The following is a 103,224-nucleotide window of genomic DNA, read 5'->3' as shown; positions in this document are numbered from 1 at the left end:
ATGGCGGCCCGAAGTGACGCCTCCGTGGCGCTGTCGGCCTCGGACCTCGCCGAGAGGCTCACGCACCTGTCTTTGCGGAGGTCCTGCATCTACCCCAACACGTTCTTTCAAAACGAGTCCGAACGCTTGGCGGTCAGCTCCCTGCGGTTCCTCGACCTGGCCAACTGCATCTTCCTGTCGCGGTTCGACCTGGGATCGTCGGAGCAGTTTCCCTTCCTGCGCGGTCTGGTGCTCGAAGGCTGCTACCCAGTCTACGACGACGGCATTTTCCTGGTCATGCCGCTGATCGCCAACCTCGTCCTCCTGGACATCGAGCGCATCTACGTCGGCAACCGGGGCGTGGAGATGGTGATCCTTCAGGGCATTAACCTCCGGTACCTGTTCGTCGGCCACACGGCGTTCGACGGCAGGGCGTTCGAAGCGGTCTGGCGCTTTCTGGGCGGTCGACGCGAGCTCCGCCTCACCCACGTCTGCCTCAGGTGCACGCAGGTGCAGGAGCTGCACCTGAGGAAGCTCGTGCGGATGACGCCCCGGCTGCAGTGGCTGGCCGCGACGAGTGCCGACATGTCGACTGCCGCGAGGCGGCGCTTGGAGCTGCCCCGTTCGTGCCAGTACCTGGAGCTGGGACATGGCGACCCGGAAAGCGCGCCCTCTTGTCGACACTCCGCGACCAGCGAGGTCCTCAGGGCGAACCTGCACGAGGCGCCCACTGACAACTCTTGAATAGCGAATGCGTTCGATCGTTTTGCTTTTTCTTTCCTTAATTCTGCCTTTGGCGCCCTAATAAATTGCCACGTCCGTATTTTTTCCACGTGGGGGTGAGCTAAAGCTACGTGCCGTCTCCAACACACGGTGTTTGCAGCCAATCAGCGTCGCGTTGCGTCTCACGAAAACCTCCTTGCAAACAGGCGATCTTCGCAGAAATTCCCTCTCTGCGAGCCTGCTCATTCGTGTTTTCCTTCCCCGTGGCGTGTCATTGGTTGAAAAGAATTCAGCAGCACTGAAAGTGGCCAGCCAACACCGAAGTTAAGTGCACTTCGGCGCTAGTGTCATTCGCAGGCTGCCACACGGAAACGCTTAGTCACACTTACTGCCGAGCGCAGTCGTCAGCGAGTGTGTGTCAAGCGCACTCGGCAGCCAGTTCGGCGAACATAGTGTGAAGCCTCGTTAGCAATGAGTAAAAAATAAGTAATATGAAAGCAGAGCCAGGAGCAATATTTAATACCATTTTTTTAATTGATAATGCTACAAGGTAATAAAATGTGCTACACTGCAAAAAAGGAAGAAAGAAAAAGACTACTCTCGCTCTCGGGCTGTTTACGGCATGGAGGTTTACGGCCATGCCGGGTCCTTTATAAACGGTGACCGGGTCGCATTGCCTAGATGCCTACGGAACGGCGCAACGGGCCTGCCCTCAGTGGTGGACAAGAGTGTCGCGAGGTGGCGTTCGCGACCGACGCTGTGTATGTATATATATATATATATATATATATATATATATATATATATATATATAGCTTACTTTGGAGACAGTCCTCTTTCGTTTCTTCTGGAAAGCGACAACTGGTTGTGTAGCTTGGCAGGTGCATAAGTTACCCAACGATAAGGGAGGACTCGGAATTCCTGACCTGCATCGTGGCTACTGCACTACACGTCAGGTCAACGTTTCACGTCAGGTGGACCCAGGTCGCTATTAACTCGGATATGCTCCTGACTCGACCGCTTTACTTCCTTTTTTCTTAGTACCCAACTCCGTTTGTTTTCGCAAAACACATTTTCCCACTGTGTGCCTCGCTCAGGTTTCCCGTCCGCCATTTATGCGGCGGCTGCCAACTCTCTGGTATGCCTCCTCAAGGCTCACCCCAACATCGATGTAGTTTCAACTCTAATCCAAGAACTAATCGATATCCTCACCTCAGCTAGGTCTCCCCCCGCATTGCCAAAGGTACGATCTGTCCATCCACAGGCCAAGCTGGAAGCTCATTACGGTCAGTTTCCTCGACGCCAGGAGAGCTACGTTCATGTACCGCCTGGCAAGAGGGTGCCTGCCGTTGAGTTACAGGCCCTTCACAGCCATCCCGGTTCGTGGAATGCGCCCTTTTTGTGGCGGTCGTGAGGATTTGGTTCACATCTTCACGCAAAGTTTGCTTCCCGCAGCTCTTCTCCAAGGGATCGCTAGTCTTTTCAGTCGCCCAGCTGCTCCATACCAGACTGTTCGATTTTTACACCCTTTGCCTAAGCAGACAATCAACCAGTTCGTGCTTCTTCTTGTCGAGTGCTCATACCAAGTTTGGTTGGCACGCTGTGATGCGGCTTTTGGCGGGCGGTCGTCGGGACTTCACGAAGTGCTTTCGAAAGCACGGAAGGAGGTCTGGTTTCATCTCACCCGAGAGCGGCATAACTTGCGCGTCAAGAAGTTCCTCGAAGTGGGGGCTCGTCCTGCCGTGATTTTTGATGAGTCAGGTGGAAAGCTCTCCATTAAGTTATGATGCATGCTCCTCGGTCGCTCGACTCGGCCGTGTGTGCCAGTCGATCCACGTGGTTTTGCTTGGCTCAGTGGAACCCAGAGCCGGAACCGGTCGTGGCGCACCCTCGTGTGGTCGCGCTGCTCCGCGGATGGCTTTGGTGGAGAGTCTCCATGGTTGTGTGCCTTGACCTCTTCTTTGTCAAGGCAATCTGACGGTCTGTCGGGCTCGTGTCCTTAAGACTGACATGGCTGTTTGTGCGTTGAGTGCAGTAGCTCAGTCGCGCTGCACCACAGCAGCCCCTTGTCCGGGAAGGACCGTTGATCCGAACCAAAGCCCCCCGCCCAGTCAACACGGGTAGAGGGGGAGCGCCGGGGTCAAGTACCGAATGATGTTGGGTTGATGAGTATATGTAAGCTCTGGGACGCGGCACCTCGGGGTGCCAAGTCATCTTCCCATCTGACAACGGCACCTAGAAAATACCGTTCGCGTTGAATGGGAAGGGATGATGAGCGAGGAAAAAGTTGATATCAACAAGGTACGGAGGCAGGGATGCCGTCTATCCACACTGCTGTTTATGATGTACATGGTAATTAAGGGGAAGTAATACCAGGTTTAATCTATCGCACAAACAGGCGGGTACAGTAGAGCAGCAGCTTCCAGGTCTGTTTTATGCGGACGAGTTTGTGTTGCTACCTAAGAAGCAAAGTGATATGCAACGTCTGGCTAATACCTGCGGACAGGAAGGCGAGAGTTATGGGTTTTAAATTTAGTGTTAAAGAATCGGGTGTTATGATATTCAACGAAAACAGTGAACAGACAGTGTCAATACAGGGCCGGAAAATACCTCTGGTAAAATAATATGAATACGGATAAACGAAAGCAAGATATATGGAAACACTGGAAAAAATAACAGCAAAGGGGAAGAGAAATGCGGCCATAATGGAACCCAGAGCGCTATGGAGATACAATATAGGTACGAGGTGTTTCAGGGTATGTGAAAAGGCGTAATGGTTCCAGGACTTACATTTGGAAATGCGGTTGTTTGCTTGAAGTCGGGAATACAATCATTACTGGATAACCAAGGGTCTATGGGACGCGTCGCGTTGGGTGCTCACAGGAAGACTACAAATGAAGCTGTACAGGGTGATATGACGAAGAACGACTGACGAATGTGGAAGAAACTAAATGGGCTGGGAGAGTGTCCAGATATTTGTGCAGGAAAAAAAAAAAAAAAACGTTAGCAGTGGAGGAAAAGAACTTGGAAGCTAACCAGCAAGTACGCAACCGCGGTATAGCGAGCAACATATGGCAACAATGAACGTCAAGCGGAAAGTCAGGGCTAGAAAGGTTCTGTAGTCAGGGAGGCTCAGATAATCTAATGGGTGGCGACAATGGAAAATGAACCTGCTCTGCGTAACTACTTAAGATGAAAAAACGAAATCAGGAAAGAAACAACTTATGATAACTGAAAGGGAAGCTCATTACTTTTCGAGGCGAGATCAGGATGCCCTAGAACACGATAAAGCAAGATACAACAAGGAAGAAAAGGCGTAGGCTGGCTACGGTAAAAACAATGGAGCATGTTTTGCTAGAATGTGAAAATATCTGCCCAGCGGTCGACGATAGGCACCTCTGGCCTCCTTGAAATCCTTGGACTCGGCGAGAGCAGGAGGAAAGTTAACATGTCCGCAATAGCGATTATAGTAAGAGGCGTTTGGAACGGAGGCGTACAAAAACAAAGTTCCCCATAGAGGTTCAGAAAGTTTGGTGATGGGAATTCTTCGTAGAATTTTTCCCCTTTCATTTTTTAAAACATAGGTAGGACATTATGCAATATAATGACAAGAGCTTGGTGGCGCAACCCACCCACCCCGTTCCAAAGGGGACGCTCATAGCAACCATCCATCCATCATCACGGGCGACGGGCGGTGCTGACGGCTGGTGACCCGGCGCATGATGTTTACATGCGCCGTAAACATGTTTACATGTTTACATTACATGTTAACCACGGTCGGTACAGCGGTGAAACCACGGTCGGTGCAATCCTTTGCGTGCGCTTTTTAAAGGCTGGTTGTCTGGCTCCATAGTCGGATACAACTCAAGTCTGCAGTGAAGCCCCGCCCATGTCCTCATAGCTATAGTGCCTAGAATGTACTATATTCTACGCACTATATCATAACCGCCAGCCACTTTCTCCGCGAGGCTGCAAATAGTTCGTACTTCAAACTTTCCCTGTTACCTAAATGCGGCGTTAACCACAAAAATAAAATTATAAGTGCGTAATCTTGTACGTTTTCACTCGTCTGTTATAGTGGAACGATGAAAGCCTAATTATTTATGGAACTGAAATAAAACGCTTGCTTCGCTGCAATTATTTTTTGTTACGTTTCAGTTGGCAGTGAAGTTTCATGAGTAAAACGGGGTCAGCAGTGCAATGAACTAAACCGCGCACTTTTGAAGAGTGAAATTCTCAGACTACGTACACTTTGTCCATGTCTGTTGCACACCTCATCGCTTCCGCTGATGAAGGACACTCTTCAAGAACAGCAGACGCCCCGGAGGTACGAAGTACACCATTTTGAAATGGTCGCACGACGACGATTTTGTTTGCTTCTGTGATAGGCTAGCGGAGTAACAACTCCGCGCCGTCCGTGTCCCTTGGCTGCCAATTGCTGTTTCTTTAACGTTGTTTCCTACTAGAGAATAGCTGCAGCCTGTAATGCCTGCAAACATACGCTGAGCTATGATTGAGGTTAATGGCCTTTGAGATTGGCATGCGCGCGTTACGACAATCTCGGAAGCCACGCGAGATAGTGCCCAGTGGTTCCGCTAGCCAAACGTGGAGCTCGCGACTCACACTAGTGAGGAGGAGGAAAGAAAAAGGGTTTGGAAGCTGGTTTTTTGCTTCTGTGGCAGGCATCTAATAAAGGAGGCAATGGAATGGCCGCTCAGTTTGGTGGAGCGCGTCGTGTGGACTGGTACTGGTCAAATCGCCGTCGCTGCCGTCGCTTGTTTGTACAAAACGGACATGAGTTTCAAAAAGCAACGTGGTCGGAGGAAGAAACCAAGACGCTCATACGGCTCTGGGAAGAGCACCTTAGCGACCTACGCGCAAAGCGCAACATAAAAGTTTACGATGCCATCCGGCAAAAGCTGGAAGAGTCGGGCTTTAAGAAGACAACAAAGGAGGTCAAAAAGAAAATGGAAAACCTTGGGAACAAATACAGGTAAGCCTTTCTATCTTCACGCCACAGAGGAGCTGACCCGTACACTGTAGCGTGTTTTTTCACTGGTGCCAAGCCCTCGGTGACTGTCTTTCATTGCAATTTACTTTTTGAATGATGCTATAGATGGATGGATGTATGTTGTGAGCGTGCCCTTTGGAACGGGGCGGTGAGTTGCGCCACCAAGCACTTGCTATTATACTGCCTAATGTCCTACCTAAGTTAAAGAAGAAAAAGAAATCCTATGAACTCCCACAACCAAATTTTCTGATTCCCTATTGCGAACTTTGCTTTTGTACGTCTCCGTTTTTTTGTCGTTTCCCTACTTTTCTTCCGTCAATCTGCCAAACTCCTCTTACTAATCTATTGCGGAGATGTTTACTTTTCACGAAAAAAGGGCGACGTTAAAGAACTAAAAAATTATAGGCCCATTAGCTTACTCCCAGTGTTATATAAAATATTTACCAACATAATCTCCTATAGAATAAGGACAACACTGTACAGGAAAGGTTACTCTACAATGGATCACATCAATGTCATTAGCCAAGTTATCGAGCAGCATATAAGCCTCCCCATATGACTTTCATAGATTACGAAAAAGCATTTCATTCAGTAGAGATACCAGCAGTCATAGAGTCATTGCGTAATCAAGGAGTGCAGACCGCTTACGTAAATACTGTGGAAAATATCTGCAGAGATTCCACAGCCACCTTAATTCTATAGAAAAAAAGTAGGAGGATATCTATAAAGAAAGGGGTCAGACAAGGAGACACAATCTCTCCGATGCGTGCTTAGAAGTATTCAAGCTATTAAACTGGGAAGGCTTAGGAGTAAAGATCGACGGCAAATACCTCAACAACCTTCGGTTTGCCGATGACATTGTTCTATTCAGCAACAATGCAGACGAGTTGCAACAAATGATTGAGCACCTTAACAGGGAGAGTGTAAGAGTGGGGCTGAAGATTAATATGCAGAAGACGAAGATAATGATAAATAACCTGGCAAGGGAACAGGAGTTCAACATCGCAAGTCAGCCTCTGGAGTCTGTGGAGGAGTACGTTTACCTAGGTCAACTAATCACAGGCAACCCGGACCATGAGAAGGAAATTCACAGAAGAATAAAAATGGATTGGATTGCATACGACACACATCGTGAGCTCCTGACTGGGAGCTTACCGTTATTGAAAAGGAAAGTATACAATCAGTGCATTTTACCGGTGCTGACGTACGGTGCAGAGACTTGGAGGCTGACAGTCATTGAGAACAAGTTAAGAACCGCGCAAAGAGCGATGAAACGAAGAATGCTGGGTATAACTTTAAGAGACAGAAAGAGAGCAGTTTGGATGAGAGAGCAAATGGGTATAGACGATATTCTAACAGACAAAAAGAAAAAAATGGCGCTGGGCAGGTCATGTAATGCTCAGACTAGATAACCGTTGGACCATTAGGGTGACAGAATGGGTACCAAGAGAAGGGAAGCACAGTAGAGAATGGCAGAAGACTAGATGGTGCGACGAAATTAAGAAATTTGCGAGTGCTAGTTGGAATCGGTTGGCACAGGACAGGGGTAATTCGAGATCGCAGGGAGAGGCGTTCGTCCTGCAGTGGACATGAACAGGCTGATGATGATTACTTTTCCACTGCTGTCGATGAACCCAAGGGCTTCAAGGAGACCAGTGGTGCGTAAATCGACCGCTGGGCAGACGTCTTCACATTCTAATAAAACATGCATCATCGTTTCCCTAGTTTTACCGCAGCAAGCACATGCTTCTTCCTTCTTATATCTCGCTTTATAGGTGCGTGTTCTACAGCATCCCGATCTCGCTTCGAAAAGTAGTGAGCTTCCCTTTGAGTTATCATAAATTGTTTCTTTCCTGATTTCGTTTTTTTCCTTTTAAGTAGCTACTCGTGGCAGGTTTCTTTTCCATTTCCGCCACCCATGAGATTATTTCAGCCTCTCCGACTTCCCGCTTGACCTTCTTTGTTGCTGTGTTGCCCACCCTACAGGCCGCATACTTGCTGGCAAGCTTCCTAGTTCTTTTCCTCCACTGTAAATCAGTGTCTTTCCTGTACAGATATCTCAACACTCTTCCAGCCCATTTTCCTTCTTCCATATTCCTCAGCCGTTCTTCATACTCAATTTTACTACGAGCTTCCCTCACTTCAAAACTAGTCCAGCCCATATCACCCTGCACAGCTTCATTTGTAGCTTTCCCGTGAGCGCCCAATGCGAGGCGACCCACTGACCTTTGGTTCCCATCGAGTCCTGATAGTATCCCTGATTTAAAGCAAACAACCGCATTTCCAAAAGTAAGTCCTGGAATCATTACACCTTTCCACATACCTCGGAGTACCTCGTACCTGTTGTATCCCCTAGCGCGCTGTGCTTCATCATGGCTGCATTTCTCATCCTCTTCACTGTTATTATTTTTTCCTGTGTTTCCATATTATATCTATTGCCTTCGTTTATCCATATACGAAGGTATTTATATTCTGTTACCCGAGGTATTTCCTGGCCCTGTATCGCCACTGTCTGTTCACTGTTTTAATTGAATACCATAACACCTGATTTTCTAACACTAAATTTTAAACCTAAATTGTTGCCTTCCTGTCCACAGATATTATGCAGTCGTTGCAAATCACTTTCCTTGTTAGCTAGCAACACAATGTTCTCCACATAAAATAAACCTGGAAGCTGCTGCTTTACTACTGTACCCGCCTGTTTGTATGAGAGATTAAACCCGGTATTGCTTCGTTCTAGCGCCCTCTCCATCTTCACCACGAACATCGTAAACAGCAATGGGAATAAAGGGCACCCCTGCCTCAGTCCCTTGTTGATATGAACTTTCTCCTCGCTCCTCATCACTTCCCATTCAACGCAAACGATATTTTCTAGGTAAATCTCTCTTAAAAGCTGTAGACAATCGTCACCTAAGCCTTCCCCTTCCAGAATATCCCACAAAATGTTGCGGTCTACGTTGTCATAGGCTCCTGTAATGTCTAAAGAGGCCACATATAACGGTCTGCTTTCTACTTTTGATATTTTAATACACTGAGTAAGAACAAATAATTATCATCTAAACGCCTACCTATTCTGAAGCCATTCTGAAGTTCTCCCAAAATGCCATTTTTTTCTGCCCATGCTTGCAGCTTTAGTTTGATTGCCTGCATTGTTAGCCTGTATGTTACCGATTTGATGGTCAACAGTCTATACGAGTGAATTCTATCTTTCTCCCCCTTACCTTTATAAATTAAATTAATTCTATTTTGTCGCCAACTGTCTGCTATTTATCTATCTTTTAAAGTTTTTTCCATTGCTTTCACCAGAGCTTTATTACTTTTTGGTCCTAGTTCATTAATCAGCCTAATGGGAACCTCGTCTAGCCCTGTGGCTGTGCGCTTAGGAATTTCCTCTTCGGCTTTCTTCCAGTTGAAATTTGTCAGCACCAGCTGCTTTTCCACCTGGGTCTCTTTCATGCTTTTTTTTTCTTCAAGTACAACCTCATCATTGCCTTGGAGAGATTCGGCCATTATTTTTCAGATGTAATTTATTGCTGCTTCCCCTTCCAGCTTGTTTCCATCTTTGTCTAGGATATGTTGTATTGTTGTTGACTTCCTGCCGAATAATATTATGTGGTTCCAAAATATTCTAGGTGTGGCCTTCTTTTTCTCGCGTATTTCTGACAACTAATGTTCACTTTCACCTTTTATCTTTGCTTGCACCAGTATATTTCCCACTTACTGGCTACTTCATCCTGCGGCAACTGCGCCTTCTTTGCCTGCCTGTGCTCTCAGGATGCTTTCTGTTGTTGGGTGATCGCTTCTTGTATCTCCCTGTTCCACCAGCTTCTCGTTTTTTTTTTCTCCTTTCCAACGAACATGTTGTTTCTCTTTCCATGTTTCTGTCGTTATTACACTTAGAAGCTCACTACATTCCCACTCTTTACTTGGCCATTTGCCAAGTTCTTCCTCAACTCTAGTGACTACATTTGTTATTTGTTCAGCGTTCAAATTTGGACAGGCCATTTTGCACTCCTTGCTCTCTTTTCCCACTACATTTCCCATTTTCAAAATGATGCGTTTATGGTCACTCCCTATGCTGCTATAACCTTCCTCATCAGTGACCATTTCTCTCAACTTATTATGAATTCCTTCTGTCATCAGACTATGCGCACTAGGAAGTGCGCCCCTTGCCGGAAATGGCTGGGATGGATGGATGCATACGGCGGAACCCTTTAAATCGGGCTGCGACTCACGCCATCTAGTCATGACTAGTGATATATCTTGTAATCAGTGGAGAGTGAAATTTCACTCTTGCCTCCGTTTATAGAGATAACCTCCGTTTGATTATAACCGGCGATGATGATTTAATGGCATCTTTTTTGAAACGGTGTGATGACAACTACTCGTCTAGTCTACTTGATTTAATCAGGTATGCCACATGTTTTTTTATCTAACATTTTTGTACACATCTCCTTAATCTCCCCCCCCCCCCCTTTCAAAGTCTACCTTGTACCGCTAGCTATGACTGTCAGAGATTTGGTCGTATCAATCTGTTCCTTGTTTTTTTTCCACCAACACTGTAAACGTATCTTGCTTTTAACGCGACAGCATTAAGGAGCTCGTGTCGCAGAAAAGCTGGTGTCGTCGGCGTCGGCCGTGAACGAAAAATGGTGGAAGGCAATTCATAAATAAAAACACCTTGCAAGGTGGGCAGGGTGGGAATCGAACCAGGGTCTCCGGAGTGCGAGACTTTCGACTGCTGACCGATTGACACTACCGTCCACTTTAAACCCAAGCGATTCTGGAAGGTGTACGTTACCTACGGTTCTCGCTGGGTGAATCCCTCCGCATTCCACGAGGATGTGCCGAGTGGCCTCCGGATTTTTGCTGCAGCATACATATGCCTCATCTAGTACTGAATATTTGCTCCAGTATTTTTTTGTCCTTATGCATACCTGCACAAACAATGATTTACCTGCACGACGCTGCAGCACCATCTAGGGAAAGGCAATTCTCGCACTGGTGAAACATACATATTTTAGTGCGTGTTAGCATAGAGATTAAGGTTGGTGTAAGGTTAGGTTAGGTTAAAAAGTTGGAGATAATTTGGTTGGAGCGAAATATTACTGAAGCTTCCGGACTGGGTGCATGAATTATAAAGGTCTAAACGAGACTCTCAGTTGCCAGCGAGTGTAGGTTTCGATTGGCGAACTACTGTACGGCTCAAGTGACAACATGGGATGTGGCAGCATCGCCGTGCGGCACCCGTGCATTGTGCACCCAGCCATTTCCACCAGGGGTGCACTCCGTAGTACGCATAGCATCATCCTTACTTTTCATGGAGATGTCTCTGGGCCCTTTGTCTTTACATCTGAAGTTTTAATGGGACAGCGTTAAGGGCCTCGTGTCACAAAAAATCTAGTGTCAGCATCCCGTGAGCGAAAGTTACTATATATATTTAGGTGTATGTATATGCCACGCCATGCTATACGACATGCGTTTTACGTGGGTTGTACTGCCACATTATTCTATCACTAAAGTTGCTCTTATCGTATCTTACATTCTCGACAGTGTTATTCCTCAGTACTTTGAGAATGACAGCCCACAAACAAACGTCGTGAAACAAAACACCGACAGCACATGCGCTTTTATGTTAAATCTTCTCAGACTGAAATGTTAAAAGTGCGAAACAAAAGCAGAAACCTGAAAATGATGCAATTTTCTTGGTGCGGCGGTGCACAACCTCCGGGATCGGCCCACACAAGAGGCGGCGTTTTTACCAGAAAGCTCGCCTCCATGCAGAGCGTTTGCTGCCAGCGTTTCCTGGTAAAAATTACGGTTACATAAGCTGCGTCTGCTGGGACGCGCGACAAGCAGTCGGGGATCTTTGGATGCTATCGCGCTCCACTCTTAAAGACGAAGCTTAAGCGCCCTCAAAGTTCTTAAATTTAAGGTAGGTGTCATGACGATACCTAGAGCAAATGTATTGGCATCTTCTACTTTGTTGTAGTGCGGGCAAACACGTGGACGCAGAAAAAAAGACATTTGCGAGCAAGCGACAGACGCGATGCACTCTGCTGGAACGCCGATTTTTCTAGCTGTACACATTCTCATATTGAACGAGAAGAAAGAGGGTTAACCGAGGGGCCCAATTTTTGTTAACTATAGCATAAGAAACCAACAAACAGACACCAAGGACAACATAGGGGAAATTACTTGTGCTTACTAATTGAATTAAAGAAATAAATTAATGGAAATGAGAGTGGACCATCGCATGCATAATGTGAAAATGTGGGATTGTTCCCCACCTGGGGCAAGTTGTCTTTTTATCCACTTTCATTGCATTAATTCATCATTTAATTCAATCAGCAAGTACAAATAATTTCCCCTATGTTGTCCTTGGCGTCTTTGTTGGTTGGCTTCTTATGACATGTTCTCATATCGCATTTCAGCTGCATGCAGTAGTGGACGGGAAGATGAGGCCAAGATGTTAAGGCGGACCTTGTGTTTGGTACCCTCCGAAGTTTACATGCTGCGACATCTGTTCCTTTGCGCAATTGGCTGCATGAGTTTTTTTTATTCCTTGTATTTGACAACTCATTCAAGACTGTCAGGGGAAACTTGCTCTGACACCTTTAGCAGCGAACAAGTAGCAGGATTGCTAAAAAAAGAGCCGTTCATTGGCATATGCGAATGCTTGTTCTTCGCTTACTTTTGCTTGCAGACTCATAAAGCGGAAGGAGACAGGAACGGGGCCAGGGACCATAGCCTGGCCTTACTACTGGGACCTGCACCGGTTCCTCGCTTCACTTCCATTGCACGACGACAGCCTTGCGCAGGAGAGCTCCTGCACTGAACATTTTTCCCCTGCACAGGAGGCGAGTGTGCAGGCACCCATTACAATTTATCCACTTCATGCGCGGGTTAATTCAGTCAGTTCCAAATTGATGCACGCACAAAAACAACGTTCACTACCCGCGATAGTGTTATTTCGGAAATGCTGAGCCATTTCGGAAATTTGCCTGATGTAAATCAGTATAGTCGAAAAGCATGGAAAAAGAAATTGCTACACGAGGAAATGCTGTCGCCACCAGCATACATTAAGAACTGATGCTGAAAATTATGTAGCAGAGTGTGCAGGTAACAGACACTTTAGCTGCAGGGGTAAAACTACATATGCCTTAAACATAATTTTTGTTGCTACTTGCGATATTGAAGTGTTAACTTGGCATGTGAATTTATAAACGCAGTGCCCAAGGAAGTTGCACACAGAAAAAAAACGATAGAGCCACAGAAGTTACTTAATATCGTGCTCATTTTGCCACCGGTGCTTCTTCATGTGGTAAAGATGTGCAATTCCCGTTATTCACAGGTTCTAAACGGCAATGTGCGATGCGAAGTTGATGAGCCTGGCAGTGCCGTTGACGAATGCTCACCACCGCTCAGCATGGCAACACCATCGCCGAGCAGTTCATCAGGAGCGCACAGCTCGCTGCCATCTGTTCCCTCTCTGGCATTGCCCATCCCCAGCTGCGAAGATGACTCGCATCACCAGAAGGAGACGGTAGCTACTAAGCGAAAGCGGCTGCCAGCCACGAATACACTATTGACGCAGCTTCTGGAGGAGCAGCGTCAGCTTCGCCTTTCAATGGAGTCAAGGCGAGACCGGGAACTCAAACTGAAGGAAGAGCAACTGAAGCTCTTGCAGAAGTTTTCTCAAACTGACGATAAGCTTCTCGCCATTTTAAGCGACATGGCAAAGAAATAAATGTCGTGTGAAGCTATGATGCATAAATTTGTACATGTTTTATTGTGCACAAGAACCCACACACACACACACTAGCCATGACATATATTTCATAAGCAAGCATCTGAATTCATGCTTTCACTTCAAATAACGCAAGTTTACATTTCAAAGATATTAAATTGCTCTCGAGGAATGGGACACCCGTTTCGCAAAGTATTTTGCAAATGCATTCCTTGCCTTCTCTCCCCCTTCAGTTTGAGCATGGGTGTCATGGGACGGTTGCACATAAAGAGTGGAAAGTTGCTCTTCCTGCTCCCACGGCTGCTCGACGTTGTCCCGAAAATCCTCACAGATGTTGTGCAAAGTGCAAGCAGCCCTTATTGCTCTCCTCGAGTTTGGCAGCCGACATTCCATCCTTTTCGCAACAAACCGGAAACGTGCTTTCATCCTTCCGAAAGCATTTTCTACTATCCTCATTGTTCTTGAATGATTGCAATTGAACACATGTTCGGGAGTTCCATCCCGTGGATTCACAAATGGCTTTATGAGGTGTTCTGTCAAAGGAAACGCCTGGTCACACAACATGACTGGAGCAACGTGAGTGTCCTCAATCATTGCCTGTGGAGACTTGAAGTGTACACTCTCAACTATTTCTTTTAGTCCTGAACCAGCATACACACTGGCGTCGTCGAATCTCCCTGGGCTTCCAACACGGATGTACCGGAACCGGTATCTGTGGTCTACTAATGCCAGCAGTATAATGCTGCACCTGCAGGGGAAAAGAAGGTTTGTTAGTACTGCACCTGAGTGTTCAGTAATCATAAAAGACATTTATGGATTACTGGTAACAGTAGACAACTAAGAAAGCTCACTGCCGAACTCGATCACTAAACACAACTGCGTTTACAATACGTAGCAGACATTGTAAAGGACAACTTCTAGTTTACTGTAAACATTATGCACATTAATATTAACAACACACTCGTACGAAGACTAAACATATCTTGTAAAATAAACCATAATACTCATAGTACAAACAGCACAAAGGCATGTACTACACTACATTACAAAGGGGTCCATTCGGGCCAAATAAATGCTGTCATAAACAAAATTTGCATTATGTGATTTTATGGCGACGTCGAAGCAAACATAGTGCACATTCCCTTAAAACAACGGAATATTCAAGTTTGCCTATGTAATTGCTCCCTTTCGTGGGACCGGTAAACTTGCACCATTTACAATAGCATACCATCCTTTATAATTGCAGTAGTCCGTTACGTGTTCCTTTGGTGGTGATACGGCGAAGTGACAGGTATCGAGCGCACCAACAACTTGTGGGAATCCAGTCACGGCGAAGAACTCTCTGACGTGGTATGCCATTTCGTCACGACGGACCATACAGAGCCATTTGCTTTCAAGCTGCTCAATAACAGCCGCGCAAAACTGCCTCCACAAAAAGTTCACTGTTGAACGACCGACAGCAAATAAGTGTGCAATCGTTCTGTCCTCCGCAGATGAACACAGTCGGTACAGTCCAATGGCCACTCTTTTCTCCAGAGAGATGGACTGTCGCATGTTTGTGTTTACACGATTCAGAGCGCATGCCAGCGACTCGACAAGGAACCTGAAAGTGCTGGGCGAAACGCGAAGTGCCTGTTTAAAATGAAAATCGCTCAGGTGAGGCAATGTGTTCTCAAACCAGCGTTCATTCCTTTGAAAAGTCCATGCCGGGCGGCGCACACGGGGCAAACTTTCAGCGACGACGGCGGCGATAGTGAAAGAGTTTACTAGTAACTGGTCCTCAATGTCCCTCGAGATGTTTGCTTCTCTCTCAATTTCAGCTTCAAGCATCATGTATGCGTGAAATCGCGACACTCGCGAATGAATAAGCGCTGCCATTACACGCTTCACACGCTCGCGATCAGTTTCCGTGGACGCTTCCATAGAAACCGCCATTTCTTCTCGGCTCGCGTTGGATGCGACGTTGTCTTGTCTTGACTCGTGATGATTAATCTTGTTATTGTTATTGAGATTACAATGAATTACTTGCGCGTAAAGGAGTACTGACACAAAACTTAGATCTTGTTTTTTTCTGCTGCAATAAATAGCGAATGACCCACTAATCACGGCACGAAACATCATTTGCTTCAGAGCGCGACAGGTAATTATTCAGTGTCTTGTTTGTAGCGGCCAGTCCGAGTTTCGGTTTCAAAGAAGGAATGTAAACACAGTTGGGCACGTGATCGCACAAAACTGTGACGTGCGCATATCAGCGCGCAAGTCTCTATGGCGCGAGCTTTGTGTTGCTAGTTCGTCTGCTACGCCTGCACGTGCTTTGCGATGTCCACGCCATCGTCGTAGCCCTCGTTTTCGTCCACCAGCAGCGACTATTTCCTGCAGGCCGTCGCCGTCCTGTCGCCAAGACGTGGCCAACCACTTTTGATTGGATCCACTACAAAGCAACGACTTGGAGTGCGGCCAGCGACAGATATCAGTACGCGTACGCACCGCTACAAGTGGTACGAACCATTCGTCGAGGGCGCTTTGGGAATGAAACATATTCTGGAGCAGTACACACGCCTGGGTAAAAGTCGGCATAGCATCATGCTTGGGAGTGCGTAATCTTCGTAGAAGATCATCGGACTACTCTAAGCTCGGCGGGAAACGGTATAAGCCTAGCTCGCTGGCCGTCGGATCCGAGGCCGACGGCCCTTACGATCTGTCCACAGCTCGTAATAAAGCACCTATATTCGTCAACACAATCAACGTCTGCGTATTTATGTCGCTCGTAAGCGACAATTAGTTTTCTCGTTGGTAACGTTGGTAACGATGAGAAAACACGTTAGCCAGGCGAACCGTTGCAGCGGCGGCTGCACTGACCGCTTGCGAGTCAAAATAACGCCAACGATTTACTATTTCGCGAAACGTTTTATAACATGCACACTCTCGAGGTCACTCCGAGTTATGTCGTGTCGGACACAACTTTTAGCCTATGCTTGCGTGGCCGTCAGCGGCGGGGAAAAAAAAACAAAAAAAAATACACCGGGGAGCTCGGAACGGCGAGAAACTTGCTCACAGAGCCCGCCCCGACGGCAGCGCAAACACGTGACGTAGCGTTTTCTCGGTTGTTTACAATCCTTCGTAGATGTCGATGTCGCGAGGTGCTGCGCCTTGCGGTTAGCTGCGAGCATGTACTTTAAAATTGATTTTAAATGTTATAAGCTATATTCGCCGTTCATATTTTGCAGACGATGTGTGTGTGCCCGATAAATCGATCTCACAGGTTAACTAGACTTCGAAATTTTGTGACAGTACTCCCAAGTTGACGCTGTTTCTAAATATAAACTGCTCTTGTGCACGCACTTCTAAGCTAACAAACATATGCATTGCCTTCCAACTCCCATCGCCATCCGTCACCAATTTGAGAGAACACATTTCTTTCTTGTGTAGCAGCATGCTGAAGTGCACTTAACCAAAGTGCACTTTAGGACCAATTTGGCAAATCACGCTGGCTTGCACCGTGGCATGGATGAAACTGTGCATTCGGGTGCCCCCTTACGCAGCGGTGCAATTTGCCAAATTCGCCATTAGTTTGCCTGCGTGACGGGTCACAGGGGTGCCTCTGCAGATGCAGTGCCATCTACAGTCACAACAGGCATTACAAAAGCTGATCTTGAGACCCAATACCCAATCCGTTGCTTCCCTAGAGGGTATGCGCATATCTGACTATTTGCTACAGCACTGCGCTGCTGCGGGAACTTTTCAGCATAGCCTTGACGGAAATCTCAATGATATGCAAACCAGTGATACGGCGCGTGTGCAGATAGACCACACTGGCATGCACTGCACTAAGTGGCTCCATTCTAAACCCACGGCGCGCCTGCACTATGAGTATGAGTAGTTAAACTTTTGTTTTTATTTTACGAATAATCAAAAGTTCTTCACATTAAAGCAGCATAAATATAGCCTTTCCACTACTCCAACAGATAAACAAATGTCAATAAACATTTCATAAATCGTAATAAATAAAAATTGATAATGTATGCAGAAATATACGAGATTGAACGGCACTGGAGCACTCCTGTGGAAATACTTACGATCACAGCCTAACATTTTTCATCATCATTTAAACACCGTTAAAATTTCGGGGGTTGACATGCCAAAACCACCATCTAATTATGAGGCACGCTGTAGTGAGGGACAACACATTAATTTTGACTGTATGGGGATCTTTAACATGCCCCCATGCAAGGGACATGGGTGTTTTTGGATTTTACCACCATCAAAATGCAGTCGCTGCTGGGATTCGATGCTGCGACCTCATGCAACGATCAAACAATTATTATGCTCTACTATTATCTGTTTAGGGTACCAACATTTCTTGCCTTTTCTTGTTTCTCTCTCTGTCTGTTTTTATTACATCTTATGTATTGTTACTTTGAAGTATAAAGCAGTTTTTAACCAGGCAGCGTTAAGTGCGCCATGTCGCAGAGAATAATGTCGGTGGAGGTCTCCGTGAGCGAAAATTGCCGTATATATTTAGGTTTAGGTATTTGCCACGCCTTCCCATATGACATGCGGTATGTGCGGGTTATATTGCCACGCCATTCTACCACTAAAGTTGCTCATACCTTATCTTACATTCTTGACAATGTTATCCCTCGGTATTTTGAGAATGACAGCCCACAAGCAAATGTCATGAAACAAAACACCAACACAGCATGCCTTTTATGTGCAATATTCTGAGACTGAAATATTAAAAGTGTGAAAGAATAACAGAAATTTTAAAATTATGCGATTTTTTTTGGTGTGGCTCTGCACTACCTCCAGGATCGGCCCATGAAAGAGGCCGCATTTCTACCAGAAAGCTTACCTTTATTCATAGCGTCCATCACCAGCGTTTCCCGGTAAACATTACAGTTACATAAGCTGCAGTTGCCGGGAAGTGTGAGAAGCAGTCGGGGATCTTTGAATGCTATTGCATTCCACTCTTAAAGGCGAAGCTGAAGCATCCTGCAAGTTTTTTTTACGTTTGTCATAGTTATCAGAAACAGCCCGCCTTTTCTGTGAATGTGTATTTATGATTGTGTGATTTACTTATTTATTTATTGCCAAATTACCATAGTCAACGTTATTATTAGCATGAATCTCAACTAGCCATAAGCAAGTGATCCAGATACATTGTACTTTATTTTCTCTGTATACTTCCGATTTGAATAAACTGAATTCGTATTTGACAGTGTCAATGCAAGGCAAAAGTAAAGAACCGTAGCAAGCCTTTTGTAATATCCAACATTTTACTAAACTGTGCTCTAACAGCATGTACACTATGCTGGTTGAAACCAGTTGCACACAATAAATGACAACAACATGGGAAAATTACAAGTTACACCATCAACTGTGTCAAGTTCTTCCCAAATGTGCAATCTTAAAATTTTGCCCCGAGTGAACATTATCTTTCGGAGCAGAACTTCCAGGTACAGCTGGATACCATTCCAACATAATTCAAACACAAGCTAGCACCTGAACCTTGTAAAACACAACCAAGTAGGTACCAGGCCGCCTGAAAGCATCACAAACATCCAATTCTTACTCTAGAAATGCACATCATTACCCTGACTTCCAAAGCTGCGGCTGCTCTAAATGTTAGTACACAAAGTCAATACAAGTGTACACACAATGCAATGAGGAACACCTTGCTGAACCGCCACCCAAAGCTTTGTGGTAGACTTGGGATGCTCATGCAGTTTTGAAATGATAATGCAAGAAATGCTGGTACACATTCCTATTACACTTCGTTCTCCGTGACTTTCATGTGTTCGCATTAACATTTGCCAATAAAATGCACAATAACACAACTTGACTTTTCCATTCTTTCAAGTTCCAGGCAAAATGCAATGGAGTTGCATGCTGCCATTTACTTCTATTAGATGGAAGACAACATATCAAGATACAGTAGACCCATCCAAATCGGCACATTGCTTGGAAGTGCTATGTGGCTTGAATGCACTCAGCTAGAATTTCAATGTAAGCATGAATATTTATACATATATATATGTAAAGGAGTGACAAGTGTCAGTACCTTAAATAATCCATACAGTTTCAGTTCTTGCAGGTTTTGGCATCTTCATATTTACAAAAACATGCTGACAATGGCCAGCAGGTGTGCATCGTCTAAGGGTAAGCCACCATCAAACCTGGTAGACCTGAAGGTTAAGGCAGCCAAGACAAATGCCTTCATTGACAAGAGAACTCAAAGAGTAATAGCAAAAGTGTGCACACCGCATATTTACAAAGACATGCTGACACTTGCCAGCAGGTTACCAGGGGGGAAGGAGGGGGAAAGCAAAGACCTTTCGCAACAAAAGAGCTCCAAGACCTATCATATGCCACGAGTGCAAAAAAAAAAAAAAAAGAACAAAAAAAAAAGAAAAGAGAGAGGATAAGAAGGCTTGTGAAATGGCATTGGAAGCTGGCCTCATTCTATTCAGGAGATCTCTGGGGAAGTACATAAAAGGCATGTGCTGTCGATGTTTTTGTTTCACGACATTTGTTTGTGGGTTGTCATTCTTAACATTTCAAGGAATAACGTTGTAAAGAATGTAAGACAAGGCATGAGCAACTTTAGTGATAGAAAAAGAACTTTAGCACACAAGTTACTTATACATAGTATTAATGCTCATAATTACGACCAACTGGATAGCTCACACCTAGTCTGGTTTCCGGCTCATCAGGGCCACTCATCAGGGCCAGTCATTGGGATTGCAGCCCAATGGCTGCAATCCTAACGAGCAATCTCACTCTGCTGTGCGAGATCTCACATGCCGCGCGTCAGCTCAGGAACTGCTCCAGGATGACTGCGGCTCCTACAAAGACCCACTTATTACTTTTCACGAGATCACCTCACACTATAGGGACGGCAGGAAGTTTTTTCCTCCCCCCTATCAGAAGCTCAACCGAGCTCAGGCAGTCACATTACGAATGATTCAAACTAAATCTTATCCCACACCTTTTGTGCTTAACAATATTGACCAGGATATTCCTGCGGAATGTAAAAGTTGTGGACACACTCCGTGTCTATTTGATCATATGTTCTGGCTATGCCTCAACCAAAGGGCTTCGGATCTCAACAGTGAAAAGGACTGGAGTCGGCGCATATCCAGCGAAGTCCTCCAAGATCAACTCCCGGCCGTCCAGAGAGCTCACGACATCGGGAAAGCCTTTGGCCTACCTGTGCCTACGTGGGCGGAGCCACCGACTAAGCCTGGGGCCTTGTGCCCTCGGACCCTAGTTTCTCTGGACTAAAATAAAGTTCTTGCCATGCCATGCCATTAGCACTGCATAAAACACATATACGGCAATTTCAGCTCACGGGACGTCGACGCTGAATGCTGACACCGATTTTTCTGCGACACAGGGCCCCTGTTGCAGAAATGTGCTGCGTGACGATGGCTAGGCTCAATGCCACTCTTCCTGCCAGCAAAGGACCCTACTCAACGAGGCAAGCGTGCCTGAAGCTCGACAACATGAACAAGCATTATCGGTAAGGGAATATTGGGAGAGACGCTCTGCAAGGGAATCTGTACTGGTCAGAGGAAGTGACGTCTGCTTACTAGTGCTGTTGAAATGCCAGCCGCTTAGGCCTGGATGACAAAGAAATTCAAACAGCATAAATTCATGGGCAGGAAAAGCCTCTGGTGGACAACGCGAGAACACAAGATTACGTGTTCGTGCCTTGCGGCCGGTTATGCCATCGCCACAAGTTGGATACTAGGGCTTTTATGCATTGATATATGTGACCCAAGGCAACTTGTATACGAATGTTGCCAGCGCCTAATTATTTTTAATTTTGGTGTAATGTACACCTATTTCAGCTCCATCTAAGTCTTCATCCCAACTTGCAGCCATATCTTTATCTCGGCGATCTGAACACTTTCCTGCTCAATGTTACTACCACCCTTGCTACATCTAATGTTTTTGCGTTATTGGCATACCGAAATTTGCAGATGGAACAAGTGAATCAACGGGCCAATTGCGGAGAAGTTGTTGCATCATGGGACGATGGTGATATTTCTGCTGAGTAGGGTAGTGTTCATGAAGAAAGCATCACTCCAGAGCCACCCACAGACAGCCCACAGCCTGGGATAACAAGTGACCTGGGGTGCGTTCTTGTACGGGTTCCAAAATAGAACGGAGGCGGTCCGTTTCACAGAGCCCCACACGATTGGTCAATCTGAACCGTGACGAACGGCATGACGTCAATTGTGACGCGATATCTGCTGTCAATTATTCCGTGTCGTCTGCTATCGGACGAACGCAACGGACCGCCTATTTCATAACGTAAAGAACGGACCACCTCCGTTCGATTTTGGAACGCGTACAAGATCACACCCCTGGGTGCCAGAACAGGCAGCTGTTGTGCCAGCAATAAGTCCAAAGGAAGGAAGAGTCGTGCACTGAGAAACTTCGAAGACCTCCAAGTGGAACAACAAGCTGTGAAAGCTTCAAAAAGAAGTTACAAGCTTCAGAAGACGTTTGTAAGATTGCAAGTAGAATCTAACAGCACGCAGGCAAGCATAATTAGAATGTTGGAGAACTTTCTAGTATCAAAATAAAATAAAAAGTGAGCATATAGCACAAAACAAATAAGCATTTATCTCATAAACATTACACAACACAGATTCCCGCGAAGGAAGTGGCATTCTAGAGCCATGCACAGCTGCCATGCACATACGCAGAACAACCTTAGAACACAGAATGCAATGATGACACAATAAATAAGAAAGAGGTAAACAAGATAACCAGACACGTGATTTCACCAGACAGAACACAGAATGAAATGGGCATGTAGATATGATGCAGGAATGTAGGAGGTAACGGCTTGGCGGCAACGGATTTTACCAGTTGTAAAAACAACTCTACAGTCGACTGCGACCAGCGTTTGCAGATTATTCCCAAATTAGGCTAAATATAAAAAAAAACATGTGCAAAATTCAGTTTAAAACATTCTCTTAAATATTACAATAATTTTGCTCAAAAATAATATTTTTATAGCATTGTAATGAAATTTTGCAGCAAAATGAGTCAAAATGAAGCCGGTGCGCAAGCGATCATGTGACGTGTTGTCATGCCATAAACCGTTAACAGGATAGCCCGTGTAATTCCGGCAGACTATGGTTGGTGTTAACCACGGTGGAACGAGCTTACCACGGTTAAGTTTAACCGTGGTTAAGCTGACCGTGTAACTAGGGTATTAGAGATGGCGATGTGACGGATATGTTTCGCCTGTTTAATGCATGCAAGCTCATTAAAAAAACAAGCCCTTTGCAAAACGCCCACTATTCATTCAAAGCTTCAATGCACTTGAGCTGCTTGTGACCCAACTCAATGTACACACATCAACGCCATCAAAAGTTTTCAGAATCGTACTGCTCACTTTATTTTTTCAGATAGCACGATTCTCATGACGCCCATGAATCTATGGTTTGCACCAGCAGGCGGCACCAGTAGCTTTTGTGACTGCCTTGGCAGCACCAGGGCAGTCACATGGAATGCTTAGTACGTCTAAACAAAAGTCAGAAAAGAGCACACCACAGCCAAATACAGACTTGCACAAATGCAAGATTTGAAGACGTAGACAGAGCCCTAAACTACCAGAAAGCTATCTTTCAGAAAAACAAATCATAATATTGATGGCTTAGCCCCAGCAGGCATAAATTACAATGTGTCAGTTAAAAGTATAGTTTATCTTTTTGGAGAGTTTTATATCCTTCCGCTACACATAACTAACATTCAGCATCATTAATGAACCCAAAAAAAAACACCCCCTAATTGTTTTGAGAACTATTTAGTTGCAAAACGACATAGCAAGTGAAACATGCTTTCTTCTTTACCTAAGTAACAACACATGAAGCCAAGTCACTTGTTCTACATATCCAGTGTTTGCTTCGATTCCCACAGTAAGGAAGAGAAAGCTTTAAAATTATCAATGACCTTTAGGTGTTTGTCATGTTTTGAAGCAGTTTCAACAGCAGAACATTTTTTTATCTCCCTGATGGCCCTATGCAGACGGTAAGCAGCCTCAAATGCACACCAAGCTCGGACTTAGCAAGTGCCCATTCTATCAATCTCTTCATTTGCACTTCAGCTATGCGACCAAAGCGCTTCATCAGCTTTGTAACTATAGTGACTATTTGCCAATGTTGGGTGGGTGCTTGGTCAATATTTTGTGGAAAATCGCCGCCTCCAGAAATATTCAACAGAAAGAACCCTGTTCTGTGCGCATCGCGAACGCATGGCTGGACTTTTCTTTCAAGAGGGAAGCGAGCCTTCCTTACTTTTATTGCTTTCCGTTTCACTGACACCCCCCGCGGACTCTGAGCTGTGCGCAAGAGAAAGAACCGGCTCCCTCCGTTCCGTTCCTGGAAGTGACCCAGTGACGACTCTTAGGGATGTTGGGTGATGTTTCCCGGGCCTGGGGGATGGAAACCGCGGTTCGAAAAACGCGGGATGGGCAGACTCGCCCCACTGGCCTAGAGACAGGACCTCTTTTTTATGGGCTGAAAACTTTACGTTTTGTGTATTTTTAACTTGCTTTTCTGACCTTCTTAGTGTAAAGTTTGTTTTAAATGTTCAACTGCATTCGACCCATTATCTAGCTGGACAGTGGATACTTTGATCCCATCAAGTGTGATCCGCGAGGCCAGTATAGTAAAAAAGTGAAGTCAACTGCCATCGGCCACCAACTTAACATCCGCCGCAGTGGAATACGTCGCATGGCAAGACCTCCGGTTTGACCATGACATCCGCCTACTGCAAGGAGACGGCAGCACCTAGAAATTGAGCAGCTGACGGCACACAGGGCAACGACAAGGTGGGCTCGTTCCAAATTTCATCGCGCAGCTTAGCAGGCTTCACCACACATATCCGCTTTGAGTGAGATATGTCGTGAAGCATGCACGCCAAAATGGATCAGGACAAGCTGACGCCTGAAGTGTCTGAAGTTATGACAGCAGAGCATGAAGCTTCCACAGCAAATATTTGATCACAAAGAGCAACTACGTTTTCCATGAAAGCTAAAGAAACGTATGAAATGAGCTGCGAAGAGCACTGCCGGTGAGTAGATGCTGCCTGGAAGAACGTGGAGACTGCTATTACTAAAATGTCATGTGCGAAAGAGGAAGCCATTAACAGCGCCGCAATGCAGGTTCGTGCAAGATATGAGTGCTACGAGCACATCGCCACCAGATACGCTACCTTCCTCACCAAAACGAGCAGATCTGAAACCCAGCAGGAATTAGAGCTTCAGAAAGCAATCGACGCAGATCATGACAAGTTACGCGAGGCTACAGAACGAGAACGCGACCGTTTACAAGAGACAACGTCACAGCACTCTCTATTCGCCCACTCAAGCGTTTCTTTGAGGTCATGACGATCAGGCTCATCAACAATCAGCCTAGCCACCATACAGGCCCGCGTGCAAGCTGAAGCCGTCCGGGCCAGAGCAGAGTTTGGTTGCAGAGAGGCTGCGATGCGTATTGAGAAGGCAAGGATTGAGGCTGAATTGGATATCTTGCAGCATGAAAAAGAAGCGGCAGCTGCATACGCACAGGCGAATGTGCTCGAGGCACCCGTGGAGCAGGATGGCGGGGAGTGCATATGCACGCTCCCTTCTGTGGACCGAACACACCAGACTAGGAGCTATATCCATGAACAGCAAGCCCTATGCAACGCTGCACTTGTGTTTACTGAGGTGGCTGTTACCAACTCTAGTGGCGATGTAAACAATACTCACAGGTCGCCGGGGGCCAACACAGCTGCGAATAATTCGATGTGCCTGCGAGTTGATGAACGGCCCACCTGACTACTATGCTTCCCCTAACAAGCCAAGTTATAAGCATGCTGGAGTTACGAGTTGTCCTATGGTCTTACGAGTTGATCCGCAGCCGCTTGTGTACACCCCGGCACACAGCAGTTCAAGCTCAGAGCTAGCCAGTGTTCTTAAATTCCTGTGCTGCAAGGACCTTGTTTCAAGTGGTCTTATCAAGTTTGGTGATCGACCTGAGAACTTTCGAGCTTGGAAGTCATCGTTCAAAGGTGCTGTCGGAGATCTAGGTCTTTCTGCCCAGGAAGAGCTCGACCTTCTCATCAAATGGCTTGGCCCTGAATTGTCACATCAGGCTCGGAGGTTGAAATCAGTGCACGTCGATGACTTTTCAACGGGCTTGAACGTCGTGTGGAAACGGCTAGACGACGTCTTCGGGCACCCTGAGGCAATTCAGGATGCATTACAGAAGCGGCTGGAAGACTTCCCGAAGATATCTTACTCGGAAAATACCAGACTCCAAGAACTTGGCGACCTCCTGATAGAGCTCAAGGCTGCAAAAACTGACCCGTATCTTGCCGGCCTTGGCTATTTGGATACCGCAAGAGGGGTGAACAAAATTGTCTTGAAGTTGCCATCTGGACTGCAAAAAAATTGGATGTTGGCGGGGTCAAAATACAAGAAAGATCACAACACTGCATTTCCCCCCTTTTCTTTACTCTGCAAATTTGTTAGAGATCAGGCCAGCTTGAGGAACGACCCAAGTTTCACCTTGCACCCATAAAATGCCTTGTCTGAATTCAATCAAAGGAAGGAAGACAATGCTACCTAGACCACGCGGCAAAGATCATCTATGTCAGCGAGAAAAACAGAAGTGGATCCTGCTTCTGCCAAGATGAATCAAGATGCCACTACTAATGAACAGCAACCAGAATCAAAGGACTTCAAGAGGTGGTGCCCACGTCACAAAAAACGTCACCCTTTGGAAAGGTGCCGTGCCTTCCGTGAAAAAAACCTTGCAAGAGCGGTTATCTTTCATAAAGAAGCAAAGGATCTGCCTATGATGCTGCTCATCTAAGAACAACATGCAGTGGCAATGTCAGGCAGTTGTGATATGCCTCACATGCGACAGCGCCAACCACGCCACAGCGCTTCACCCAGCATCGCCAACCTCAGAGTCGTCAAGGGCTAGTGGGTGTGAGGACAGTACCACAGATAACTCAGAAAGAAGAGACATCTAGGCGTACTGAAGTGGCAAACGCTGGCAATGGCACAAAGTCGGGTGCTAAGATCTGCCTCGTAGAGGTGACCCATGAGACTCGGCCTCAGATGACACTCGGAGCGTACGCGATTCTTGACGACCAGAGTAATCGCTCGTTGGTTAGGCCAGAACTTCTCAACGATTTCAAAGTGAAGGGGACTCCTATGCAATACACACTCCACACTTGCTCCGGCAGTATCGAAGTGGTTCTGTTCCCAAGTGGTGCCTCCATGTGCCGCCAAATGTGAGGCAACAATGAGGTGTTCAACGCCACTTGCTTTGCACAGGGAGCAGGAGAGACGCATTCATTCGGCTGTCATACAGGACATTGCCCGCTGAACTTCCTGCTCTCTCCATGGCGGTGCGGTTTGATGGGACCAGCTCAAAAAAGCTAGCGAGCGGGAAAGGGCAGGAATGAGCTACAGTAAAGTGGTCGTCCAGCTATTTTCCATTTTCGGCTATGCAGGCCACAACAGTGGTGTTGGAGTTTTGCGGCGAGCTGGTGATCGCACAAGGCGGTTGCTGTCATGGTCGTCTGGAGTTTCAGACACAAGCAAAAGTAAGTGCATTGATGCTACATAACGTAGAAAGTATTGTATAGTGTGGTGAATTAATTTGATGTGAAGCTACGAGGTCAGTGCAAGCAAGAGTGTCTAGGAGCTATACTATGCAGTAGTTGCCGCGGATGAAAATGCACCACCAATTTTTTAGGAACTATACCTTAAGAAAATATGAGCTATCTCGTTGATTGTGTAATGTTGGTCTTGTGTCATAAGTCTGCATGAGAAATGAAAATTTTTTTGATCCAGTTACTTTCGATGAAGCCACAGCCAAGTGGGCAACCGCTCACAGGGCTTCAGCTTATCCAAGTCGGCTAGACTGTTTTCGACACATGCTCCTCTTAAGTGGGGCCTTCTTGCTTTGGATTTGTTGGTTACTTTTGGGACATTCTTGTGAGGGAGAGTCCCTCCATGTGCATGTGGTGTCATTCTGCAGGCGGCTAACTGAAGTTGTTTCTCTCTCTCTCTCTCTCTTGCACTGTATGCAAACCCTCAGACGTTACAAAGGCAGCACGTCAACGCACTACTGCAGCGACAAGCCCAGTCTTGCCTGTGCAAGCAGCTGCTCGTCATGTTGCTCAGTTCTGGCCGATCAAAAGCTTCGCTGATTGCTTGGCTCATAGTATCGACAGCACAACTTGAGATGTCACTCGCCGCCGTTGCTGCACGTCAGTTGATACGTGAAACAGCTTGTGACAAATTATACCAAAAAAAGAAAAAAGACAACCTGAGCGGTTATGGAAATACGCTGGTGGCTCCATGCACCTGATGCAACCACGGGAATATGAACGAGTAATGAGGTAAATCATGGGGTGCGAGTGTTTATGTGTGCGCCTGAATCTGCGTGCTCACTACGACGAAAGGGGCTGTGCAAGCACAGATTGCCATTTCTGTGCATCTGTGCATCAAGTACGCTTGTTCAAACATATATGTGATGGGCCAGGTTTACTGTCTCTTAGACGGCTGCGACCGACCTTTTGTTGGAGAACAAAACAGAAACGTTAACGATTCTTAAGACGAATGAGATAACATGAAAACAGGACCATGGGATAAAAAGTGTGCACCAGCGGCACCTAGTACTCGAGCACAAGCAAGAGGGGAGCTTCTGGTTTCTGAAAACCTAGCAGTCATCTGCAAGTAAGCAGCTCGGTAGATGCGGCTTGCCATACAGCAACGTCTTTTTTTTTTTTTGCCGAGTTCCAATCAGTCGGCCAAAGTGAATGGACGTGTCGTCGGCGCGCTCTGCAACCACCGAGACGCGACCTTCACCGACCGCCCTTGCCCGGGCCGCTTTCGCCGGGAGTCATATGGGAAGCGGCTTTCTCGATGTTTCCAACCGACCGCCTTTTTCCCGGGACTTTTTTGCCACTCCCCGCGCCTCTACAGCTCTGAAGCAGTTCCAACGCGGCTGCCCCTACCATAGCTGCCTTTGCGTGTTTTCTACACCATGAACCAAGAGCGCCAAGTGACCAGCTCTTCCGAGGCCCATGTTCTAAACGGGCGTGCAAAGGGCCTTCGGCCAATTCACCGCTCTGTTTCGATGGAGCATTTATCTACCGCAACGTCATTTTCCAACGAGCAGGAGATGCAATCGGCGAAGGAGAACGCTGCGGCGCGTTCCTCGGCAACAACGAAGAAGCCCGAGGTGGATACCGCGGGACTGGCCGCCGTCCCATCGTCACCAATTTTTACTCCCAACAACGAGAGGTGGACACTCTGACCGGGGAAAGGATGGAGGAAGATGCGGCCCCAAACATTTATGACAACAAAACTGACGACGACGCAGGTGGCTGTTGGAAGACAGTCATATATAAGCGACGCATCCGTCAAACGCATGCTAAGACGCAACCCTCCGAGAACATCTTGGGCATTCCGGACACCTCTCAGCTTACCGTACACAAGCACAGTCGGAATGAGAACCTGCCTCAAGTTCCTTTGCACGATGAAAAGATAATTCTGCGGCCTCACGGAGGACTGTCTCGATAAGTGGATGCGCCCAGAACTCGCCAGTGCTCTATGGAGTGCAGCTGGCTTGACCACTGAGGATCGTCAGGACATCATATTCCGACTGAGACCTCAGCATAACTTGGCAATCATCAGCACACCCCAGTCACACGTAGCCGACGCATTGTACAAGGTGAGGGAGCTGAACCTTGGTCAGTGGGTCTATCCTATCACAACATATTCTGCGGCTCCAGACAATTCATGCAAGGATATTGTTCCTGGTCTTTTGCCCGGTACACCGTCTTCCAAGCTAGTGGATTAGCTTTTGGCTCCTGGAACTCAAATACTTCAAGCACGAATGATGGGTCAAACCAACGTTGTGTTGGTAACATTTGAAGGACTTAAAGTGCCTCGCTACGTGCGTTTCTATGGTGCAGAACTCCGCTGCTACCCCCATTGACCCCGCCAACTGGTTTGCAAGATATGTCACAAGCTCGGCCATTGGGCTGATTAATGTCCTACGCCGCACGTGGTTATTTGTGCGACGTGCGGAACTGACAACCCCACCCCATCGCATCCGTGCAGCCCACACTGCAGTTCCTGTGACGGCACCCACCCTACAACGGATCCAAACTGCCAGTGACGTGCTAGGCAGACACTGAACAAAGCATGGGTGCAGAAAGCTCTCAAGAAAGAGCAGCATGAACTCCAACCCTCCAGCGACCTGACCACAACCACAGATACGGCGGAGACCCGAACGTCACGTGCCCCAATGCAGGAGACCAAACAAGTCCGGTCGGAGACCCGTTCGAGATCCCTTCGCAAGTTCTGGACCCGCTCCATCGACGGCATACAGCATGCCATGTACATCGACGACATCACTGTGTGGGTCAAAGAAGGCTCGCTCAGCGAGAAAGAAGGAAAATTACAAGAAGCAGCCACCTGCGTGGAAAACTACGTCAGGGCAAGAGGCCTCGCCTGCTTAACAGAAAAATCGGAACTCCTAAGGGTCTGGAGAGGCAAACAGAACGGCACAGTCCCCACCAGTGAGGACCTGAGGATCAACGTCTACCTCGAAGAACAACCTATACCGGAAAAAACCCTCATTAGGATACTAGGAATGTGGATTCAGTCCAATCAGCGCTGCTCTCACACCCTAAACCTGCTAAAAACAGCAACAACCCAAGTAGCCCGCATGATAACCAGAGTCTCCAGTAAAAGACATGGCATGCGGGAGGGAGACACACTGAAGCTGGTCAAAAGCTTAGCGGTCAGCAGAGTAGTGTACAGTCTCCCGTACTACGACTGCATCAAGAGCGAGCTGCAGCAACCAAACACAACATTGAGAAAAGCGTACAAGATAGCGCTCCATCTACCCCAAACAGCCTCGACAGAGAAGCTGCTCGAGTTGGGACTGCATAACACCTTTGAAGAGCTGAGAGAAGCCCAATTAATCTCTCAGCTACAGAGGCTAAAGCAGACCTCAACGGGCAAAGAGCTTTTCAGAAGATGCGGCTATGAAGGCGCAACTCAAGAAATCCAAAGAACGGGACCGATACCGGACGAGCACTGCAGTACACTGAAGGTACATGGACATGGACCCATGGACCCAAATACATGGACCCAAATCTGCACAAGGATCGCAGGGAAGCCAGGGCCAAATACATACAACAAACATTGGCAACCAAGAAAGGCACGGTATACACGGACGCCGCCGTATATACCAAAACACAAGGGCAAACCAAGAACAGAGCGACAGCAACGGTGATCAACTCGAGTAACGAAGAAATCACCAGCGCGTCAATCGAGGACTGCACGGTAGTCGAGGCCGAGGAGGCAGCCGTAGCTCTAGCGGCAACGAAGGGCTACCGAACCAACAGGTCCCTAACAATACTAACCGACTCGCAAGCAGCATGCCGTAACTACACAAACGGCAGAATCAGTCGCAGAGCTCTCCGCATACTCTGCTCGAGCGACCCGCAGCAGAAAAACAAACTACAGCACGTCATAGTATGGGTACCAGGACATACTGGGGTTCAAGGGAATCGAGAGGCCGATAGGATAGCTCAAGGGCACACTAACCGAGCGTTCAACTCACTTGACCTCGAAGAACCCAACCTGGTCCCCCTGAGCTACTCAGAAATCCTAAATTACCATAGGGGGGTGAGAATGAAATACCCACCGCCATGTAAAGAACTAAGCAGACAACAAGCAGTAGGGTGGAGACTACTGCAGACAGGGGCCTTCCACAATCTAAACATCCTCACCAAATCTTACCCCACACAGTACAGTGACACATGCCTGTGGTGCGGAGATAAGCCAACCCTCTTCCACATAACATGGGCCTGTCAGAAGAATGATCAGGTATCCAGAGTAGAAAACCCGAGTGCGGAACAGTGAAAGAAGATGCTCTCCAGTGACAACCTGGACATCCAGCGTGGATTGATCCGGCGAGCTCACTGGACAGCAGTTTTTAGCGGAGCCCTGGACTAGGGGAACCAACCCTGTCTGAAGAAGGAAGACGCCATCAGAAGATGGAAAAGCCATCTGAAGCCTGCGAAAATTACGTCAATTTAGAGCACAATAAATGTTTTTCCTCCTCCTCCATGTCAGGCGACGGGGCAGGTAATCATGTACTTCGAAATATTGTAACTAAATAATTATTCGAATACATGCGTTCCCATTTTTATGTGTGTTTTAATTGGCTAGCTACGTGCATGAGTGCTTAAATTGGATTAATTGAGTGCGTTGTTTTTTCTTGCCGACATTTTTTCTCCATGTGCGATTTTGACGCCATCAGGGCTCAGTGGTTGCAAATTGCGCCCGTTGAGTTACGACGAGCTTAGTGTTTCAGGTTTCCTCCTTCTGTATTCTCGCAGATTCGTCGACCCCGACGGTGTTGTTTTACTCCTGTCATCAAAGTCACTCCAGAAGTCTCCAAGCGGCTGCAGATGCGCTGTTTGAGGAACTTGATGACGGAAATTTGTCAGATGTAGAGGGCGAATGCAAAGATGATGACGACGCTGTCGATCTTCATGCGACCGATCCTGCGCCAACGGACGATGAGAGTGATAGTTCTGATGACGAGTACGGTCTGGGAATGTCTACTGGATGGAAAAGAACACCATTTCAGCAACCAGACCTGACATTTCAAGGGGACTTTCATGCTGTGCTTGAATTGGACAGAGAAATGTAATCACCATATTACTATTTCCGAAGATATGTTCCAAAAAGTCTTTCTAGAACTTGCGAATAAAACCAACCAATACTCGGTGCTTCAGGAGGGATCCTCCATCAAGACCGATGAAGAAGAAATAAGGCATCTTCTTGCACTTCATCTCACAATGGGTGTCTTGCGTTATCCGAGGTTGAGACTCTACTAGAAGCCTAGCATGAAATCTGGTCTTGTAGCGTCAGTCGGCCTTTCACGCAACCGCTTCGAAAAGCTCCGGAACAACCTGCATATTGTTGACGCTAATAATCCCAGCAAAACAGACCGCCTTTGAAAGGTGAGGCCCCTGCTGGATGCTTTTCAGAAATGGTGCAATGAGCTTGTTCCCGAAGCGTGGCTTTGCAATGACGAGCAGATTGTGCCCTTCAAAGGCTGTCTGGACATAAAGCAGTATGTAAAAGGAAAGCCACATCCGTGGGGCGTGAAAATATTTATGCTGTGTGGTGAATCTGGGCTTATTTATGACTTCCTGCCATACCAAGGATCGACAACTACCTTATCCGACCACCTAAGTGTAACTTCGTCATCACAGGTGCGATAGTTGTGACTTTGGCTCAGCGCATTCCATCTGGTGTGAGACACAAGTTGTTTTTTGACAATTATTTTACTTCTCTGCCTCTGCTACATGAAATGCGGAAGAAAAAAAAAAAATATTTGCTGCCAGAACACTAAGTCCAACAGATGTGAGAAGTGTCCCTTGATGAGCGAAAAGGATCTCAAGAAAAAAAGGCGTGGCTCGTCAGATTGCATTGTGAGTGGGGACAGAAAGTTGGCCGTGACGAAGTGGCTGGATAACAGGTCAGTGACACTGGCATCCAACTTTCTTGCTGTGAAGGATGAAGACACCGCCAGGCGATGGAGCAAAGCAGAGAAATGTTTTGTCGACATCAGACGACCAGCTGTGGTCGGTGCATACAACCGCAGCATGGGTGGTGTTGATAAAGTAGATTTTCTTGTGGCGCTTTACCGTACAACCATCCGGTCTAGGAAGTGGACCCTGAGGATGATATTCCACTTCATGAATCTGGCGGTAGTAAACCCCTCGCTTGAGTACAGGAAAGAAGCCGACAGGCAGCTTATCCCGTCAACAAAGCAGCTTGACTTACTCGACTTCACCTTGAATGTCATTGAGGCACTTTCGGCTGCTGAGAGTAAACCTTTGACTCTGAAGAGGGGAAGGCCCTCGGCATCCCCTCTGCAGCCTGCAAAGCAGGCTAGGTCCACAGAAAACAGGCCAGTTTAAGATGTCAGGTTCGATCAGATTGGACATTGGCCCATTCATGACGATTCAAGGGAGCAGCGATGCAAAATGGAGAACTGCACCGGAACATCTCGCATTCAGTGTTGAGAAATGCAAAGCCCACTTGTGCCTTTCAAAATCTAGGAACTGTTTCAAAGTGTTTCACACATGGTGCTAAAGAAATTGTGGTTTCTTAACGCTTTGTGGAACTCTGGAAATAAAGCATTAAAAAATTTTATTTTCCGACCCTCGAGCCCTGATGTCCTATTTTGACGCCATATCTCTAACTCAGTAACTACTTCTGTTACAAGGTTCATTACTTTCAGGGATGTTATTTTACTAATAAAAACAAAAAAGAGCTGAAAAAAATCTGCTGTCGAAATAAAAAATTCAGGGCTGAAAGGGTTTTAAAGTAATGCCGCACATTACCCGATTGCACATTCATTCAAATGCATTTGAAAAAAAAAATATGCGCGTGAACTTAGCCTTCTAGCTATTTAGCGAGGAGGTGCTAAAGGGGATTTTTTTTATAAAGGTCATCTGGACAGACATTTTAGGACAACTGTGCGGACAAAAGAGCTTGTGAAACTTATGGAAAAGTTAACATTTGTAGCGAGTTCAAGAATACTGTCTAAAGGCCTCCGACCCAACTCACCAAGTGCAATGTTTTTTGAAGAATTCGTTGCATTCCTTGCACAATGGGAAAACTATGCTGCCAAGCATGGTGGCAGATTTCTCAGCCCAGGGAGTGCCCTTGGACTGCATGTGACCATAAAAAGTACTCTATCCCTTTTATACTACGTAAGTAGCTCACTAGGCTACAAGTACTTGTTAACGGCTGATCCTAGACAGCTCATGGAAAATATGTTCGTTGTTGTAAGGCAATCATTTGGTTGCAATGACCATCCTTCACCTGAGCAGTTTTTAATTATAATAATAAGCTTGTCATTCTACACTTTGGCAAGGCCTCCTGAAAATGGGAACTTGCTAGAAGACTTCATAACCGCAATCTTAAAGCTATCTGATGTTGGCAAACAAAAAGCTGACCACCTAACAGAAATTATTGGTGAGCTCTTGGATGATGGAAATTTAGTGTGTGTAGAACCTGTGCCAGAAACAAAAGGCAAGCAGTTGGATCATGACAACTGTGTCGAAAAGCACAGTGACAGCAGGTTAGTTCATTACATAGCTGGCTATGTTGTCAGAAAGTCTTTAAAACGATTTCCATGCCCACAGTGTGTCTCTTGTCTTTGTATTTTGTCCCCACAAGTAGAACGTGATGGAAATTCCATATTAACCAGACAGTTTGATCATGGGGGCTTGACCTACTCTTCCAAAGCTGTTGAGCAGCTTGTTTCTAAAGTTGAGGGCACATTTATTGTGAATTTCAGCAGGAATCAGCTTGTGCTGAACGCATGGTCTGCATACTACATTTTCTTCAGGGAGCAAAGCTTAAGGTGGAGTGCAGTGAGCATGGGTGGAGTTTGACAACAAACATAATTAACCCTTTGAGGGTTGAATTATTTTGAAGAAAACTTTCCCGGGTGGTCAAATTAGTTTATTGCAGATCTTGAATGCACAAGATGTATAAAGTCGGGAATAAATAGTAAAAAAAAATTAGGAACAGTATTTTGGTGTCGGTATCACTCAGAACTGCAAAATGTTCAATAGTATTTCAGAGTGTGGTACTCCTTGAAACACGAGTCTCCGCACAGCCGCAGGGAGCGAGAATACCTCATGAGCGGCGGTGATAAACGAGCTAAGAGCAGTGCCAATCAAGATAGAAATCAACTTCCCCCGCCCCTGCGATAGCGCGCCGACAAAGATAAAAATCACGTTTCGCGCGCCTCCGTTGCGGCGGAACCGAAAGCGCGTTGCCGCTGAGAGCGAGAATACCTCGCGAGCGGCGATTACAAACTAGCTAAGAGCAGCGCCAATCAAGATAGAAATCAACTTCCACCGCATCTGCAAGAGAGTGCCGACAAAGAGAAAAATGACGTTTCGCACGCCTCCGTTGCGATCACGCGGCGAAACCGAAACCGCAAAAGGGGTGTTGCCGCAGTCTGCGCGACACGCTGAAGCCAGAAGTCAGTTCTGTTTATCTCCCCAAGAAGGTAGCACAAATTTCAAACGCTTCTTGTAAGTCCTAAGAGGTGGCAGCACCTCCCAGTAAGCCTGTATCGTCATATGGCGCGAAATTTCAAACGGAGGATCGAAACCGTACCCGTACGGCAAAGACCTTGCGGGACAGAAAAACGTCGCCGTACATGTACGGCTAAAACCGTCAAAGGGTTAAGTTCTATGAGCTGACGAAGCTTCACCTCCTTGCAAAAGCAAAGAACATGGAACGAAACGCACAAAGAGAAAAGCAGAAGCTGCTGAAAATGAGGCGATGCCAGTAGAACAACACCGTCCAGCAAGTATGCTCCTGCTTTTGTACGAATGTTCCTTCATTGTGCAACAACAAAAAAACTTGTAATATAGGTTTTGAAAGTGTTCATCACACAGTGTTTTTTGTAGACCATAGTCTGCAATTTTGTAAAGCTGCAATAAACTGTACGCAAGAGACGAACAAATTGCACTGACTTTCCTCTCTTCACATTTGTGGGCTGTTTGGTGTCACTCATCTCCTGGGGGGGGGAGTGGAAAGAAGATTACGGCCAGTTCCGTAGCTTTCATCACTCTGGTTAAAATGGCAGCGCAACAGAGACGAAGAGAAGATACATAGAAACACATTGCAAGCGCACCGTCTCATTTCTGTGTCTCTTGTCTTCACATCAATTGCGCTGCCGTATGGGCCAACTCACACAAAGCAACGCTTTATTGCATCACTCATCGCGTTAAGCACGCTCGCTAATTTTGGTAGGCTGACGGGACCTCATAGATTATTGCATGCCTGTTTTCTCCACTTGCAAAAACTAGCGACCAGCGAAAAGCATAGGCCACTTGCGAGCACCTGCTGAAAAGCGCACTGGAGCCCACAAGAGCAACCCACCAGTGAGGGCTGGGGCCATCTGCTGGAGCACAGCAAAGTATTTCATATTGGCTCATGCCTTCACGACACTTGAACAACCTTCCAGCCTCTATAACGTCACTGACTTGTGCATCAGTTCGACATTATCTCGTGAATGCATAAAGAAACAGCCGCAGTATGTTTACACTTTGCCACTTCAGCTGTTAACATGAAAACAAGAACCCGATGCGCGTGCTGCTGCAGGAAAGTTCCATAATGAATTTCTGCCTTGTTGCTGCATTGATTACAGTTTGAGGAACGCATGTCCAGATGATATTAAAACCACCAGCAATAGCCACGTCCTCGACTTCGTAGAGGTGGCTTGCTTAAAACACGAGCTTTCTCTTGCCGTGCGAATGAATGCACCTGAGCCTCGCAGTTCGAGAAATCGTGTCGTTATGAACACGGGCACGTTGTTTGCCGTCCATAAAGAGCACCGCACAAAACACACGAGGCAATTTTCAACTTGCCGACGGAGTCGCCCACTCCTCCTCTTAATTATCACCTCCGAGATTGCAAGCCGCCCGATCTCAGAGGCAAAGTACCACCAAATGTCAAAATGCCCGTTTGGTGGCGTTTTTCAATAGCCGACGGTGGTGCCACCTAACAATGTACAGTGTGCCTATAGTAGCCTGTATTATTTATTGATTGATTGAATGATTAATTAACTACTGCACTAATATATTTTATAACAAACAGCATTTTTTGTATTTTATTTTGTACAAGTGCACTCTCTAAAGCTGGAAATAAAGGTAAACAAGTTGCTTTAATTTTCTTTGATGTGGAATTGTGTTTACGCATTACAGGGTTAAGCACAATTATTTTTATTATCATGTCTCATACTATTGAGACATTTCATCTGGAGCTGCATTCATTCAAAAGAGCCACTTCACAACAAAGTGAACACCACTAAATAGTGCATACAACTCGCTTTGAACATCATTACTTTCATTGGGGCTTGATATCGCGGCACGACATATTCAGCAGTGTTCATCAGAGAGAGCCACCATATGGAAAGTGAATGCTTGTAAAGATGCACGATAGACGAGTCCTGAAATAACCAACTAGCTCGTACAAGCATCAGCCCTTCCCTGGCAAGCCACATCACCAACAATGGTAAGGCAGGTCTTGACGCAATGCAGAAGACTAGTAGATGCTGGTTGGTGGGGCACTGCCAAAGAGCAAGCTCCACGAGATCGGCGTCTGCCACGGTCCTCGTCGTCCGCGCTGCTCTCCACCGTCGGTTGGTGGCTGCAATGGAAAGCATCTGCAGTCACGCGCTGTTACAAATTGCAGGCGAAGAAACGCTTTGGACGCTTCCGAAATGCAGAAGTGCTGATGGTGGCTCTTTTTTCAATAATCAATGCACAATGCGAAAGTCACATTTAATGGTCAAGCCAACACTGGCCTGCTTATATATCCACTGTAGTATAACGGCCTCTTCAGTGATCTCCGGTTGCATTTGCTCTGCATCAGCTGACCCCATTCTATGTCTGCAAATTTCTTGATCTCATCCCAACACCTGATCCTCTTCCACTGTCCTTTGTGTTATGCTGCCCTTTATACACATTCGGTTATCATAACAGGCAAGCATTTTATCTACTTAATGCCTTACATGAGCAGACCGCCTCCAAGTCTTCCTTGTAATCTCAACCAGAACATCACCTATCAGCATTTGTTTATTTGTAATCAATGTAGCACAAATATGGTGGGTCATTCGCGAAAAGTGACGCAAGTGGTCACCTGACTAGGCCAACAGAGTCACTACACAAAGACATATCACAACACTTTTAAATACAGCAAGTGGCAGAAACTGTACTTACGATACATATCTAATCAATACTACCATCTTCCTGTCTCTTAACATCACTCTTATTAAATGTGCAGAAATATGAGCAGAGTTGTACCTGAGCAATATAACAAAAACTTTTTGGACACTTGTTTCCCCTATGAACAAGGCTACCACATGTAATCTGAAGCGCTCTTTAGTTTTTATTTCCTGTTAATGATGTTGTACAATGGCGTAGCCAGGGGAGCACGCCCCTTACCCAGCTCATCCTCTGTCAAGCGAGTGCCCGTGCTCTCTATAAAAAGTTTCTGGCTATGTCACTGACGTTGTATGCACTGCTACAGTGTCCTACTAAGAACTGCTGTCAATTAACCCTACACAGCATGTTCTTGCACACGTATTGGCAAGGCAAGTTTCAGAGTAGCTCCTCCATAGGTGCAAGCTAGCAAAGCTACTTCCCCTCACCTGGCAAAGGTGCAGCCACTCGTCCAATCGGTCAGCCAACAAGATGGCATCTGGCGTGTTGTCTCCCTCGGAGCAGTACACAAGCAGAAGGACAACAGGGATCTCATCAGAGACGCTGCAAAGGAAACAAGTGAATCCAATGTTCAAATCTCTCAAATTAAAATTTATTCAAGTAATATGCGCGAGATGTACAGAGACATGTACCAGCATAACATTTACCGAGGCAGCACTCAGGAGCTCAAAGCGGGTTTGGTGTGCCCACCCATGCTTCACAGTGCACTGCCACCGTAATGCTGCCACCACTGTGTCGTTGTCAGCCATGGTCATGACATCCTCGTCAGGCCACCTCTCTACCCTCGACTTCCCTTTTGCCATATGGTGAAGAAAAAGATTATTCGGACTGCATCAAACTCATGCACGTGTGGCAATGTAGAGTTAGGAGTCGAATGTGCTAACTACCAAGCTCTTGCACAACTTCTGTTTTTGGCAGTTAGTACAGGATTACATGCGCAACACGAAATCCGAATGTGCTGATGTCTGTGCATGTACTTAAGAGGCAACACAGGCAATACACTCATGGAACACAGCTGGTGTGCAATGGAGAAGTTCAGTTCACAGTTTGGCCTCCAGCGCAGCAGACACTCTTGTCATTCCTCTAGCAATGACGGTTCTCTGCTGTCTTGAATGTCCAGTCAGCAAAGTGTTGTCATCGTGCCGTCATCACTGCCATCACTCTCATGTGTGGAAATGGGTTTGCATGAGGCGACCCCTCCGGGCGACAGTGAGAAAAGGGCACAACACTCCTCCACTCTACAGCATGCAAAGGATGCTACGGCAGGGTTTTGTCAACTCTCCAACATGACACAGACAAAGCTCCGAAGGCAGATTGTCCGCAGACGCGAGTTTACGAACCCAAGATACACAACAGTGCGACAGTCACAGCTTGCAGGCAAGACACTCATTGCAATATCAATCGGCCACTGTGGTAGGCTAAGTGGGTAGTGGTGCAATGATCACGATAAGCCACGACAGCAGAGGCCCACAGAATCGACTCATGGCAGGCTTGTGTAGCATCTGCCACGGCAAGAAAGTGTTCAGCAGTTCAGAGCTCGGGCAAGAGGATGATGCCAAGGTAATCGCAGGCTGACCGATCAGGGCAAGAGGATGATGCCAAGGTAATCGCAGGCTGACCGATCAGGGCAAGAGGATGATGCCAAGGTAATCGCAGGCTGACCGATCAGGGTGCGTCTCAGTGACATGAGCTCGTGCATGAGACTCAACTCTGGGAGGGGGAGGCAGTCTGAGTGGCAAAGAAGGTCTGGTGCACTAGCCATCTGGTGCCATGTTGCCACTGGCACGGCAGTTCCAAGATCGAGCTCGGCAAGTGGCTTTCATCATGCGAGAGCTGGGGATGAGGCACAGGAAGGCCCCTCGATCCTCGCACCCTACCATCACTGCTGACATTGTGTTGCCACATCTGCGGCCTCGACAATCATGAAATTTCAAAGCACAACCCCCCCCCCCCCCCTCCCCCATGGAGGTAAATTCTGCAAATAAATTTTCAGCAGTATGCAGTTGTATAAAAGAACGAAACTGATTGACTGTCCAACATGTCAGACATTTTCACAGCTCTGTTCGCACCCGAAAAAGCAGTTGACTGTAAATGTTTCACAACTCGTCACATGTGCGTTAACTTGGTGCATTTGTACTGTTGTCATGCAGCAGTGCACCTAAGTCTCTGATTCTGTGGGCTTTACTTATTTCAAACTTTGTTTAATTTAGACATTCTCGAACCTCTTCAGGCTCAGCTTATTGAAATCTGACTGTACAGAAGTGGGGGGGGGGGACAGGATTGCAGAAGCTTTGCACAAGGTTGGGCGAGTCGAGTGAGAAAGTGCTGTTGCGCTAAGGGCGCTCTCCCATCAGAGATTGAAAGAGGTTGTGTGGCCAACTCTGACAGTCGATTAGGGGGGGGGTACTCATACTGACCAATGTTCACAGCACAAGACGGCACAACGGCAGCTTTTACACCTGCTCTCACTGTCATTGTCACGTAAAACAACTGTCAGCACATTAGGACATCCTGCTCCCATGCCATTGGTTGGTTCAACCGCTTTGTGACTCTTGTCATACGGTTGAAAAAGTAAGCAGCAAGCGGCTGACCTGAAACAGTCTCTTTTCAACCAAAGAAACCATTTTTGGTTGTGCGACCTCCACGACTCGCTGAATGAAGTTTACAGATTCATTTGTTGTAGCCTAGTAACCTAGAGATGTGTGCATATATAGCCAACGTAGGGCATGTCCCAAATCAAGGCTGAGCAACTTCGCCCAGACCTTCCTCATAATTACATGTATACAGACTTAGGGCCCCGAGGTAATGCACGGTAAGTAGGACCATTCAACAACCAATCAATTTGCTCTTTTTGGCAAAGTATTTACATTAAAGCAATGACCAAAAGAAGTCCACATTTAATGAAGCCAAGGAAAACACACAAGAAACAAACTGTTTTTGATTGGAATGTAGACGTAACGAAAATATAAATGAAAGAAATGTGCAAAATGACTTCTGCATGACACATGCAATGCCCTGCCAATTGAGTTCATGGGTTCAGCTACCACTGGCAGAAAGTTGTCCTTTCTTACACCTTCATTTCTCTTTTCATTATTGGAGTTTTAGGTTAGGGGAAGCAAGCGGCTTGCGTCCCCTAACTCTCTATTGTGTCTAAGATTCAATTAAAAAATGTAGTAAATTTCCCCTATGCTTTCCTTGGCTTCATCATCTGCTGGCTTCATTTGGCTGTTTCTAACCACAAATTAAGCAACTCAGTTCGACTGATTGTTACGTTGAGGTAACCATTAAAAAAGGCTGACTAAGAGCAAGAAGTAAATAAATAATAAAGGTCTGTGTGTATGCCTACTTTGACCTAAATGTGACAGCAGAATGGCACCCCATCAACATAGATACCAGCTGGTGCGTATTGAGAATGCAAGGTAACAGCGCAGTGAACAGGACAAATAGTGATTGACAGCCGTCACCAGGTCGCAGTGAAAGGCTCCCTCCAAAGAACTATGAGAAGTCGGAAGTGAACGACAATTGTGACCGAAAGAACTAAAAGACCAAAAGAACGATGCACGCACAATAATGCTCCCGGCAATTAGTGGCCCCCAAAATTTGCTCACCACTTGTCGAGCAGAGACCGAGTGATGCCTGATCCGGGCATGAGCAGCACACCCTCAGGGTGGCGTTCACGGGTCACGGGGTCCTGCTTTTCGAGTCGTGTCCAACGCAGTGCCTGCAGCTGGGCCTCTACAGGCTCGCCAACTGTCGGAGTGCAGTAGTAGTGCACCGAGTACCTAGGGAGAATAGCAAAGCAGCAGAGAAGTAGTTATATACTGCTAACCACACAAACGAATGATTGATTGATATGAATATCCCAAAGCAAATTGTCATATTTATTTGAACCTAGCGTGCTTCAATTTTAGGCCGGCGCACATAATTCGAAAGGGCGGGAAACTGAAATATGTTTCTTGTATGTAAGGTGAACAAAAAGAAACATTTCACAGCATCTGACGTTGAGCTTTCAGAATGCTTGCATTATCAATTATAACTACCTAACTAAGCTATGTATGCCAAAGGTATGTCGATGTAGACCAGCGTCTGAACTTGTTGAGAGCAACGTCTCGAACGTTTGTGACCTGCTTCGTTGTCACTTTGATAATCAGCAACAACCTTTCCCGCCTTCTGGCACTGATCGTTTTGCAGTCGACCATTGTCTGAAGGTTGTGGCTAAACCAAACTTTCAAATATAATCTAACCCCCTAAACTATTACATTTTTAATATCATTTACAATCAAGGAAATATGGTAATTACTTGACATCAGCACGAAAACACATGTCAGACTGAGACAAAGACAATGAACTTCGTGGTTGTCATCTTACGCTCTGGCTTAGCTTCATTAGCATGCACCATCCAGCCCAGCCGCACGTTCTTTTTAATCCAAAAGCTAAAAATTATAAGACTTTCACATTTGCATTCTATGCATCCTTTTAGATATTCAGTTATAACTCTCGGCGATATTGGTTATGTGCACTTTGGTAAACCACCATTCGACAACGATCACAAAAGTGTCAGTAGAGATTCAAAAATCCTTTTTTAAGTTATGAAGCAAAACAAATTTAATTTTTAGCTTCCTTGCAATGTGTGTTCCACGTGGCTATTTTATACAATGCAGACTATATTATATAACACTCTCTCAGTCATGACACGAAGCTGCAAACTTACACAAGAGATCATACTATTTCTATTCTCAGGGGGGAACAGAAAAATAAATAAGATTTTGATAAACCAAAAACACATTCAAAATGGGAGACTGAACTCTAAAATAAATAAATAGGTTTCATTCAGCTAGCTTCATTTTTACTGAAAATAGATTTCAGAGGTGCATCTCCTTAATGCAACTGGGTACAACATTAAAGGGGCCCTCAACCACCTCTTGAGCTTGGTGAAATAACATAGTCCGCGGGTAGCTTACGCTGCTGTGAACATCTCAGCCAAGTTTTGTTGTACGCAGTGTGTGGAGCTCGCAAGCGGATCACGAAGTCACCTTTCTCTCAAACTCTTTTTTTTTTTATCAGAAGACCCTGTCCTCACTCTCTTCTAGACGCACTATTTTGTCATTGGATGCACTATTTCGTCATTTCCCTAGATGGCTTGCTATTGGCCGATAGCCGACATCAAGCTGCGGTCGGCTATATGGCATAAATACCACGACTGTCACGGGGTGCCGCCACAAGTCCACTGGCTAAGCGCACTGCGGCTCACTAAGTACAACTGCGTTTGGCTTATGTTTAGCGTGGTGTAGGCACTAAAGGCGGAAGTCGTGCCGTCTGCGTTAACATCTAAAATGAGATTTGAACTGCGCGCTATAGTGACATTTAGAAGGCAGAGCGTTGAGGGCACACCCCACCGCGCCGTAGACTTCGCAGTGCAAAGCATTGAAGAAGGAATGGGAGCACAGAGGAGACCCTATTTGATTGCTAATAATCCCGCTTCTGCTGTATGTATTTAAGTACTTTTTCTGACAAAGTTATTTCTGAAATAGCCTATTTTCACTTCAAATGCCTTTCTCCACTTTGATAAAAACTGGTTCAGGGCTCCTTTAATGGGAAGCTGTTCCAATTCTAGAAGGTTCACCATCTTAACAAGAGACAAATTTTAGCCTTGAAGTGGTTAGTAGCAATGTAACAAACAAGTAGGGATGTTCGATTATTCGCAACTTTTGAATAACGAATCAAATAATCACTATTCGAAAATGCAAATATTTTTCTAATACCTTTTGAGCATTTCAAGCTGTCAAGCGCGCCCAAATAAACATAAAATTGGAGCAGAAGCAATTTTTTACCCCCGTGGGCATAGTATAGACATAAAACAAGAACTTACGCAGTGTAGCAGGCTACATCGTTTAGGTAGCCATACTTAACAGGCAATACAGTGATAATTTGCACTCTCCGAAGAGTCCTGCGCATGCGAAGAAGCCACTTGTTTGCTCCTAATGCTCTATTTGTGCTTCTAATAAACAACACTTCATAACATACTATGTAATGACAGAAACTTGCTAACCTTATGAATACTAGAATGCGAACACTGTTTTATATTAATTGGTAAAATGGCTGTTCATTACTTGAAAACTAATATTCGATTTGATTCGCTTCTGTCACTATTCGATCCATATTCAATTCGGTCTCAAGAATCAATATATTCGCACATCTTTATAAACAAGGAATGGCACTGGGCTTGTCTTCACAAGTTGCCTTGTCAAAGTATTGGCTCCGGTGACATTTCTTGTTCTACCACTGCTAATCACTTGAAGATACCATCTTCCTGTAAGCTTCGCCAATCTTTTGAACCTCAGTAAGGCCATAGAAACGGCCTGTCTGACTCGGCTAAACAATGAGAAGACCAGCTACGATCGAAATTCTGAAGCTGGACGCACCTGGGGAGGTCGGAGGGGTTGGTGAACTGGGAGAGGCAGCTGGAGAGCATGATGACCAGACGAAACCTTTCCTGCTTGATCCACTCTGTCAGAAACTGGCGATACTCAGCGCGGCAGTTCTGTCAACACACAAACAGAGGAAAGTAGGCGTTTCCCACTGCGGCCATGCAATGACATCCGTCTGCACCCAAACTAAAGGCCTGTTAAGTAGTGTCTTTTCAATTTACATGACAGCGTAATCTCACAAACGTGAGCAATTCGCCAAGTCAGCATGTGATCATGTGGCAATATATATGACCTAAACTGTATAAATATTAATAGCTATCAGCCACTGAGCATCTGTGGGTACTAAAACAAAGCATCTTCGTGCAACAAAGCAGTGTATGTTAACACCATGCTTCAAGTGTGAGAGTTACAATGACAGACATTCAACAAGGTAGACCAGCTACTTTTGAAAAAGCCAATTACACCGAACTCTGCTTTATTGGAGAGCTCGTGGCTAGATTTTAAGTGGCAATCTTGCAGGCGTTTTCTGTTAGAGTCCAGTTCAGCACTAAAACATGAAACCATGGCTCACCACTGCCAGATGAGAAAATGTAAAAGAAAACAAGCATATTTTTTTTTTTTTCATTATAGCTGTGGAGCTTCATCTGTCAGAAATAGACCAAAAAGAACATGAATGAAATTCTCATGTTTAAGAAGTGTGGGCTACCTTATTGCGGCAGCATTGGGTGAGAAAGAAAGCAAGTCTGTACACTCACTGCTGAAACAGGTGTCCTCTGCTGCACCACTAGAAGCTTGCTTCGGTGGCACACGTAGACTGAGTGGAAGATGACAATAAGGCAACATCAGCAAATCTTGGCACCAAACTATGTGCTCAAGCTTTCTGCATAGGAATGACGGTCAACACAGGTAACAACCTTCCACATTTCACAACCTACAGTCAAGCGCTTCTGCAACGAATGCCTCTACAATGAAATTACCTGTATATTAAATTTCATCTCTCCTCGCCAAATTGCTATCTCTCATATGCATTGTGAACGCCTCTGTATTGAACACCACTACGAAGTTGCCTGTACAACAAGGCAAGTTCAGAGTCTCTGACAGCTGATTTGTTGCTTTACAATGAACGCACAGAGAGATGCTGCCACTGCGCTTTATAGAAGGCACTGAGCTGCGCTTTGCATAGGGAACAGTGGTCAGCCCCACAACAAAGACCGCACAAAAAGGTCCACTCTCCTAAGTAGCTATGGTACCACCACCCACCCTAACTGACAACCAACATTGTCAAAGCCATCAAGGACAGGAAGGAAGTGAAGGGGTCAATGGTGAAGGCACCAGAGTTGAACAGCCTGCCTTCTTGCCAAGAATTTTGACAAGATAAGCAATAGTGGCCTTCAACATTCTGCAGCTGTACACTGAGTCACTCCCGAGCTTTCGTGGAGCCTGCCATGAACCTTGATGACATAAGATCGGCTGCAGCTGCAAATTCTATATGCAGACTTATTTTCCTAAGTAACTCTTGCATTCATGTTAAATAAAGGTTTTCACTTGCTGAACGTGCTTAGCCTGCTATATTGCTAGCAGTATGGTCAACCATCTTTACAATGAAGTGGCCAGTATAATAAAGGATTTTGGAAGTCCCAAGCACTTCGTTGTAGAGGCATTTGACTATTTTTTTTACTAACGCTCAATGTTTCGCAACAGTACTTATGAGCGCTAACCAAAATGCAAATGGCGTGCTTCACGTGGCTTTCGCATAGCTTGGTGAAAAGTGATGGTTACAGGGATTTATGACCCACTCTTACATGTAGTGAACATTACTTCTGACACATCAAAGTTAGTCCGGAATCCTTGTGACAATTGTTTTACTCAAAACTGCACAGGAACTGCACGTTCCACAGTTCACATTTTCATTGGTGCTAACAGTACAAGAGGACGAATTTTAAGAATCGCGTGTGCAATGCTACAAAGGTAGGCAAGCATGTGATGAGACACCAATTTGTGGAAGTTTTCCCATGCAGTCGGTTGCCAGAAAAGATCAAAGACTCCCAAACTGTACACAATACAGGTCATGACTCAATTTAGGGCACACACCAGGGGAGTATTTTGCTTTTGCATCCATGTAAACCCCTAGCCCACTAGAAGTGCGCACAGTGGATCGTTAAGCAAGCAGCTAACTTCAAAGGAAAGAGCACCAGATACGCTATAGAAATCAAATCGATTTCAAAAACATGCGTGATCTGTAGTGTGCACCTTGGTGAGACTCCCACAATAGTACTGCTACCCTAAGAAACAGATAGCAGCGCACACGTTTGTGCTGACATCCCTGGGGATGCAATGCCAGAAATCAGATTAGTTGGTATTCCATAATGAAACTTGCTAGCGTGGAAACAACGGATGAGACAAGAGAAAAAATGACTGACACAAGTGGTATCAAAAATGAAGCCTTAGTTGGTAATTAATGCCACTGCACACCATTTCCCTCCCGTCTCCTCCATTGTTGCCTAGGCAAGATGTTTGAACCATGCACGCATTTTGGCACCACATTTAAAGCCAGAATTTGGGTCTAGCATGTCGATGTAAACACGGAAGAACTGAAAGTTGAACAAATTGTTAAGGATTCATGAGACTGAAGGGCCGGTGTGCAAATGTAGATGCAAGCGGGGACAAACAAAGCAAATTCCAGCTCTCAAATGAAGAGTCGTACAGCGGCAGAAAAGAAGGAACACAAAAGCTTTCTACACATGCTCAAGGAAATGCAGTGCCCACACATCAATCAATGGACACATGTGGGCATGCACAAAAGAAAACTGTTTATGCATTACTCTACTTCTTAGTGCAAAATAATAGTGGGGTGACTTGCACACATACTACCGCTATTAATAACCTCAACTAAAAGGTGGATTTCTTCACTTCTACTTGCAATCATGGCAATGCAACGAAAGGTTAGACAGTGTATCACCGATCAACAAACATTACACTGAATTATCATTGGATTGATGCAATAACCTTCTGGTATCCACATTTCTATGCCTACCTTTCAGCAACATGAATCTATGTAAACATGCTGGATGTGTTGTATATCATGGAGCGTATTGATGGCACGGCTTAAGTGCACTGATGACAAACTGCCTTCCATTTTTTTTTTTACTACGGAAAGCATCATGTTCTGTACTGGCCCACATAGAAGTAAGAACACTGCCAAATGCGTTTTCAAAAGCATTTCACTGCTCATGCCATGCCATCAGCTACTGTACTGACTCGCCTCTCCCTCCCTTGATCACACAGAGTATCATTTTTTCACAAGACGTCAAAAGAATGCGGTTTTCTTCTCTTTTCTTCTTCTTAAAGATGCTTCTGGCTGCAATGAGCACTACACCTGATAAACCATGGCCAGCAACATTACATGACATACAAAGACCTACTATGTATAGTGTGAATCAAAGTAATATGACTGAATGTCAAGGAATATCACAGTCAATGCCAATTTTGTTTGCTTTAGTCATACCACATTGCACCAAGTCCACATAGCGAAAGCTATGGGTTTCATCAGCCAACCAGAAAAGAGAATCAGAAGAAAGCCTTCCTACATTGTCCACCTCTGATCATCTCCAGCAGGATGACAACTGAATGGAATCACTGCAAGGTTATTAGTAACGCATGATTGGCGAGCCCACCTTCCTACTCTGAAACACTCAGCTAGCTGTTGCAACTGTTTGACAGACACGTTTTATAGCCTTCGCTACACTAGGGAGTTGGTGAAACGCAAGTATAATTAGAGAAAGTCACATGACAGTCTTTGTGGACAACAATGTAAAGGTAACTAACTTCTATAAGAGTAAGAGCAATAACTCCAAACGATGCCTTCATGTCCACAGGCCACTGATACGTCAAGGCTCAAAAGCCCCCCCTCGCATGCAGACACTGTGCTCATGCATGGAAGGAAGTTAAAAGGTACCTCACCTTGGCACGCTGTGGCAAGCCTCTGGTCGCTAACACGATACGGATTGCCGCCAACAAGTGGCACAAGAGCCGTCGAGTGGATGTAGCCGACCAGCTCCGTCTCGAGTGTCGACAGCAGTAGGTCAACTGCCAGCTGAGCAGCATTGCCGACAGACACAACAGGCTGGAAAGAAGACAAAGATTGTCACACTACTATATCTCAAGAGCATCTATTGAAGGGCCCCTAGACCACTTAATATTTTGAACACATTTAAATAAACACATGTGCATTGTGTACAGAATGTCATGATCATCTTCGGCTAAGATGGCATTGCACAGAAGCCACAAATTCAGTAAACATTCCCGTGCTCCACTTCCAACTTTTCCAGTCCTTTCTTCACACATCATGACACTAGCAGGGTCATGTGCATGACAACACTAGGTCAAAAGCTGCCAATTGGTCAATCGCCGAGGGACAAGAGTCCCAACGTGACAAGAACCGGCTGTGTGTTCTGGGAAACGAGGAAGGTTGCCCATCGTGTGCCACTGATAATTTTGTGGAGCTTCCATACAGTCAGTACTGTGTGGGGGGCGATCAGAGGCGTACAATGGAGGAGTTAATCTTTCGGTTATCTATTACGATTAGCAGACATGCCCCATAGTTTTCAGTGCACTGCATGGAGTTGGTGAAATTAAATATGCGTCAAGTACAAGAGAGATCCTGTGAGGAGGAATCAAAGGCGAGCGAGAAAATGCAGTAGCCACTCAGTTGCTCATCAAACACCTGTAACTTTGCTATGACAACATAATTTAAAAAAATTATTGCAGTTTTGTGTTCATTTAAGACTGGTACACAGCTCCTACTATAAAACGAAATTTTGAACGTCGATCAGTTTGGGGACCCTTTAGGAAAAGAAAATGAGCCTTCTCCTTTAAACGGACATTTGTTAAAGGCAAATGCGAAGTCAAGCTAGAGTGACTAAATAATGGTCGAAACAGTTTCTGATGTGTACCGCAATTTTAATTTGTGGTTTTCTGTGGCTATGTGATCTATAAGCACAGAACAAGAGCTGAGTGAATCTCAGGACCATGGTCTACAACTCTAGTAAGCTTTAAAACGTCCCTTTAGTGTCTCCTATAAGCTCTTGTTTTCCTTAAAAATCACGCTACCTTACGTTCCATTTCGTCACAGATACACTGCACGTTACTAAGTCGGACTGCATGCCGCCTAAATTGCATGTCACAACTTCGTGCACTGTTGCGAATGACGGTGGCAAAGGATAACCACGATGACAGTGCAGCACCGCGCTGAAATCTTACTACTGCGAAAAATGGCCGTGTGCGTTTCAAAACAAGGCGATAACCTTACTATTATTATTAAATGCTAACTATTCGGTGTTCTTGGATTTACTGCTTATTATGACTCCCCCTGATCGTTCACATTTTCGTGGCATGTCCGTGCAGCTCAAGTTGCAACATTGGCGAAAGACCAGTGGCTCGGGTCAATGTTACACCACAGGACAATGGTCATTTTCCAACTGATGAACGCACCAAACCTTCAATCACAAGGAATGTAGTTATGCAGAGCTAAACCATATGTACGTCCATAAGCTGAAGGCCTGTTAAGACTGTAAATTTTGTTATTCGAGAGACCGCTAACTACAGACCTCTGTACAGACGACAACAACGAATGCAACCAAACAAGGTAGGAAGCGCTCGAACTGCCTAGTACTACTGAACACAATTAAGCTCATTACAGCCATTCATAGCAAAGGCAAGCGTTAGGTAAGACGTCAACAGCATAATATTCATTATGACAGCATATGTGGACACTCTAAATCAAGACAGCGCACTCGCATGTTTGTTCTGTTAGTTTCACGAACAGGAGCAGCGCGTCCGCGGGCACGTTCGAAGTCCTTTTCTTAGCATCCCCGCACTAATGTCAAGCGACGATTGCATTACAAGCGCACTTACCAGCACAAGCGAGTATTCGTGCCACTGGTGGCCTTTGAAGGGCTGCAAAGGCACAAACATGCTGACCAACTAGACGGAACTTTCGGCGATGACAACACACAAATTCAGCGCCGTAGGCCTTCCTTGAAAACCGGCGGCCGCACACTGTGCGGTTGTGACAGCAACTAGGCGCCTTTGCGTAACTCAAACTATCAAGATTTCTCATAAAGTATGACATGGTAATATCCTAAAGTTCGAAGTTTATTGTATTTATTTTATTAGGTTGTATAAATGAGCGTGGTTGTTTCTTATCGTTTACGTTTGCATGTTTAACTGGGGAAACTACGGAGTGGCTGAATCAGCGTGATCTTGTGAAATGAGAACTGCCGGGATTAAAGCCAGGAGGTGTGTCTTATTTGTGGATATAATTTCCTGATTATTCCGTGATCCACTGGAAACTCGAAACCTCTAAGCACATCTTCGTTGGTTAGCGTGGTATACGTCGTTTAATACTGTACCACAATACTCGATATCTTAAGAAGAAAAACTGCCGATGATGCTTACGCCAAGCCGAAAGTCGGGCATTCGCGAGCACAGTTGACGGTGCCTGAAGCAAGGAAGCTGCCCTCTCAGAAAGCGAGCCTCAAGTCTCTTCCGGATTGATCACACGTAGTCACCCGCAGAGGCAACGATCCTCGTCGGCGACCATGGACGGGGTTCAGCTCAAGGTGGCGCGCCAGGTGGAGAACATCAAGTTGTTCCAGGAGGCGCTGGCCAAGAGCAGTCAGCTGAGCAAGGGCATGTGCGGCATCCTGTCGTCGTTCGACGAGCGCCTCATGAAGCTGGAGCGCACCATCCTGCCCGTGTACCACGAGACGGGCAACCTGCAGAGGCGCCAGGAGAACATCGAGCGCACGCTGGCCCAACTCGAAGAGGTGATCGAGCGTGCGACGTATTGCACGATTCGTGCTGTGGGGTTCTTGTTCTGCCGGTGCATATGCGTGTTTGTGTTGCGCTTCATGACGATGCCACGTTGTGGGATCAATCGTTTTAGTTTATGGCCTGCGTGTCTCTTCTTCCTCAGAGAATCTGGGGCATATCTGGTAAATTGCATTGAGCCGTACTCATCTGTTTGACCCGCTGCTGAATGGCTGTATGGCTCTACTGCCGATTGTAAGATCACAGTTTCTGTTCCCAGTCACGGCAGCTCCGTGCCAATGGGGTCAGAAAGCAAACACTCTTGTTTGCCTTGATTTAATTAAGTCACATCAAATAAGCCCAGGATTCAAAATTAAACTGGAGACCATTTTACTCTGTTTCTCATAGCCAAAACGTAAGTCTGGGACGTGAAGGTTCATTATTTTCTACATATGGTTTGCACTGACATCATGAGCATTATCTTGGGGTGCTAGCATGTCGAAAAGTTGCGCAAGGAAGAAATGTGACAGCATGACAGGCGCATCTTGCACCAAGCGATAAATTGATAACAGTGGTAATCTGGCAAAAAGTGGTCACAGTCTTCAAAAAGCAAGACAATGTACGCCTGATAACATGGCACACTGCTGTCATCGTGGCTATTGTGTTTGGATACTGGCACAGCGAGAAGCTGCATTCGTCACGTCACCCGAAAACAATATATTATTTTTTTTTATCCCTTTTGCTGTGTGTATCCATTTTGTAACCAGTTTCCAGCACCATTTCTCATGTCAGTACTAGTATTCCTAACTTGTGCTTTACTAAAATGGGTGAGGTTTGACCATGGCATCTGATCTTTGTGGTGCAGGTGGTGCAGCTGTACGGTGTGTCCCAGATGGCCAAGCCCAAAATCAGCCAGGGTCCCAGTGACCAGAACCTGGACACCTTCCTTGAGGCCATAGAGAAGGTGGAGAAGGCGAGAGACTACTTTGAACAGAACAGCCCTCACAACATCGAGGCCAATCTGCTCGAGCAGCTCTTCAATGAGGGTGTCACAGGACTGCAGGTAAGTCGCACAGTTTCACTTCCCCGTGGTTAGGGGGGCTGTATTTGCCTCCTGGTGACATGTTAAAATGGAAGTTCAGTTTCTTCTATCTTCTCCATGCTCCCTAGCCGGTGCCTTACGAGTTCCAGCATATAAAAGAAACTTGCAGTGTGGCCTGGTCAAGGGCCTTTTAATGAGTTTCCAGCGAGTTACACACATATGCGAACAGCTCAATGTGCAGAATTTCTTGTGCAGCATTGTGCGTGCCGATTACTGTTTCATTTCCCATGAAAACCCTCTCACAAAAGGCATGTCTAGCAGCCCTGTAGCAGCACATGAAGAAACCACTTTATCATTGTACACGTGGTGCCCTTCCAAATTTAGCGACGGTTATTCTCTTCCTATCTGTCCGTGTCAGAAACATTCATGGTAATTCTTCTAATGCGCATGTTCAATGATACCTATACTCACGCAGGCCGAGTTCGAGGCTCTGCTGGCACGGCACAGCCGTCCAGTCGCACCTGTCGCCATCCTTGACATCGTGGAAGCCGACTGTCCCCAATCCTCCACATCGCCCACAAACTCTGCCGCAGCACTGGAGCCGCTTCCACCCGCCGTGGTCAACGACCTCTCTCGCATCTCGTCGTGGCTCCGCAAGCGCAACCTCTCCGAACACCTAGACGTGTATGCAACACATCGCTCACGCGTCCTGGTGCGGTCCATGCAAGGCCTGCGCGAGCACCACAAGACTGGATCGGCAAGCAGCGGTACACTGCCACCGCAACCCTCGTCGTCGCCCCAGCTGGGTGGGAACCGCAAGAGCCGTGTACCGCGCCGCCTGCATGACGCCCTGATGCGTGGCCTGAGACGGGCCACCGACGTCGCAGGCCTTCAGGAGACTTCATCGAGGGACGAGCTCCTGGACCAGGAGGTCGAGGCATATCTGACCACGCTGACAGCTCTCTGCCGCCTCATGCAAGCTGAGGACGAGCTCCTCCGCAAGGTCCTGGGGCCAGACTTGCCGCTGCCCCTGGAAAGGGTCGTCTTGGCTGCGCTGGAGGCCGTCACCCAAGAAGGCGAGGCCTTGGCCGGACGCGTCAAACGTTGCGTTGCCCGGCATGACTTTGTCAGCGTCCTCTGCCTGTTCCCCGTCCTCCAGCACGTACGGTCGCTGCGCAAGGACTATGAGTCTCTTCTGTCCGGGCCGACCTCGGGCCGAGCTGCCGCCGCCCGCCTTCCGGGTCTGGCCGTCACCCTCCAGACGACGCTGAACAAGGCACTCGAGGAGCTTGTGGACAGCGTCAAAGGCGATCCCGAGGGCAAGATGCCACGAGACGGCACCGTGCACGAGCTCACCAGCAATGTGATGGTGGTGCTCGAGCAGTTGCTGGGTTTTGTCGAGGCCGCTGGGGCCGTGCTGGCCGTCTGGGACCTGGCGTCATTCAGCCAGAGCAGGGACCCAAACCGTGCTGCGCTGGCGCAGTATGTGACACGAGTCCTGTCAGCGCTCAACCTGACACTGCACAACAAAAGTGCCCGATACGAAGACCAGGCCCTGCAGGCCGTCTTCCGGCTGAACAACTTGCACTACGTCCTGAGGGCGCTGGTGCGGTCGGGTCTTCTGGAAGTCGTGCAAATGTATGAGCCCACTCTGGGGCAGCAGTATGAAGAACAGATCAGGGACCAGAAGCGGTTGTACTCGCAGAGCTGGAGCCGCGTGCTCCACTACGTCCTGGAGGTGGACCGCCCGCTTTCTACATCCGCGGTTGCAGCAGGTGGGGCCAAACTGAGAGACAAGGACCGGCAGACCATCAAGGACAAGTTTACTGGCTTCAACCGCGAGCTGGAAGAGCTGTACCGCGTACAGAAAGCATACGCCGTACCTGACGTTGAACTTCGAGAGAGCCTGAAGCGCGACAACAAAGAGTTCGTGCTGCCAAAGTACAAGATGTTCTACGACAAGTACGTCTCGGTGCCCTTCACAAAGAACCCGGACAAGTATCTCAAGTACACACCGCTCCAGGTGTCGAACCTGATTGACCAGTTCTTTGATGCAGCTGCGTGATTGGAGCTTGGCAGTGTTGTGAACACATTGTTTATTTATTTAATAAACCTTGGTGAGACTTTTGATTGTTTGCATGTTGCATTACTTTACATGGAGCGAGTTCACTACTCTGATCTAAAAGTACTAGCACAGTTAGAACATGATACAACGAACAAGGATTTAACAAATTATCGTATATAGCAAAGTAAATATGACTTTTTTTTTGCCGAAGTCTGTATGTAATGTATCCATGCAACAAATTTTGGTTATAACAAAGGTATTTTCATGTGGGAAGCAACTTTGTTGTTAGAAGGTTTGACTGCACATCCTAAAGAAAGAATGAAGATACTGTGACTTAAAAAAATTTATCTTGCCAGGGTGCAGTCTTGTTTTCTGTCTCTTCTAAGCATCTGCTAAGATATTTGTCCCTTCTAGACATCCGCTAAGATAGGCAAGGCCGGTCAATGCCCCACATTCTTTGAACGTGTTCACATGTTCTGGCCTCCAGGGAGCCGGTGTGGCTCCCTGGAGGTGTTGTACACTGTATGCGCCCCAATATGATCATCCTGTGGTGCTATTCTAGGCACTGTAAAATTCCGCATATTGACAAATTCTGCAGTGACTGTTTTGACCCAACCAGAAAAGCTGTTACTGTGGACCAATAGCGATCGTCACCGTGTAGTATTCGGGACCTTCAGGTCGGGATTCTGAAGTGCTACAGTCGCCTTCATAGCCGTCCGCACAGCATTCTCCAGAGGCATACTGTTTTGAAACTGAAACCATAGCGGAGCCTCTTTTCGCAGCGACATGCTCTTGAAACCTGACCTAAGTACCCTAAACAATTGTTCATACACAAGGAGGGTGCATGTTCGATTCGGGGGTACATTAGAATTAGGATAACATTGTTAAATGAATCCGTGCTGTGTTTTGGCATCTTTTCTGCATCTTTAATTTGACATTTTTAATTGAATTTGATTTTATCTTAATTCATTGGTACCATCAGGGTTGAACTAACAGAAGTTGACCATACAAACACTAACGTAGTTGCCAGTGGTAGATAGTAAAGCACTACTTTACTTCTGTGGCATGTGGAAAAGTCCTCAAACATACGCTAGATCTCCTGTTCCACCGATGCTTGGTAGCTGATCCCTAAACAGGCGAGAAAAGTATCCTGTATCCGTGCATGGATCTGAACATCAGAAAAGACACTAACTGTAATTACGTTTAAAAAATGCATAACAATCTTGTAAATGTATGTGCCTTGGTAAACAGGCTACAAAGGTTTCTGTGCAATTAGCCAAAGCCAATCATCACTGTGACAGGAAAAGACAATCGGGACAAGCACAATGATGCAATGTGACTGTTCTTATTTTTCCTTTTTCTTTCACCTCTATACCAAAACAAATGGAAGTGGCAAGACGCCCGTCTTCGTGCAAACTCGTTGGCACTTTCTCAATTTGAAACCCTGAAGTGTTGGAGTGCGGAAGGCCTCTTTGGCTAGACCGGTTTTCCAGGCCATTCAAGCTGTATCCGAGGGTCGGTCTCTTGTGCCAGTCCTGTTGGCACAGCTGCTTCGGCTGGCACGGTGGCTTCTCTTTGACCGGGCAGTCAAAAAGACTGTGCGTGCAGGTGGGGCTGGCAATGTTGTCACGACGACCACGGTAGTGTCATGGGCTGAGGGTTTTGTAAGTACGTCATGACCACGGCAGAAATTGACAGCCTGCAAAGACCAAGAAAGGTTGAAAGCAATGAGAGACAACACACTGCATGAGTGCCAGAACTTACACCATATAGAACGACTCCTTTTCCTTTCAGCTACAATGCTTCTCACTAATGTCATCATTAAGTACCTTTACAGCGTCCACTAAACGACCCCTGACCAGGTTTGGGTATTTTGCAAACAAATGCGTAGATCACATGGCGGGGATTGCATACGGAAGGCATGGAATGGCTGTAGGATGCCAAAACAGTCGAAATTTGAAACAGGGAGGAAGGGTACCCTTCCTCTTGAGGGACCCACACTCGAAGTGAAAGTGGCAAGGTCATATGCACATATGCAGCTATGCATGATGCACTGCTTGCAATGTCACCGACCATGGCACGTGCCTTCAGTCAATCATGCAATGCGTCTGAAAAAGTGCTGCCCAGCAGGGAAAGAAGAAAAAAAAACACACAAAAACCAAGATGCAGGACCAGAAGGAGGCACACATACACACAGTCACCGGACTTACAACTGATTTACTGAAACATCCACATATTTTTAAACACGCCTTTTCCTACGCAAGTTAATCATTGCTAAATCTTTCTTCAACTGACCAGCTATCTCGTGGCAGATCAAAATTTAAGTGTTTTTAGCGCCTGTTCAAAGAACATGGTTTTTACCAAAGACATACCAGGTGACAAGACTATTAGAATCCTAGATTTAGAACTTATATTTTTATCTGACGGACACATATGTTGGAAGTTTGCTCCCAGGTCTAAATAGGCACTCTTGCCTTTCGGATCTGCCTGCTCGAAACTGGTTAAATGCACCACTGTGAATCTGTTTCATGAACGCACTGAAAAAAAGATGGAGGACACTTAAGCTTCACCTTTAAGAGTGGAATGCGATAGCATTCAAAGGTCCCTGACTGCTTCTCACGCTTCCTGGCAACTGGAGCGTGTGTAACCGTAATGTTTCCTGGGAAACGCTGGCCACGAGCGCTATGCACGAAGGTGGACTTTCTGGTAGAATCGCGGCCTCTTGCGTGGGCCGCGGTGAATGGATGGATGTTATGAGCATCCCCTTTGAAACGGGGTGGTGGGTGGCGCCACCAAACTTTTGCCTAATGTCTTACCTAAGTTAAAAAAGAGAAAGAAAAAAAAAAACCATGATGAATTCTCATAACCAAATTTTCTGACCCCATGTTACGAACTTTCCGTGATGCTGCGGAGGCAAGCGCCATCTGGAGGTATTGCAAGAAACCGGGCGCGCTCCGTGGCCTCTGATACTCAGGCGCCGGCATGCGGTGGATGTCGTGGCTGCTCTATGAATGGTAGAAACGCTGGAAAGGGAATTTCTTTCGAGTTTTTGCATAACAGAATTACGTTTTCTCGTATAGTCAAATTACAATCCGACGCTATCACGTCAGCAGATTGTGTGTAGGTCGTACCTTACAATTTTTCTACGTACTTTAGCTAGAGAAATTCAATCAGTTCAGTAGCTTCCTTGCACCACATATACGGCCTGGGTATGAGCGATTCGAAAATCTTTTTGCCGAAACAACGCCTGACGACGGATTTTCTGTTACACGGGGCCCTTAGCGCTGTTGCGTTAATACGTTGCCTGCACATTATGCAGCAAAGACTTGCAGAGCAGGTGGATCGGTTAAAAGCTTCTAATTTTCCATCGTCCGTACTGTTTAATGTTGGCGAAACATTGGCAAGAAAAATGAAGAAACCATGCGTGAATTTCTATTGCCAATTAGAAGAAACAGGAAACATTGAGGTTATCCCTTCTATAAGATTCCCCAAGGGCTGAAAACAGTGCCTGAAAAATTTGGTGTTAACTTGGTTTTTTAAGCCCCTCACAAGCTTTCCGGCCTCTCCACCCACATCTCTGGCTGTGAACGAGATTCAGCCTGCAAAACCAAGCACCGAACAAAGTTCACCAAGTGCGCTGCGGGAGTGGTTTATTCAATTCTCAAGTCATGTGGAAATGTATATATCGGCCAGACGGGGCAGTGCTTAAATGAAGGCCTCAGAGAACACAACTACAGGCTGCGAGTGGGCACAGGGAGCAACCTGGCTTTGCATGTGAAGATTGTAACTGCTACAGGCCTTTTTTTTTCAGAGCACTAGCATCATCGGCAGAGGGAAGCCAAGGCACGAGCGTGAAGTGCTTGAAGCGTTTCATATCAAGAAGAACAAGCAGGTCTGCACAAGCAACCCATCTGTGCTTATCACAGAGAGAGAGCGGCGGTTTTTATCAGGGCTTGTTTGACATCTTCAATGTGTCTGATTGGCCTTTCTTTTGCATGTGCGCTTGTGCAGGAAAAGCGGTGTTTAAAAATATGTGAATGTTTCAATAAATCAGTTGCAAGTCCGGTGATTGTGTGTGCGTGTACCTTCTTCTGGCCCTTCGTCTTGGCTTTCTTTTTTTTTTCCCAGCTTTAAACATGAACCAACTGGCCCAGCAGTTCATAGTTTCAGCAGGGAAAGAATGCCGCTTGCAGATGCTAGTCGATGCAAAAGAGTGTTTCTGTTGGAAGCAATTTTCGCTTCCTGGCAGCATGGTTGCAGGACAGTTAGGTTCCTTCCATCTCCTCCAATAAAAAACTAATTTCAAAAGTTATATCAATAAAATGTTTCCTAGACGGCACCTTAAAACTTCCAACGTATAACCAAAATTTGCCGTGTGGCCAGGTCGAGGGCCCTTTAAGCAATGAATGCTGTTGCAGCCTTGCTTCAGGCAGCCCACAAATAAGGTGTGTGCATGAAACGCAGGTCATGCACATTAAGCAGTGGGGTGGGGAGGCAAATGCAATGCTATGGTGTTAGTGTGACGACATCGCTTTCTTGACAATATGTTACACTTGATTTATTTGAGTCTTTTTCATTGTCATCTGTCGTACTGTGTTGTGTCCTAGGGCCATACCTATTGGTCATATCTGAATCCAATCATTCAACTGTGAAAAAAAAACAAAAAGCAGTTTGATTCATGACATTTTCGGGCCTTAAAGCTCGATCCCTTCCACTGTTTCAAGCACTAAATGTAATGCCTTTTCATTTATAGTTAGACTTTAACACAGCTCTAATGAAGCACGAGAGAGTTGTTCACACAGATATGCCTTTCATTCTTCATACAGTTTCATCAGAGTACAAAACACAAGGTCTGCAACATGGCAATTTCTTCCACTCACTAGGTAGAAAGGTATACAAGAAAAGAACTTGCAGCGCAGGATTTATTATTTCGAACAATCTTCCTGTTGATGTTAAATATCCCCACATTTCTTTTCAAATATATCTTTTCAACACTTTGTAACTTCTTTGCTACGCTATAGTGTGCTAGTGTACCCACTTTATGCCCTGTTTAAGTTTTCTCACAGTGTTCATATTGCATGGAGCCCAACCAGTCCCTGGCTAGGGATACGGATGTTTGTAATACACTTCTGTACGATTGTTTTCTTTTGAATAACACATGATGAATATTACCAGCAGGCAGGCCCCGAGAGCTTTCACCGCACACTGAAATTAGTCCTCACCACTGACAAGAGCAACATGCCGACTACGACGATATCGACAGGGAGTTTGGCACTGCCACACTTACATGAAGCTGCTCAGTATCTGCTTGGTGTCATCGTTTATCCTCGAATTGGCGAAGCTGATGCTGGAACAATAGAGGGCGACCCAGGCACACCACTTGAGCTGGAAAAAATGGAACAGCAAGTCAAATTCGGGTACAATGCTGTCTCCTGTATCAGTCACAAGGTTTATGCCAACATCAAGGACCGTGATCCAAGAGAGAAAAAGCAATGCACCGATCTCACAATGCTCCAAGTGCATGTGCGAAAGCTGTGCGGGCACCGTGATGACAGTACTACTTGCCGATTTCCCGCTGAACCTGGCCTCGAAATGAAGGGATCGCTGAGAACATGCCATTGTGGTTTTTACAGATAACTTAAATGGCCCCTCACCGGCCACACAGCAAATTTCGGCTATATGCTGGAAGTTGTTACATGCCCTGTAGGGAGTGTTCTGCCACAAGAATTTTTCAAATTGTTTCTTTAATAGCTGAGATAGAAATGTCTCAGTGCCGCGAACCCATGATTTTAGGAGGCGAGGGCCACTGCTAAGAGAAAAACTCTCTCCAGTAGCCCCGTCTAGCTTCAAAAAGCGAAATTCTTTCCCTACATTCTCCCATACCAGAGTTGGATTGCGTGACGCATACGTCATGAGCCCTGCCTTCATTTTCTTCCCTACACTTTTTTGCTGTGCAGTGCACTTCTGCTGATGGCGTCGCGCGGAAGCTGTTGCATTTGTCTCGTTTTGTGCAGCCCACGATATTGTGCACTGTGCACGAGAACACCTGACTAGCGGTGTAAGTCAGTGCTACATGATACCGAGGCAGACACAAGCAGTTCACAGCGCATGATCGCGCACTGGAACAAGGTAGAAAATGATGTACTTCCATTGTCTGTGCACACGCCTGCATGACGTGGGAAAAAGAACACGCAGATATTCGGTTTATGTGTTCTATTATTTCTCTAAACTTTAATTCGTCTATTGAAGCACCAGATTACACAAATAACGGATGTTGCCTTGAATAATTCTCGAAGTCATGTGTCACTATGAGCGACGTCACAGCAGTGCGATGTACATAGGCGCACTTGTGCGATATACGTCGACTCTCCGGCTGGGAGCGCGGCACCCACGAGGAGAAGGGCAAACGGCATTTGGTTTGAAATTTCAGCGCTTTCTGCAGCACGTAATGATGTAATGGTTAGTAGAAACGATCGTTAGCGTGCATTGTATGCACAACGCTTGTCACCTCAAAATGGCCAGACATGGTGAGGGCCCTTTAAGGGGAAAGGAGGGGTGCAACTCCCCTCAACCCCACCCCTACTGTTGAATCTTTTTTATTCTCATTTCCATGACTTTTGATCTCAAGGTCTAATCAGGTTTGTCATGGTGTAAACACAGCAGCTTCCTTATGATGGTTTCCCTTAAGCTCACTTAAAACTACTAATACTGGGATGTTTTGCGGCAGCAGTGGAACAGTGAAACTCATTGTGAAGACAATGAGCAAAACGAGAACAAGGTAAAAGCGAGAGCCAACGTTTCGACAAGTGGACTTGTCTTTTTCAAGGCGACATATGCTTTCCTCGGCACAGTATATATAGGTAGGGTTCTTCTAAAGGGGAGAGAGCGGGTGGGTGCTGCAATGACCGAAGGTGTGTTAACGGCGAGGGTGTAGAATTGAGAATAAAGGAGTGCTGTGCAGAAGGCTGGTGACACGGCCGTGTGTCAGCCGGCGTGTCAACGGCTTTGTGCGCAGCACCCCTCTATTACCCGCTTCACTGGTGGTCGTGAGCTATCGTGTCTTTAAATGAGATAACGGAGCGCAGAAAACCCACCCGCCTTACCCCCTTTCACCTTTAGAAGAACCCTCGTATATATACTGTGCTGACGAAAGCACATGTCGCCTTGAAAAAGACAAGTCCACTTGTCGAAACGTTGGCTCCCACTTTTACCTTGTTCTCGTCTTGCTCATCATTTTGAATTTCCATCTCTTGCCTTCCCCGTGTTTTCCCTCATCGTGAAGATGCAACACAAGCTCATTTTACAGCGTCCCCAGCGTCCCATTACTGAATTCGTCATTAACTGCAAGCGGCAAACAGAAACAAAGTCAACAAACAGAGCGCTGCAAAAAATCTAGCTTCGAACACGAGGACAAGCCTGTGGTACCAGAAATTACTGACATAAGAACTGAAAGTTGGGAAAGTTGGCATTAGGTCATCATTAACTGCAGCCCAACACAAACACAAGACAGAAACTAAATGAATGCACAGAGCATTTTCTTTTGGTGTTCTAAGCTTAGACAGCACTTCGCGTGCTCACTTTGTTTCTGTCCATTGTCCCTCTGTCGCACTGCAGTTAATATTGAGTCAACACTTACCAGCTCAACTTTCATTTCTCTCCCATTATTTGTGTAGTCATGTTGTCATGCCACACACACACAGTCACCCAAATGCTAATTGGCCTTGCCAAGCTAAAGAAAAGGCACAAAGGGCCTTTGAATATTACTTTCCAAGGTTTAGCGAGGTCCACACTTAACTGCAGGTTTCTGTCTACCATGCAATCTGCACCACTGGTGACAGGCAGCACATGGGCTCAATGGCAGAATGAGAGTTGTTTCCGCATCACTGCTGGATAGTTCTGTGATTTGACAAACAGCGGGGGACTGCGGCATGCTCGAGGGTTCAGTTTCATACATAGCAAGCAACGCTGTAGAAGCTACGCAATTATAGTGTGGACATAGAAGCCCCACTGTACACGTTTCACAGCACAGTTTTTTTTTCTTCTTTTTAACCTGTGGCACTTTTTACAGATAACTACATCATATATTAATTGTGCATGCAAGGCTACATCAAATCGCACATTATTTGTGCACCTTTCGTGCTTCCAGTACGCGACATACTGAGTTTTCGCTGCAAGCTCAAGTGGATTGCTATGGCTGCTAATTACAGAAACATGCTGTTCCACTCATTTCGTGGTGAAAAGGTTCATCTCTGCAATGCCTTCCATGCATTAATCATGTCACATTTAGTGACATAAAAGTACAAGACCGAAACTTCACGTAGAATCACATGATGTGTACCTATGCTTTTCTTTCACACATGATGCCTATTTTGATGCTGAGCAGCAGGAAAGGCCTCTCTAGACTTCGAAGCATTGCCTGTTCTGTTTGAAACTGAGCAAAGCATGTCAAAGCTTCCAGTGGTATTTTTCTCACTTACCTTCAGCATGAGACCGCACATACTGAATATCATGGAGAGGACGTTCATGTAATCTGGTGTGGGGTCATCTCCTGGGGTGCCAGCTGAAGGTGCCTTATACCTGCACATATGTCATCAATGTAAAAAAATAGCTGAAGCAGCAGATCAAAGTGTAATAAATAAGTCTTAACCCTTCAATGGACAGTAAGGCATACCAGTCCCACTTTTCTGGGCAACTTCACGATGTCGCAGCAATGAAACATATCAACGATGATTGTAGATTATTGTGTGGCTACATTTCTGCAATTTAGCTGAACATTTCTTTGTTTTTGTTAAATGTCAGGTTGACAAAAAAAGTTTAACACTTCTGCAAACTGTTTACATTGCCTTCCCTTTCTGTTGCGTTTTTATTTCTTTTGCTTTTTCTAAAGCTACAACAAAGATCAACTGAAGTATCTTCTGCAATGTTTCCTTCTTGCAGTAAAGTAGACATACACAAAAATTTGAAGCCCACGTGCATTCACTCAAAATACTGCATCATGTACAGGGTGTGGCAAAAGTCTTCACACTCATATAAATACCAATAGATATGGTTGTATGCACTATAACATATGTAGTACTATTATGTTAACGTAATGTGCTAAGCTCTACATAGACACATCCAAATCTACTTTTTGAGAGTCTGCATTTCGTGCGAATGCAAGCCTTGAGTCACTTCGGAAATGCATCTACGGTGGCATAGATGAGGGTCCATCTTTTTCCCTTCACGCTTTTTCCAATGCCCAATGAAGAGCAGCCAAAGTGCGGTGAGGAGTAGAGCAGACTGTGCTTTGTAACACAGACCAGACTAAGTGGGTTTAGATCTGGGCTTGTTCTAAAGCAGATATAAAATGAGGGTTCATGATTATATTGTGCTTAGTGTTATACTGACGAACATAAGGGACAAGACGCGGACATACGTAGCGCTACGTACGTCCGCATCTTGTCCCTTATGTTCGTCAGTGTGACACTAAGCGCAATATAATCATGAACGTCCACCAACTAGCCCCGTTCATTGCTTTACTAAATCAAGTAAGGGAAATTTTTCAGGCATCACTGTTGCACCACCTTTGCCTTGCAAGCCGGAGCGGAATCCTGCTGATATGTTCACTGATCGTTGCTGAAGTGTGACTCAGCCGAAGGCAGGACCTCCTTCTTCAGGACATTTACCAGATACCTTGTGCGGTTCCAAAAAAACCAGTGGCATCTTTCCACCACAAGTGATTTCTCCAAAAGCCACCACTTATTGAAGTGGTGGCTTTTGAAGGGACTGACAACCGATTTTAACGGACCTAGTTTTTTATGGTGCACTGCAAAGCTCACCCTTGGTAGTATTTAGCTCTGCAGTGGTTACTTCCGAAAGCACATGAATATTTAGTAAGCAGAATTTTTCGATCTGAGCAGCCTCTAAAAAAGTAAGAGTCCCACACGGGTGGTCTACGCCATTCCCTTGAAGTGTGGAAGGGTTTATGTCGGCCAAACCGGCCGCTGCATTAATGAACACTTGGGGGAACATGCCTGAAATTTAAGTGATTTAAAGGACCAGTACGCACATTTGGTCACGCACGTAATTAAATGCAGGGGTTGCGAGGCTCAATTGGGAGAGACAAAGATTCTTGGTAAGAGTGCAGACACGGCGCGCATCAGTTTGGAAGCGTTCCACATAAAGAAATATGGCATCAAGTGCATAAGCACTCCTTCTGTATCGCTTTTTGCTGCAGAGCTTCAATTTTTGGAAGCAACCTCTTACTGATTTGATTGTGTGTTAATATCCCTTGCTTTTGTTTAGTTTTTTGTTTTTATGTGTCTGTTTACGTTGATTGCCGGCACGTATGTTCATTGATGCGCAATGTCATTTTTTCCCGATTGTATCGCTCCCTTCCACTTCACTTCTGCCTTTCCCCTTATATAACGTATCGGTCTTCCGTCAATAAAATTTAGTTGACAGTCAGCGCTTGTGTATCGTCCTTGTTCCTTTGTGGATGCATGTGTCAGCACTGTTATAATTTTCAAATCTGCCTATACTGTAATGAATATATGAAGATCAGGTGATATTTGCTAAAGTAGCATTCGCTGCTTCTGCAGCAACGCACAGGCGAATGTGCTTGAAAATGTAGGGAAGCAAAAAAAAAAAAAAAGAAAGAAATGTTGCGCTTTTCAGTACGGCCTGGTGGCATGCGATGTCACTCCCGCTAACTTTACGGTATAACTATATAACGCGGTAATTAGTCACGAAGACAGCTCTACAATTAAGGTCTCCTGAACAGACCTCGCTACTGTTAAACTTAGAGATTTTGATGATTGATCAATCTTTAAACAAATGCTTGGGCGAGGTGCACCAGTTGGTTTCAAAATGAAACTTCACTTCAACCACTTTTTCCGCCTTACAATGGTGATAGACATAGAGGAAAGACGCGCAGAGAACTTCAAGGCTGCGGCGGCGTAACAAAATGTGTTACGAACGACGCTTCATATCCGTTGACGTGGTGGTACGCAAGCCACAAAGCTCCTTAGATATTTTTGCAGGACATAATGCGGCTCTAGGTATCGAACTTGCAATAAATACCATCTCTAGCTGTTTTCTTGAGCAAGTTTTGGATAGCTTTACCTCCGTAACGAATCGCACGTAAGCAGGAACCCTTCGATATATTTCGTTACATTTTTGCGAAGAAAGCCGCAGCAGATTCAATTAGAGCACCTAATCCTATAATTCGTCATTTATGTAACGTTCTATCAGCCCACTTAAAGAAAGTGCCAATGATTTATTTCAGGTGTTAAATCGCGAGGTCATGCAACTCTTAGCGGCGCACCTGTTAATCCTGTCCGTGCGGCGTGGATCGCTGACGTTGTTGCTGGAATACATCGCTGAGTAAGTCTTGCGGTTCCGTTACCTTGTTGGGCACAGTACGAGGCTCACTGCTAAGAATATCAAATAGGATATCCCCTACAGTACGGTTCGTACGGCGTCAGATGCGACTGGAACAGGCAATCTTCAGCGCAGCCATTGCTGACGTTGCGATGATGATAATAGGTTGTGGTAATTCTAGCTATAGTTGTAGGACGTAACATCGAAATAAATGTGGGAACTCTGCATTGAAAAATAGTTTGTCCCATTTGCTCGTTGTCTAAAAATATCCGTGGAACTGATGTCCAAATATTATATTTGCTTAGCGTTTCCTAGCTTAGGGATACAGTGCAAGGTGAGCTATGGCGTCAAACCTGCCATATTTTGTACAGGGCGAAGAGTTTGTTCACGGTTCTTTCTTTTTTTTTTGTAATAATGAAGCAGGAAGATTAAAAGTTGTATGCAACCTTTATCGAAGGCTAAGGGTAATAAATAAAATCATGTTTTTGTTTCAAAGAAGCCAATGGAAGACAAAATTTTGAAATGTCAAGAACAGTGACGTACTATGAGCCAACAGTCAAAAGAAGCCAAGTTAAAGCTGGAAAGTGGTGCGTTTTATTGCCTCTTTCGCGGATCCGGAGCCTTCGCTGCATTGGCTACATTTGCGCTGCTGCGCTGCCGGCCCAGCTGCTCCGTACTTCCCTGCATCGACGCTCTCGTAACGTCTCTTCAACCTGCCGTGGCTTTTCCAGCGTCAGATCCTAAAGTACCGTCCCTGACAGCCGTCTCTCGTTGTCGTAGCCAATGACGAGTCGCGGGCGAGCGGACAACGAAGAAAACGAGTGCGTGATGTGCGTGCCACGGGTGCTACAGCGCTCTGTGTGTAGAAGTGATCTCAACGCCGCGTTCGCGGTGTGACGATCGGCTGTTCATGAGACGTTGCTGCGTACGCGTTGGTCCACTGCGAGGAAGCAACTCGTCCGCGCTTCCTGAAGCTCCGCGGTCCGCCGAATGCCTATTTGAGAGCCGACACCGTGCGTCTCGGCCCGTGGTTGTCGGGTGCGTCGAACCGTCGTTTATTGTTTTTCTCCAGTGAGTAGTGCCCGAAAGTCTTTCAAGTATGACGCGAAAGTCGAGAACTGTCGCTCTGTGCTGCCTGGCGAACTTTGTGAACGCCGCCGATCGCGTTCTCATGCCGATTGCCATCGTACCGATGAGCGAGCAGTACCACTGGAGTCTTCTCTCGCAGGGTTGGATACTCAGCGCTTTTGCCGTCGGATACATCACTAGTCAGGTGAGTCGCACGTCCCAGATTTTTTTTAAGCAGCGGAGAACGCCGGTCGATCGCCGCCTGCGCGGTTTATTGCCGTGCAGTAGAAGGGGATCTCGGCATTACCGCGGTCGTTATCCACATCGCCACAGTGTTCTTGAGCGGTGCGACGCGTTGGCAAGGGAGACGGAGACGCGGTCGACCACGTAGACGCACCGACGTCCGTGGCCGAGTTTTTTGAAAACCACTTCCTGTTGGCGCTGACGCCCCTTCGCTTTTCCGTTAAAGATGCGTGACTTGCATACCCGTTCACAATCGCGACACGCCAATCTTTATTCTGCCGGCGTGTAACCGTTCCGGCACCGGTGCCGGACCTGCGCGCAAATTTGTTCACTTCGCGGCTACGTCAGCGACGGATCCGATCCACGCGCCGTTTGTTTTGGCTCTCATTCTGAACGGGTTCAACTACAACGCCGTCGCGTTCGACATCATCAAGAAAGGAAAAATGGTCAAGTGAACAAGCAATCACTTCTCAGATGAAAGGTATCGAGGTACAATTAAGTGGGCGTTATCGATTTAGTGAAATGAAAAGATCATTTATTGCTGATAGCCCCGTTCTTGCGCTTAGATGTGTTATTGTTTATGATCGTTTCCCATTTCTGATTGCATGTTGCAGATAATTTTGCATGTGTAGACAGAAAGACGTGTGTCGTACGTGGCAAAGCCAGTAACGCAGGCGGATAGTAAGGATGTTGCTGTCATCTACCATAGGTGGTCGTAGTGCATACGAAGTAACACCCTGTGGTTGGCAGAGAATAGCCTTAGTCACTTTTGCGCCACTAAACCCAACTTTACCAATCATATGAAGTAATGATAGAAACAAGGAGAAATTTGAATATTTTGCTCCTAGTTTTCATTGCCCTTGTCTATTCAGCTGGAGAAAGAAGTATGAAGATGAGCAGTCACAAAATGTGCTGCACTCCTATCCCTACCTGCCCATTGCCTGTTCATCTGACCGGACCAGTGATGTTATTCTGAATACTCCCAATTCCTCCATATTGTTAAATTTGCCACCTTGTTAGTTTTGACTGGCTTGTAATGATGGACATTAAAACAGTCTTGACCACCCAACATAAAAACACGATATATGTCACTATCGCTGTAGTGCAAAGTTAACATGTACAACTTCAGTGAGAAGAACAAGCCACCTTCCATACAGAACATGTTTGAAAGCTCTACACTGACATTGAAGTACTCAAGGTGTAAGCATTGATTAGTGCATATCAGTTCATTATGCAAGGAGCTCATTTAACAATAACAGAAAACAAAGTACATTGAAAATGTCTAATAAACTGGACAATGCTTACGTGAATGATGTCAGCAGTGATATTCCTATGCGACTTTAATTTTTTCGTCATGCAAAGTTTACTACATGGGTCCTCAAAGAATGCATTGTTGCCTGCTAGAAGATCCTACTGGCTTGAACTGGCAGAAAATATGATATTTTGAAACGTTCCAATTAATCTTGCGAAAATGTCACTCTCTGCAGCTGTTCGTCATCCTTTGCCCTTTAGTTGCGTTTAGCTGGCAGCACGAGTAGCTGATATTTTTTATGATCATCTGCAGTTGTGAAAAACACGCACAGAAACTAGTAGGGCTTAGAATAAAACGTCTCAATAGAGTGCCCCTAAACAGCGTTGCTTTACCACAAACTTTTCCTCGATGAGAAATGTACTGTTCATACAGTTTTATATTTGAAATGACAAACTTGACCCAAATTTTGCATGCTTCCACTGTGTTCTTTTTTCATATCTTGGTCTGTGAAGTCACAGAGCACCTGGAGAACAAAGGCTTGCAAAGACAGTTCCACTTGTACACTTATAAGGAGACCTGTGCGCTGTCCAAACATTGCATACAGTGATGGTGGATTGTTTCGTCTGACATCTGATCCATCTGACGAGTTTGATGGCACCGCCTTTCTGCTCCTTGAAGAAAGCAGTGCGCATTGAAATGGTTGGGGGCTCATCCGCATTCCTTTGTGGACCTGCTGACACGACCTCGTGCTGGCTGTCGCACTGAATGGTGAAGCACTACAAACAGCTTGTGCAGTTTTTTCGTCGAAAGGCCACATCTGTTGCTTCACGAAAGGACGCACAAAGTCTTGCATGAGCTATTTGTCAGAAAGACAGTGCATTGTCTCCATGATATTTCTTGTATATATATATATATAGGAAAGCACAATAGGAGAGCATCTTATGTGTGGATAGTATTAAATAAAGTTGGGTGCACTGAAGTGCAGGTCTGTTAGAAGTAGAGACCATGATTAAGCAAGAAGTGTTTAGGATTGCAGAGATGGCTGTAGTCATGCAGATATTTGCTGATTAATAAATGAAACAAATGTTCAAGCTGTTACTATAAATGCTAAATTTTTTTCTTTTTTGGCACTGTTGTTTCTTGTGCTACATTTGTGTGACACGCATATACGTATAATGCCTTTGCACACGACACAACTTCTGCACATTGTCATTGAAAGAGTTCCAAGAAAAACAGCTTGGCATTTAGTTTCACTGCCTGAACTGAAGACCTCTTGGAGAGTTTAAGCCTGTCCATGCATGTTACCGTTTTCATAACAGAGCACCGGAAGTCTAAATGGCAGTAGGAGGGCTGGTAACATGATCTTGCGACACTTTGTTGAAAGATTCTTGTGCTACATAAGCGTTCTTGCTCAACGAAAAAGGAAAGCGTCGCCATGCATAAATTATGTTGATGTCTGCAGCTTTATGCCAGCAGTCAAGTAGAACGAAGTGAACCATGGCACATTAATAGCGGTGCATGCTTTGGTTGAACTCAGTGTCACAAGGTGGCACCATCGATGCTGCTGCTGTTCATGTTTATGCATCTGTATTCCGCAAGTGATTATACGTATGCGGACAGGCTAGAACTCTATTTTCAACCATATTATATAGCCTGCTCACTGTGCAGACTTTGGAGAAACAATGTCCACCAATAGGAGGGCTCATTTGTCCCCTTCACAAAGAGTTAATGTTGAGGCAAACAACGTATGCCGTGCTGAAACTCTTTGCAACCTTCCAGAGCAATTTGTAAAAATTTGGCGCATGAAAAAACAAAACCTTCTGGTGTTGTGGTGCATGTGATTGAGCAAATTTATCTATGTACACCCACCGCGCACATGTGAAAATTCTTCTCGCTTACACTAAGGGGGAGTCCAACGTCCTAGTAGCAGACCACTCGTTCCACGACCATCTGATCTGCTAAGCTAACTGCAAAATTAACCATATCAAATGAAGTCGGTCAGGCATATTAAATGAAAAGTGTAAGAACAGGATGCTTTTGAATACTACGTGTTCTTCAGTTCACCATCATACATGATATTGTTCAGAATTAAATTTCTTTGACTGTCATCTGTGAATTCTGACCGCAGAAGACCAGATCTGCGAAGCAAGTCTACTTGGCTTGGGTTTATTGCAATAATCGACACCTGTCTGAGCTTGTTTCGCCGGCTTTTCTTGCGCATCGCAGTTGGTGGGCTCAGGTGCGCCCTCGCGCTACGGTGGTCGCACTGTCATGGCAGGCGCCGTGCTGCTCTGGTCAGCGTCAACGCTCGTGACGCCCCTCGTGGCGTCGTCGCTGCCACTGCTGCTGCTGTGCCGTGCATTGCTGGGCCTGGGCGAGGGCCTCGGGCTGCCCTGCATGTTCCACGTGGTGGGACAGGCAGCGCCAGTGCCCGAGGAGCGGACTCGTGCCGTGGCCCGCATGTTGGCCGCGGGCGCCGCAGGTCAGACGGCTGCTGCGTTAGTGTGTCCACATCTGGAGTGGCACCGAGCCTTTTATGTGCTTGGTGCGCTGGGAATCGTGTGGACGGCTGCATGGATGTTGCTTCACAGGGACGAGCCAGATGGACCCCAGTACAAGGAGCCCGCCAAGGTGAACACAGGTATGAATTGCGCGGAAGGAAAAATATAAAGTTGCACCAATCACCGGAATACGAGACATGGACCAATATATATTACACCCCTTGGCAGGTCACTTTGCTCTACAATGTTGATCGTCCTAGGCTAAGACGAGTGATGACCAAGGTAATGATGGGCCCTGTAGGGCTCAAGCAGAGTTTCCTGCCAGTCACCTTGATAGTTATAAGCAGAAATTCTTCATTCTTGCTTGCGTGTAGCCAGCCACCTGAAGGACATGGGAAACAAATATGTAATATTTGTGAATGCCATACATCGTAGCATTCCACACACACATTGCCAGTCTGCATTTTACAGTTTTCAGTTTCCCAAAATGGCTTGATGTAAGCACGTATGTGGAGGTGTTAGCAAGAACTAGTTAGTTTCTCATAAGTGAGCATGTCATCTTTGCCACCTTCTTCTGCTCTTTTTTCAGTGTCATCTCCACACTGGCTGGAGCTGATCACCCACTGGCCACTGTGGGCCATCTACATCGCCCACTTTGCCATGAACTGGTCCAGCTACACCATCATGCAGTGGCTTCCCACGTATCTGGCACGCGCCCTGTCTGCCCGGCCAGGCCACCTCAGCCTGGCGGCGCTGCCGTATGTCTGCAACTCATTGTGTGGCTTGCTGACAGCCCGAGCAGCCGAGCTGGCTGGCCGCCAGTGGAGTGTGCTGGCTGTACGCCGGCTGGCCACCTCCTGCCTTGGCCTGCTTGGGCCCGGAATAGGTCTGCTCGCATTTGCAGCTGCGGGCAACCTGGCATCGGCGCTGTTTGTCGTGTCATGCGCCATGGGCCTTCTGGCGTGCAACTCCGCAGGCCACCTGGCCAACCACGCCGACGTGGCGCCAGCTCATGCGGCTCTCACGTTCAGCGTCAGCAACACACTGGTGAGGATCCATAATCTGCAAAATCTGTACGACCTTGGCAGCGTCAATGCACAATCTGCAGAAGTGGCATTGGTGGCATACCCCTCAACAAATCTGGCCAAGTTTCTGATGATGCCGATGTCAAGCCAAGCACACGCATCAGGATCGATACTCTGAACAGTCTGCATTTGGTACTTCTGGCCTTAGCAACGTGAGCACATTGCGACTGCTTGTGAAAAACTTACAAACATTAGGATCACAGGTGAAAGTTGCTGTTTACAAGGAAAGGCGTCTATGCTGCCGAATTTTCTTGTCTTGTTCACTGAATGTATCGGTGAAGCTTGTAAAATTGTGAGTTTCGGACTCAGTAACCTGGCATGTCCTGGTGGTGGGGAAGCCGCAATGCAAGATGGGTTAGTGCCACACATTTTTGGTTCAGGAGTGGCGTAGCTGGTGCAGAATCGAAAGCTGCCATTCGCTCACGAGCGCCATCTGTACCACGCAGGCAACCATTCCTGGAATCCTGTGCGGGCCGCTGACAGCAGAGCTCGTGACGCAGTCGCACGGCCGGTGGTTCCCTGTGTTCGTGCTCGCCGCTGCCGTCAACTTTGTGGGTGCAGTCGTCTACGGGAGCCAGAGCTCTGCAAGCCAAGTGTTGTGATGATGTGCAGGCTGAGAGCCATGCCAGCCTGTCACTTCGCCCTAGTCTCTCAAGTGCAGCAGTCTGAAACGAACCTTTGTGGCCCGATGAACTGGAAATCGGGCGAATTTTAGATAGTCCACAATGAGGGACAGTGCTCAAGTCTCTTGAACACATTGGATTCTCTTCAACTACAAATGTGGCCAGGTGTTTGTTAATGCTTGCAACACCAGTGGATAGATGGTACCACATTGAATGGGATATGGCCACATTGAAGTGGTAATAGAAAAAAATATATATAGTGTGCAATGTTTGCAGCTGCCTTAACAAGGAATGCGTGTATATTTGTTAGCTTGGATGCTTTCATGGGGACACCATTGTTGCGCACTGTGTGCAGTATTCTCTGTGGTGGTTCTGGCTTGAAGGGCAGTACGAGGCTTTAAGTTTTTGTTTTACTTGTTGCCCATAGAAGGGCTGTACAATGATTGTCACTTTTTGACTGTATTTCTACCATGCTCGTGTCTTACTATAGGCGTGCCTTTTCAATTTTGTAATGTGAGAACCCATAAATGATTTGTAAAGGATTGTTCACTGATCTCCGACATAATTCTGGACACTTATAAGGATGAATAGTAGTAGTAACCAGTGATTAATTAGTTATTCCTATAAATCTAAGATCACCATTCTCAAGCAGATTAGTAGATCGTCCAATGTTGCTGCTTTATACATATCTACGAGGTAGGTGATACAGAGAAGGTTGATTTGCTGAAATCTTGCAAGCAGAGGTCCAATACTCAGTCCCCTCATGGGATAATACTCAAAACATTTTGATGAATGGCAGTTCACCATGACAGTTTTGGGTTGCATTGAAGTTCGTAGTTCGGCTATGCTATGTTGTACAATTATCATTACAAGATCATCAGTTACAATTAAAAGATAAATTACAAGATCATCAGCAAACATCTGCCAACTAAAACAGAACATACACAACAAGGACATTCAAATATTTTCCGTTTGTAATGCATGCATAAATAGCTGGAGCCTGTTTGCGAGGCCTTGTCCGTGATTGTTGGCAAGCACTTCTTGACGATCGATTTCGAGGCAAGGTAAAGTTTGACACTACAGGCGACACTACTGTTGCAAGGTTTAAAAGGTTTTTAACTGTGTGGCTGCTACCTTTGCCAGTTTAAGCACAATGTGTATTTACCTGCAACATTTTACAGACCGCCAGAATTGCGACAGTATCTGAATCATTCCTTCACACAACTATTGGTAAGGGAGGATGGTCCCATTTGTACTTGCAAATCCCACAATCCTACAAATGCACTAGATGTAAGCACGAACCCAATATCAAATGCTAAATGCGATTTGCATGCAATAAAAAAAAAAATAAGCTCAGCACCATGGCAAAGTGTCCTTGCTTTCTGCAAGGGGGTGGTACGAAATGCTACTGTGAAGCCTGGTGTGTATATCAAGTCACTAATGTAGACCACATAACCTTAAGTGTCTGCACTCCAGAGAGCTTGATGCCAATATCACAAGTGGAAAATTTGGTGCTGCAGTGACCAGCCAAGGTTGAAATCATTAGTAAGCGTTTTTTTGGGGTGGACATAGCAGTGTCAGTAAAATGCTGTAACTCGTGATTATGCAAATTGCTAAATAACTTCACATTTGGGCAGCAACACTCAACATCAGCAAACCAATAATATCGTAGAGAACTACAATGCAGCAGGAAATCAGCGCCTCGGAAATTTAGTTTGAAGCCGAGGAGACAAGGCTTATACCGGTGCAACATTTGCAGAGTTAATGCTATTCGGGAGTCTAGAACCTCAAGTTTCCGAATGCTGTTCTATCTGAAGTTGCAGCTACGTGCACGTTTGACGACATTGAACACTCTGGTGGCAATAGCTGCACTGATGCAGCAAGTCTAGCAATCCTAACACTGGTAAAGAATATATTTCACATGTTAAAGTTAGGAAGTAACAAAAAAACATTAATAAAGTTATTTTACGTCGAATTATTTCAGCTTACAATAGAAATGTATTTTCCTGTTGTAGCCGTAACTGCCAACATCGGAAGTGAGAGTACGCATTTGACGGTCAAATCAGTCATTAGGACCCACTATGCCTCAACTGACACTTTGATGCCATTATGTTCATGTGGCATCGCGTGACTGGCATTAGACTGCAAGGCATTAATCAGTTAACATATCTTTTTTGCCCATGTGGCATGAATGTCGTGCATTACTCCCATAATGGCTTAGCTGCTTTAGTGTCACATGCATGCATTCGTCATCTCTCTTGGTAACGAAGCTGTGAACAGGATTTTTGAGCATCACCAGAAAACTTCTGTGGCCACTTGGTGTGTGCGGACACGTTTATGGCTCCCGGCTGAAGTGCATTTCAGTGACAAGTGACAGGCATTCTGTGAAGAACAAGGACCAACGACTTGAGACTTCTTAAACCAGCAGAGACTTGGCCAGCGATACTGTGCGTCAGGCCGATTACAGCTACATGCAGTGGTGATGAAACTTGCGGGTCCAAGTCGTCCGAAATGATGAAATCTCAATTGTGGCATTTTCTTGCTTCTCTTCAGCTAGTGGCTCGCGTGTGTGCAGTGCTAGCATTGAAAAAGTAAACGAAGCCCTTGCATAAAGGAGCCGAACTGTTGTGTACAATGTTGGAAATCAAAAAGACTTGTGGGAATGGCAAGCCCGATGGCAGGAGGTGTCTACAATCCCCCGTGAAAATCTGCAATTTTGCGCAGAGAACATTCTCGATTGCATTTTCCACTTCTTGTCGTGCCTGCTGTTTTCGACTTGTTAGAACGCTGATGCATTTGAATGTTTGCAACCCGCAGTTGTTTGCAATGTGAAAGAATAATGGATGAGTGCAACTCTCATTGCAGTTAATAGGCGCTAATGCTGCTTTGTGTTCATGTTGCGTGTCAAGTGTGCGAATTCGGTGCACGGCTTTGTCAAACTTGGTCCACGTTGGCTTATTAAAAGGCAGTAGGGCAGTCAGGAGAAAATACAGCAAGCAAACTGTAGTTGTGTATAGGGAGAGTTTTGACAGCACCGAATGTAAGCCATAGTGGCTTATGTGTTAGAAAGTACTGCCGCTGTTAGCAGGCAAGAAAAAAGTTTAGTGTGTGAAAAAAAAAAATGTTTTGTGCACGAATTTTTTTTGCAGCGATGATGTGGTTGGCGTCAGTTGCATTTCATGCATGTTTGTGGTTTTGCAAGAATGGCGGGGAAAAAAAACTTGTTGAATCGACAGCCAGCATCGAGAGAGTATCATCATCTCAAACCAATGTGTACCAGTCCTCTTCAAACGTGTCGTTGGTACTAAAAGATTTATTTCCATACTATGCAACATATGTACAGTCCTTTTCTCGTCCTTCAAAAAAGAATTGCGTCTCTGAATTCAGCATACAGGCCAGGCAATGTCGAGACATAAAACCAATCTAGCTGTTGGCATGAAAATAGCAGGGCCAAAACAACGCATTTCTTTCACCATATGTCCTACAGAAGGCAGATCGTAGGCAAGCCAACTAATGGGCTGCCAAGTCGTAGAAATTCTCGCTGCGTTACTTAAGTCGGTTAATCGTGAAATGTCCGTAAATCTTGTATATTAAGTGAAGCTTTAGTCAGCCCTCTTCCTCTGGTTCTCTTTGGGCGACGTTTGATCAAGTTCCATCGCTTCTACAAATCCAGGGGTACTTCTGTGCCTTTTGGATTCCTGCGTTTGATGCAGAGGATAGCGTTGGCCAACGCCTCCTTACCTGCACTAACCTTGCCCACAATCTTTTAGCTATGTTGTCAGGGACGACGCCAGAAGCTGGCGACATTTGACAAACAGTAGAGATTTAAGAGTGTAACAATTATTCTGATTACGTCTGTGCACTGAAAGCCAAGAAAGAGTAATTACCAATCAAAGTGTTAAACATAGACAAAATTTGTCACTTGTTAGCCACAAGCAGTGCACCGGGGCATGTAAGTCTGAAAAATATATTCCGCGCATCACAGATGCGCAGTGGCCTTAAAAAGTTTAGGCGGCAGTGCGCAGAGCGTTTGTGAACAGAACGGAGCTTGCGGGGCTGCAAGCGATTGTCTGCCCACTCTGCAGGTTTGATGCCACGGGCCTCTGTGATGGCGCTTGTCCATTCAAGAGACAGGCAATGGCAGAAACTGCTGTGCGAGAAAGTCGCGGAAAGACCTCGGGCTGCCTATCGGTCGCGGCGCTCTCACAAATGTTCCAGGTACGGTCCACGAAATCAAGTTTTTCCTTCTTTGGGTTCAGTATGACCTCAAGATGTACGAGTCGGTCGTTAAGTATTCGGTGCTGCACCGGTTTTACATGATGCGGCTCTGCAACCTTTCGGAAGCTTTCATTTGCAGTCTTGCCTTTCCACGCGAGGAGGACCTACAGCCGCAAGTGCAAGGCTAAAAAACTTAATTCAGTGCCTTCAGTCATCTCGAAAGACTCTGCATGCCACAGAAGAGTAGCGTTACCGTCCCGACAAGTTCAACAGACCAATGAGAACAAAGTTCAATGTCTCCCCAATGGCGATTGCAATGCAAGACCCCGCCTTCACGCTGCAAACTGTCGCAGCGCACAGGCATTTTGTTCGGAGGCTTGAACGGCTTAGTCTGCCGCGCTAAGATGTTGATTCTGTGTCTCCACCTCCAATGACTCTCGACAAGGTGACCAAGTGAGCAACAGATGACTATGAGCCAGTGACTCTCTCGCATGCAGGAAGTCCACTGCCTCCAAGAGCATTCCCTAAAGCCCTCGAGATCACTCGTGCTTTGAGAATAACGTCCCAGCAGGTTTGAGAAACACTTGAAAGTGTGCCGCCATTGATTCAATGCAGTACAAGGCAGCCGCTACTTCATTTCAGAGATAAGCTGCTTGAGCCTGTGCCGAGGCAATCCATCTAGGAATGCAGTGCTGCAGCCTGGTCCGCTACAGGTGACACTATGGAGTGTCTGCACTGCAAAAAGGCAGTGCAAAAAAATTAGACACACTCAATAATCGTGAGTCACAAACGCAGTTGTCCAGGAATATCACAGGCACATAACTGCTGTGAGTGTAGCTTCGTGCCTGTGGTTGCAACCACTGTTGCCTACCTGTGCGCCGGACACTAGCGTAGGGAGACATAAACATGACACACTAAGCTTGTCAATGGCGCACAGCTGATGTGATGGCATTGGGTAATGACCTATTGAACGAGCGTTGTCCGCTGTGTCTTGCAGAAGTGCACTCGGAGCTTTGCTGGAAGCAGATGAAACAAGTCGAGCAAGGGGTATACCTCTGTAGTACGCTGCTGCTTCGTCACCGAGGTTGTCGGTAGAGCCGTCTCGGTCATACACACGAAATGGTGATCCATGCCCAAAAAGAAACGTGGAAAATCCCACAGTACGTGCGTGCTACGACGACACAGCCGAGAGACATGGTCCCCACACGCTGTTCCGCAAATGCACTGGCAACCTCCACTGCACTGAACTTCACTGCAAGACCTCCGGTTAGTCCTCTGTGTTGAGCTCGCACAAGACTACGGCACACCCTCGGAAGCGTACTGTACGATTTGCGCAATGCAGCACACGAAATGGTAAGACAGTGATGTCGATGTGCACGTCACAAGGTGCCTTTGCAGGCCGCTAAGAATTCGGGAGGAGTGCCACGTACTCTTCGCCGCACGCGTCCGCACCAAAGCACACACGCGGTATTCGCAACGCCGCTCAGGACAGCGAGATGGTGACATTGATGCCGAGGTTTCCGCTGTCGGCAAACAGCTGGGCAATGCTGGTGTCGAACACGAGGCAGTCGCTGCTCATGATGGCCGCCTGGACGCCCTCGTGGATGCTGCGCGGCGTGGCCTCCCAGGTGAGCCGGCGCTTATGGCCGTTGAGCTCGAGCCGGTAGATGAAGTTGTCAGCCTGCTTGCGAGAGCCAATCAGCTGCACCACAGCAAAGAATTGCTGGTGGCCGTCGTACTTCTCCTGCTTCTCCAGCACAAGCATGAAGTGGTGGCCGAAGCACGACTGCATCATCACCCAGTCGACCGCACCGGGCAGGTTGATGTCTGTCGCCAGGAACACAATGTCCTCACCTGCGATGGGGAAGGATGTGTGGTGAATGAGGCCTGGTAACCCAAGAACTGTGCCCACGAAACTGGACTACAGGCCACAAAGGAATACGCAGAGCCAAAGGTATAAGGGCTATGTTGCCTCTTACTGCCAGGCTGAACACAGGCTGTTTAAAGGTCAACTGCAATAAATATGCCACTTGGGTTAAATTGGTAATAAGCAAGAAGTACATACAGCTGAGACAATCTTGAAACAACCCTGACACGCAAATATTTCTTCAAGTAAGAAAGCTTTTCGAGAAACCCATATTGGATTTCCTTTCTAGCTGTGCGTTACTGTCAGGTGGATGACAATTTTCCCTTTTGTGAATATACAGAGACAATGTCTTCAGACGTGAAAAGCTCTGGAGTCATAGGCATATCTTACGCCATGAATGGCATGTCGGGCGACTGTATCGAAGTGTGTGCTACTGAATAGAGCTTGAGCAGTCACAACAGCGACAATGGTGACAACTAGACAAGCATCAGGTTTGTGGCATGCATGCATGAACAAATTAATGCATCTCATCTGGTAAAAAGGTTCGCCCTGATTACACGTAAATGTAAAAAGCTGGACCAAAAAAAAAGAAAGTATGGGGTCTCAAATGAGTGTATATGACAAAGGTGCTACATATTGAGATTCATACTTCTTACAAAGGCTGCAAGTACCCTATGGTGGCAACCTCAATATAACGAAGTGTGTTTACACAAAATTTCAACATAATGAAATTTCACTGCCATCATGGAGGAATATCGAGACAGTAATAGGAAAGCTTTATGGATCCAGATGGTCAAATTGTTGTATTACAAGTGGCTGCTTGCAAATGCAGGGACCAAGACCGAGTGACCGCCGCAAAAGTAAAAGTGCAATAAGATCCTATCGCATCCCACCCCATCTCCTTGAGCACATACGCGGCCTTGCGCTATGTTTTAGAGGTAACCTGCCAGATGTGCAAGAAGTGGGTGTGCCGAGATGGCCTGGCATCATGTGCACTGTATTCCCACACATTTATACTGTTTCAGTAGTTCCGTGCAGCAGAGAAAATGCTATGCAACCAGCGAGCGCAGATCGCAGGATGGTTTATTACGCAATTTCGCTTCATTCTTTAATAAAATATTTATTGAGGCGCTACGATACTTAAGATACAGTTCTCCACTTGTCTGAATGAAAACGTGCAGAGAACACACACAAAAAAAAAAAAAGAAAGTAATAATAATGCAACACTGCCGTGGATATTTTTTTCTATTTAAAAAGTACAAACAGTTCATTGATCTGACGGTGGCTAAATTCATACACAGCTACAACATCGCGGAAGACTATTCCTGGGTAGTGCTTCGCGAGAATGGCATCCGCAGACTTGCTTGTGTCGTATCGTTCGTAGCTACTCTTTCATGCGCAAGGAAGGACCAAGTTGGCATTAGAAGAGACGGAGCCACTATCCCGTGCGGCACGCTTGCCAAGTGGTCCTTCTGAACCCTCCGCTTCCGCAGTCTCTGCAACCCTCCTTCCCCGCTCTACATCTTGAAATATCTTGAAGACTCGTGCATTTTTGGTGCAGTTGCAGTCTTAGTCAATGCTGCCACTACTTGCGCTGCAGTGTTCACCGCTAGCAGACGACAGGGAGCAGAACGGCACCTTTAAGATGTGTTCACCCGCTCCTGATTGGTCAAACAAGCCTGTAGCTTCAACAGTGCTGCACAGAACTACTGAAACAGTAGTACTGGTGGTTGTGTAATCTCAAGCTTTGGAGATGAGTTTAAGCGAAAGTTGCAACAAGGTTTAAAGGCACACTCAATAGAAACAGTACATCAGTTTAGACAGATAATTTTTCGCTAATCTTACAGGAACAGGCTCATTATTAGAAGAGAAAATGAAGGTCACAGTTCCATATTTGTTTTTTAATTTCATGGCGAAACCACAACACCTGTCTGTTGGTGTGATGTCAGAGATTTCAAACTAATTATTCCGTATTTGGGCCATTGCAGCTCAGTAAATGTTGCCAGTTTCAGCCTTTGGCTCCTTTGGAATACAGTGTGGTCCATTTGAACTAATAAAGACATTTTCTAGGCTCGAGCAGATAGCGTCAACAGAAAACTGGTGTGGGAACCTCCAAGGCAAAGTAAATTTTTTATTTTGTCTGGGGGGGGAGGGGGTATTGCAGAACAGTGATTTACTAATAGTACAGTTCAGATTACAGTTTCCTTTAGCGTCCCATCAATGTATTTTTGGCAAAGACTTAAAATTCACGTCATCCAAAAAAATTAAGTACAACCATGATCGCATCAAGGATACTTCCCCCTGCATGCACCTCTCGTTCCGGACTCACCTTGGAGTGTCGTAATGGACTTGTGCGAGTGGACGAGGTGCGCCATCACTTGGTCGAGAGAGCCCTGCCACTTGCACGACGCTCCGGGGCAAGGGCACAGGTACGGCCTGCATCACACCCCAACAAAGAGAGAAGGGCAGAGATTAGAATGACCAGGAAGACTGTCTCTACGAACCATAGTTGCTACCAATGGTATTTATTTCTGCACGCAAGGAGTTGAAAAGGGCCGTGCAATAAAAAGCACACAAGGGGGGAGTCGCTATTGGCACCACTGCAAGCAATGAAAAGATGTAAAAGCGCAGACACATGCACGCAAGCCCAAATTCAGGCGCTTTACGTGTAAAAACTGCAATCTCATTCGGAGGCAAGCCATGGTAGGAGCCTTCAGATTAATTTCGACTGCCCGAGGTTCGACTGCCCGAGTAAACGCAGCTTTTGCCTTATGGTGCGGCTTCATGTCTTCAGTATATCACCATTACCAAGAATAGAGTTTGTGCAAGTCAGAAAATGGCGAGAACACCGAACGGTGTGCCAGCGGATAGTCACGGGGGAAGGGGGCACATAAGTCATCCATACATTAATCACCAGTAGCACATATTGCCAGCATCCCTATACATATGCCACAGAATGCCCGCAAACACCCCTGAAAGAACAGCATACCTGCCAACCTGTTAATTTCAAACGTACAGGAAGAACCACAGTCACGACATGGAGTGAGGTGGGGGAGGTGTATAGCCCAAATTAAAAAAAGAAAGGAAGAACCGTTCTTTTGCACATGCTAGTTGTGAGTTACATACACACATTGTTACCAGCAACCTTTATCTGCAGCAGACAAAAAGCAGCAAACATGGAACAGCTGGGACCGATAAGCCACCATATTTAAATCGTACATAATTTCTCGAAGCTAGCCCCCTGGTGTCCCCACCCGAAGACTTGCAAAGGTAGGGTCAGAGACCAGCGAGAAACTTTTTCACAAGGAGAACTGCGTAAAACTTGATGCAACCTTCATAAGATAGTAGAACGAGGCCGAATACATAAACCTACCAGAAAATTTGGGCGAATTGGCATGTAAGTAACAGGCACACTTCCACGTCTGGGAGCTAATATGAAGCTAATATATGGAGCTAACAGAGCTAATATGGAGCACAGAACAAGCCGATGCAGGGCATTGCGTTTTTAATGGTGACTTTCAATGCTACCATGCATTGCAGCATGCAAGCTGTGAAACATAGTTGAATGTGCTTACCGCGATAGGTGGTAACAGTTCTGTGTTACGACAGACGGAAATAAGCAATCCACATGTTGGCACAACAGAGGCATTCTACAATGCATCAGCCATTTGAAGTGCCCCGATATCTACCGTAATCATGTTAGCGCTGCTTGCTCTCGGTTATATACCAAACAGCTCGTCTAGCCGTGATATTACACTTTCAACTATTCCTCATGCTCTTTAATACTGATGTAACATTTTCTACTATTCTTGCTTTTAGTGAAAGTCCACGACCTCGAAACCCCGGATAAGATAGTGGAACTGACATAGTTAAGCAAATATAAAACTCAGTGGGCCATGCTTTATTTCCATGGGATATTCTAGTGCTAAACAATGTCAGAAATGTGCCACCAGTTATAGTAAAGGAAATTTTTGTTTTGAGTTGCCTCAAAATATATATTCTGGTGACAAAAATGTCACATACAGTCGGCAACCAGTTTTTCGAACTTGCACGATTATTCAGACTTCCCTGTGGTACCACCACGCGCCCGTGACACTAGAATAATAACTGAAATTTAATAACTCTAATAACTAAAGAAAGCACTCTACTGAGGAGCTGCGTTGAGATCGCAAGCGCCGTTAGCTGCACCCGGCGAGTAGACCTACTGGCTCAATCGGCAGCTGTCATTGGAGCCATAGGCAACTGAATTAAACACGCTTTTATTGACAATGTTCCTGTAAAATAAGGAGTCTCATGCAAGAATGTTTTTGTATTTTCTGATGTCGACCACGATTCTGACGCCGACGACATCATGTAACGCACTTGCCACTAGCAGATTAATTCTGCAACCGCATGCTCTTCAACATCAGCGATTTTTTAGCGCACGGGATCACGTGTCCAGTCAGTTGCAACCGCAACGGTGCGACACTCATTTCTTGTGGTCTTCGGCATGCATTTGGAAGTGACATTAACATTTACCATAATTAACCCCCCAATGGAAGCATTAATTGTACATCACAGAGCATCTATAGTTTCATTCTTTGATCATCAGGCACAGACCTACTCACTGAAACATAAGAGTTACAAACAAAAATTTGGCTGCCAGCGGTCCTTTAGGTGTTGCTTAGAGGCTGCTAATCAAAAAACAATAGCCCTGAAGCTTTGCAAAGAGTGCATTGTGGTACAATATAGTACAAATTTATAACCAATTTAACCAAAGTGAAATTTCATTGCACTTAGCCTTCAATAACACTGCTTAAAGGGACACTAAACGTTATTATTAAGTCAACGTGGACTGTTGAAGGACCATCCCAGAAACCTCGAAACGCTTGTTTAATCCGAAGAAGAGACTTATTTTAAGAGAAAATGTGTTCTGAAGCGTCCGCGTACCTCTAGCGCAGTTCAAATCGCCCGTCCTCCGATCGAGGAGTGGCGACGTCATGGTCTCATAGCGACGTTGCGCCGTCGGTGAGTAAAACGGCGGCCGCAGACGGCGCTACGGCTTTTCTGCGCAAAACGCAAACGCGCGGCCAGAAACAGAGCCAAGGCAGAGCCGACAGCAGCATGAAAGTCGAACTATGGTGGCTAGCGGAAGGGAAAGCGCGTGATGATAAGCTCGTTCTTTATTTTATGACGCCAACTCTGACGCTCGTTGCAATGGACGACCCTGACAACGACACATTGGCTCGCAATGCTGGGCTCGACTTCAGCTATTTAAGCACTGATGAACGTGAACTGCTGCTGAGGGCTCGCACTGCAGGCGTCGTTGCGTACTACTATGACGGCAACTGTATGTCATGGCTGTACATATTCGCACATTTGTAGCCTTTCCTTTGTAAAAACGAAATGCCGCACTCACCGCCCCATCTTCGACCTGCAGTTCTTGCGCTTCAGAGAATGCAGGCAAGACCGATGGAACAGCGCTACGGGAAAGCATTGCTTTGAAAGGCACTCCACACGACTTCAGTAAGTCAGCGTTGAACTCGTAATCCTCTGGATGAAAGTGCAGCAAGCACATTATGCGATCTTTCGGCTCTTTGCCAATGCGCTGTGGCAGAGGTACGGCACTTAACCACTTTGAACAAAGAGGTTCACTCGTTGGCACACAGTGATAAATAATGTTGTATTCGCCGCTGCAACTGCCCTTTGCCAAGTTCCGCGGACCATTCGCGCATCCCACGACATCACATGGATGTGGCATTCTTGCTGCTTGTTCCAAATGCAAGTTTCGCAAGCCAGCAGAACCAGCGCAGCACGATGCAATAACGAAACAACTGAAACTCCAAAGCACGTGCGGTGCAGAGTCGAACGCGCAGAGTCGAGCAAAAACGAAACCGTTTGACCACCCATACTACTGAAGGGTAACGTCAAAATGTTACTTTTTCTTAGAATCGAATAGAAGTAGACAAGTAGCATTTTCTTTCGTCTTATAACCTAATGAAATGATCTTTTTAATATGAGTAGTTGAGTACTAGTGACAAATTATGATGAGGAGTGCCTTCGTCATCGGGCTAGTACCAGAATGTCGCTGGGGGGGTCTCAAATCGCGTCATGCATTTACCTCAATTTCTCGATTACTAAAGCTCTGTTCGCGATTATATTGACACCTTTGATGTTCTAGAGCATTGCTTTATCACTTTACCTTGACTTCATAGTAACCTTTAGTGTCCCTTTAAGTAGTAAGCTGGCATCAGTTTGTCCAAGGTTTTTGGGGCCTTGATGGTATTTCCGACAACTAAAATAACATAGGCGATATTAATAAATGGGGAAACTTGTGGCCAAACCTGAACTCGCAGGCCTCTTCGTGTTCGGGCTTGTCAGAGTGGGACAGCAGGGCCGGGCAACCCGTGAGCGAGTATTTGCACGGGAAGAACACTGTGTTGGCCACTTTTTCCATGGCCAGGTTGCGGATGTTGCCTGCACACAAGGTGCCAACGTAACATTGCAAGTCAGCATCAGTTAATGGGGCGCAAGACTGACATAACTGTGCGTCAGCAGTAGACGTCCGAATATACACGTGCATGTGCGCAAGAAAAAGCCGAAATGCAGTGCCTACTCCTATTACGTTGCGACCTACCGTAGATCTCGCAACACTTACCAAATGTGCAAACTGCATTCACTACTGCGATGACACCACCAAACTACTTAGAGACATGCACTCTATATGCCACTGGTTACAAGCTTCATCATTTGAGGCACTGTTCACCAAAATTAACATTGGGGACAAATGCATGTAGTAGTATAGTTAATCAGCATCAATGAACAGCTGAGCTTTATATGCTTGTCTGTTTGCGCAGTGCATTCACACACATGCACGCAAACACACACAAACACGAGAAAGAAAGCAGAGTGTAATTGTACCATCTTGCCACCTGCTTTAGATTTTCTAGCAACCAACAAAATTCCATACTGGGACAACACACCAAAATATAGAAATGAACCTATAAGTCTAGTTGTAACGGCAGCCAATGCCCCTCAATATCACCCAGCCTTGATGGATGTCAGGAGAAGACTTAGTTCCTGGGATAATTGCAACTGAAGACGGCATGTCTCTTCAAGATTGAAGAATATGAAACGGCTGGAAATATGTCATACATATGTCCACAGATTGGAGGCATCGTGGAATTCGCCAGCCACCTTGAATGCTCCAGGCTGCTGTGTGCTTTTGTTCGTAAAATGAAGGCCCAACAGGGAAGGCTCTTTCAAATGGCATCAACAAAGTCAAGGCAAAAAGACTGCATTAAAGAGTTCAAAAGTCCAACAAAATTACCCAAAAGAACTTTTTTTTGCACATTAAAATGCAATTGCCCTTCACAACAATTTGCATGCAAAGGGTATTTCGGGAAAATCATTCAAAATGCCTTAAAATGGCCAAGATACTTCAGTGGCTTCTCCGGGCCTGCAGTGGAACCTTGTTGAACAAGTACATCTAACAGGAAAGCACAGAACTGCAGATTAAATGGTAGTACGAACTCTCTGACAACTACAACCCTGCACCTCTCGCCGCTGATATAGAAAGGAGAAAAATAGAGCTGCAGTAGTGCCCCGAAAAAGAAGCATTGATAACGATAGAAATGTGCCAAAGAATTACACGAGGTAAGGAGTTTATCGTAGTTTTATCGGCTATACAAATTGCACTAAACATTTGCTCACTAATTAACAAGCTTTGTGTGGCATACACACAGGCAAACATGAACAGATCTCACTCAATGACTGCGTACGCTCTGTCACGATAATGGCAAGATTAAGAGCGCTGGCAACTGGGAGTGTTTCGTGCTCCCTCTCACTTCAATATGTCCCCTAATTTGAGATTACGCAATCTCCAACACTAGCCATACGAGACGACAGCACAGATGAAGTGACCAGCCATCTTAGCCTGGCCAAACTTTGCACCCGCTGCAGATTACCTCCAAGATAGGGCAAATGTGCCATGTATACGCTCAGCTGCACGGACAGCCATGCGCATCCATGGCCACGGCTGGGCTAGAGGAGGAGATGAGCGTTCACCTGAACTAAAGACCTGACACGTCTTTTGCATTCTTCATATCTTTTAGATTTTTAAGAAAACGAAAATAATAAAAAAAGAAAGGGAACGGCCATATCCCGGTGCCAAAATAACGCATATGTATCACCCACGTCCAGATGAGAAATCACAGATGTGAGTAGTGTTGTACGCAACTTCTGCTACGTGAAGCGGCTTCATGGCTGCATGCTCTACATTTCAGTGAAGCCACACGGCACTTCAGCAGGAAACTGGTGCAGCGTTGTCACGTTGACAGCACCATGCAGTCAATTGACTGAATGGTGCAGTCAATGGCTGCATGGTGCAGTCAATGGCTGCGTGGCGCAGCCAGGGATTCTTTTCAAGGAACTGGGTGGGGCAGGCAGATGTTGCTTGTGCTATTCCAGGTATACCCCATGCACAAAAATTTCAAAATGGCGAGGGGGGCGGCATATGCCCAATGTGCTTTCCCCTCTGCCCCTGGGACCTTGTTCTAGGTTCTCACCATTTCCCGACTTACACAACCAGCTCTGTGTACTTCGGTGCTCCTAAGTGCACTGAGGTATATTGCAGTGCTTAAGGCTTTCTCAAAAAAGGAATTGCACTTTCTCGACTGCTGACGTGTAAAACTATTAAAGGACAATATAGAAACTAAGCATGTGCAAACACACACACACTGGTACCTAGGAAGAGAAGTGGTTGGTGCTATGAGCAGGTCTAGCCGTGTAGAGGCATGCTGGACATTACAGTGTTATAGCAGGGAAGCGTTGAAGGCGAACCGAAACACACAGGTGTCCACACTTAACATGGAGTTAGCATGAAAGTATCATATTTTCTGCGCATAACCCACACCCCCAATTACCACAGCTCAGAAAGAAAAAGAACAAAATCCACACATATAACACAGGGAAATAATGACAAAAAGTAATGCTCAAATCTTCGTAAAAGCAGTGTTCCTTCAAGGAAGCACGACTCGCCTATGTTGCAACTTTTGCCAGCAGCTGTTTCCCCATCTGTTTGGCAACATTGAGAATCTTCCAACTGCTGCTGCGCTTTAAAGGACTGCCATTGCGCACAGCTCATTGCGATTTGAATTTTGGCTCACCGGCACCAAGTGCACTATTTACCAACTACTAAACGCAACATAGTGACTCAAAAAGACGAGGAGAATGGGTGACCACGAAAGAGGGGTGAAGGGAGTTCAACATACAGGGTTGGGATTCTCTAGGAGAAAACGAAACTGTATGGCAGATAAGGCGGATAACTTTGCTTTTATATGCAGTTTCACGGCAGTGCAGCGTGCGCTGCCGTGAAGCCACATATACAGGCATCCTGCACCCCCTCGGCTTCACTGTTCAAATAAAAATATTTTCGCAACTGGTTATATGTGCAAAAACACAGTAAGTGAAAACTGAAACGACTATATAACAACTAAAACGGCACAGATAACACGAATTACATCAAACGGCATAGGCAATAGAAAGAGAAAGGCACTTGACAGGGTCTTGCCCACAAGTGGGCACTGGGTAAGCTGTGATGGCGGCGCACGACACTGTTTGGGTACTTGCCTGGTTCATTCACAACAAGCAAAAATCTCAAGGTGCCTCTGGAATGAGCCGATGAAATGTCGCACAGCTGTGTGGGCGAATGCATAACAGTACAGCTCCAACCAATTTCTGGCCCTCCGTTGTCCTCTGCTGCAAATGACAGCGATTCTACTTTGGCATCTGCTCGCACAGGAACTCCCTTCAACAACAGCATTTTTTTAGTGTTTCTTTTTCAAGGCCATAGTTGGGTATTTGGCAGGAATGCACTTTCTCCCTAAAGAATTCACTCTTTTAAGGTGAAATAGCTGCCGTTCATCGTGTCATGCGAGTGAAATGGGAAACAAAAGTCCTTCAGAAGCAACAGGGGAGTGCTCTAATGGATGATGGCAGTTGCTGGCTGGTGCACATTCTGCTACAGTGTTTACAGTTACAGACTTGGATTGCTGGAAATGCACACCCAGCTAGAAACTCGCAGTGACAGTAATGCGACAAATTAGAAAGTGACTGTGTAGTAAGGCCTAAAAGTAACCACTCGGTCTGATCAGTGCACTTGGTGACAAGGTCAAGTCAGTGACAACTGAAAGAATAAAGTGGCCCAGAAAAACAATGTGACATAGGTAGCAGACAGGTAGACAGAAAATATCGCCCAGCACCTGATCACCGGGCATTCCTCCCTGGACCGATGAGTATCTTTACTCACAAGTCTTTGTACCAACAAGTATCAATGCCAACAAGTGCCAGTACAAAGAAGTGCCAGTACCGCCGAGCACCAGCATTACAAGAGCTTGTTTTCTGCAGTACCTCAGTTCTTTTATTATGTATAATGTACCAGCTTGCTGAGCTCTTAATCAACTTTTCACCTGGTACAGTGACAGCAAATCAGCATCACAATCACTGTTATGGCAGCTAAAGTAGGATCTAAACTCTTCTTTCGTTTTCAGAGACGCAACAACTTCATAGTCAGCCAGCAGGACTCACCGATGGGCCCTCGGCAGGTGGGGCAACAGGTGAGCTTCTGTCGGCACGGGGAGCACACGAGGTGCCCGTTCTGGCACTGAAGGATGGGTGGTAGCACGTAGTCGAAGCAGACGGGGCACTCGAACAGGCTGGCCAGGGCCGATGCCGAACTGGACGTGGACGCCGGTGGTGCACTGCCGCCGGGAAAGGGTCCCGCCGCACCACGAGCGCCAACGGCAGCGTCCGAGCCTGCAGCCCCTCGGGCAGGGTAACCGCCACCCGCCTCGGACTTGCCACCACCCCCCTTGTTGCCGGCCGCCTGCCGACTCATGCTCCTAAGCACTGCTGCCACTGGTCACCGCACAGTGTCGCTCCTCAGCACGAGCTTTCGCCGCTAGTGTGTCCGCTGCCGCGGGCGGACAACCCCTGTTGAAGAGAAACGCTGCATTGCTCACCGCTTGCGCTGCTGCTAATTTTCAAAGCGACGTGCCATGCTCTGCACAGATTGTAACCACCTGTAATCATATTTCTACGGCCTATCATATTGGTGTTGCATGTCAGTACCTAGTGCAAGACAGATATCTTGTTTTCGGCAAAAAAAGAAAAAAATACCCACGTGTATGCTTACATGCCAACAAACCCAAAATGGTCTCTTCTTGCACTGTTAGCACTGAAACTAACAAACTCACAAGCATGGCGAATCGTACTATGCAAGAGAGCTAGCAGTTAACACAGTTAACAGATGCTTGTGTTCTCAATACCTTGTTTTCTCTTTTTGCGAGTAACAATATTTGTTTTACTTGTGCTCTGTTGTGTGCGTGTGGTGTTTTTATAACTATACCCTGTGTGCTACAATATAAAATGCAATTGCAAGTCATGTGTATTGTTGTGCTATATGCGAGTGTATTAAATCGTACTACGGTTGATAACTTGTGCAAGCAGTTCCTGTCTCCTCACTGGGATAAAGCCAATGGCTTAGATCACAACAATAGATTTTTGCATGCAATTAGAGTTAAAAAGTCAAACTGCTCAGTCCCCAGATTTCACAAATCAGCAGAACAAACTGCTAACTGCATGCACTTAATTAACAAATTAAATTTTGTCACCACGTAACTGAATGCTACTGAAAATTTGCAACTGCTTCTAAGCACGAGGTGACACATTCGATTCTAAATGGTTCTGATAGGAGAATTCAAGAACGCTCGTAACTCAGACTTGGGCATGGATTAATGAACACTCAATTCGACAAAATAATAATCAAAATAATGGGCTCTCTTCCGTCGTGGCCCTGGTTTTGCTCTGGAGAATGATGTACAAATTTTCTAGCATTAATGTGAACCCAAAAGGAGTAGTAGTCCCAACTAACTAATCATCATGACTTTACAGCTAAATAAGCAATCTTCATTGCATTCCGTAGCATAGGTAGTCAAAGTACTACATCCAAATTTTGTAGTGATGTTTTACCCAACCCATCCGGTGATGCCGTCAGCTTGCAGACCATTGTGCTGCCATTACCGCTAGGCTCAGCTATTCAGCACAATAGATAACAAATAGATACGAAGGAAAAGTGGCAGTGACACACCTACTCTTATTTCAAATGAAAATATTTTCACGAGATCTTTCTATCTACACTATCTGAAATTATGCCTTTTTACGAGGCCCAAATTTAATTGCAGCTGCAGAAAAAGTTTTATTGCAGTTTTATTGCAGCTTGCAGACCATTGTGCTGCCATTACCGCTAGGCTCAGCTATTCAGCACAATAGATAAATAGATACGAAGGAAAAGTGGCAGTGACACACCTACTCTTATTTCAAATGAAAATATTTTCACGAGATCTTTCTATCTACACTATCTGAAATTATGCCTTTTCACGAGGCCCAAATTTAATTGCAGCTGCAGAAAAAGTTTTATTGCAGGCCTGGAGCCAATATTTCGACAAGGAACTTGTCCTCAATAAAGACACATTTTACCCCCGTATTCAGAAATGCAACTTAAGTTGAAGCCCATGCTTGACTTGATCTGACTGACGCCTATCGTGAGCGTGCCGAAGGAAACGCAGTGAGCGTCTTTGGGCACGTTAACGCCAGGTGTCATCTAAATCAAGTCAAGCATGGGCTTTGACTTAAGTTGCATTTCTGATTACGGGCGTATAGTGTCGACAAGGAAAGTCGATTTGTCAAAGTATTGGCTCTAGGCTGAGGCTTCCCTTGTCCCCCAACTCTTGGTCGTTTCAAGTTGACAACTTTCCAGTGACCCTTCTGTCTTGAAAGGATAAGCATCCAGTTGCAAGATAGCGAGCCTAGGCATTATCAGCATTACAGCAACTAGGCTATAGATATGATGGCCACTTTCGATTAAAAATAAAATGAACATAGATTATATGCTAGACAAGATAAAAAAAGGAAAAGAGGTTACACAGGTCATATAATGCACAGAACAAACATTAAAGAAACCAACAACTGATATTTGCAGTACCCTTTTTTTTTTGTGCAACAGGATACTTACTGGTCAGGGTGCTTAATACCACAGTGGTAACATATGCGACATCCTGGGAAATATTCTTTATCTAATCTAGCATCCGCTTTAATGCATTCCTAAGCAGGAAACTGCGAGAGGAGTGTGCGACGGCGGCTGAGCGCCGGCATTGGTGGCAAGCACAGGACAACAGAGGCCTTATCCAAGAAATTAATCTTGTTGCTCAAGCCGATGTCGATGCAGTTCATTCTTCCTGTACTGTAGAATTACTTATGCAATAATGGCTATGTGCTTTCATGATTTCCTGTCCGATTACTTTGGTCGTGTACAAGTTAAGCCAAGTTCTTTGTTAGCCAAGCGACGTTTTTGAAAGTGAAACAACTTTCCACTCTAGTTTCTTAATCTTTTCCTGCTTACTAAGCTTGCTCTTACAGTAAAGAGTGGCTTTTTGGTATTGTCAAAGGGAAATTTACCAATATGGTTAAAATAATTTTGCTCATTAGTGCCCCTACGAAACATCCTGGTGCTGATGACATCAGCCACATAATTTGTACGCTTAACTAAAATGCACCAGAGATGCCTCAAGCACCCACAAGAAATGTGACAGCATGCAAGTCAGCATGACAGCTTTGGGTAGATGCTATCAGGGCGTCTTTCATACTTCCTCGAGTCAAGGCACCCTGTTTGTGTTGACTTCGTAAGTTAAATTTAAGTGCCAAAACTATGATATACTAAGAGACGCTGTAGTTGGGGGGCAATTAATTTTCACGCACCTAAATCAAAGCAGACAAATGTTTTTGATTTTTAGCCACCATCAAAATGTGGCTGCTGTGGCAGGGATCGAACCGCTGACCTTGAGCTCAGCACCCCAACACTACAGCCACTGTGCTACCGCGGTGGGCATGTTGAATTCCGAGTATACAACTTCAATACAGCATGTATGAAAATGTGAGCACCCTATTTTTACAGCGAAGCTGTATATGGCTAGCCGATATGTCCATCCGTCCGTATGCCGGTCGGTTGCCTGTACGCCAAAAACTCCTCTGGCACAAACCCATGCACATGTACAGAAGAAAAAAAAAGAGAAAGAGGCACGCGGTTAACAAACACCACCTAGATGGCACAAGGCCTGTTTACTCCGACCCATGACATCACATTACCTGGCCCAAAATTTCCATTGACAAGGATGGCGTGATGAAAGCGGGGGTCTCTGTTGCCTACTCGGGAGCATTCCCATTAGATTCTATGGCAGTCGGGCCAGGTAACATGACGTCATGGGTAGGAGTGAAAAGGCCTTGGTGGTGGTAGATTAGCTGCGCCAGCAGCGACATCGTTGCTCTCTGTTGTAGCAGTTTCTCTCCGGCTTCAAAATGGGTAGGCCACGCGTCATATGCACTCGGGAGGAGCAGGCAGCTTTCTATCAGCAACACCGAGAGCAGAACCGCCAATGAGCTCATCTTTGCCATGCTGCAGCCCAAGCACAAAAACAGGCTCGTGCAGCTGAGCACAAGCAGCAATCGCATACCGAGGATTCAGCAGCCTACCAAGCAGCTCTCATTTAGTGAACTCTCGAGATGAACCCAGTGATAAATGCCAGGGACACATGTTCCAGCTTTGCTGTATAACCATCTGTATAGAATGCTTGGGCGTTAATTTTAATTGTAAACTTATGGCATTCAAGTTAACACGGTGAAAAAGTATTTTTAAAGCAAAACACAAAGAACAGGATTTATAGCTGTGTCGATAGTTATGGAAATAGTTATGGCGTACTCACAGTAACAGGAGGAGCAATGTTAGAGGCAGCAGCTCTATATCACGTCATAATGCTTGAGGGTTACTATGCATTTTAAATTTCTGCATGAAAACATGCAAACAAGATGGAAGTTTACAGGAAGGCGGAGGCTTGAAGTGGTTGAACAGTGGTTTTGTCTGGATGGAATGTGTGTGTGGTGCAATTGGTGTGAATTTGTCTAATATATTTGCCTAAACTTCACCCTTTCGGCTGCAAATAACCTTCCGGATTCTTGTTCTAACCTAATACTGTCACATCAAGTTTGCTGCATGGCAGCGATTACCCTCACCATCCGATTTTCACAATAACATTGTTTTCAGAACATTACATATGAATAGGACTAAAATCATCGAAAACAGTCACCCACGGAGAGCATCGCTACCTAAAACGGATCTGGCTGCAGTGATATGCTGCGACATACTATGTTTTTGTCAGAGCAGGAGTGGTGCACTGCGGTCTCTGATCAAAGATGTGTCGCTCCACTTGCTTAGTGGTAAATAGATTCAGATCTGCGACGCCTTCTGTGTAAGAATGTGGCCATACTTTGCAGTATAAAAGTACCAGAGTGTTACACTGAATTGCATGATGCATACATTAATCTTTCATATGTGGTGTGCTGTTTTCTGGCTGCCGAACACAGGCAGCGGGTAAAGTCTTTTAGAGAGCCTTCGCAGTGTTGCCTGCATATGTATGAAATCAAAGGTGGTTTCCAATGTAAACACACAACTGCTCTAGTGAAATGTGCGACTAACATGGAACACGCAGGAACCACAAAGCACAACAGAAGAAGGTACAGTCTGCTTTCTCAATGAAGCCATGCCAAATCACAGAGGCATTGGTGCACGTCATTCCCAGTGCCAGTCTAATGACTTAAAGCACCAGATTTCCCTCTCACAATTTCAGTAGGGTACTCTATGGCTACCGGGACATGTGGGCTGCAAGCAAGACTTCATGTTACATAATTTTCACGGACAATCAACCCCACAACAAAGAAAAGAGGGAACCCTAACACACTAATTGCACAGTGGAAAACAATAGGTAGCATCAAAACAATGGTGAAATGAACAACAGCATGAAAATAATAGATGCACGAAACAATAGGTAATGCGGTTTAGGGCACGAAAAGAGATGGCTACATGCAACTTCCAGCACATATTAATGAATTCTACGCCACCTCTTCAAACCTTTCTTTCACATCATAAAAACTACGACTAACATTAGAGAGACTTCTTTAATGCAAGTGGGAATTGTCAGTCAGTTATGCTGCATTACTGGCCAATGCCCAACTATTCACACTTTTTGTCTATTTCCAGCAGTTAACTTGACACACACGCACACACACACACATTTCACAAGCAAGTTTATATTCTGACGGGAAATTCAACCAGGAGGTAAGAAATCGAGAGTGCATGAGGCAGGACATTTGCGGCATGAGATGAGCTATTTTAATACCGACCATATAAATATAGCCTTGGGCGCCATACCCACAAAGAAAGCGAACGTGTGAAACATTTTGCTTTTGCACCCGAATCGGCAGTGCGTGGCCCCTGCGCGTGGCCGCGCATTTCTTTCGAAACAAGACTTGCCTATATTGCGAAAGCCTCACGCGATTGCTTATTCGAGAGCCGCAACTTACCCTACGGGGTATATGCAGCGCTCCTCTCCGAGCGGGCTCTTTTTTTAGGCGCGCTGTTGTTTGTATGTGGTATCGATTATCAATCGGCCCGTACGTATGGCGCAACCGAATTCCCCTACTAGAAGGGAAGCCGCTATCACATGAGTGACCTCAACTGAACCGAACACACGTCATCTCGCATTCTCGCGTGCGTGACAGGCACAGTGTCTGCTTCGTACACTGTACACACGACTTCGGGCGGCCACGCATGATAGGGGCGCGCAACACGGGCAGCTGCGTATCCCGGCGCTAATTCTCTAGGCAATAGGAGACACGACAAAAAAAAGAAAATACAAAAAAGGAGCCACGGTCACCGACGGAACGGCAAAAGTCGTCAAGCGTGGGACGTCGCGCGAACCAGTTGAAGAACGCGACAATCGCCCCTTTCGAAATGAGCAAACCTCTCACCCGTCGTGTTGGGAACCGTTTCAGCGCCGTCGCGTTATCGACGCGCGACGAGACGATCGTAACCTAGCGCAAGGCGACAGAGCAAATCGACAAAACAAGAGAAAGAAAAGGTTCTGCCTTTACTGACCCCTCCACCTCGCAGCCAGAAATCGTCTGCCAAGCTGTTCCAATCTGTCTTCCAAGGGTTAGCACACATCCACGGACGGCTTGTCGCTAGACGGATCGACCACGATACCCGACGCGGCGTTACTTCCGCGGACTGCGGAAATAGGAGACCGAGTGAAAATTACTCAAATAGTATCGCCCTCGTCCAAGCGCGCAACCTAGTTGCCCGTCGTCGCCGACGGGATGTGTAGCAGTGCGTATTATACGACCTCGGCCGCGGCGGAGGGTCTCCCCACATAACTCACGCGGCCAGAGTCGTGCTGTCTTCTCATCGAGTCGCCCAGCCTCGCTTTCCCCGCTGCGTCGGCGCCAAAGAAGGTTTCACGACGACGTCGGGCCTCGGTATAGACCCATATCTTTTCACCGAGACCCAGGAGAGCCCGCGGCAGCAATGGCGAGAAGCGAACAGCGCCAGGCGCCAGTGGCAAAACAAAAACCAAAACAAAAGTAACGCGTCGAAACAGGAAATGTTGGAAATGGTGATTCGGGAGGAAACGGCCGAAACGGCTGCCGCTCGTCGAGCGAGGCGGCGTGGTTTGCTTTCCTTTTGCTGCCTCTTAACTGCGCGGCACTTTTGCGATGTGGATACGTCAATTAAAGGGAAAGGCCAATGCGAGATTTAATTACCTTTCTCATCGGGTGGAGCACGTCGGTGCTACTGCTTCTACTGAGGAGCCGTGTCGCAGTCTCTGGGTCATCAGCTGTTTTCGCGGTCGGCTGGTCGCGGCAGTGGCAGCGTGTACGACTGTGAACAGTCGCTAGTAGCTCTGATATTTTACGATATCGCAAGTCACGTGATGCGCTTCGTTCGGTGCTGTACCAAATTACCGAAAACAGCGACGACAAACATATGATTTCTTATGTTTTTTTTTTTGTACAAACGTGCGCAGCGACAAACGATATCATCATCATGAACGCTGTGAGCACGAGTTCCGCTTTTTTTACCGTCCGCGTCGTCTGCTTTTTCCGCCTATGGAGGTTTTTCTTGCAGGTCACATGGTTGAGAAAACGCACAGTACGTCTGAAGAAATAAAACGAGTCTTTTGCCGGTTCCTAACACCATGACCGATCACAGAGCTCTGCAAAAAACTGTGCATTGAGAATAAATATAGCGGCGTTCCGCTCGCATCCCGTAATCAAAACCTCTGTTGATACAATGCGTACGTTTTGTTGGAGAACGATAACAGCTGACACAACAGTGCACATTATTGCCATTTAGCGCAGATTCTTCGAAAATCGGTTGCGTTTGAAGCCGAGTAACTGAGCCATTGCCTCGAAACCTTGATCATCATTGCAGTTCGGTTGGCTGCGCCGTTCATCGCACGATGAGCGGTTCAGCAACGCCATATTAAGGCTGCAGAACACTCAGCAGTAGTAAAAAAAGATGCCTAATTCATGGAGAGATGGAAGAGATATACGTATGGCTAAATATTACGAAGCAGAATTAATATTAGTATTCATGATGAGCACATAAAGTACATATATATGGTTCCCATAAATGTGATCAATTAACTGGGACAAATCTAGTTCTTTCCAGCCCAGAGCTAGTGGAATGTACTTCAAGTGCTAATTTTACGCACGCCACGTTAATTATACCAATCAACTACCCGAGTAGTTATATCGTGGCTACTTTGCAATATTTACTGGCACATTCAATTGACATGCACTCACCGTTTCTAAATCTGGCAGGAAACCATGCATGAGGGGCGATTAGCCAGAATTCACCATAGAAATGGCACGGAATTAGTTCATCTTCCAGATAGTTCAATTGTTTTGATACACACTATTTAACAACAGTAAATACTGTCAATGTGTTTCAAAACTCAAGAAAGTGATTGAATATAGTGAAAGGCTGATCCGTGACAGAGGCAAAGAAAATCTTTTTTTCTTTTAATGTGGAACAAGTTTACTGCATCAACCAGTATGCACGATGTAGTTGTGTGCATATCCGCATGCTTCCTTCTGACATACCCAGGCTTGCTAGCATGAAAAGAGAGGACAACAATAACAGCCAAGATCGATGCTAAGACTAGTATATGAAAGGGGCAGCGCTAAGCATGTCTGTCTTTGAAAGGCGTATCAGCAGCAAAAGAGGAGAAAGTGATCCAATTGTTCAACATCCTTGTATGAAGGACAAAGGCTTGACGATATGTTAACCCACATACGCTGAAGGTATTAAGTGAAAAATTCAACACCATAGGGGAATCACATGAAGCCTCGCAATGCCATGAGGAACATGAACAGACATTCCAGGGGAATATTAAATGCCCGTACCAAGTGGAATGGAACACTTATGCAGGAGTTTGCCCAGCTTCACAACTGAATTTTTATTAAACGTACATGTCCTGTCCTCTTCCTACGTATCTGCATCCAGCCTATTAGCTTAGCATCACTAGGAAAAGCACAATTGAACTTGCATATATTACTACATTTAAAAGATCTCCTGACACATCAAAAGAATCTTAGGTTAACACTCATTTTTGCTATAGGCATCTGTGTAAACACTATCTGAGCAAGCTTGATCCTAGGCCACATGGTACCGAAAAGCAGTGCCGATTGCGAAACAAACTGTGGGAAAGCTGGGCTAAGGTCATTATCATATGTCTGAAGAAAAGTTTTTGCCACGAGCCGATGAAATTTTGGTGCTAAATCAGGCACACATTTGCTTCAAGACAAAGCTGACAACATACTAAAAGGTCTCAAATAAGGCTCTATGTAAAGCCCGCTCCTTTACTAAACGGAGAACTAGTTGTATGTTACACTAAAAATATTTACTTATTTATTGAACTTGTGACCATAAACAGCTTGGTCTTTTTAGCGTGGTGCACTACAGTACGAATTGAATGGTGTATGCAGCAGTAAAAAAGCATAACAAACACAATGCATGGAGCAAAACAAAGTGAAACACAATGACAGCATTTAAATGGCATAGGCTCAAGACATAGAACCTATACATATGCACATCTAGACATATAAAGACATACATATAAACTAAAGAGACGTAAATGAAAGGACGGATCAAAGAATGGTAGAAAAAAATAGAGAGGTTGCACATAGGCTCAACACAGAGCTCGACCATGTATCTCAACACAGGGATGGCATACACTGTTGATAACATCCTCAAAGAAGTGTTTATATGACTTGAATATAAATTACCTACATTGCCCATGTCAAAGACGCTGTACATGATTTGTCAGCAGTTTAATGGAGTCTTTGAGGTGTGGGACGGATAAAACAGGGAGGACCTGCTATAGCGAGCAGGAAAATTTAAAACCGATTGCGGTTAGGAGTGGAGCGGAGCCTACGGACCCATGCGCTAGCTTGTGCAGGGAGCGCATGTCATGGACAAGTCACCTTTGCGATAGGGAACCAATACCAATAAGCTCCACAATCCCCTCGTACCGGAAATAGACATGTCGGTGTAGGTACAGATTGCAATATATCCTGATGAATTTCCATTGAATGCAATCTATCGAGGCAGACAGGTACTGAGGCAGGCAGTTCCAGACAACAGAGCAGTCCTCTAGCTTATATAGCGCTAGAGAACGGTACCATGTAAAATAACAAGCTGGTTTGGTGAAGTCTTTGGCAATGTGAGTGATTAGGCCAAGCATCTTTCGAGCACTGTTGGTAATGACTTACACGTACCGCTTAAAGCTTAGAGCCTATACATAGCCCTAGCTCACAGATTACTGAGGCTCTTGCAATAACCAGGCCACTTAGCACGTGCAAATGATAAAGTGGGCGGTGACAGTGATTGAATGACATGACATGGGCCTTTGAAGGGTTGAATAGAAGTTTGTTGTCGGAGCACTACGATGAGATAGAGTCAATCACACGTTGTACAAGGCAGCAATGATCAGTGTAGCCAATGCTACAAAACAACCTAATGTCATCAAAGAGATTAACATATCCTAGTACTTGGTGTGCGAGACTAGATAATTGACAAAGATTAAGAAAAGTAGAGGGCCGAAACTGCTGCCCCGAGAGACACCTCGGGGAGAGTGAAACACCTCATAGAGGCAGCTTGACACTCTTACAGAATTTGTGTGATGAGACAGGTAACTAGAAAACAATGTCTGCTATTTCCTGCTTTTGCCATACAAATCCATCTTGCATAGGAGCAGAGGATGAGAAACCCAATTGAAAGCTTTGAACAAGTTGAAATATATGATATCTGACCTCTGGTATGGAAATTAGGTGCAAATCTCTGAAGGAACAAACACAGGTTGGTGGCAGAGGAGCAGTTATCATGAAAACCGTGTTGGTCACTTGGCTTGCGATGAACATAGGCCCAACACCATAGCCACTAAGCAACCGCAGCGGTAGGGACCCAGCAGAAACAAATCGATCTCCCGTATTTGTTCAGTGCCACCATGTTTAGAATGTCCCCTAGTCGGGGTTCCCACTCTGATTTCAGATGTAGAGCCCTTAGTGTGCTTAAGGAATCGGTGTATATGACTGTATTTTTGTGTTTGTCAGTGATAATTTCTCAGTGATAGCAAACCACGATTTGACCTTATTTTAACTTGCTAAGTCAGGACCAATTACGATTTCTTCACAGGGATGACAAACGACATATAAAAATTGAAGGCCACAGATATACAGCCTCTTTGACATCCCTCAAACTGTTTAAGACGAATTCATATGACGGCTAGATTCCTGTGGACTAGCACAACATGGCAGGGCCATAACAAAGTGGGCCGCCAGCAGCTAATCGGCTTATCAGATGGATTTAGTACTATATTCTTATGTGGGACAATGTAATTCTTCTATTTCTATAGTTATGTTTAATTGTTTACAGAAGAACCTCGTTCATACGTTTAGCGAAAAAAAACGCAAGAAAAAACTCTCTAACGTAGAAAACAAACAACCCAAGTCACAAAAAATTTTTGGCAGACTAAACCATAGTTGACATCTGCATAATGAAAAGTGCTGTGTGAATCATTACAGCATAAGATGCAGACATGCACCAGGCTGGTGGGGCTCAAATGACTCGAAAAGCACTGCTGGGCGTTCGAGCTGGTGGGCCAGGTCTGAACGTGATGTCGCCAGAGTGCAACGTGATGTTAACATTGCGCTGTCTGCAGCAGGAAAGGACGGCAGATTTTGGCTACCTCCTATTAAAAACATGCAGTATGCTTCTAACAGCATTACGCCAAACGTGCTGTGAAACACATAAGTGAACACGCATTATCGCAATAAGGTTGGCAGCGATAGTAGTGAATACGATGTACAGCAACCTGTGAGGAGATCTGCTGGTACTGGAAGAGGAAACAGTGCGTGATGGCATTTTCATGCGACACAGGCGGGCAAGTACTGCGGGGAAAGCTGCTGTGGTGGGCACCTACTGCGCTCAATTTCACATGGCTTCCATCTTTTCTTGTTCACATGGGATTGAGGGGCCATAAACCATATCCTAGGATCACAGTTTGGCATTAGCCGGCAAAAAAGAAGCGTAAACGTATTGGGGTCAATTTTTATGTTCTCGATCCCAAATGTTGGTGCAGGGAAATCGCACAATACAGGATTGTATCGAGGTTCCACTGCATTATGTATTTATGCTCACATTTCTATCATTTCCCTCTGCTTTAACAATCTTTATGTTTTCTGCTTGCAAGTATTAATGGCAAGTCCTGCCTTTACAGTCACCAAATTTGAGATCTCCTCTATACATTTCACATCTAATTGTACTTATAATATGTATACGTAATAAATAAACTGAATCGGACAGGCTCCATGACTATCAGCAGAAATGCAAAAAAATTTACCTCAGGTACAGCGACACGGTGACTTACTGGAGCAATGAGGTTATAAAAATAGCGCACATTTTTTCAACCTTACCGAAAGGCGAGGAACGAAAACTATTGTGGAACAATAACAAAAAGTTACAAAATTGCAGTTGTCTGTGATAATCCTGAGGCTGCAAAGAATTACGCTTGACTGGTAGATTACACCTTTCAAATTGCAGGCAGCCCAGTCTTTCTGTAAGTAGAGGCTTAGTACAGCCATACCTTGTTATTATGAAGTCGTATGCAAGACTAACATACTTTCATTATAACTAACATTCCTTATAAGCATATATTCATTACATGCCGGTATCAGTGAGAAACGCTATTGCTTTACTTTGTCATAGCAAATAATTTATTACACCTGTTAGTTATATCGAGTGCATACTAGAAAGGATGTAGAGAAACCATAGACGCTTTGCAACAAAACCTTGAATATTGCCGTGCCAGTTCGTTGTGATGCAATAGCATTTGGCAGCGACTCCATACTACATTAAGTGTTTGCAGTGATAACCCAGCCAGTTTAGGATATGGAGCAATTTCTGGAGAAGGAAAAATGTCATTCTGGAGCTATTTAGGAGCTGCTACACCAGCATTCTTGAGCAGGATTGCTTTTTGGAACACTTGGAGTAGTACAGCGGTAATCTGTAGCCATTTGGCAAAGCTTGTTATTACTGGGCAATCAGTAAGTGCTGCTCAAGACTGAAGCAAGTCACAAAGCCAACATAAAATTGCAAATGCGCTAGAAGAAATTGAGCCATCAGGCACAAGACACAAAGTGACGGCAAATGCCTTATGTGCATTCCAAATGACCGATGTGCTTTGGTTTGCTTTGCTGCATTAGACAAACTATATATTAGTACACCCTAGAACAATGTTAGAAGCTCGACAAGAGACTATGCGTCTATGAATAGCGTTGAGATGCCTCTGTACGGCGTGTTGCAAAGATGGTGACGGCGGTGGAGAACAGTGTTTGTATTTTGTACACTCACTTTCATTACGAGGCGGTTTGTTAGCTCCCTGTGTGTTATGTGGCCTCTGCAAATAGATACCAGTTGTTTCAGAAAACGTTTGTCGCCGATACGCGACTGACCGTTCGAAGCACTACCGATTAGGCCTAACGGCTAAGATCGGCAAGCTTTCCACAAGCCATCATGGAAAGCTTGCTGCTAACATGTTCATACAAGTGGCTAAGTGGAGATCGGTTCTAAGATCTTGCATATGCGTTTTTGACAACCGCTGAAGCCGGCAACTACTGCAATCATGTATAGAAGTTTGCAGATGGACAACAAGTACTGGCTGCATGTGCAAGCTGCATGTGCAAACGCGTGAATCCACGTGCATGAACACACGTATGCAATATGATCTGCTTGCCTTCCAATGGCTAATCAGTCCTATATGTATCTTCGCACATAGGCGCTGCTTTTGTCACCATTCCCTTTGTCGGTGTCTGGTACAAGAATTGTTTC

The 103,224-nt window shown here is 45.8% G+C and overlaps 7 protein-coding genes across 14 annotated transcripts; 4 read left to right on the top strand and 3 right to left on the bottom strand.

The window, feature by feature from the left end:
• The first annotated feature begins 5,360 nt into the window (after nt 1-5,360).
• On the top strand, nt 5,361-13,490 carry LOC126518274 (uncharacterized). Its single transcript, XM_055064372.2, has 3 exons — nt 5,361-5,695; nt 12,420-12,573; nt 13,068-13,490. The coding sequence occupies exons 1-3, from the start codon at nt 5,409-5,411 to the stop codon at nt 13,461-13,463; spliced, it is 837 nt and encodes a 278-aa protein (XP_054920347.2). The 5' UTR covers nt 5,361-5,408; the 3' UTR covers nt 13,464-13,490.
• On the bottom strand, nt 13,478-50,832 carry LOC126517568 (proteasome assembly chaperone 2). 3 transcript variants are annotated; one of them, XR_008609648.2, is made up of 8 exons: nt 50,684-50,832; nt 48,731-48,893; nt 45,526-45,584; nt 44,765-44,883; nt 41,951-42,124; nt 38,771-38,885; nt 37,592-37,767; nt 13,478-14,211 (listed from the first exon to the last, which is right to left on the bottom strand). XR_008609648.2 is itself a non-coding variant. In XM_050167323.3 (7 exons), the coding sequence occupies exons 1-7, from the start codon at nt 50,741-50,743 to the stop codon at nt 37,663-37,665; spliced, it is 795 nt and encodes a 264-aa protein (XP_050023280.2). In that variant the 5' UTR covers nt 50,744-50,832; the 3' UTR covers nt 37,199-37,662. The 3 variants fall into 3 exon arrangements, 1 of the variants encoding a protein (XP_050023280.2); XR_008609649.2 differs by lacking the exon at nt 13,478-14,211 and adding an exon at nt 35,790-36,133; XM_050167323.3 differs by lacking the exon at nt 13,478-14,211 and having other exon boundaries at nt 37,199-37,767.
• LOC140214000 (piggyBac transposable element-derived protein 2-like) lies at nt 32,964-33,506 on the top strand. Its single transcript, XM_072285217.1, has one exon. It carries the CDS (start codon nt 32,964-32,966, stop codon nt 33,504-33,506), a length of 543 nt encoding a protein of 180 aa, XP_072141318.1.
• A 75-nt stretch (nt 50,833-50,907) lies between the features above and the next one.
• Exo70 (exocyst complex component 7) lies at nt 50,908-54,752 on the top strand. Its single transcript, XM_050167325.3, has 3 exons — nt 50,908-51,597; nt 52,446-52,643; nt 53,098-54,752. Exons 1-3 carry the CDS (start codon nt 51,370-51,372, stop codon nt 54,685-54,687), a joined length of 2,016 nt encoding a protein of 671 aa, XP_050023282.2. The 5' UTR covers nt 50,908-51,369; the 3' UTR covers nt 54,688-54,752.
• A 1,261-nt stretch (nt 54,753-56,013) lies between these two features.
• On the bottom strand, nt 56,014-66,198 carry LOC126517573 (PAT complex subunit Asterix). Its single transcript, XM_050167330.3, has 4 exons — nt 65,993-66,198; nt 63,165-63,264; nt 59,975-60,072; nt 56,014-56,386 (listed from the first exon to the last, which is right to left on the bottom strand). Exons 1-4 carry the CDS (start codon nt 66,043-66,045, stop codon nt 56,314-56,316), a joined length of 324 nt encoding a protein of 107 aa, XP_050023287.1. The 5' UTR covers nt 66,046-66,198; the 3' UTR covers nt 56,014-56,313.
• Nucleotides 66,199-66,440: 242 nt separating this feature from the next.
• On the top strand, nt 66,441-76,147 carry LOC126517571 (uncharacterized). Of its 3 annotated transcripts, none has more exons than XM_050167326.3 (4): nt 66,441-67,321; nt 70,838-71,252; nt 71,702-72,159; nt 72,644-76,147. In XM_050167326.3, exons 1-4 carry the CDS (start codon nt 67,148-67,150, stop codon nt 72,797-72,799), a joined length of 1,203 nt encoding a protein of 400 aa, XP_050023283.1. In that variant the 5' UTR covers nt 66,441-67,147; the 3' UTR covers nt 72,800-76,147. The 3 variants fall into 3 exon arrangements, with proteins under 3 accessions (XP_050023283.1, XP_072141578.1, XP_054920344.1); XM_072285477.1 differs by having other exon boundaries at nt 67,261-67,321; nt 69,124-71,252; XM_055064369.2 differs by lacking the exon at nt 66,441-67,321 and adding an exon at nt 67,330-67,840.
• LOC126517572 (E3 ubiquitin-protein ligase Siah1-like) lies at nt 76,116-96,718 on the bottom strand. Of its 4 annotated transcripts, XM_055064371.2 has the most exons (6): nt 96,212-96,400; nt 95,929-96,060; nt 89,472-89,876; nt 85,229-85,361; nt 81,235-81,341; nt 76,116-78,892 (listed from the first exon to the last, which is right to left on the bottom strand). In XM_055064371.2, the coding sequence occupies exons 3-6, from the start codon at nt 89,779-89,781 to the stop codon at nt 78,522-78,524; spliced, it is 921 nt and encodes a 306-aa protein (XP_054920346.2). In that variant the 5' UTR covers nt 89,782-89,876; nt 95,929-96,060; nt 96,212-96,400; the 3' UTR covers nt 76,116-78,521. The 4 variants fall into 4 exon arrangements, with proteins under 4 accessions (XP_054920346.2, XP_050023285.2, XP_050023284.2 ...); XM_050167328.3 differs by lacking the exons at nt 95,929-96,060; nt 96,212-96,400 and adding an exon at nt 96,594-96,718; XM_050167327.2 differs by lacking the exon at nt 95,929-96,060.
• Nucleotides 96,719-103,224: the final 6,506 nt, after the last annotated feature.

This window comes from Dermacentor andersoni, chromosome 11 (genome assembly GCF_023375885.2).
Source record: "Dermacentor andersoni chromosome 11, qqDerAnde1_hic_scaffold, whole genome shotgun sequence".
Lineage (NCBI taxonomy): Eukaryota > Metazoa > Arthropoda > Arachnida > Ixodida > Ixodidae > Dermacentor > Dermacentor andersoni.
This window is presented reverse-complemented; position numbering and strand designations above follow the sequence as displayed.

Coding starts and splice junctions, on each gene's coding strand:
- LOC126518274 (XM_055064372.2), top strand. CDS start 5,409: ATGGCCGCTCAGTTTGGTGGAGCGCGTCGTGTGGACTGGTACTGGTCA. Junction 5,696..12,419: donor AACCTTGGGAACAAATACAG/GTAAGCCTTTCT, acceptor TTTTGCTTGCAG/ACTCATAAAGCGGAAGGAGA. Junction 12,574..13,067: donor ATTTTTCCCCTGCACAGGAG/GCGAGTGTGCAG, acceptor CGTTATTCACAG/GTTCTAAACGGCAATGTGCG.
- LOC140214000 (XM_072285217.1), top strand. CDS start 32,964: ATGAGCGAAAAGGATCTCAAGAAAAAAAGGCGTGGCTCGTCAGATTGC.
- LOC126517568 (XM_050167323.3), bottom strand. CDS start 50,743: ATGTTTGTGCCTTTGCAGCCCTTCAAAGGCCACCAGTGGCACGAATAC. Junction 45,585..48,730: donor GCTTGCCACAGCGTGCCAAG/GTGAGGTACCTT, acceptor TCTTCCACTCAG/TCTACGTGTGCCACCGAAGC. Junction 42,125..44,764: donor AACCCCTCCGACCTCCCCAG/GTGCGTCCAGCT, acceptor TATTCTCCCTAG/GTACTCGGTGCACTACTACT.
- Exo70 (XM_050167325.3), top strand. CDS start 51,370: ATGGACGGGGTTCAGCTCAAGGTGGCGCGCCAGGTGGAGAACATCAAG. Junction 51,598..52,445: donor CGCTGGCCCAACTCGAAGAG/GTGATCGAGCGT, acceptor TTTGTGGTGCAG/GTGGTGCAGCTGTACGGTGT. Junction 52,644..53,097: donor AGGGTGTCACAGGACTGCAG/GTAAGTCGCACA, acceptor ATACTCACGCAG/GCCGAGTTCGAGGCTCTGCT.
- LOC126517573 (XM_050167330.3), bottom strand. CDS start 66,045: ATGTATTCCAGCAACAACGTCAGCGATCCACGCCGCACGGACAGGATT. Junction 63,265..65,992: donor CGCACGGACAGGATTAACAG/GTGCGCCGCTAA, acceptor ACATATGTGCAG/GTATAAGGCACCTTCAGCTG. Junction 56,387..59,974: donor CAGATACTGAGCAGCTTCAT/GTAAGTGTGGCA, acceptor TGGTCTTTGCAG/GCTGTCAATTTCTGCCGTGG.
- LOC126517571 (XM_050167326.3), top strand. CDS start 67,148: ATGACGCGAAAGTCGAGAACTGTCGCTCTGTGCTGCCTGGCGAACTTT. Junction 67,322..70,837: donor TCGGATACATCACTAGTCAG/GTGAGTCGCACG, acceptor TGCGCATCGCAG/TTGGTGGGCTCAGGTGCGCC. Junction 71,253..71,701: donor GCCCGCCAAGGTGAACACAG/GTATGAATTGCG, acceptor CTCTTTTTTCAG/TGTCATCTCCACACTGGCTG.
- LOC126517572 (XM_050167328.3), bottom strand. CDS start 89,781: ATGAGTCGGCAGGCGGCCGGCAACAAGGGGGGTGGTGGCAAGTCCGAG. Junction 81,342..85,228: donor GAAGAGGCCTGCGAGTTCAG/GTTTGGCCACAA, acceptor GGTGTGATGCAG/GCCGTACCTGTGCCCTTGCC. Junction 78,893..81,234: donor GTCCATTACGACACTCCAAG/GTGAGTCCGGAA, acceptor TCCCCATCGCAG/GTGAGGACATTGTGTTCCTG.